At 33.4% G+C, this 142,155-nt stretch overlaps 15 protein-coding genes, 1 long non-coding RNA gene and 1 other non-coding gene across 26 annotated transcripts; 10 read left to right on the top strand and 7 right to left on the bottom strand.

The window, feature by feature from the left end:
• Positions 1–305: 305 nt before the first annotated feature.
• LOC148770015 (protein NETWORKED 4A-like) lies at positions 306–3,234 on the bottom strand. The gene is made up of 3 exons (XM_088819751.1): positions 2,981–3,234; positions 2,258–2,355; positions 306–2,108 (listed from the first exon to the last, which is right to left on the bottom strand). The coding sequence occupies exons 2-3, from the start codon at positions 2,346–2,348 to the stop codon at positions 574–576; spliced, it is 1,626 nt and encodes a 541-aa protein (XP_088675877.1). The 5' UTR covers positions 2,349–2,355; positions 2,981–3,234; the 3' UTR covers positions 306–573.
• Positions 3,235–22,266: 19,032 nt separating this feature from the next.
• On the bottom strand, positions 22,267–22,339 carry TRNAV-UAC (transfer RNA valine (anticodon UAC)). Its single transcript has one exon. It is a non-coding gene; the product is annotated as a tRNA-Val (tRNA).
• Positions 22,340–22,891: 552 nt separating this feature from the next.
• Positions 22,892–26,328, top strand: MES17 (methyl esterase 17). Its single transcript, XM_012984530.2, has 4 exons — positions 22,892–23,376; positions 23,483–23,626; positions 25,285–25,428; positions 25,924–26,328. Exons 1-4 carry the CDS (start codon positions 23,053–23,055, stop codon positions 26,197–26,199), a joined length of 888 nt encoding a protein of 295 aa, XP_012839984.2. The 5' UTR covers positions 22,892–23,052; the 3' UTR covers positions 26,200–26,328.
• A 5,529-nt stretch (positions 26,329–31,857) lies between these two features.
• On the top strand, positions 31,858–35,320 carry LOC105960372 (serine/threonine-protein kinase AtPK2/AtPK19). The gene is made up of 7 exons (XM_012984529.2): positions 31,858–31,974; positions 33,024–33,860; positions 33,973–34,055; positions 34,148–34,268; positions 34,373–34,546; positions 34,642–34,749; positions 34,848–35,320. The coding sequence occupies exons 2-7, from the start codon at positions 33,288–33,290 to the stop codon at positions 35,121–35,123; spliced, it is 1,335 nt and encodes a 444-aa protein (XP_012839983.2). The 5' UTR covers positions 31,858–31,974; positions 33,024–33,287; the 3' UTR covers positions 35,124–35,320.
• Positions 35,321–35,403: 83 nt separating this feature from the next.
• On the bottom strand, positions 35,404–38,692 carry LOC105960371 (putative inactive receptor kinase At5g58300). 3 transcript variants are annotated; one of them, XM_012984528.2, is made up of 3 exons: positions 37,710–38,692; positions 36,290–37,602; positions 35,404–36,161 (listed from the first exon to the last, which is right to left on the bottom strand). In XM_012984528.2, the coding sequence occupies exons 2-3, from the start codon at positions 37,581–37,583 to the stop codon at positions 35,518–35,520; spliced, it is 1,938 nt and encodes a 645-aa protein (XP_012839982.2). In that variant the 5' UTR covers positions 37,584–37,602; positions 37,710–38,692; the 3' UTR covers positions 35,404–35,517. The 3 variants fall into 3 exon arrangements, with proteins under 3 accessions (XP_012839982.2, XP_088675874.1, XP_088675873.1); XM_088819748.1 differs by having other exon boundaries at positions 38,353–38,692; XM_088819747.1 differs by lacking the exon at positions 37,710–38,692 and having other exon boundaries at positions 36,290–37,676.
• Positions 38,693–40,039: 1,347 nt separating this feature from the next.
• On the top strand, positions 40,040–43,058 carry NAP7 (non-intrinsic ABC protein 7). 2 transcript variants are annotated; one of them, XM_088819750.1, is made up of 7 exons: positions 40,077–40,393; positions 40,774–40,824; positions 41,451–41,672; positions 42,004–42,126; positions 42,263–42,439; positions 42,545–42,631; positions 42,712–43,058. In XM_088819750.1, the coding sequence occupies exons 1-6, from the start codon at positions 40,130–40,132 to the stop codon at positions 42,629–42,631; spliced, it is 924 nt and encodes a 307-aa protein (XP_088675876.1). In that variant the 5' UTR covers positions 40,077–40,129; the 3' UTR covers positions 42,712–43,058. The 2 variants fall into 2 exon arrangements, with proteins under 2 accessions (XP_012839981.2, XP_088675876.1); XM_012984527.2 differs by having other exon boundaries at positions 40,040–40,393; positions 42,545–43,058.
• Positions 43,059–45,128: 2,070 nt separating this feature from the next.
• LOC148770013 (uncharacterized) lies at positions 45,129–46,398 on the bottom strand. The gene is made up of 3 exons (XM_088818878.1): positions 46,309–46,398; positions 45,710–46,016; positions 45,129–45,568 (listed from the first exon to the last, which is right to left on the bottom strand). Exons 1-3 carry the CDS (start codon positions 46,396–46,398, stop codon positions 45,129–45,131), a joined length of 837 nt encoding a protein of 278 aa, XP_088675004.1.
• Positions 46,399–51,405: 5,007 nt separating this feature from the next.
• On the top strand, positions 51,406–54,068 carry GLY2 (Metallo-hydrolase/oxidoreductase superfamily protein). The gene is made up of 7 exons (XM_012984525.2): positions 51,406–51,806; positions 51,918–52,040; positions 52,553–52,714; positions 52,850–52,928; positions 53,258–53,371; positions 53,452–53,628; positions 53,774–54,068. The coding sequence occupies exons 1-7, from the start codon at positions 51,760–51,762 to the stop codon at positions 53,846–53,848; spliced, it is 777 nt and encodes a 258-aa protein (XP_012839979.1). The 5' UTR covers positions 51,406–51,759; the 3' UTR covers positions 53,849–54,068.
• Positions 54,069–55,575: 1,507 nt separating this feature from the next.
• On the top strand, positions 55,576–60,108 carry LOC105960366 (uncharacterized). The gene is made up of 8 exons (XM_012984522.2): positions 55,576–56,354; positions 57,625–57,701; positions 57,826–57,994; positions 58,124–58,212; positions 58,311–58,475; positions 58,580–58,657; positions 58,753–58,856; positions 59,785–60,108. Exons 1-8 carry the CDS (start codon positions 55,793–55,795, stop codon positions 59,888–59,890), a joined length of 1,350 nt encoding a protein of 449 aa, XP_012839976.2. The 5' UTR covers positions 55,576–55,792; the 3' UTR covers positions 59,891–60,108.
• Positions 60,109–63,163: 3,055 nt separating this feature from the next.
• On the top strand, positions 63,164–63,733 carry LOC148770012 (uncharacterized). Its single transcript, XM_088818877.1, has one exon. The coding sequence runs from the start codon at positions 63,164–63,166 to the stop codon at positions 63,731–63,733; it is 570 nt and encodes a 189-aa protein (XP_088675003.1).
• Positions 63,734–68,109: 4,376 nt separating this feature from the next.
• Positions 68,110–69,848, top strand: LOC148770011 (uncharacterized). Its single transcript, XR_016031782.1, has 2 exons — positions 68,110–68,762; positions 68,982–69,848. It is a non-coding gene; the product is annotated as an uncharacterized LOC148770011 (long non-coding RNA).
• Positions 69,849–79,992: 10,144 nt separating this feature from the next.
• ATG18D (autophagy 18 D-like protein) lies at positions 79,993–83,378 on the top strand. 4 transcript variants are annotated; one of them, XM_012984523.2, is made up of 6 exons: positions 79,993–80,179; positions 80,350–80,422; positions 80,674–81,434; positions 81,770–82,028; positions 82,772–82,895; positions 83,028–83,378. In XM_012984523.2, exons 3-6 carry the CDS (start codon positions 80,679–80,681, stop codon positions 83,119–83,121), a joined length of 1,233 nt encoding a protein of 410 aa, XP_012839977.1. In that variant the 5' UTR covers positions 79,993–80,179; positions 80,350–80,422; positions 80,674–80,678; the 3' UTR covers positions 83,122–83,378. The 4 variants fall into 4 exon arrangements, 3 of the variants coding, with proteins under 3 accessions (XP_012839977.1, XP_012839978.1, XP_088675875.1); XM_012984524.2 differs by having other exon boundaries at positions 79,996–80,174; XR_016031781.1 differs by lacking the exon at positions 83,028–83,378 and having other exon boundaries at positions 80,016–80,179; positions 81,770–82,558; positions 82,610–82,895.
• Positions 83,379–83,709: 331 nt separating this feature from the next.
• On the bottom strand, positions 83,710–86,129 carry LOC105960365 (GroES-like zinc-binding alcohol dehydrogenase family protein). Its single transcript, XM_012984521.2, has 6 exons — positions 85,692–86,129; positions 85,030–85,138; positions 84,827–84,918; positions 84,427–84,685; positions 84,202–84,345; positions 83,710–83,991 (listed from the first exon to the last, which is right to left on the bottom strand). Exons 1-6 carry the CDS (start codon positions 86,036–86,038, stop codon positions 83,896–83,898), a joined length of 1,047 nt encoding a protein of 348 aa, XP_012839975.2. The 5' UTR covers positions 86,039–86,129; the 3' UTR covers positions 83,710–83,895.
• A 2,168-nt stretch (positions 86,130–88,297) lies between these two features.
• Positions 88,298–94,140, bottom strand: LOC105960364 (cytochrome P450 714A1). The gene is made up of 5 exons (XM_012984520.2): positions 93,625–94,140; positions 90,827–91,053; positions 89,632–89,882; positions 89,153–89,537; positions 88,298–88,942 (listed from the first exon to the last, which is right to left on the bottom strand). Exons 1-5 carry the CDS (start codon positions 93,848–93,850, stop codon positions 88,511–88,513), a joined length of 1,521 nt encoding a protein of 506 aa, XP_012839974.2. The 5' UTR covers positions 93,851–94,140; the 3' UTR covers positions 88,298–88,510.
• A 4,932-nt stretch (positions 94,141–99,072) lies between these two features.
• On the top strand, positions 99,073–103,782 carry LOC105960361 (uncharacterized). Its single transcript, XM_012984516.2, has 8 exons — positions 99,073–99,752; positions 100,485–100,632; positions 100,749–100,899; positions 100,991–101,116; positions 101,218–101,298; positions 101,394–101,586; positions 102,147–102,417; positions 103,167–103,782. The coding sequence occupies exons 1-8, from the start codon at positions 99,555–99,557 to the stop codon at positions 103,430–103,432; spliced, it is 1,434 nt and encodes a 477-aa protein (XP_012839970.1). The 5' UTR covers positions 99,073–99,554; the 3' UTR covers positions 103,433–103,782.
• A 695-nt stretch (positions 103,783–104,477) lies between these two features.
• On the top strand, positions 104,478–106,864 carry TOC34 (translocon at the outer envelope membrane of chloroplasts 34). Of its 4 annotated transcripts, none has more exons than XM_012984519.2 (8): positions 104,478–104,611; positions 104,977–105,082; positions 105,313–105,420; positions 105,556–105,680; positions 105,774–106,038; positions 106,121–106,189; positions 106,285–106,446; positions 106,586–106,864. In XM_012984519.2, exons 2-8 carry the CDS (start codon positions 104,984–104,986, stop codon positions 106,661–106,663), a joined length of 906 nt encoding a protein of 301 aa, XP_012839973.1. In that variant the 5' UTR covers positions 104,478–104,611; positions 104,977–104,983; the 3' UTR covers positions 106,664–106,864. The 4 variants fall into 4 exon arrangements, with proteins under 4 accessions (XP_012839973.1, XP_088675871.1, XP_088675872.1 ...); XM_088819745.1 differs by having other exon boundaries at positions 105,762–106,038; XM_088819746.1 differs by having other exon boundaries at positions 104,565–104,712.
• Positions 106,865–107,587: 723 nt separating this feature from the next.
• LOC105960362 (uncharacterized) lies at positions 107,588–108,653 on the bottom strand. Its single transcript, XM_088818876.1, has one exon. It carries the CDS (start codon positions 108,557–108,559, stop codon positions 107,588–107,590), a length of 972 nt encoding a protein of 323 aa, XP_088675002.1. The 5' UTR covers positions 108,560–108,653.
• Between the last annotated feature and the right edge of the window lie 33,502 nt (positions 108,654–142,155).

Below are 142,155 nucleotides of genomic sequence, written 5' to 3'. Positions count from 1 at the left end.
AATAATCTAACAAAAATCCAATTGTATTATTGGACCATGGGAGGTCTAATAAATAATCCTTGAAAACAGAAAATAGTTCATGATAAAATAATATGTGGGTCAATCCGGAAAATTATTCGGTTTACTAAATATGAAACAAAATCTAATTATTTAATCTATCATGATTAATCAATCTCCTCAACCAAACGGGGTTTTAGTGTTCGGAGATTGGCCGAAATCACCGGCTGTTATTTAGCACCGGGAGAACAACAAAAAGTAAACAACAGATGCAGCAACAAAGTGTGCATTGGAAAATCAGACAAGCATTTTAAGAATATTAAGTATAAAACAAAAGTTCATAGTCCCACAATCATTGTCTGAACATCAATTAACCAAAACAAATCTAAAGTCTAAACATATAATAGCAGCAATTGAGACTCTAATTGCTGCAACCTTGATCAAAACCCTGGATCAAATAAGCATATATAAATAGCACCACTGGAAAAGCAACTGAAAGAAAAAGGTATATCTTAACAAATAATAAACATCAAAGCATATATATGTAGTTATATATATAGAAGAAAAATACCAAATTTAGGACACCACAGCCATGGGCCGTTTGCGCATAACACATTCTTCACGCAGTTCCACATACGCGCTTTTGAAGTGATCGAGCGAAAAACACAGCTGCCTTATAGCTTCCCTTTTTTCCTCGGAAGTATCAGAGATCATTTCTGCCTGCATTTTCACCTCTTTCTCCAACTCACTTATTCTCGACTTTAGTTCATCTCTTAGCTTGTTTAGCACCTTGTTTTCAGAATGTAACTCATTAAGATTGTGCTCTAAACGTTGAATTTCATTATCACGAGCGCTTAGGTCAGCAATGAGTGTCTGTAACTTGGCAATTACTCCATCTTTCTCAGCATTTAGCATGTCGTACTTCAGTTTCACCCCATCAAGATTCTTGTTCAAAGTGTTCACTAGTTCGTTTTTATCGGATACCTCTACTTTGAAACGCTCAATATCATTTTGCCAATTGATATTCATGGCTTCTTGCGTTCTTTCCATCTCGATTTTCCCAGCTTCGAAATTCTTGATCTGATCGGCTAATGATTCGCACTGCATCTGCAGATTTTTGGTTTTCGCCTCGTGGAATTTCAATTGTTCGGACAAGTTAGAGACAGAAGACTCTAGTTGCCATTTCTCCAGAGCAAAATTTCCCGAAGCGTCTTGTAGTTCGGCATTCAGTTTCTTTATATCAAGATCACGATCCGATAATTCTGCTGCGTACTTTTTAACACTCCCCTGCAACTCATGAACTTGCATCTTCTCTGACTCGAGATTGGATTCCAAATCAACTATTTGCCTTTGGAGCATCAGAGATCTTCCATTCTCCTTTTCGAGTTCAAACTCATGCAATTTAACTTGATTCTTTGCAGACAGAAGCTGGGCTTGTAAACTACCCACTTCGACCGCGGCCGCTTCACTATTTCGAAGTTCGCTCCTTAATTGCGATATTTCTTCTTCGGCGATACGAAGCTTCTCGTTCAAAACCTTCAATTCTCTTTCATAGTCAGATACTCGTCTCTGTAGAATCTCACATTCTTCCGCCATTTTTATGTCACGTAAGTTCTCTTGCTCAGTCTCCATATGTATCGCTTCGTGTTTCATCATTTTGCCAGAAGAAAGCGAACTCGACCTCTCTCCACGAGAAGTGTAATAAGATTCCGAATCAGAATCTGACGACAGCGACGAAGATTCCGATCCTGGAGTTGTGTCTGAAATCCCACCACCCGAACTTAGAGATATATCAGAACCAACCACTTCGCCTTCAACTACACCGTGCATCATCAATTTCTTGTCCGGAGTTTGAAAAAGAGGGGCTAATGGAGAGCCAAAACTAGGTTTTTCGTAATTCTTCAATCCGTTTACTGATTTCACATAACCACCGCTCAACTCTCCTGACAACTTTTTGTAGTGGTCAGCCAGCAAATGGTGCCTTTCAGAAATTTCCTTGACACGAGCAATCAACTCGGGCTGCTTCGAATTGTTTTCAGCAACCTTTTCGAATGAAATATGTTCTTCATCTTCAATCAACAGCAGCATTTCATTGACACTCTGATCTAGACCTGCATCAAGAAAACTATTAGTATTCATTCCCCTTCGTCCAATTTAGTGTTATTGCTTTCAACTAATATCTGGTATACATATAATAAAAAAACGGAGAATTAATTTTCTGCAACACATGTGGGAGTTGGGCAAAAGCTTATATGCTTACCCTTGACGTTTTCTGCAACCCATTCGGAATTCTTCAGACAAATTTGACTGTTCCACGATGGTGAATCCACCTTACTCACTTCATTCTCCATTTTAAACCTGTTTAAAAAGATTAAGTGAGAAGAGACCTAAGAAACTTTGCGAGATTAACTAATGCAGCATATGTCAAGCAGTTACAAGAGTTGAATAATCGGTGAATTTATAAGATCCCACAATATTCTTTTAGATCAGGTATCGAACAAAGCGTAAAAAATGTGTTGGAAATTAAATAAATTATACTGACTAGGGACTAACAAATAAGTTCAACAATTCTGCATATGTTCATAGCAGTCTCAATTTTTAGTGAGAGAAAATTCAATCCACCAAAAACAAAAAGCTCCATCTCAGATCAGAAAGAATCTCTCTATACACTTTCTTCCATGTTCGGATTTGTTCGTTTGCTCAATTCTTCAACTAGATCCAGTTACAATAGATTTGAGATACTCAGAATTTTTCAACACTCCAAAAATTGATTTTATTTCATTTACCAATAACCTAATATTGTCACTAAACCCTAATCAATTACATATCTAAAAAAAACAGATGATCAAATGAAAGAGAATATATGATCGGAAAACAGCAGAAACAAATTTAATCACACGCGCGCAGAGACAAATAAACAGCTTCAATTAGATTTATACACAGCAGAAAGCAGAAAGAAAATCGAAAAAAGTTAAGAACTCACCTGGAAATGCAGAGAAGAAACACCGACGCTGAGGCACCAACTGGAAAGGTCAGATTGAAAGGTTAGAGAAGCAGATGAAGAATGAATTCTAGAGAGAGAAAAGAAGAGAGAGAGAGAGAGAGAGAGTATGTGGAATTGTGAATGAATGTTAAAAAGGGGAAAACAAGAGGAAATGGGTGACAAATAACATCAATCCCAATTTTGGGGCCATGTTTCCCGCCTCCCAACGTTCGAATTTTCCCATTTTCCATTTTAAATTTTTATTTTAGAGATAACGTACAAAACACATGTCATATTCTCCTTAATTAATTTTTTTTGGCAACACCTAGATGATTTTACATTATATTTTATTGTACAAAAATTATAAAATAATTAGTAAAGTTTTAGGATATGATGTGAGTTTTTATGGGGTTAATTTGCTTAAAATTTTGAATGATATAGAAATTTTGTGAATAAAGAAAAAATAAAAATAAAAAAGAGAATTTTGGATATTGAAATTTAAAACAAGCATGAAGAGTTATTTAACGATTAGAGTTAGGGGCGGGTTTCGATCTGAATAATTTCAATTTTGGAACAAGCTTGCTATTTGATTTCAATTTCCCGAAATTCTTGAATTTTTTCCAATTTTTTTCTCGAAAATGCTAATTTCGATTTAACCGGTTCGACTTCTACCTACTCTACTTCGTTTAATAGAAAAAATGAAGTACCATAAATGCAACCATTTATGAACCAAATGTAGAGTAAACATGAAATTTACAACTTACAAGTGACAAAATAAAGTGTGGGATGGTTCTTTGGACAAATTAACTAAATATATGACAGCTATTCTAATATGTGAAAGCAGCAAAAAAAAAAAAGGAAAAAAATTACTTTTTTTTTTTTTTATTTTGACAAGAACAAAAAACTTATTAAAATATAGTGATTTCTTTTTGTTTTTTTCTTTTTGGTATATGTTATGAATTATCCATATTATCACAATGTTGATTTGAAATGAGATTATAATAACCCAAAAACTAAAAAACACAAGAAAAAATACAAAAGAAAAATAATTGCCAGCTATTATACAGCAATCATTAGGGGCAGTTTGGGTATATATACAAAAGACCGCTGAATAGCCCGCCACAATTCAAATATGTGTAGATTCCATTGACTATGTGATAAAATATTGTGGCCCTATATCAACAACTTGTTCAAAGTTTTTATTTCATGTAGGGAAACTTTACACTACATGCAGAAAATAATATTATCTTAAATTTCATAACCATATGAGCAAGAAACAAATGAAAACTTATTAGATAACTATGTATTATCATAGGATCCGATTTAATTTGGTTCGACATTCTTGTTTTTAGGAACACATTACTCTGATGAAATTATAATGATAAGAAAATATAATTAAAAGATTGAATAAAATAATTAACTGTGAACTTTAACAATATGAGTAAACCTTAAATCTACTCTCAACCATTGTTTCACTTTCACCCAAAAACCAAAATAGGGAAGCACATATTAAGCACACAACCTTTCAAAAAAAAAAAAAGCGCAGTCTCGGATCTCATAAAAGAAGAATTTGAGGGTTTAGATCAAAATTAGGTCAATTTATGTGTCTTATCCACTTCCGCTATGCATGCCCACTATAAATAAGACTAAAGTCAAATGTAGCCGGTGATAAGGTAACACCAGAGAGTCAAAGTCACCGCGTATACGATGGCATTTGACTTATGGATCATGGTTACCTAGTCTCGTACAGTACAAGGAAGAAGAAGACAGAAAACGCAGCGGACAAGATATGGCTGCAAATGTGAGAGAGAATAGAGAAGGAGGGACTATTTAGGTGAGGAAATAAAATGTTAGGATTAAACTGCTTCGATCCGACATTTAGAATTAGTATTTAATCAAACTTGAGCTCAATGAGTACTGAACTTTTCATGGTAGTGAACAGATTTAAGGAGAATTAGGCATTATGGCCCACACATGTGGGCCGAAACCACAACAAAAAGTTTGAGAAAAAAATTGGTCATGTTTGTTTAATTGTTTTCTTAACTTGATTTAAATTTGTTAGACCGTTTGATTGGCAAGATAAGATTAATCAACATAAAATTAAATAATCTAACGAAACTTAATTATTTTATTGGAGCTCGCGACGTCCAACAAAAAAAAAAACTCACTCGAAGATAAACCACGATAAGGCAAGATAAGCCATGATTATATAATTTTAGCGGGTCGACCGGGCAATTTATAGTTGGGAATATCAAACATCATATTAAGTCCAACTATTTGGTTGATCTTAGCTTATCTTGGCAACCAAACGGAATTAGTGTATTAATTAGTTTGGGTCTATTATAAATAAATTCATCGTGAGAAACTTGTTCATAAATAGATCCAAACAAAAAATTATCTTACTAAAAAATTCAGAAAATGTTCGGAGGTGTGTAAAAATATGATCCAATTTCACAATTTAATTTATCTTGAATTTGATCTCAAATTTCACCAATTATTAAATTGACCCATTACCCAATTTCGACTACAATTTTGCCCATCGCCGTCGTTTACCGCCGGTCTCCGGGGTTGATTTTTTTTTTCTATCTATTTTTTGGCCGTTTAAATTTTAAACAGTAATATTATTGTGGTTGACGCTCATACTAACTATATTACTGTTTAACATAATAATATTGTTATATTATTCTCTTGCACAGTAATATTAACATAACAAAAATCATTATTATTGTATAATAAAATAATATTAATATGTTATTGACCGTTCAACAAATGCAAACATAATAAAAAACCAAAATTTTTAATATTGATGTAGTGTCAACCACAATAATATTACTGTAACGACAGTGATATTACCGTAATCACAGTAATATTATTGTATTTACAATAATATTATTACATTCACCAGTCAACAAATCAAACAAAATAAAAAAAACCAAAAAAAATTGATGTGATTGACAGTAATACTAATTTGTTTAGAATAATTTTACCGTCAATGCCAATAATATTATTACGTTGACTGGTTCGGTCAACAAATCAAAGAAAATAAAATATTCAAAATAATAATAATAATAATAACGTGGTTGACATTAATATTATTGTGCTTACGGTAATTGTATATTCAATGTTGTTAGTTGACCGTACAATTATTGTTAGCAACAGTACAATTATTGTCAATGATAGTACAGTTACGGTCAACGTTCAGCGTCATGCGTAAAAAAAAACGGATAAAAAATTTAAGAAAAAAAAAATTCAATGCCGGAGACTGGGACTGACCGCCGATCAACTTAGAAAATGAGTGGCGGAAAACGCAGACAAAAAAAATCAACACCTGAAACTGACAGGAAAAAAAATAATTAAAAAAATAAATAAATAAATGATTAAAAAATAAAAAAAAATTAAAATTGGATTTTTGTGGTCAAAACTGATGAAATTGATGTTACATTGGGGTTATAATTAGAAATTGAGTTTAAAGGGTTTGGGTAATTTTGTCATATACATTAATTTTGCCTTTATTTATAATACATACTAAAAAATCATTTTTTTAGTTTTTTCGATATTTTTGTTTTTTAACTTTTTTTTTTAATATTTTAATTTTTCAATTTTTTTTTATTTTATACAAATTATTTTTAAAAAAAAATTGAAGATATCATTGTGATAAAGAAATGAAAACTAGAAATACAATTTTGTCATTAACATTTAACGTATCTAATCTAGCACAACAATTTTATTGGACCTCTCAAGGCCTAATTGGTTATCTCTCAATTAGCCATGATAAGCCATCACAAAATTATTAAGCCATGACAAAATTATTTTGGCGGATTGACCCGAAAAATAATAGGGCTAACCAAAAATCAAACTAAAGTTTTCAATTTAGTTAGTCTACCTCAATGTATAACAATTATATAAATAAAATAGAATCTAGATTAATTATGTCAATATTACATTGCATTTGAAATTACATGTATACATATTTAGGCAACACTACTTTATGTTCGACTATCAGATTATGTAATATGACATTACATTAAAAATTACATGCTATCAGATTTATGCAAATCTGCATTATATGTTTGGAATCACTGCAATGAAATTACATTCTATCATCTATATATATGTATACAAGGTTCATAAATTAGAATGACTCAGCAGCCTTTGTATTTTTCCTGCAACAAGTACATTACATTTTTTTCAAGAATATGGCTTCTCAAAATTTGATTTTCTTGGTCACCCTTATGCTTATAGGCACCGGTTAGTCTCTCTCTCTAATAGTTCGGGGGAGGGGCAAATTAGTAAAAAAAAATCCGAGGGGGCTGTTAATTCTATTGTACACATTTCTTTTTATATTCATGTATAAATCAATAGAGATTTGAGAAATGTTAGAGGGGTCGACCCATTCTAACTGTATGCTGGTTCCGCCACTGTATACATAGTTTTTAAATCAAAGCATAACATGGTTATAGAGACTTTACAATTACCCAATGAGGGTGGAATCAATATTTTTGAGCAATATTCCACCGTAAGGGTAGTACTTACTATGAATAAGTGAGGGATTCTTTTGTAATTTAACCATAGTTCAGGGGTTTCCTCATAATTTAGCCTGTTCATTAATTTAATTATATGATCAGGGCAACTAGATAATTTTATATGTATATTTACAATGACTAATGATTTATTTTTATTTTTCCAGTATCGGCGAGTTGGTACACATGCTCGGTCGACGTAGACTGCGACCCGTATCACTCTAAATTGTGCCAACAGGGACATAAAAGTCGAACAGTGTGTGAAGACGGATTTTGTTATTGCGGGCCGATAGAGGACTGTTTAACGGATAAGGACTGTGAACCTATGACGAAATCTCTTTGCGGTGATTATCCTAGTACCGCATTTTGTTATCTGCACATTTGTTTTTGCAAACACCATCCAACTGCTTTCCCGCCGATTAATTAGTTAGCAATGAACAACTGAGGACAACATCGTTAAACTTTGTCTTGAATAATTTTATATATAAGTTGTACTAGTACTCTTGCTGCAACTAATATTGTAGTAATTTGCTTATTTATTTGTTCTAGTCCATCAAGTTTTAATAATAAAAACCAATTTATTATTCCCAATTTTGCAGCTTAATTATAAGTATTAGTAGGGATGGCAAACAAAAACCTGGTCCGTTAGTTACCAATGTGTGTGGCAAAAAACTTAATTTGCTTATTTATTAGTTTCTAATATGTCATTATTTTATTAATTTTAATGTTTTAAAAATACTATTTTCTTTAAATTTTTAATCTTTCACCTATTAATTTTATTCTTTATTCTTCGAATCCGGCAATCGGTCGCCCCTATTCAATCATATGGCCATATCCGGCAATCATTCGACCAATTATAACTAGATCCGGCCACCCTCAACTAACCGTGAAGGTTCGCTCAAATCTGGCCAGAAATAACCAACTTAGAGGGGGTTTGAGCAGTTTTGGCCAAAAATCGGGTTCCTTGATTGACTCGCCGGTTCCCGAGATTTATCCGATCGAACCGAGTTTTGATCTATTGAGACCAGTTTTCAATTTTTCCGGTTTTAGAGGTCAAACCGGACCGCTTCATCACCAAGTCACGGTCAAACTGCGCCGACCAGCCGGTTCGGTCCGGTTCTAACAAATTTGTACGTCAAACCGTGAGCATTTTGATAACGAAGCAAATTTTATCGTAGAGACGAGCAATATAATTATTCGGTCGACTTCAAATTTTTTTCGTAGAATATCCGATTTCGAAATATATCTAGCTCCCACTAACCATTAATATTATTGGAGTGAATAATGTTTTTGGGGTTGGGTACACTTTTGCTTATACGTGCATGAGTGTTCCTTTAGCAGCTTTCATTGGCCCAAAAAAAAAAAAAAAAAAACTTGCTCCCAAGGAATTTGAACCCTTTAAAGTGAAAGAATATACCTTTTTTGTTGTGGCTTAAATCCATCTTCCGCAACTGTAAATAGTTGGCTGCAAACTTTTGAGTTTCTTTCTTGGATCAAATTTTTGTAGCAAACACACACACACACATATATATATATATATATATATGATTATTAGCAAGATCCCCTCATCTAGGAAATGTAGTTAAGCAAAACCCCTCTTTCAAATAATTAGAAAAAATCCCCTTTTTTAGTATTCCACCAAATATTATTTTTATAATTCCAAATCTATCCTTAATTGTCAATATACTATTTTAAAACCCTAATTTATCTTTCCCAAATTCACCATCTCTGCCTTTCACCATCGCCATTGCCTCTCCCCCGCCGTCCACCGCTACAGCCGCCAGACTCTCACCGACCACCACCGTCCCCTCGTCGTTCCACCACTCAACCTCACTTCGCCTTCGCCGCTCAAAACACTATCACAGTCGCCGACACCACCGCCGCGCCTGCACATGACGGCAACAAGTCGTACACGCTCGACATCCCCTCCACCGCCGCCGCCAAGGAGTTCTTCACTAAGAACAGGTAACTCATTAACAAATTTGGATATATGCTCTCCTTTCTCTCTTCCTTACTGTAATTATCGCATTTAAATTTTCAGCCAAGGGGAAAAGAAAACTCCCACCAAGTCCAGCGGTATGGTGACAAGGAGTTTTTTTTTTTTTTGGAATTTTTGTTTATTGACTCCAAGTGTATAAATCAATTATAATGTTTGTATATTTTTTGTTTTTTGTAAAATATAGTTGATTTTGCATTTTTTCGCAATTGTGATTTGTTATGTTTAATGGCAGATTCTTAATCGACTATGCTTCATCGTATTCGATTAATATACCTGATATAGAAAAAAAAATTAAAAAACAAAAAAAAATTAATTTTTTTTTTAAAGATTTTCCTTAATCGACTATGAAGCATAGTCGATTAAGGCTAATCGACTATGCTTCATAGTCATTTAAGGAAACAGATACACAAAAGAAGGGGAAAAAGACGGAAAAAAAAAAAAATCGCTGAGCGCGTGACCCAATTGTGCTGATGTGGCGGGCGGGGGCAAAGCTGGAAAACATAATGGCTCAAAATGGGTGTGGGCTTTTCTCAAATGGAATGAAATATTTTGGACATCTATCCATTAAAAAAAGTAATGCGGAGATTTTCTCAAAGAGCCCCGATATATATATATATATATATATATATATATATATATATATATATATATATATATATATATATATATATATATATATATATATATATATATATATATATATATATATATATATATTCGATCTCTATTTACATATGTAAGATCACGTATACTTATCTATATTAAATTAGATTGAATTAGATCAGATTGAATTACTTCCCCTACTAGTTAACTAATTAGTTAATAGAATATTTGATTCTTTAGATCGTATGTTCATTAAATTTGTTAGATTATGTTATATCGGATTGCTTGTATAGTCTTTTATTTAATAAAATTAAGTTATTGTTTTAAGAATAAAATTTTAATTTTTCGTTTTAGTCATCTCTACAAAATTAATCGTAAGGAGGGCTACTACCAATTTCACGACGTAGTAACACTTAATTTTTTTTTTTTTTTTTTTTTTTTTTTTTTTTGCGGGCTTCAACTTTAGTAGTGAATTTGAATCATGTTTGAAACACGTGAGCATGGATTATCTCCACATTGTGTTTTTAACTTTCTTATTTTTTAAACTAAATTTTAGTTATGGAATAAGTAGTGCTTAGTGGGTTAAGTATAGTGCTTAGTGGGCTAAGTAGTGCTTAAGTGGGTTTAATTGTGAATATTATTCTAACTCCTTAAACTAACCCACTAACCCACTAACCCATGTTCTTGACTGCTCTTGTACTTGGTTTTCTTGCAGATCATGGGCTGAGGAGTGGATGCTTGGAATGCCTATAAATACCGACTTCAATACTCAAGGAAGATTATCGATTCTATGAAATAAAAACCGAGGGCTGAAGAGAATACACGAGTGTTTTAGTTAGGTTTTAGAATCGGTTGTTTGTACTCTTCACGAGTACATTCTTTACGTACTCTTCGTGAGTACATTCTTTACGTACTCCTTATGAGTACATTCTTTACGTACTTCTCATAAGTACATTCTTTGTAGTCTAGATTGTTTAGTATATATGTTTCTAGACTTGGTTGTAAGAATGATCAAGATAGTGATTCATTCATAAGTTCTTTACGTACTCCTCACGAGTACATCTTTGAAATCTAGAATTTTTAATATTTTTCTTTTAGTATCTAGATTTGATTGTAAGAATGATCTTGAAAAAGATTCATTCATAAGGAAGAAGTTTTCGCACCTCTTCTGTTTGTATTCTTGGAATACTGATTTTAATATATTTTTCGTCCTGTAAAGGGCAAGTTCACAAGTCTTTACTTGTGAACATTTTTAATTCTGAGTACTGTTCTTTTATCTTTATATTTCCGCTGCATGTTTGTTCAAGTGTCATAACACTTAAGATAACACCTCTGTATTAAACGAATTCGGGACCATAAATTCTTTCAATTGGCATCAAGAGCCAACACTTGACGTATACTAAGTGTTTGTTCCTATTTTCTTTACAGAAACGAATTCGTGATGGATACTCAGATGACTGCTTCTATGCGACCTCCTGTACTCGACGGCACAAACTACACCTACTGGAAAGTCAAGATGAGGGCGTACATCAAAGCCATTGATGAGAGAGCCTGGAGATCTATTCTCACTGGATGGAAGCCACCAACAATCACAGATGCGGATGGGGATGAGTTTCCAACACCAGAATTACGATGGACTCCAGATGATCTTGCAATGCTAACCAAAATTCAAAGGCGTTAAATGCAATTTTCAATTCAGTAGATTTAACAATGTTTAAATTGATCTCAGTGTGCACTTCTGCGAAGGATGCTTGGGAAGTTCTTCAGCTACATTGTGAGGGATCAGATAGTGTCAGAAGAACCAAGCTCAGATTACTCTCTTCCAAATTTGAGAGACTGAGAATGGAGGAAACTGAAACAATTTCTCAGTACAATGAGAAGTTGATTGATTTGGCTAATGAATTTCAATCCTTAGGTGGTCCTTTGAGCAACGAGACACTAGTGAATAAGGTATTGAGAACTCTTCCAGAAAGGTTCAGCATGACGGTTACTGCTATTGAGGAGGCTAAAGATACATCATCTCTACGGCTGGACGAATTAATTGGAAGTCTCAAGTCCAGAGAGATGAACTTCGAAGATCAAAGAAAGGAGAAAGGAAAGGCTATCTCAAATGCACTCCAGGCAGAATTAGAGAAGGAAGATGTTGCTCCGGAATATGATGATGATGCAGAAGAATGCCTCAACAATGTGGCATTTCAGATTCAGAAATTCAATAGGGCGTACAGACGAAGTGGAATCAAGCCCAGGCAGTTATTTTCAGAAGGGTCTCCACAAAATCGACAAACTCAGCCCCGGAACAGATCTATTCCACAGAGAACATTTCCTCAAACACCTTCTCAAAACAATTTAAAAAATTCTTCTTTTATTCGTTCAAATTCTGAACCACCTAACTTGGATCATATTAAATGCAGGGCCTGTTCAGGATTTGGACATTATGCTAATGAATGTGCAAATACCTTGAGAAGGAGAGGAATGAGTTTGATTTGTGCTGTCAGCGATGAGGAGGAAGAACAACCTGAACAGACGGAGGAACAGCAATCCTCTAAACAAGCTCTTTCTGTCAGATATCTCACTGGAAGTGCCTCTGAAACAGAATCACAAGGAGTTCCTCTGGATGCTGCAACACTTTCTGAAACACTTTCAGTAACTGAAATTTCTGAGTTTAATACTGATCATTATACATGTTTAAACTCTATTTCCTTGAATGCAGCAGAATCCAGTAATGAAGCAGTTAGTGATGAGGAAGAAATGTACAAGAAATTGTTCAGTTACTTGGAGAAGAAGACTCATGCTCTAGATGCAGTCAACAAGGAAAATCCTTCTCTCAAAGAAACAATCACTCATTTGGAGGTTGGTATCACCAAGAAGGATCTTGAACTGGCAAAGGTGAAAGATGAACTCAAAAAAGCGACTCTAGCAATCAAGAGGATGAATACCGACACAACAAAACTCAAAGAGATTGTGTCACTGGAGAAGTACAACAAAAATGAAGGTCTAGGGTTCAAAAACCAAGTGAAGAAACACAAGCCAGTAAAGAAGAAGGAGATTGTCTTTATAAAAGAGAAGGGTTCAAATGGAAAAGAATGCAGAAATTCCACAGTCACCACTTCAGAGTCCAGAATAAGGGGATACATTTGTCATGACTGTTTCTCACCAGGACACACCCGCCCATTTTGTGAGAAACTAAGTAGTGACAAAATGTTGTACAGGATGAGTCACAACACTCCAGGCAACACCTCCAAGAAAAAGGTAGAATTTACCAAAAAGGAGTGTAGAACATGGACTCCCAAAGGTAAACTTATGTGCAAAACAATATACACTTCTTTAAATGCTAACATTTCAGGTTCATGGTACTTTGATAGTGGATGTTCTAGGCACATGACTGGAACAAAAGAATTTCTATCAAACTACCATACACTCAATGGTGGACGTGTAACCTATGGAGGAGGAACTAAAGGCAAAGTGGTTGGATGTGGAACACTCAGTATTGAGGGACTTCCAAAACTTTCAAATGTCTTACATGTTGAAGGATTTGGGTCAAACCTCATCAGTATTAGTCAATTGTGTGATGATGATCTACGTGTTCAATTTGATAAATACTGTTGTTCTATGTTTGATAATCAAAATCATTGTGTACTGACAGGTTCCATATCAATGGATAATTATTATCAAACAGGTGACACCATCTCATGCAAGAGCTCAAGAGTAAGTGAAGTAGAGTTGTGGCACCAGAAACTTGGGCACACAAACTTCAAAAATCTGAAGCTGCTCAACAAGTACAATGCCATAAGAGAAAAATCTGATCTAGAATACATGCATGTGTTTGGATGTGTTTGCTTTGTCCTAAATGATAGAGATCATCTAGCTAAATTTGATTCAAAAAGTGATTTGAGTTTATTTATGGGATACTTTAATAACAGTCATGCTTATAGAGTATATAACTTAAGAACTCGAACCATTATTGAATCTGTAAATGTGGTATTTGATGATTTTGCTGATCTCCGCAGTAAAACAGCTGAAGATGAAGTTGATGACCTGATTGCTGAAGGTGAAACAACCAGAGGAGACACTACTGCCATAGATGCTCCAGATATAAACAGTCCAGTCTCAAGAGAAGAGGGTGTTGAACCAAGTGTTACCACACCTGACTCAGTACATCCTACAGAGAGTACAGAAGCTGAATTGCAGCTAACTCATGATGTCAGCAGAAATGAACCATCAAGTAGAATCCAGAAAAATCACCCATCTACTCAAGTTGTGGGAGATATTTTTGATGGGATAAGAACCAGAAGAAAAGAGAGAGTGAATTACAGAGATATGGTAAGATTTGCAAATTTATCTTCTGAATGTGCACTAACTGGAACCACTTGTTTTGTGTCTTCAGTGGAACCAAGGAATATTGCAGAAGCCTTGAAGGATGAATTTTGGATCAATGCAATGCATGAAGAGCTGAATCAGTTCATCAGGAATGATGTTTGGTACTTAGTTCCCAGACCAAGTCATGTATTTGTGATAGGAACTATGTGGATCTTAAAAAACAAAACTGATGAAAAAGGTACAGTGGTTAGAAATAAGGCTAGGTTAGTAGCACAAGGTTATACCCAAATTGAGGGTATAGACTTTGATGAGACTTTTGCTCCAGTAGCTAGAATTGAATCTATTAGATTACTTCTTGCAATAGTCTGTTTTCTTAAAATCAAACTGTATCAGATGGATATCAAAAGTGCATTTCTGAATGGGGTGCTAAATGAGGAAGCATATGTAGAACAACCCAAGGGTTTTGAAGATTCTGCCAAGCCCAATCATGTTTTCAAACTTAAGAAGGCACTGTATGGTCTTAAACAAGCTCCTAGAGCTTGGTATCAAAGACTCACTGACTTCTTACTTGAAATACAGTTCAACAGAGGGGAGGCAGACATAACTCTATTTATTAAGAGAACAAATAATCATATCATTATTGTTCAGATATATGTTGATGATATTGTTTTTGGCTCTACTTGTGCTAACCTTTTACAGTTTTTTGTAGATTCTATGTCTCACACTTTTGAAATGAGCATGATAGGGGAGTTGAATTACTTCTTAGGACTCCAAATCAAACAGTCAGGTGAAGGAATTTTTGTAAATCAAAAGAAGTATGCTCTCAATCTGGTCAAAAGGTTTGAGTTGGAGTCAGCCAAGCACATGAAAACTCCAATGGGATCAAGTCAAAAGCTGTCCAAGGATGATGTTGCTGAAGATGTTGACAGCACCCTCTACAGAAGCATGATTGGAAGCCTTCTGTATCTAACAGCAAGCAGGCCTGACATTATGTTTAGTGTTTGTGTGTGTGCCAGATATCAAGCTAATCCCAAGGTCACTCATCTTAAAGCTGTGAAGAGGATTATTAGGTATGTTGCAGGTACAGTAGACTTAGGGATTCAGTTTTTCAAAGACACAAATACAAACTTGATAGGCTTTAGTGATTCTGATTGGGCTGGGGATATTAGTGACAGAAAAAGCACCTCAGGTGCATGTTTCTTTCTGGGGAATAATCTAGTTTCTTGGGTTAGTAGAAAGCAAAATTGTGTATCTCTCTCAACAGCTGAATCAGAATATGTAGCTGTTGGAGGATGTTGTGGTCAACTAATTTGGATGAAACAAATGTTGGGAGATTATGGGTTGACCAGTGACACCCTGACCATATATTGTGATAATTCAAGTGCTATTGATATTTCAAAAAATCCTGTTCAACACTCACGAACTAAACACATAGATATTAAACATCATTTTATTCGTGATATAGTTGAGAAAAATATAATGTGCTTAAAGTACATTCCTACAGAAGATCAGCTGGCTGACATCTTTACAAAGGCATTAGATTATGAGAGGTTTTCTAAACTCAGAAAATCTCTCGGGATGTGTACTCAATAAACATGTCCTGAAATATGTTGCAGCATCTCATCAAATATCTTAAGCTGCAACATAATTTACTGAAGCTTAGCTTCTTTAAATAATGACTTCACTGTGATGGATTATTTTCTAAATAAGTAACTGGAAGTCTTTCACCTTGAAACGTGATCATGCTTCATGTAAACATTTAGGGAATAATTACACTCACATAAGTCAAACTCCTCTATTTTGATAGTCATATCTTAGTAACTGAGGAACCTTCAAACTGAACACTTGATCATGTTCCATGTGAATTGTTTGACTTGAAAATAAGAGTTTAAAAAAAAAAAAAAAAAAAAAAGATATATATATATATATATAATAAAATTTATGCCTGTTAGCCAATCTTTTTTCTCACACTATTTAATCATTAATAAATGTGTTTTTTTATTTTTGTGAATATTTCGTGAGTGCTACTGTTATTATTTTTATTACTATTATTTATTATTGAATTATCACTATTTATATGGGTCATGGGGTTCATGGGTTAGTCTTTCATCTTCCACTAAGTCCACTCCTTATTGTGCCATGTGTCCCGTTTTGTTTTAAACTGCCACATAGACCTTTTTATTCTCCTTAATCACACTTTCTCCAAGAAAAACGCACACCACTTCTTCACATTCTCCACTTCAATTTTTTTCAAAAATTAGAGCTTATAAATTTCGTGCTTCTTTTTCGAAAATTCACACTCAAAAATCAAAAGCTCAAGAAGCAATTTTTTATCTACTGTATCATGGCATCTCCTCCTAGAAATCCTCTTCCAGCCGTTGATGATGTGCACAAGGATGCTGCAGCACCTGAACCAGCAGACTATAATCTAGCCATCATCGTTCATCCTGTCAACCTTGAAGCCATGCCGACCAGCTTCATTGGGCCCGGCGACGAGCTGAATCCGATTGACCCAGACGTTTCCCAGATCTGAATGCTACTGGATCACAACGCCGGAGGGGAGGACATTCTCCCAGCAGAGGCGGCAGAGGTGGAAGAAGAAGCGGCAGAGTCGGTCGCACTCCAGTTAGGCCAAACCCACCAAGAGGCCTTCATTTGATTGATGAAGAAACTGATGATGAAGAAGGAGATCCTACTTTTGCAGAACCAAGCCCAATCTCTCTTCTCAAGCTACACTGAGTCATCCTCCAAAGACTCACCTCCACAGCATCAACTCAGGGGGAGACATTTCACTCCAACATGGCAACAACTCCCTCTCAACATCCTGTTTCTGAAGATGTTGTTGCACATGTTCCTGAAAATGTTGCTGCACCTACTGCCTCAGACAATGTTCCTCAGAGTGTTGCTGAGGATGCTGCTTCCTACCACGATGAGGAAATACCTGACTTTTCTGGGATGTCATCTGCAGAGCATGTTGACATTCCCACTGTTAATGCTCAGGACTTTACCACTACTGAAGAAACACCCTCAGCTCCTCATGAAGATCTTCTGGAAATTCTAGCAAAGGCAGCTGTTCAAGTGGATGCACCACCTTCCCAGACTGAAGAAGAAGAGAAAAGTGAAGAAGAAGAAGATGCTGCTCCACCTGTTGCATCACCTGAGCCAGCATGCATACCAGATGAACTTGAAGACTTAGAAGAAGAGGAATCTTCAGAAGAAGAAGAGCTAGACTTGGATGGGAAGGAACTGTCAACTCTTTTTTGAGGTAAAACAATGCTTTCAGTTATATATTTTATTTTGAATCTGATTCAAATTGAGGAAAAGAAAATTTTCAAATGATGAGTTTGATAGGCATAGGATCACTGTTTTTCTTGATCAAAGTTGAGGTTGCCTGTCCTTATGATCTTTCTGTTGTGAAGGAATTTTTATGCCAATTTACAAACTTCTTTTTTAAAGAAAAATTCTCCAAACTTTGAAAAAAGTTTTTGTGTGAAATTCTATTTTTTTTTTCAAAATTATCAACTCTCATTTACAAACTTCTACTGTGATTGATGAGGATAATTATGGTGATTTTACTGAAGTTTGTAAGACTCTTTCTGGCAATCGTTTTAAATTCTTCTCTCATCTACTCCATTCTGCTTTCTCACACTTGGCATGATAATTATTTTTCAAAATTTTCTCAAAGCTCCTCATGTCCAAGATTTCCCTGGAATGGAGATAATTCCCTCTCAACTGAATCAGGTCAAAATAATCTTGGTACTGAAGGTGTTGCTCCTCATGTTGACAACACTCCTGACATCCTTATTTCTGTTTCTCGAGATTTATTTTGTTAAAACAGCTTACTCACTCCCTAGTTCAGATCACCTATCATCAGTGCATGGTGGAAATACTTCAGAGAGATCTTTCTGATCAAAAAGGGGGAGAAAAAGCTAGTCATGAAGATTGAAGCAGGGACTTCTCATCCTTTGGATGCCAGAGGCAGGGAGCAAGGAGTCAATAAAGAGGGAGCAAGGAATGAGGGTGAAGTTCAAGGAGCAGAGGAAAGCAGTGGATCCAGCGCTAATGATGGAGGAGCAGCAGCTGATACTGAGGAGACTTTGGATATTCTACTTTAATTTGTTTTAATGAACAATACATGGTTTTGTTCAGTTTTTATTTTCCCTATGAACTTTTATGTTAATGTTGGTTGTCAAATTCAGGGGGAGTTCAAGCAATGACTCAGGGGGAGTTAAGCTAAAATTTAGTTTTGATCAGAAAGTTAAAAAGGGGGAGTTTGAAACACGTGAGCATGGATTATCTCCACATTGTGTTTTTAACTTTCTTATTTTTTAAACTAAATTTTAGTTATGGAATAAGTAGTGCTTAGTGGGTTAAGTATAGTGCTTAGTGGGCTAAGTAGTGCTTAAGTGGGTTTAATTGTGAATATTATTCTAACTCCTTAAACTAACCCACTAACCCACTAACCCATGTTCTTGAGTGCTCTTGTAGTTGGTTTTCTTGCAGATCATGGGCTGAGGAGTGGATGCTTGGAATGCCTATAAATACCGACTTCAATACTCAAGGAAGATTATCGATTCTATGAAATAAAAACCGAAGGCTGAAGAGAATACACGAGTGTTTTAGTTAGGTTTTAGAATCGGTTGTTTGTACTCTTCACGAGTACATTCTTTACGTACTCTTCGTGAGTACATTCTTTACGTTCTCCTTATGAGTACATTCTTTACGTACTTCTCATAAGTACATTCTTTGTAGTCTAGATTGTTTAGTATATATGTTTCTAGACTTGGTTGTAAGAATGATCAAGATAGTGATTCATTCATAAGTTCTTTACGTACTCCTCACGAGTACATCTTTGAAATCTAGAATTTTTAATATTTTTCTTTTAGTATCTAGATTTGATTGTAAGAATGATCTTGAAAAAGATTCATTCATAAGGAAGAAGTTTTCGCACCTCTTCTGTTTGTATTCTTGGAATACTGATTTTAATATATTTTTCGTCCTGTAAAGGGCAAGTTCACAAGTCTTTACTTGTGAACATTTTTAATTCTGAGTACTGTTCTTTTATCTTTATATTTCCGCTGCATGTTTGTTCAAGTGTCATAACACTTAAGATAACACCTCTGTATTAAACGAATTCGGGACCATAAATTCTTTCAATGTTGAATTCTACCAACCAAATATCTTAAACCCATTTCAAAAGTTATAATTTATATCTAATTTGCGCATAAAATGTATCATTTAATATTAATATATCCAATAATTTGGTGTAAATTTGTAATATTGAAAATGTGTGTGCTAAGAGTGAAATTGCTGAATTTGTTGCATGCTTTTAATAATTGAAGGACGACAACTTTTCCTTTTACAGAAAACAGAAAATTTTAGCCCTAAAAAAAGCAGTGAAAACTGAAAAGAATGAAAGCTCAATTACCGAGGAAATCAATCATTTTGCAGATTCCAAATAATTTAAAAATGAAAATAAAGTATTTTTAAATTTACAAATTTTATAATTGATATTGATAAAATATAAATTGAAATATAATTAATAATATTTTTCCTTCGCGTATGCAGACTTCTTAGGATAATGATATTCGAAATATATATATATATATATATATATATATATATATATATATATATATATATATATATATATATATATATATATATATATATATATATATATATATATATTGTATGTCAATTTCATATGTTTCAGAAAATGAAACACAATTCGAAGAGTCAAAATCAATGAACGGCAAGGAATATTTCTTTCGCATAAAACAAGCATTATGGTTCAAAGAATTTATTATTTTGTTTAACCAAAAAAAGATTATATATTAATTTATAAATGAGATAATTGACTTTGCAGTGAAATATAGAAAGTATTTTGGCAGCGCGGTTGTAATGGAAACAGCTGGATATGGATGGATGGCCAGCTTCTCAGTGAACCAATGGACAATTATCTTTTAAATAATCCCACTAAAATACGTAGTTTTGTCGGCCTGCAGTTTTTGGATTAATCACATTAGACCTCGTTTGCTTAGTGCTGTTAAGTTTTATTAATTAAATAATAGTATTTAATAAGATATTTGGTTGATAAAATTCGTGTTTAGTAAAGTCAGCAGTTAAATGTTATTATTTGGTCAAATTTAGTAGCATTCATCTCCGGTGCAATTAATTTTGTAAGCAAAATCCTATTACTCTCTTTGTTCCACAAATAACTGTCTCTTTTTTAAAATATTTTTGTTACATATTATCTGTCATTTTAGATTTTTAATACTGCATTAAATGTATTTTTTCTGTTTTAACCTCATTAATGAAACTCTATTCATTAATTTTCTCTTATAAATCATTAAATATTGAAGGTTGTTTTAGTAATTTTTATATGTTTTTTTCTAAAATCAAGATATATTTATTGAGTTTCTTAATCTTTGTGAAAAGTGAAAAGTGACAATTATTTAGGAACGGAGGGAGTATTTGGTTAAATTTAGTAGCACTCATCCCCGTGTAATTAATTTTGTAAGGGGTGATTAGAAAAGAAAAGGACAATTTTATCCTTAAAACAATATCTTAATTTTATTAACTAAAAGATTTTTTAGACAATTTACATTAAAAACCAAACTTTAACAAATTTAGTACACAATTTAATCTAACGAATCAAACATCTTACTAACTAAATAATTAGTTAGCCAATGGGATATTAATGAAATCTCACATAATCTAATGTAATCCGATATATGTAAGCAAAGGAGGTCATAAAGTATAAACTAATCATCAAATAAAATTAATTATTATTAATTCCCATTAAAAGAATGTAAATTAATTTATGATTTTTTTTATTTTTTCCTACATCAAATAAAATACATTAAATAGAGTTTATTATTAATTCCCATTAAATAAATATACACACTCGTGTTTTATCTTATGTTATACTCGGTGAAGTTCACACACATACGTGTGTGTGTGTGTATATATATTTTACAAACATCGACATGTATGTGTATGTAACTGTGAGCAAATATACGGTGAGATAATAATCGATGTAATATATTCATGAATTAAAGCATAAATCAAACCCACATTCGATCGTATTAGTGTGTGGATAAATGAAAATGAAATATATGGTAGAAATCTTTGGAAAAAAATATAATTTTCAATTAACTTGATAACGAAATAGCTGACGTGTTTTTTCACTTTTCATTTTTGTAGAATATGTTTTGTGATAAAAGAAATAGAATTTTTAAATTTGTTGATGAGATGTATTTTTATTTTTGCACTTTATAGTTTCGAAAAGATTGAGATATAAAAATTTTAATTTGACATTTGGCACCTTAATGAAGTAGCACTAAAAATATTAACTCACCTTAATTATCTATATATAAAAAAAAAATCATTGATGGTGCACTATGCATGATTTATTGTGTTTCGTGGGTGAAAAATGCTATTATTTTTTTCAAGCGTGAAAAGTACTAAAATGTTAAATTTCAAGGGTGCAAAGTGCAATTAAGCCTAATTTTAGTTTAATTATCAAAGCAATTACGAAACATATTATGGTGGTGTTTGCAAATGATTATTTAAAAGCAAAAGTTAGTGATTGTGATTTAAGTTAGTTTTAAATGCTTATTTCTAAAAGTTGGGGGTGTTTGCAAATATTTCGGAAAATGAACTAAAATTGAAAAAGCAGGGTTAGGAGTGCTTTTAAAAAAAAATAGCTTAAAGCAGATTATTTTAAGAGAAGCAAAAGCAAAAGTTGATTTTGCAAACACCTTATTTATTGGCCGAAAAATAATTTTTCGTAGTGACTATCTGTGGAAAATAAAATGTGAAAAAAAATATCTACTTATTAATGTTGCTGCCCAGGATCGAACTGGAGACCTTTAGTGTGTAAGACTAACGTGATAACCACTACACCACAGCAACTTGAGTGATAAATTGAACTTGAGTTAACAATATAAACTATGACCTATTATTAAATGTACAAAGATTAAGATGAAATAAATTTTGAAACTTATGTTTACTATTTAACTGTTACTTCAAAAAGAAAATTAGGTACGAACTACTAACAACATTCCAATATCGAATTCAAAGAATAACATACTTAAACTTTGAAGCGTCGATAACACGTAAAAAGTGACGTAGCCGTAAAACGCTCGAGGCACTAAATAGAGAATCAAGATCTCGTTGTGGGTATGCTAAGGATTCAAAATTATAAATGACGTCGTCACCGCTAATTACCAATGAACATTATTAAAAAAAAATTGAATATTGAACCAAAGTAAATAGTATTCGAATTGCAAAATCAATTGATTTTAATTTTTGCTTGAGGCCTCCATTAATATTATTATAGTGTATAATTTACAAGATGTCAAAAACGGTATAATCACATATCAGGACTAAATCAACTATAAGGACATCACATCAATACATATAATATATGTATATATATATATGTGTGTATGTGTATATGTCTGTATGTATATATATGTCCCTGTTTGTGTGTGCCTACAAACAGTCGCAAACACACCAAAACAAGTGAAGCTAAAGTTTAAAGGTTGGTGATCATAATAGAGAGAGAGAGAGAGAGAGAGAGAGAGAGAGAGAGAGAGAGAGAGAGAGAGTTAATAAAGCTAATAATGGGAGAGGAGTCAGCAATAACAGGGGTGGAAATGAAAGAGGAGGGCTTGAATAATAATAATGTGAACACAGCAGCACCACCACATCCGCCATCTCCGCCGGCGGCGCCGCCACCGCACTTCGTGCTGATACACGGGATAAGTGGAGGAGCATGGTGCTGGTACAAAATGAGGAGCCTGATGGAGAACAGTGGGTACAAAGTCACATGCCTCGATCTCAAAGGCGCCGGCGTTGACCAAACTGACCCAAACTCCATTCTTTCTTTCCATGATTACAACACCCCTCTTATTCACTTTCTCTCTTCCTTAAATCACGATCACCAGGTATATATATATCTATATATATATATCCATCATAAATTAAACTCTTTTTCTTTTTCTTTTTTTTAAATGATATATATATATATAAATAAAAATATGTATGGGACAGGTGATATTGGTAGGGCATAGTGCAGGAGGGCTAAGTGTAAGTGAAGCTATGAACAAGTTTGGGAAGAAGAAGATTAAGCTTGCTGTTTTTATTGCAGCCACTATGTTGAAATCAGGGTTCATCACTGACCAAGATATCAAACATGTAAGTAATTTCATACTTTCATTTTTCTTTTTTAATTAATTTGTTTTAATTTATTTTTTTGTTAACTCGATCCATCCATACACCATATATGAATACAATGGCATGCAATAAATCGTAATTATTGCGTTTCGATAGGTACTAGATATATAAATGTCACAACTCGCATATGTGCCATGCATTAATCAAATTTTTTGTTTCTTCTTAAATGCTATATTGGTATAGAAGTTCCAAATTAAGTCACTACACATTGATTATAAGATTATTTTTGTACTACTCCATCTTTTTAAGGGTTTTATTGTACATACTAAATCCGGTGAAATATTAAATCGAGCAGTTCAGCATGGTTGATCTACACATAATAATACACACACTCATTTGTATGTGTTCTTAGTCTGTAGTTATATATAATTGTATAGATCTATAGTGCAAAATTACCCTGTGCTTTTCACTAGATGCAGCATCTCATAAACCATATTTAATTGATATTATAATTTTATCAGAATAATGGTTTGTTTTTACAATCTATTTGTGAATTTTGTACTTTGGAATTGTGTTTTCTAACATGTGACACACATACAATACATATACAAGATAGCCATATTAATAATTAATTTAACTATGGCAATTTATAATATATTGTCTCTAAAATGTAATTATTCATGTGATTAGATTAGAGTCGGATCCAACTCGCGGTTAATCATATTGACCAATAATCAAGTCAACGAGTTTTACATAGACCAATAATTCGGTGACAACACAGATATGTACGAGTGCAGAGTGGATAATTATTATATAGATCTATAAGTTAAAACCGCATATTGTATTTCACGAGAGGTATGATGTCATAAGCTCGAAGAAGATAAGGTTGTCCAATAAGAATAAATAATACAAATAGGTATATATTAATTATTCTTGAATTGAGGAAAGAGGGAATTGGAATTATTGTCAAAGTTGGGAAATTGTGGAATCATATTCCACGTCATGGTGACGCAAACAACATTGGATGGTACCCAAGTAATTGATTACAACTGGCATCAATTTCAGGCCCCTCCTTTGTCTATCTCCTTATCTCCCAACCACATCTTTTCATTTTTCAGACAATGCACATGTTGTTTGATTCTTTGTACATCTCAATTGGAATTTTAATTACAAAAATAGCCCTTCTTTTTTTGAGAAATTACATCCATCCATGTAATTTGTGAATTTCTTGCATCCACCTTCATAGTAAAGAGTGTTAATGGAAGAAATTTACATAGTGCAAGGGGTGGATGTAATTATAGCAAAATAAGGGATTTTTTTTTCGAAATTACAAAATAACCGTTCTTTTTGAAAACTCTTCAATTTGTAAATTTCTTACATCCACTCTCATACTAAATGGTGTTAATGGAAGAAATCTACGTGTTGCAAGAGTGGATGTAATTGTAGAAAAATAAGGGGTTTTTTTTTGAAATCACAAAATAACCCTTCTTTTTGAAAAAATACATACACCCCCTGCAATTTGTAATTTCTTACATCTACCCTCATAATGTAAGAAATCTACATATCACAAGGGATTTACGTAATTATAGAAAAAATGAGGGGATTTTCGTAATAGACCTTATCTCAAGAGGGCGGTTGTAATTTACCCTCGTTTTTTTTCTTCGTATATTGTTCAACAGGGTGTGCCAGATTTATCCGAATATGGAGAATTGAATGAGGTGTATGATATTGGGTTCGGATTGGGAGAAGATAATCCTCCAACTTCAATGATGATTAAAAAGGAATTACAACGAAAGATCATTTATCAATTGTCACCTCAAGAGGCAAGTACTCTCTTATTTACCTCTTAAATTAAATTAATTAATATATACAATAATTAATTATTGCATGTTAATACTTAATATAAAGAGGTGATGATGGGTATTCAAACATATTTTTATTATCAATAATCAACCGTCAACCGACCCAAATTATCCTGCATACCAACTATTTATTTTTAAATGATTTATGTACAATTGCTTTTTTTTTTTCCCTTTATTTTCGTGTAGTATTGTTGTAAATGATGCTTTTTTGAAAGAAAAAAATGATTAATATTATTTTATTGTTTTAAGTAAATTAATTGGTCGATAATACTTACAACCAACCCGTAACATCGATACTGATTTGACACATAAAAGTCGATAATAATTTTGTATAAAACCATTATTTTTTTTCTTCTTATCAATCAATGTATAGTTCTATAGCAAGATAATTTACATGTGATGATTTAATATTCGTCGGTAAAAAAAATGACATGTGTAACATTTTAATTCGTCCAGGACTCGACTTTAGCAGCAATGCTGCTAAGGCCGGGCCCGATACAAGCATTAACAACAGCTCAATTTGGAGAGGGCGAAGATGTAGACGACGTGCCAAGAATATACATCAAAACAACGAACGACAACGTTATCAAACCGGATCAACAAGAGGCGATGATCAAGAATTGGCCGCCGTCAGATGTTTATGTTTTGGAAAGCGACCACAGCCCTTTTTTCTCTGCCCCATTTTCCCTGTTTGGTTTGTTAGTGAAGGCTGCAGTTTCTTTTGGATGTTAATTAGATTTAGGAATATATTTTTCGTGTGCTATATAAAATGTTGTATTGTCACATCGAATAAAGTCGAGACGAGCAAGTGGTGGATATTATTGGAAATAAATCAAGATTAACTGCTCGATTAATTAATAATCTTGCTTCCGTAATAATAGTTTTGGTGGGTAAAATTCAAAATCATCCCTGAGGTTTGCACTCAACTTCAAATTCATCCCTGGGGTTCTATGGAACTTCAATTTCATCCTCCAAATCTTTTTAGCCGCCAAATGTGAAGGAAATTTTCAGAAATCCCCAAACTGCCCTTTATCCCTTAAACTAACTATTTGGCTCCATCTTCTCAAAAGAAAAAAAATATTTATTATTTTTCTCTTCAAAGATTATTTATGATTTGAATTTTTTAACATGAACTCTTATTGAAATTAAATATTTTTTTTTTCATTATATAAATTTGATCACTACACTTTATCATTCTACTATTAAAATAAATGGTAAAACAAGGTTTTAACGAGGCCTCTTTCTATTTAAAAAAAAATCTGGTTCATCTTCAAATTATACACATTCAACCAGTTCATCTTACATAGTTCACATAAATTGCATAATCAATAACATAACTAAAGGAGTTTCAATAATCATTTTTTAATATTTATGTTTCATATACTATTTTGATTAGTGTTAATAAATATTTATTATTTATGGTATTTTGTGTGGCAATCTTTAAAAAAGACTGCCCCAAACCCCATAAATATTTAGTTCATCATTTTAAATCTCAGCCCGAAATAAATAATTCATGATTCCGTATTTGGGTGAGTGCATAATATTTTATGTTTGTGTTCACATTTATAAAAACTAAAATTTGCTCCAACTATTTTTTCCAGCAACTAGTTTTTCAAACAATTATATTTTTCCACCAAAGTTCACTATTTGTTGGGGGCAGTCTTGGTATTTCTTGTTTTTCCTTCAAATTTGGTGGTTAAATGAGGGTGCAAAGGATGAAATTGACGCTGAATAGAACCTCAGGGATGAATTTGAAGTTGAGAGCAAACCTCAGGGATGATTTTGAATTTTACCCTAGTTTTGGTTGGTAACAACTTTGAATTTCTTCAGTTTAATTTGTGCTGTGATTGTGTTTAGTTGTTTAAAGTTTTGATTTTTCTTAGTATTCAGAATATTTATGCAGTAGTTATGTGCAGTAACATACAGTATTTATAGTATTATGGAAGAGTTTTGCATGAAATATGTTAATTGGCGGTGATTTGAAAGGTTCCATTGAACGCTTCAATACAGAGCACGTGCGAATGTAGGTCCCCAACAATTAATTTGTTTTTTTTTTCTTTTTATTTTTTTGAATTTGCTTATGTCCGTGAGTGGGAATGTTGTTTCGAGTATATTACTATATGTTACTATACATATATTGGATTGCTAATTGTAGTGGGACTTTTACTGAAATTGGCTTATTTGCAGCGGTAGTCTCATTTGTCAATTTTCTAACTTTCTAAAAAATCGAAACGCTCTCAACTAAAAAAGTCGAAAACTTAGAATGTAAAGATCGTTCGACAAATTCAAAACCAAACACAACATTTTTTTTATGGCCAATCCATATTACTTTTACAAAGAAAAAAAAAAGAAAAAAAAAAGAAAAAAAGAAAAAAAAGCTAGATCGTGCGGTGCAGCACGTAGGGCATGGAAAAAGGGAAAAAAAATTGAAGTTCCCGTCCTTTAGGGGATGGGAGTACGGGTTTTACTTTTTTTTTTTTTTTTTTTTTACTTTATTCCTTTAATATTATTTGGTAGGGTGATGATGGTGATTTTGACAAAAAAATTGACGATGAATATACAAACGAGTACAATAATCCGAATATGTGTTATCGTGTTCATCAAATAATTACAAAATTCGATATTTAAAAAAAAATAGAAAAACTAAAAAAAATAATTAAAACATGAAGTTTTCGTTCTGCAGAACACGGGAACTTGAGAACTTGAATAATCTTCAAGTTCCCGTGTTCTGCAGAACGGGAACTTCATGTTTTTTGAGTCCTCCGTTCTGCAGAGCACGGGAACTTGAAGATTATTTAAGCTCCCGTGTTCTTCAGCACGGGGGATTCATATTTTAATTTTTTTTTTCGAAAATAAAAAATTAAAAAGTTTTTTGAGTTTTCCGTTCCACGGAGCACGAAAACTTGAATTATCCGTTCTACAGAGCACGGATATTGAAAATTTACCGGAATCGATCCTCGTTTGCTACGGATTCAAAGTCGAAAAATTTCCGAAATTCGAATGTCTTGAGAGAGTTTGGGAATAGGAGAGAGAATTTCAAAAAAAAAAATAATGAAAAAGGTTCAGCTGCAAATAAGCCAATTTCAGTAAAAGACCCGCTGCAAATAGCAACACCCATATATATATATAGTAATATATAATAACTTGTAAATACAGTTGCCATGCATGTATTTTTACTTACCTTCTATGTGAATATTTACATCTTTTACCAGTTTTTTTTCTTTTTACTATAATTTAGATTGAAATATTGTTGTAGATGCAAAAGTAAGTGATCATAAAATATAGGCAAAAATGTAGCAATATAGTTTGTGTTCCTAAAGGTTAAAACTATTACAATGTTTTGAAATAGACAAAATAAGTTTGTTCGAAGTACACATATTAGTCCAAAATAAATTTCTTTGTGGCAGCAAATGTAATTTCAGCTTATGGTGCTAGATTGCCTCAACAATTTATCGCCTCATATTTGTGAAAAGAAAGAAACACTAGTATATATAAAAGAAAGAAACACCAGGACAATCTAATTAATTATAATGGCATATTTATAAATCAATATAAAAGAAGAAGAAAAAAAATGTTAGGCCAACCTAAGGAGCCCATGGTCATATTTGTAAATTTTTTGAAATTAATTGTTATTATTTTTCATTTTTTTTTTTTTTACTTTCTTAGCAAATCAAATTTGCAAATTGCCTAGCAAAAGCCTAATCCCCTCGGTTAGTCTTTTTCTCCCGAGTAAATTACAACCACCCCTGAAGTATGGCCAATTTACGAAAAACCGCTATTGTTTCGATAATCTACCCCCTTAACTTCTGACACCCCCACCCTTATGGTATCAAATTCGACATAATCATCTAGATTTCGTGGAATGTGCTCTCGTTTGTACTCGTTTCATGTACAAATACAGTTTATGATGCACCAACAATTTGATATATAAAAGCAAAAAAACACATATTATAATCATCTTACTTCCAAATGCGACGTTCGAATGAGAAACGGGTACAAAAGTGATAATATTTCATATAATAAATATGAGGGGTTTTTTTATAATTTAACCATACATGGAGTTGTTGTAATTCACCCTTTTTTTTCTTTTTTTATATAATTTCTATTTAAATCTCTCTTTTTAACACACACTGATGTATATATATATTTTTTTTATCTATCGAAAAAGTAAAACAAAATCTCTATAGATTACACACACATGACACACCAATTTAGATTTTTTTAGGGGCTCTTAGAGAAATAATACCCCACTACTTCTTTTAACGGGGAGAGACCCAAAATATTTTGTTCTATTTGGGAAAAGTCGACACCTATTTTTAGTTATTATATTTTTCAGTTTTGCCCCCGCCCGCCACATCATCACTGCGTCACGCGCTGGTTATAAGCGATTTTTTTTTCTTCTCTTTTCTGTATCAGTTTTATTAATCGACTATGAAGCATAGTCAATTAAGGAAATTCTTTAATTTTTATTTATTTTTATATTTTTTCTATATCAGGTATATTAATCGATTATGATAAAACATAGTCGATTAAGAATCTGCTACTAAAAATAACAAATCATAACTGCCAAAAAAATGCAAAATGAGCTATAATTTACAAAAAAAAAAGAAAAAAGTGTACAAACATTATAATTGACTTATACAATTGGAATCAATAAACAAAAAATCCAAATTTTTTTTTGGAGTCGATCAACCTTAATCGACTACCAGAGCGTAGTCGATTAGCTTAATCGACTATTGAACATGTACATAGTCGATTAAGATTCCAGTCTGTGAGAATTTCTCTACACGCGCCGTCCTCCGCCCGATCCACCAAAAAACCCTAAATCTGCCTCCCCATCGTCATCACACCGCCGCACCACACTATTCAACCAATCCCTAACAAGAATAAAATAAATCACTCATACAAAAAAACACAAATTAGCATTTCAATGTCCAAAAAAAAAGAAAAAAAAAAAAAGAAAACATGAATGATTCAAAGGTATTTGTCAACCATTGTTGGTCACTCCATAAACAATTTCTGAGCACATGACAAACCAACACTAAAAAAATAATAAAAGTAAAAATACAAAAAAACAAATACCTTCATCAACAATTTCCGTTGATTCTCCTCCTCCGACGAGTGCTTTCTCTTCTTTCTCATCAACAGTATGTTCCTCTTCTTCTTCCTCCACACGCCGATGGGGTGGAGCAGGCCGTTGAGAAAGAAGAGTGCTTCTCCTCCACACGCCGACGACGAGGGCTTCCTCTTCTTTCTTTCTCCATCTTCAGGCGGCGGCGACAACGGCTGGGAGAAGATTGCCGGAGAAAACAGAGAAAAAAAAAAAATAGAAAAAACAGAGAAGAGAGAAAAGCTAAAGCAGAATGAGATATCAAAAATAAGATTATGGTTTTAAAAAAGTATAATAGACAACTTATGGTAGTTTTTGAATTATGAAAGTATCACTTTGGTGAAATATTAGCTAAGGGGGTTTTCTCAAATTATTTTTTAAAGGGGTTATATTTCCTAGATGGGGGTTTTCTCTAATTTTCTCTTTTTTTTTTTTTTTAATTGTTTTAAATTTCACAACTAATTATTTTAATAATATATAATTTTCTTTTCTAATACAATTTAATTATGATATATTTAATTCTTCTTTCTTTCTTTCATATAAAACGTGTATAATTAGTTACATACACAATTGAATATTAGGCATGAAGTTGAAAGGATCCGAAAAATAAGATAGAAGCGTTTTCCATCCTAGTTGAGAAAGGAATTTAGGATTACTCCAAAAAAAAGTCCAAAACACAGCCCATCCATCTCTGACTTCAATATTGGCTGGAAAACATCCCTGTCCAATCACAACACGCCACGTAAACGACCCACTCCCAAACGCAACCAAAAACTTCTCACCCGATTATTATTATTCAGTTATTTCGCATTCTTCTTCGATTTGCTACATAAATATATGGGTAAATTACAATCAACCCCTGAGGTATGATCACTTTACGAAAAAACCCCTATTGTTTGGATAATTACATCTACTCTTCAAAACTATAATTTTTTTCTTACACCTCCACCATTATGGTGTCAAATTCATAATAATCATCTAGATTTTGTGAAATGCGTTCTAGATTATACTTATTTGTGTAAAAATACAGTTTATGATGCATCGCAATCAAACTTAAAAACACATATTATGATCATCTTTCTTCAAAATATGGAGTTCAAATAGGATAAAATGGGTAAAAAAGTGATAATAATCCATATAATCTCGAAAATTTCACTAAATTTGAAACCGCAAGAGTGGACGTGTAAAATAAATTAATGTTGAGGGGTGGTTGTAATTATTCAAACATAAGGGGTTTTTTGTAATTTGACCATACCTCAGGGGTTGATTGTAATTTACCGTAAATAAATATATAAAGTGGCCACCCGTCCTCGTTTTCTCTCACTTTTTCCCCTCGTTTTTTCCAATTAGTTTTTCTCCTCCGCTCCGCCTCTCTGTCATCTCCAATTTTCCTCAAGGTAAAATCTCATTAATTTCACTTAATCCTTGTTTACTAGTTCTTGTTAATCATCATTAATGTATGTTTTGTTTCTCTTTTGCCGATTTTTATGGATATTTTTTTTGGTGTTTCGTATTGCGTTCTTCCGATCTTACTTTGCATCGCTTCGTATATATATTTTTTTGTTGGTGCTGATTGATCTTTGTCCGTTCTAGAATTCTAGGTTTTTTGCTCGTCTGTTTTCTCGATTTGCAGTTTTTTCGGTGGAACGAATTTCTGATTGGATTTGTTTTTAATTTTCCCTGATTTTTATGATTCATGTTTATGGTAGGAATTTCAATGATTTTAACTATTTTCGGATGTGTTTAGTCTAATTGCGGTTTTGTGTGTATAGATTATTTCTCATAATTTGATCCCCAAAAAAAAATCTTTCTTCTTTGGTTTAAGCTAATAGCTTAATAGTAGTCTTTCATGATTTACCTCTCTGCGAATATCGAAATTGCTTATGAATACCTCCGTATTTTACCCAAATATTTTCCATGGGAAGGAAATTTATGGTCGTCTCTCATTGGCGTCTTCATTTTAGTTTTCGTTTTAAATTAGGGGAAGTGTCAAATTTTGCAGTTATAGATTGAAACTATAGCCTGGAGATCCGAATTCAAGTGCCCCCATTAGTTATGATAAAGTGTTATTGTAGTGTAAAGATTTAATCTGGCTATATTAGAAAATCTAATGTATTATATTTTCCGTGATTATTGAACATAATTAAAAAAACAATGTTGTAGATATTAGCATAGTTACTTTATGGATACAAATCTTTAATCTTTTTCTTCATCCGTTAACTTCTTTAATTACTCGTTTACTTGTATGTATTATTTTTTTATAATTTGTGCAAACAACGAAGTATTGCTCACGACTATATGATTTTCTCTAATTCAATCCATGAGTGTCAATTTAATGGTTCCATTATCCACAATTTTTTTTTATGTCCGATTATTTCCTTATTACACAATCTTACTATTCTCAATTTGTGATCATACTTACAATATTTTCGTCACTGTATTGCAGTCAAATTGCCAGATCTTCATGAATTCAAAAAGTGCTGCTGCATCGACCGTTTCCTGTCAAAAAGGAAACAACAACATTGTTTTGATTCTGTGCTGCTTCTTCCCACGATTCCTTGGAAGCCCCGTTTCATTTGTCAACTTCCTTCTGTTCAAGGCTATTGCCAGGTGTCCTTCATCGTCGGTCCTGATTTAGACTCCCAGGGCAAAAAAGTCATTCCGCAATTTGCCGTTTCATTTTTCCGGGGAAAAATAAGAAAACAAAATCATGGTTTCCTCTCAATTTTCTTCGACCAACTTGCTGAAAAAGCCTGTACAAGCCCCTGAAGCCATTCCGTTTGAAATCGTCGACTTGGATTTCGCGGACTTATTCGGCCCTGTGCCAGCTCTCGATTCTGCGGGCCCCACCGATGCGAGTGAATTAGCCTACGACGAGCCAGCTGTCATCCACAGCCGTTCGCATTCCTTTCTTGGTCCCACAACTTGTGTGAACCAGCAACTATCGAAGCTCAGCAAACTCACATTGTTTGAAAGAGAAGACTCGTTGGAGAATCTTTCAGAATATTCGATCGAGAATATCGATTTGGAGGAGAAGGAGGAAGAGGAGGAGAAGCCAGTAGTAGGGCTTGATGACTTTGAATTATTGAAACTTGTGGGGCAAGGGGCCTTTGGGAAAGTGTACCAAGTGAGGAAGATTGGTTCGTCGGAGATTTTTGCTATGAAGGTTATGAGAAAAGATAAGATCGTGGAGAAAAATCATGCGGAGTATATGAAAGCGGAGAGGGATATTTTGACCAGGATTGACCATCCTTACATTGTGCAACTCAGATACTCCTTCCAGGTATATATTCTTAATTTGCACCCTTTTTATTATTTCTCGAGTTTGAAAATATATTTCAATTTTCACTGTCGAAGTTGTAGCTCCTGATTATTTTATTGTTTCCGTGGTGCAGACGAAATATAGATTGTATCTTGTGCTTGATTTTGTTAATGGGGGTCACCTTTTCTTTCAACTCTATCATCAAGGACTGTTCAGGTATTATGAATTTTATAATTATTAAGGATTAAGATTATTTGATGATGAATTATTTATGTATCTTACATGTTGGTTTTTTTATGGTTATCCAGAGAGGATTTGGGGCGGATCTATGCAGCTGAGATTGTTTCTGCTGTATGTCATCTACACGAACATGGAATAATGCATAGGGATCTTAAACCGGAGAATATTCTGCTCGATGCTGAGGGCCATGTACGATTCTTTATTTCTACGGCTTTTTCCACAAATTTCAGCACATTGCTGTTTCAATCTTTACCGTTTTTCAATTGACATCTTGCGTGTATTGATTATTTCAGGCAATGTTAACTGATTTTGGTCTGGCAAAGCAATTTGACGAGGAAACGAGATCCAATTCGATGTGTGGAACATTGGAGTATATGGCACCTGAAATTATTCTCGGAAAAGGTCATAACAAGGCAGCAGACTGGTGGAGCGTGGGGATTCTCTTGTACGAAATGTTGACCGGCAAGGTTAGTTTTTCGGCTGTAAAAATATTAGGAAAGAATTATTTTTGTTCTTACAAAAAAAATAAAATTAACAATAATTCGTGATTGTGCATTTGCAGCCGCCATTTGTTGGTGGGAATCGACACAAAATCCAACAGAAGATACTGAAAGACAAAATGAAGCTGCCGGGATTCTTGTCTAGTGACGCCCATTCTCTAATTAAAGGGGTAATATATTTTATTCCCATTCACCTCTTATTTTTATATGATTTTTATTTTAAATAATGAAATTAAAATGACTGATGAAAATATCTGTACTTGTGCAGCTGCTTCAGAAGGAGGCGAACAGGCGGTTGGGAAGTGAAGAGATAAAAGGGCACAAGTGGTTCAAATCAATCGACTGGAAGAAATTGGAGGCTCGTGAAATTAAGCCGAACTTCCTTCCTCAAGTAGAAGGAAAGCTCTGCATTGCCAACTTTGACGAGCGTTGGACTAAAATGCCCCTGCTGGACTCACCTGCCTCGAGTCCCAAATCTGTCGAAAATCCTTTTAAAGGTTTCAGTTATGTTAAGCCTGCTGCCAGTTTTCTGCATGTCAATTGACCACACCGCTACTGTGTGTCCATTTGTGTGTGATAAATTAGAGATGAGGTGTGTATTTCTTTACGGTAGAACCTCGATAAATTAATAACCTTGCTTAAATAATAATTTCTTCCGGTTGCGATTCGGTGTAAACATACTAAATTATTAGTTCGATAATTTAGTATTTCGCTAAATTAATAGAATTTTGCTCGTCCTGACTTCCGAATGTATTAAATTTATCGAGGTTTAACTGTATTTAGGTATTAGAAACATATAATTATGATGATAATGATATCCCAGGTTCCAAACATGCCTCTTATTAATCTTTAAATTACACTTCTTAAAAAAAACAAATACTGAAATCAAGAATAATACCTATTTATATAGTTTGAATTGAATCAACCAATGAATCAAATCATGGAGTAGGGGCAGTAGAGTCTTTTGACCTGTTATCCTCCGACGAAGTCCTATATTTATCGGCTCGAATATCCTCAATCATCCTCACAACTTCATCCATGCTCGGCCGCGCATCCGCCGCCTTGGCCACGCACGACAGCCCGATCTGCAGCAACTGCACCATCTCCTCTTCGATATTCCGATACTGCATCAACTCCACATCGAATACCTCAGCCGTCCATTCCTCCCGGACGACCGATCTCACCCACCTCGGCAGATCCACCACCACCTCGTCGTACCCCAAATACTGTATCGGAGATTTCCCCGTCAGCATTTCGAGCAGTACGACACCGAAGCTGTACACGTCCGATTTCTGCGTCGCGGAGGCTTTCACTCGCGATTCCGCGATCACTTCCGGCGCTCGGTAGCCGGCGACTCTGTACTTCACGGCCGGCGCTGTGGTGTTCGATAGAGAGTTCAGCCCGAAATCGGAGATGCAAGCGTCGAGGGATTCGTTGAGGAGTATGTTGGATGATTTGATGTTGCCGTGCGTGTGTTTCGCCCCGCCGTCGGAGTGGATGTGCGCGAGCCCACGTGCCGCTCCGAGGGTTATATTCAGCCTCGTCTCCCAATCCAACGCGGTTCTCCCCGTTCCCCTGTTACCTGTTTATTCATCACAAAATCGATTCGGTAAACTGTTGAATGAACATCTCAAAAAAACACACACATCCATGTTGGTGTGTGCGCGCGCATGCAGATGTTACATTTGAACCGAGAAGAAAAAAAAATACCGTGCAAAGCGGAAGACAAGCTGCCAGCTGGCATGTACTCGTAAACCAGAAGCTTTTCGTCCTTGGAGAAATAGTAAGCGAGGAGCGGCACCACATTTGGGTGGCGGCCGATTACGTTTACGACCTCCATTTGCTGCTCGAATTCCTTCTTTCCGGAACCAACTTCCTTCAACCGCTTCACCACAACGGTGGTCGACTCGTCCAAGATGGCCTTGTAAGCCGTACCGTGGGTCCCCTTTCCAAGAACTTCCGCCGAAGCCCTAAGCAAATCCTCTAAATCGAAGCTCAACGAACACCCGTCGAAGAAGGCGAGCTTGTTCTTCTCGGACCCTTGTACTCCGCTTCCGAAATCCGCCGACTTTAAATTCTCGTTTTTTCCGCTATTAGATGCCTTGGCTATGATCAATGTAGTCTTGCCACCACCTTTGTTCTTCTTCTTCTTGATACAGAAGAACAGAATCGCCGAAAATAGAAGAATCGTAAGAGAACCGCCGACAGTAGCTATAGCAACGATCGCTCGTAAACTAAGTTTCCTAGAGTTTGAAGCCTTTATTAGTCCTTGAGAACTGTTTTCGGGTGTAGGCGAAGAAGGAGATAAAGCATAGCAAGACGAAGCCAAAGGTGGACCGCATAAACGAGCGTTTCCTTCGAACGAAGAATCCGGAAACTTCCGGAGGGTGTAAGGAATCGAGCCGTTCAACGAATTATGGCTCAAATTCAATTTTACAAGCCTCGGAAGATCAAGATTCGGTATAGCTCCAGAAAACGAATTGTACTCGAGGTTTAAAACGCTTAGTCTCGTCAAGTTCTCGAGTGCGAACGGAATCTCACCGGTGAAAGAATTGTAGGAAAGATCGATTATGCTTAATCGAGGAGAGAGAGAAGTTAGAGGGAGCTCACCAGAGAAGTTATTGTTTTGAAGGAATAGTGATTGAAGTGACGGAATTTCGAGAATGTCGCGAGGGAAATTTCCGTTGAGATAGTTTGATCGGAGACTGAGGGTTTTGAGAGCGTCCAATTTTCCGATGGTATTGGATGGGATCGGACCGAATAGGCCTATACCGGGGAGATGTATACCGTGGACTCGAGTTTTGTCCTTTGTGCAAGTGATGCCTATCCAAGAATTGCATATTGAGTTGGTTGAATTCCAGTTGAGTTTTCGAGCGTGCGGTACTTTAGCCACAAATTCGAGTAGAGCTTTTGCGTCGGAGTCGAGATCGGAGTTTACGGTGGAAGATATTGTGAGAAGTAGAACGAGACTCGTGACTGCCGCTATTCGAGACTGGAGTTCCATTGTCTTTTTACGGGGAAGCCTGCGAACGAAAAAATGAACAAGAATGTTGTTAGTATTTAGCAAGAAAAAAACTCGAAAAATCATTTATACATCGACATATATACCGTATGCTTCGATAATAATTACCTCGAATTTGCGGTTTTTTAAAGGTAATATAATTGACTTAGTGAGAAAGAAATGAAAATCAAATGAAGCTCAACTTTTGATGATTTTAGTGATTGGAAAGAGATTATTACAGGAAAAACAAGTACAGTTAAGACAGTAGATCACTTGTGAATGAAGAAGTTGTGCAAGAAATTGTTAAAGGTGGAAAGTAATTCAACTATACATACTAAATTAAAAATCTTTAATTAAAAAAAAAAAGTAATAAAATAAAAAAGTAAAAAAAAGTAAAATATTCTTGATTCACTTTTTACATAGTGGAAAAGCAGAGGTCACTTTATTATACTCCAAATCCATGGCTTTTTATATTATATATATCACTAATGTAAACATTTAGAAATCTAATCAAAGGGGAGAGATGATGTTCTTTAATAAAGAATCCAGACCAGAAAGATAAAAAAGAAAAAGAAGAGGGACCTCAAAATAAATAAAGCAAAAAGCAAAAGTTGAACTGCAACTTTGGTATTCTATGCCAGAAAAAAAGGGTGTCCAATCCACGTTCTCAAGCACCAAACACACCTCCATTTTTTTTGGCTTTTCACTGTAAAATCCCAGAAATTAAATTAATTACATCAGAGAAAAAAAAAATTAATAAAAAAATACTCACAAATTAAGAGAGAGAGAAAAACAAGCTGATTTTCTTGAGAGAGAAAAAAATCAAGTCTTTTTTGCTCCTGAAGCTGGTGGTGTACTGCAAGAATCAAGAATGCATGTGTTTTGTAATTTGTACAAGTATATTAGTATATGTATAGAAGAAGAAGAATGGGTGAATATATTTGTAGTAATTGGGATTTAACAAAAAAGAATTTGTGGAAATTTGAAATACAGAGCCCCCCAACGGTAATGCAGCTGTGCTAAATAGGGAGTTTGAAGGACATTAAATTTATTTTATTTATTTATTTTTTGATGATAATTGAGAGTAAATTTCATTAATAATCTGTCTGTCTGCTCTTATTAATCATTTAACGTACAACTTAACGGAATCTGATTTGGATTTTCTTTTTCTTTTTCCTTTTTTTCTTTTTTTTTTTTGGGTCGGGTTTTCCTCTACAAGAAAAGTCGGCAATAACGTTAATAAACGCATTTATATTTCAAGACAAATATTTTGGTTAGGAACATAAAATAATCCACTACATGTAAATGTTTGAATATTTTGATTGTAATAGAAATATTTTAGTTGTATCATTTTATATCATATGCACAGGGTCGGTCCGACATATTTGGGGGCCTGGGTCGAGAATATATTTTGTGCCCTTAATAATATGGAGTCTCGGGCAACGCCTCGACTTTTTTTTTTCCTTTTTTTTTTTTATTTTTATTTTTGATAAAATGATATAGATAAATATTTATTAATTTAAATTTTATTACCAATAAAATATTGGAAATATTAATATATATCTAAATATTTTTTTTATAAAGCAAATGTTAGAAATGTATGAAATAATTTTTGTTTGCATAAAATAAAGATTTTTAAATTGTATATATTTTAAACTAAGCTTTAAAATTTATAAACATAAAATATATTTTTTTTAAACAATAGAAGAATAATTTTATTTTTATACAATAGAAAAATATTTTGTTCACACATAAAAAATTGTTAGTATATATATATATATATATATATATATATATATATATATATATATATATATATATATATATAATAGAAAAAACTAAAAATGGGCCCCTTATAAATCTGGGCCCTGCTCGCCCTACCCCAGAGCCGGCCCTGCATATGCAGTGACATAGTCAGCATATGGAAACAACAATTTTTTTTTATTAACGTCCTTTAGAATTTTTAATGCATTCGACCTTCGTGAACTTAAAATTCTGACTCCACTAGTGATCAGATATGTTGATTCATAGATATTAAAGCAATAAAACTTATAATTTTGAGTCTCTAAATAAGTTGAATTTGACTCGAGATCGATAATATTACCCAACTTTGAGTTTTCAAGAGATACGTGGAGAAAAACAATAACAATTTGTACGGGGCGATAAATTATATGAATGAATTAACACATTATTGTAAAATAAAAGTAATTTTTCAAAATTAATGTCACAAAAAGAATATTTTTTCTATGTTTATTATTGGCATTAAAGGAAAACATTTCTCCAAAAAAAAAAAAATCATAATTGCACTTTAAAACAAACATTAATTTACCCCCTATGTCAAAATAATACTCTTTAATCTAAAATCGTGCTTTTGGAGTCTAATCATTATCAGTGCTCCTTGTTTCTTTCAGAAGCTGCTATAATAGCGACTTTAGTTAAAATTGCAAAAAACTTGAGGGAAGCAGCACAAGAGGGGGGGTCGAGCTGTGTATTCATCTTCTCAATTCAGAAATTGATTCTATTGCACAAGCAGCCAGCTCTCTTCTTCGATGGCTCTCTTTAATCCAACCCTTTCCTTCAACATTTCCAACTCAATTACTCCTCAACGCCGTCGTTTTGTGCTCTCCCCTCGTACCTTTACGCCGAGGGCCACCGTAGCTGCCGATGTCTCATCTTCCTCCACCGCCGCCGCCGCCGCCGATAGAGTCGGACCGCCGAAGCTCCTACTCGAAGTCAAAGACCTAACCGCCATAATTGCCGACTCCAAGCAAACTATTCTGAAAGGCGTTAATCTCACCGTCCGCGAAGGCGAGGTGCGTGCTCAATTTCACAAATAATCACTGCCGTTCTGTTTTTTTTTTTTTTTTTTTTTTTTTTTTGCCCCCAATTGTTTTATCGGGAATGAGTAGTAGTATATAGATGGAATTCATCAGAATTATGTTATGATAGGATAATACAAAATGCCTGCTAATTTGTGTTGTTATTCAATTTCGAGGAAATCAGCTTTAATCGTTCTGTTTATTCAATTGTTAAAGGCGATTTTGTAACTGATGTTCAAGATGCAAGTTTAAAGCATGGGATTGAAAATTAGCGAATAATTGATGTAATTTTTCCTGACAGTTGAATTATTTAAAAAAAAAAAAAGCAGTAGCCCATTGTGTTTGGCTTCTAATGTTATTGTTGTATTTTGAAGGTTCATGCTGTGATGGGGAAGAATGGTTCTGGGAAGAGTACATTTGCTAAGGTCAGTCCTACTTCCTTCGTCGAGTTTTCGTTTTGAATGTATTGATTTTCAGTGGATTTGGTAAATGGAGCTATCCAACTAAATGTAGTCTCCGAGGCAAACTTGAGATCGATTTTTGACTCGTTTGATTATTAAGTTGAACCAAATTGAGCTTTTCAATCCCTGCATATGAGTTCTCGCGTAAGGAATGAAGTTTCAGACCAAAGAACCTTCGGCCAACCAAATCTTGCTTACATAATTTTTGTCATGCTTTTATGTTCATGGTCCATAATGCATGCTCCGTCGTGTTTTTAGAAAACAGTAAATCGATTCACTTAAACTAAAGTATCCGAAGTTACAAGTTGTATCTTGGTTGAACTTGTATGTGATGTTTCAATAGATGTTCGAAATAATTGGTTCAAAGGCGTATAGTTTGCGGGACGGTCACATTCTCACATATATTTTATTCACAAAGGCGTATAATTTGGTTGGTTGTGAGATTGCTTTCTTCAAAGCCATTCTTCTTTTGTTCTTTATTTCTTTAATTTTTAATCATAATATGCGCATAATAATGATTTGGTGAAACTACGAGATTAAGTCAATCATCTTGTTTTAGCCTCTTAATTAAAAATTTATTATTGTCTTAGGTTCTTGTCGGTCATCCAGATTATGAAATTACAGGAGGTAGTGTAACATATAAAGGGCAAGACCTGCTTGAGATGGAACCTGAGGAAAGAGCTATCGCTGGTTTATTTATGAGTTTTCAGTCTCCAGTTGAAATACCTGGTGTTAGCAATATTGACTTCTTGAATATGGCTTATAATGCTCAAAGGAGAAAACTCGGACTGCCCGAGCTGGGGCCAATTGAGGTGCTATTTCTACTTATTTTGTTTATTTTGGAGAATATTGAATAGTTTGGGTGACGGTAAATTGAGAAATTATGTTAAGATCCAGTTTTATAGAAAATGAAATAAGCTGTTTCGGATTTTTTTAACCCAAAAAGAATTTTAATTATATTTTATTTCCGTTTGTAGTAATTAATTTCGCTTTCATAAATTGGATGAATGCATATAATTTTTATTAGACGAGTTCTCCTCGCTCCTCTGCTTTTGGGGAGTAAAATCGTGTTCTGCAAAATTTGAAGTATTCATTAGGGTCATGTTCCTGTTTTAACCTCACAATGAAAATTCATTATTGCAGTTTTATGGTTATGTGGCGCCTAAGCTCGAGATTGTGAATATGAAGATAGATTTTTTGAACAGAAATGTCAATGAAGGATTCAGCGGTGGAGAAAGAAAGCGCAACGAGATTTTACAGCTTGCGGTATATAATCTGGACTTCTTATTTTATGTAGTTTCTTAACACCTCAAAAGTACTGTTTTATATTTATTTTTCGATGGAATTTTGATTTATCTAGTGTTGGCAAAAATATACACTGAAAAGTTTATTCACATGACAGGTTCTTGGTGCAGAAGTGGCCATATTAGATGAGATTGATTCCGGTTTAGATGTAGATGCTCTTCGAGATGTAGCAAAAGCGGTTAACGGACTTTTGACTCCAAAGAATTCAGTTCTGATGATTACCCACTATTTACGCCTTTTGGAATTCATTAAACCGACCTATATCCACATCATGGTAAGAAATTCATATTGCAGTAAAGAAACTTGGGTAATACTACAAAAGTGCTGTTTGAAGATTTAATATTCTGAAAATTGTATATATATCAATTCCTTATTACAGGAGAATGGCAGGATAGTGAAGACTGGAGATATATCCTTGGCTGAAACTCTGGAAAGAGAAGGCTACAAGGCAATTTCCGGCACTTAGGTACGGACAAAAACGCCCGAGTTTTCCTCTTGAATTAGACCTACAAAAATTGTGAACTTGGGAAGTGCTTATTCTCGCAGTACATTGATTTTGCTACGGTCAAAAGTATGCAGTCACTTTACTGGCGCTAGAGGTTGAAATTGAATGTATGCTTCGGAATTACGCGAGAATCTAGTATTGGCAAGAAAATTCCCTAACATTTGTCAATGCTGAGCTATTATAACAAAGGATAGTACAACAATGGTTCTTCCTTTTAGTTAATTATTTTTTGCATATTTACCATACTGGCGAAAATCACGTGTTGGGTTGTATCTTGTTGGGCTAGTAAATATCGTGTGGATTGAATAATGAAATCTTCATTGCTTTGTATTATGTTTCTCTTGCGGAACGATGAACTAAATTATATTTCTATCTTGGTTATTTCTACTATCGTTTTGTGTTATATGCTGATTTATTGGTGTACTTAGGTTCCATTAGGGTAGTACATGGCTAACTGCATCTTCCACCACCACAATCTCCTATACAACACCTGCCCATCACACTTCTCCTTTAGTCACCATTAATGCCGCTGCTTAACCACTCTCGAAACTCACTTCTGTCAATTATTTCTATTTCTCCTGGAAAGCTCGATTTCAGTCTCTATTTTATGGACTCGATCTTCTCGGCTACGTGGATCGTTCCAACCCATGCCCCTAGTCGATTACCTCTGTTAAGGGTGTTTAGACAGTCAACCTGGACAATAGCGTTTGGCGTCGTTGAGGTCAGTTGATACTTCATGCCATCTTCGCCTCCGTCAGTGAGATGGTCATTCCACTTATCACATCTGCCACCACCAGTCAAGAGGCACGGCAACGCTTTCATCATCTCTGCGCTGAGCGCTCAACTTCTCAGATTAATCATATTAAAAGATAAACTGTCATCAGTCACTCGTGGCTCTTCTTCTGTAACGGACTTCTTATCATCTATCAAACAAAACTTAATATCAGTAGCAAAATTTTGCGGCTCGAATAATAATTCTATTTGAATTTCTTCTATGGTTCTTTGTTGTTAAGGGTTTGCATACAGGGACCCCTATGCTCCACGGAAAGAATCGACATGATCTCTACGAGTGGCCAACTTCGGCGGATGCAAACATTTGCCCAACTAAGGCTCCATCTATTGTTGTTGCTTCTCCGACTTCTCCAACAGTTTGGCATGGTTGGCTTGGTCATCCATCCTCTAAAAAAATGTTGTCTGTAGTTAATTCCAGTCTTCTTTCTATTTTCGCACCTATACCTTCGTCTTTTTATTGTGAGTCTTGCCTCCGTAATACGATTCAACCATTGTCGTTTGGTGATTCAACTTTAACCAGCACTAGTCCCATTGATCTAATTTACACTGATGTTTGGAGTCCTTCTCCAATAGCATCAATTGATGATTTTTATTATTATGTCATATTTGTCGATTATTACACTAAATATGTTTGAGGTTCTGCCCTATGCGTCTTAAATCTGATGTCTCGTTTAATTTCTTCAATACAAATTGCTAGTCGGGAAAAAATACTTTCAACAACCAATGACCACTATGTATTCTGATGGAGGTGGTGAATACACAACACTTAAAACTTTTCTATCCAATGAGGGCCCTTTTGCTTTTGATGACAGGATTACACAATCCATTATTGATAAACATAGATTACACTGTTGGGATTAATTAAAAAGCTATCAATATGTCCTTGTGTTTCTTGGATTGGGTCTGTGGATAAGTTTATAGTCCTACAATTTATCATCTTAGGATTCCCACATTAATTTAACTTGCCTACATGTCACCTACTAAATGCAGAGAATGAATTACTTAGATCAAAACATGATATCAGAATAAGTAACCGCGTATAGTATTGTCAAGACGATCATTCAATTATGAAAGTTGAAGATCGATCATTGTATAAAGCACATCAACCTTATAATGATTCAAGTTTGTAATTTGCGTACCTTTTTGCGATACTCTGCCATCTCTCGAGTAAAGTACAAAATCATCACATATTTTGAACACAAAATGATGAAGTTTCTCGCAACAAATCGTCCCACCCACCTTCTCTCAATTCTTGTAGTCGATCTTTAGCAAAAATAACAAGTTTTATAGAATTTGCAAGGTCCTGATCCTTCTTTTGAAGTGCTTGTGACAAATCATTTGTGATCCCTAAGATCGATCTCATTAAGTGCAAGATAAAAGTAAACTCGAAACACACAATATTCCATAAAAACATTGAGACTTGTCCACAATGAGAAACATCATCACTATTATTTTCTAAGTACTCTAGTACACCAACCACCGAAGGAAACAATTTAATCATACTCGTGATTGTGAAATAATACAAATTCCAACGTGTATCTCCCCGCCTTTTTAAAGTGGACTCTTGATTCAAACCTCTGCCACTTACAAAATTATCAAAAGAAACTATTTCCAATAACTTCTCAAATTGTTTCTCCCGAAGCAACTCTTGACGTTTACAAGAACCTCAAATAACGTTAGCCAACAATGCAAGATAACCAAAAAATTCTAAAAGTTGCTTATTTTTCTTAGTAATTTGCACAAGAGCTAACTGAAGCTGATGAGCAAAACAATGAGCATAAAAAGCAAACTTGTTTTCTTTCAATATTAAACTCTTCAAACCATTAAACTCTCCTTGCATATTACTAGCTCCATGATAACTTTGGCCACGCAATCGCAACAAACTTAAGCTAAATATGGTAAGAAGAGACTCAAGAGAAGCTTTCAGACATCGTGAAGTCGTATTTGGAACATGAACAACACCAAGAAAGCGTTCAATAATTTTTCCTTCCTTGTTTACACAACGTAAAACAACCGTTATTTGTTCTTTAATGGAGACATCACGTGCCTCGTCAACTAACAAAGCAAAGAAATCATCTCCAATATCAGAAATAATAGTCTTCGAGACTAAATGAGCAAACAAACTAATGATTTATTTTTGAATTTTCGGTGATGTCATAATACAATTTCCTTTGGAGTTATCGAAAACAAGTTTGTTAATTTCATCATTATCTCCCGCCATAACCTTTATAAGTTTCACAAAGTTACCTTTATTTAGCGAACTCTTTGACTCGTCATGCCCCCGAAATGCAAGTCCTTGCCTTAACAGATATCTAATGGCCTTCATTGTTGTACGCAACTGAATGTAGTAGCCGCGTTTAGATTCCTTAGTTTTGCTCTCAAGATGAACATCTATGTGACCTTTATTATTCATCAAATCTTGACAAGCCATATAGCAATGATGATGAACACTATCATGATTTCCCTCGTGTTTTCTTAAATTTTTCTTCTTGTACCAGTTTCTATAACCTTTACTGACGAATTTACCACCACCACCTTTGACACTTTCTCCAACCTTAAATAAATAGCAACATAAACAATATACCGCGTCTTTACTTTCACTATATTCCAACCAACTACCAAACTCATTGTATCAACCTACAATAAATTTGCGTTGTTGTCCATAGGAAGTAGTTTGAGGAATTTACACAGTCGAGGTTGACAAGGACCTTTTTGTAAATAAACTCTTCGAACAATTTCAAGCTCTTTAGAAGTCTTGGCAAGATCACTAATAGGCAATCTCAATCTCGGGTCAGCTTCAATAGCACTTAATTAATTAACCTCTACTTGCGATTGAATGTGAATACCTTGAGCATGTTCTTCTGGAAAGCTATCATTAATTGGCGTTTCTTCTTGGATTCTAACATTAGTTTGCGTTTCTTCTTGGACGTTATCATTAGTCGGCATTCCAACATTGATATTATCATTTGAAGTAGATGACTCTCCTAGCTGATGACGTTTATTTTTATCACAAATCCATCCATATTCTACAAATAAATGGGAGCGGCTAAAATAAATACCGTTTCTTTCTCACTTCAATACCACCGACATAAAAAAAATAGATAATAAATATGTAATGACATTAATACCCTTAATAAAATCAACACCATCCAAATTTTGTGTGTGGTATTGATTTTCATTAAGAGTAATAATGTCATTACCTATTTATTATCTATTTATTTCTTATTTTTTATGTTGGTGGTATTGAAGTAAGAAAGAAACGGTATTTGTTTTAGCCGCTCCCCAAACAAATAGAATGGACAAGAGTTAAAGGTAAATTCGCACCAATCAATATAAGTCTCATATAACAAAATAAATCAAGAATTTTTAACAGTATCAACTTGTGAATCCCCAAATATTATTAATTGATAATTATTACTCTAACTAACATATAATAAAATACTTGATTTAATTGAATCTAATTAGTCACTTAGAATATGTATTACAACAAAAACAAAATATAATAGGATTTATTAGGGATAACCCCCTTGTTGAGATTTTCTAATGAGGTAGATCCATTTGATTTTTCCCTTTTTGAGATACACCCAATTATGCCAACTTGGCACAATATATTATTTAATTTCCCTATAATAACCCCTATTTTATTTTTGGACGGTTTTTCCTTAACGATTTGATATGGGATTGCTGATATGTTGCCTATAATCACGGATTAAAATTACGTGAGTATATTGGTGGTTTCATCGTTTTCATCATTATCAAATCGTGTACAATCCGGATAGGAAGAATTTTTCACCGGCGTGGTAGTATTTTCGGATCTGAGCGTTTTCATCGTTTTCATCATTACGTGAGTATGAACAGTTTTTGTTCGTTTATTTTTTCGCTGTCATGTGCAAGGGTTGTTGTGTTATGGTGGTTAGCCATTATAAGGTTTGTGTTGATATGTTGATTCAATTGGTATTAAAGTAGATCGTTTTTAAAAAAAAATTACGTCGTGATATATACATCGTTATTATTGACTGATGATGTTTGTCTTGGAGCAGGTATCACGTAGTCGCAAGAGGAGGGTTCACGTATTCTGACCAGAGTTGTTTTATATGAGTATCGTAGTTGGTTTACGCAGTAATCGAAATAAAAATTTGGCGTGGTCGAATTGATGAAATTGAAACTGATTGATAGTTGTTTTGTTTGTTTACAGCAGTCGATTTTAATGTATTATGTAGTACATTGAAATGTATTTGGTAGTCTGTTTAATCAATTATCGTAGTTCGAAGCACATGATGATTTATTATGAACGAATAGGCTTCAACATGTGTTGGTTTTGTTTGTATGTCGAGAATAACGGGTCGCCCCAAGTTCGTAATAATAATGAAGTTGTTGTTTCTGATGATGCTGGAACAGGGGGTGGGGGTGAACTAGTTGGAGCTGTTGATGCCACTGGAAGTGATGCATTGAATAGAGGCGTTGTGCAGTGTCCGACGAAGAAGTCGATTGCATTCCTGATGATAGCGACGATGACATAAACTCAATGAATTCAATTGATTCCGATGGTTGTTATTTTCCAAACCCCCCTAAGATTTGATATGTTTAATTAATGTCGTGTTTACGATGTAATGGCTCGGTAACTTCAGCTAAGTGTTAAACCGTTGTAATATATTAGTATACTATTATGAATACCGTATGATACTACCATTATCTTTTTATTATACTATTATGAGATTATTAATGTACTAGAGTTTTTTAACTCGACATATTGGTTTGATTGTGTTATGATGTGTTTTAAGTATTTTATTGGTTATGTTGGAATTACTTTACGTTGGTTTTGTTCTCAATGTTCTTGTCATTTCAGTGGTATATTGTTTGTAACACAATTTCATACTACTACTATAACCGTAATATACTATCATAGCAGATTAATGTACTATATTGAAATTATTAATATACTATGTGGTTGAAAAATACAGTTGTCTGTTATATGAAATTTTTATGTATACTAATGTAAAATCATAATTGTGATGAGATTATCTCATCGATTGCAGTAATATGCTATTCATCACATGTTTGTTTTTTGGTGTGTCGAAAGTGTTGCATAATACGAAAAATTGATTAAATAGACTGTCAAATACATTTCAATGACAAGAAATTAACATCATCAAATGAACTTAAAAAATGCATAATCCAAAAAATCAATTAACATAGACTACGAAATATATTTCAATGTACTACCGAATACATTAAAATCGACTGCTGTAAACAAACAAAACAACTATTAATCGGGGTCAACTTCATGAACTCGACCACACCAAACATTTATTTCGATTACTGCGTAAACCAACTACGATACTCATATAAAACAACTCTGGTCAGAATACGTGAACCATCCTCTTGCGACTACGTGAATCCTGCTCCAAGACAAACATCATCAGTCAATAACGATGTATATATCACGACGTAAATTTTTTAAAAAACGATCTACATTAATACCAATACAAGATGAGTACCACGTTGCAGTTAAACAAAAAAATTGACATGGGTTACCACTTCTGGCGGATGTCTTGCCCATCGATTGTTGCAAAACCACAGATTTAGGGCTCGATATCTGTAGGCGATTTAGAAAATATCTGCAAATAAACCAAAGTCACAGTCGATTAAGCAAAAACACATTAATATATCGATGGGTGACGGCGTTTCAACAAGCGGCGAAGACATACCAGTGCCAGAGTGGTCGGAGTGCAGAAAGGCGTCGATCCCCCGTATAGCGTGCTCTCTTCCCGGCGTATAATTTTTCTGGTTTTTTGAAATTTTGTAGAATTTGGAAGTGGGTTTAGTGGGGATAGTGTTTTAACGAGAAAATAGGGAGGGGTTTGATATCTTTCAAAAGGTAAAGTAACGGGATTTGTGGAATTTTGATTGAGGATACTGATGGAATTTAGAAAAATATGGGTTTTTATCAAAATGACAAATTTGAGTTTGGATCTAACCCTATTATTTATAAAACTAAGGGGGTTATATCTAATGAACCCAATATAATAAGACAGTAACAGAGAAAGTCACATACATGGCCCACGTTTGTGGCAACCATATATTCAACCATAATAATAATATATTTGTTATGTCTACATGGACTCAAGCAACCAATGAAATGGCTCCTTTGCACGTGATGCAATGGCTTTGCACGTGATTGCATGGATATGCAATGTGTCTTAATTGTAATTTAAATTGCTTATGCCATCTGTAATGCATGATGACTAATGATAGTCCAAAATATCTTATATATAAAAGAAAGAAACGCTAGGGCAACCCTAAGAAACCCTAATGTCATATTTGTAATTTTTTTCAATTTTTATCAAATTTTTATCTCCTTAATATTATTTTAAATATTAGTTTCGAATTTTATCATATTTGTATCCCCTAAATATTATTTTAAATATTATTTTTTATTTTTATCAGATTTTTGTCTCATAAATATTATTTTTTTTTTATCAAAATTTTTTCTCCTAAATATTATTATAAATAATATTTTTTTAATTTTATCAATTTTATATCTCCTAACTATAATTTTAAATATAATTTTCAACTTTTAGCAGATTTTTATCTCCTAAATATTATTTTTGAATTTTATCAAAGTTATATCTCCTAAATAATATTTTTAAATATTTTTTTCGAGTTTATCATGTTTTTATTAGTTTTTTATCTCCTAAATATTAATTTTGTTTTTTTTTATCAGTTTATTGTCTCCTAAACATTATTTTCGATTTTTATCAAATTTTTATCTCCTAAATATTATTTTAAATAATAATTTTGATTTTAATCATATTTTATCTCCTAAATATTATTCTAATTATTATTTTCGTATTTTATCAACTTTTATCTCATTAACATTATTTGAAATATTATTTTCGATTTTTATCCAATTTTTATCTTCTAACTATTATTTTAAATTTTATTTTCGATTTTTATCAGATTTTTATCTCCTAAATATTATTTTTTGATTTTTTTATCAAATTTTTATCTCCTAAATATTATTTTAAATATTATTATCGATTTTCATCAAATTCTCCTAGATATTATTTATAATAATCTGATTTTCGATTTTTACAGAAAAGGGTAAATAAATCTGATTTTCATCCCTAGCGAATTTTGTGACATCGTTTTACATAATGTCTGCAACATTTGAATTTTATTTTTTCCCTACCTAAGGCTTCTTCTTTTGGTAACCCGACTTTAGATTTTGTTTTTTATCTTCTTCATCCTATTGACTGTGTGGCAATTAGTTTACATCTTTTTCCATCATGGCTTATAGGTAATTTCATTTTGTTAAATTATGTGTTTCATTAACTTATACCAAAGTTTTCAAATTTTATGTATAACAATTATTTCATTTTATATGTTATTGGACATGTTATTGAAATGGATGATTTGAGAGAATTAACCAAAAATGGGCGGAGCCACAAGCTATTGGAAGTCGACCTTCAAGACTTATTGTTTGTATGCAATATTTAATTTATTGTTTATATTTATTTTTGTTTCTTAATTTTCCAATTGTTAATTCCAGTGGCAAAACAGCCTGAAAATGAGGCAGTGGAGAAGGGCTTAGTTCCGATGCAAGATGTATAGATGGCCTTTTATGTTGTCGATAGTTTAGTTTTGATTATGTTAACTAAGTTATTAAATCTAATTACTTTTAAGCTCAACATGAAAGACATAGTTGATGATTTTTTTCCTGGTTCAAATTTTCAATCTACTGGTATTAGCTGATTCAATTCATTTGGAAAATTATTCAACAGTAAAGTTATTTCCTTTTTTTTTTTGTGTGTAGTATACTTAATGATGTTCCAGTATGATAGAATTTTGATCATACAATACATCAAACGTTTGTTTATATTCTTACAACATCAAAACAATGCAATTTGTTGTCCCGTGCATCGCACGGGTACAATTACTAGTATGTATAAATAGAAGACATAGTAAATAGAAATAATATATCGTAGCTTTCATCTGCATAATTCTTCTTTTTCTCTGTTACTATTTCTTTTTTATATTTTAACTCTTGAGAATACATATATATAATAACTTCAGTTTGTTTTCTATATTATCTATAAGTTATATTTCACAACAATATTATTATTATTATTAATTATTTTTATTTAACAGTTATTTGATATGGAGCAGCTAAATTTATATTTATATAACACTAAACATACGTGTCCTCTCACGGTGGATATAAATTAGTTCCGCCATCCCATTTCCTCCACCACCGACTGAGCTATCTCTCAGCAGCCACTAATCTCCGGCGAAATATGCAGATCCTCCATATTCCATGTTTGGAAGACAACTACTCCTACTTGTAATCGCACTTCCAAAAATCAATTCCTTCTTTTCCCCAAATTTCATCATCTCATCTCAACAATTAATTAAATTCGAAATATTTTTAATTTAAATCTTCCTTCTGATACAGGATTATCGACGAGGCGACGAAAGAGGCGGCGGTGGTGGACCCAGTCGAGCCTCACAAGATTCTTCGCGTAGCTGAAGAGAACGGCGTTCACCTCAAGCTCGTTCTTACCACCCACCATCACTGGTCATCTTTTTTTTGTTTTTTTTTTTCTTTTTCCCCTTCAATTTCTGCAGTAATTGCTTGTTTCAGCTCATCAATTTGTTCAATACTGTGTTAATTTTTCAATTGCGATTTGTTTCTGTTGTTTTAGCTGGTATTTCTGATAGAATTAGTATCTATTTTTTATGTTTGGAAACGAATTAGTATCTAAATTTGTTCAATACTGTGTTAATTTTTCAATTGTGATTTGTTTCTGCTGTTTTAGCTGGTATTTCTGATAGAATTAGTATCTATTTTTTTTATGTTTGGAAACGAATTAGTATATATTAATTCTGATAGAATTAGTATCTAAATTTGTTCAATACTGTGTTAGTTTTTCAACTGTGATTTGTTTCTGTTGTTTTAGCTGGTAGTTCTGATAGAATTAGTATCTAATTTTTGTTTATGTTTGGAAAACGAATTTCCCCTTTTTTCGAGAAAAATAAAATAAATGATATGGTGCAAAAATGTTGATTTAGATTATTTTTGTATGGTAGGGATCATGCTGGTGGAAATGACAAGATGAAGCAGTTATTGCCCGATATCGAGATTTTCGGTGGTTCGGTTGATAATGTGCAAGGTTGCACTAACAAAGTCGAAAATGGTGATAGGTTTTCGCTCGGGGCTGATATCAGTATATTGTCTCTCCATACACCGTGGTATGTTCTGCGAGATTTTTTATTTTATTTTATTTATACATAATCGATACCAAAAATACATCATTGAGCAATAGTAACTGCATCTCACCATTGTGTTTATTTATTGAGTTGATTTGTTATTTGTTCTGATTTTAGCCACACAAAGGGCCATATAAGCTACTACGTCACTGCCAAAGAAGGAGATGTGCCTGCCGTTTTTACTGGTGACACATTGGTGAGCCGGGATTAGGTTTTTTTTTTTTTTTTTTTTTTTTTTGAGTTTTTTTTTTCTTGATTTGTTTTAATAACTTAGAAATGGAGAAGAATTGAGGGAAAACTTAATATTGAAGTAGTTGTAATGTTATGGCAATAAGATATGTGAATCGCATTCACATATAAACGTGGATCGGTTATATTTACTTGCATAGCGAATTTTAGTAGATCCAAGTTCCCTGATTAAGCTCGATTACAATTTACAAGTCCATCTCTTTGAGTTTCGTAATTGCACAATTTTTCGATTATGATTTCTTCTCGATTTTTTCCGTGTTTTCACGAATCTGCAAGTTTGTTGCTGGCTGTGGGAAGTTTTTCGAAGGCACTGCGGAGCAGATGTATCAATCTTTATGCACTACCCTCGGTTCTTTGCCCAAGCCCACTCAAGTATATTGTGGCCACGAGGTAATTAATATACATACTAACTTTTTGTATTGTGGCTAATGTTTTATTTATTATTTTATTTTGTTTTATTTTGTTTTCAGTATACAGTAAAAAACTTGCAATTTGCTTCGACTGTGGAACCAGAGAATGAGAGAATATCCCAAAAATTATTGTGGGCCCAGCAGAAGAGAAGGACTGGTCTTCCTACAATTCCATCAACTATCGAGGAAGAATTCGAGACTAACCCCTTCATGCGTGTTGATCTAACCGAGGTTCAGGTATTTTATTTAAATTCAAGACATTATTATTTAGGAGATTTTAATCGGGTACATGCTCGAGCGCCACAACGTTTGTATACTAGCGTCTCAGAAATCTTTGCATGTAATTTATTTAACTGGAATTAATTGAATTTTGATTATGCAGGAGAAGGTTGGGTGCAAGTCACCAGTTGAAGCCATGCGTGAAATTCGACTGCGAAAGGATAATTGGAAAGGATGAAATAAGTTTCCACCCTTTTGTGCTATTGCAATCAATCCTATCGTTAAACGTAGGTTCATTTTACTAGTTTGAAAATGCTGTATCGAGCTCCGTATTTCGTGATGTTTCTTGAATTGTTACGGTAACAAATCTTTAAACACTTTTGTCGACATATTTATTACGGTAACAAATGTCTTCACTAAAATAAATGCGAATGTTACTTTTTCATTTTCTTTTTCAATTATTCTCTCTAAAATAATTACACGTAATAGAATAAAAATTTACTTATGTATAGTAATTATTAATTAATATGATTTTTTGACCGAATAGGAGAGAGTTCATATGATATTGATTGCTACTGCAAAATATATTATTTATTTATTTTTTGGAAAAATGAACATAAAACACGAAAAATGTCCCAATTGTGCGAGGTTGCGAGTTCTGGTCATATGACGGAAAAAGTGCTTCTTCCAAGTGTTACATTATTGAAAGTGTCACTTGGTTTATTATTGAAAATGTCAATTTGGATGATTGAAGCATGATATTATTTATTTGTGCGATTGGAAAAAGAGAGATGTCATTTGATATGAGTTCGAATTCGAACACCTTTTAAAATCAAGTTCATCACGCATAATATGTATTATAGTTTACATATCGCATTTGGTTTGCTAGCTATTATTGTACTTTGAGTGGCTGCAAGTTTTCATACCAAATAAAATCAATAATCCTATTATTGTTGGATTTCAAAATACATTTCTTTAAACTCAAATTGAATATAATTGTTCAACACATGATGAATTCACATCATTTTCTAAGCAACAGCTCTACCAAATCCATCTTTAGAAATCTTATCTTATTCCGTGTCAACCAACCATAAAAAAAAGAATATTTTTTTTATGAATTTAGACGGCCTTTGGCTAAATTTATAAATTATTAAAAAGAGTTGCTGAGATGTTTAAGAGCTTATAAGCTTGGGTGTGTTTGCAAATTAACTGAAAAATCTACTAAAATAGAAAAGGCAGTTACATAGGCGCTTTTAAAATTATAGCTAAGCAACTTATTTTAAGAAAAACAAAAAACAAAAGCTTGTTTTGCAAACACCTAAAAACAGATTATAGGCAGAAAAAAACTCATAATCTATTTCTAAAAGCATTTGCAAACACCACCTAGGATCTTTTTTGAAAAGCACTTCTGCCTACTTTTTAATTTAAGAGCTTATAATAAGTAAAAATAGCTTATAAACTTATTATCCAAATAATTTAATAATTAATTATATAAATAAGACGTGATAACTTATCAGCTCTTAAAATAACTTTTCAGACGTAAAAGCTTATCAACGATTTAGAATAAGTTTAATACAAAAGTACTATAAGCGGCATTTAATCACCAAAGTAGAAAAAAACTTAAAAAGAAAGAAAATTACCCCGTATGTTGACTCTCTCTCAGTCTTGTACGCACTGTATACGCTAATTCAAGTAAAATGATAATTAATGATGTAATTAACTAATAATAGCAACAATTAATTAATTGGAAAATGCGTTTTCTTCACGTTCTCTCTCCTCTTTTCCAGTTTACACGCTTTCTTCTAAATTAAACCAAAATCCCCAAATATTTCTTCTTCAACCTGTCTTCATCTCTGCACACTCAGATACTCTCTCTCCTCTTTTCTGGCAGTAATTAATCACTTTCTCTCTCTAGAACTTCTATACATACAAAGTACAAATATACAAATATATATATATATATATATATATATATAATTATATATGTAGACGTTTCTGTACGACTGAATTTATTTCTAGTAAATGATCCCTCATCCGACTTTTCTCCGTTGAACACTTCTCCGCCATTTTTTTTCTTCCTGTAACCGAAAGCCCTAATCTTCAAATACTATCACCATATATTCTTCTTCACCAAGGGTTTCTTCATTTCAGATATTATTTTTTTAATTTTTGTCAAATATTTATGGAGGCATCGAGTTCAGACGCTACAAATATGGAATCGTCCCCACCTTCATCAACAAGCAATGGAGGATCGAGCTCACGAATCCTCCACAACCTCCCTTACATGCGGTTTCTCCAGTCCCCGGTCTCGTCGCTTCTCGAATATTCCGGCATCCTCAGGGTCCGACCCGATTACCCATACTCCGAAACCCGCCCCCTCATACCCGAGAACGTGGCCCCCACTCTTAACTCGCAAAACCCTAGCAATTCGCATTCAATCGACGCTGTTGACGGAGGCGGCAGTGGTAACGGGGAGGTTTCGATTCGGATAATCGGGGAGCGGGAGCAGGATAATAGGATTGGGGATAACGGCGAGAATGATGTTAGTAGGGCGGGATTGGGCGCGGAGGAGGATTCTACGGTGGGCGGTGAAGATGTTAATGGAAGCAGCGACGGCGATAGCAGTAACAGAGAAGGGTCGACTTACCAGAGATATGATATACAGCAGGCGGCGAGGTGGATTGAGCAGATTCTTCCGTTTTCGTTGCTTTTGTTGGTCGTATTTATTCGACAGCACTTGCAAGGTAATATATATATATATATATATATATATATATATATATACATATATGCTTTGGTCCATTATGATTACTGTGAGCATATGCAAATTTATGTGACTGGTGGGATAATTAGCAGATGCTTTGCCATAGTTCTTGTGATTAGCAGTCCATTGTGGTTCCGTCGTTTAGAATTAGGAGTGAATGTTCAGCTTCTATAAGTATTGTCAGTGATACTGTAAGGATATTATGCTGATTGAATATCTTCTTTCGAACAAGATCTTAGAGAAAAAAACATGTTGTTCCTGGAAAGTTTGTTGGCGCTTTCGTGAGCTGATTACTCATTCTCGTAAGTTATTTATAGCGTGTGTGTGATCAGAAGTATGGTACGAGAGAGAGAGAGAGTCTTAAGTGGATTTGTACCCCTTCAATACCAGAGTAGTAAGAGTTAAGTGAGGATAAACTTTCTGACGACCATTCGAAGTTACTAATTTTGGTATCTAAGTTTTGCCGTTTTGGCAATGCCAAGTTATAAGCACTTGTAACTAGTTTGCAAATGCGAACATCGTGAACTTGAATGGCTATTCCGTTGAATTGCAATTTTGTGGAGATGGTAATGGTTCTGCTCTATGGTTATTGCAATGTTAATCTCCATGTCACACGCGCACACACTTGAACAGCCTATTGTCTGAGTCTGTGAGATGCCTTATTTCTGCTCTCTCTTTGGGTTATTCATTTTGCGCGATCACTTCATGGAAAATCACGACAATTGATTGTGTACGACCCTGGAACTTTGAGAAATCAAGTTTGTGCCTGGAGAAACTGATTATAAGCAAGCAAAGGAAAATTAAACTCCTTTAAGAATAAACTCAAAGGGGAAGGTAGCGATGTACGAGGTTATCTAACTTTTTTTCATATACTTATATCAGCTGATTATTGGCACACCCTCGTGAATTTCTGACCCTTTTTCGCTTTTGTTTTTACTTCTGGGTGATGTATGAATGTGACCAATCGAACAAATTTACTATAGCCCTTTGAGATTATGAATCTTTTGTAGTGTTTCCTTTAGTTAACCATGATTGCTTCCACTCAATATAAGTTAATAGTTTCTCGTTTTAGGTAATGAGAAGGCTGCTGCATTTTTTGGTGATAATCTGTTGCCATTTATTATGGATAATGACTGCTTGTATAATACGGAAAAGAATAAAGCAAGAAACTTCTTTGACTTCTCTGTAATTGGATATTTTTGTCATCTTTGAACACAGAGCTCTTGACTTTTGTATGTACTGGTTTTCAGGATTTGTTGTTGCAATTTACATCACTGCCATCCTTTTCAAGTCTAATGACATTCTTCGGAAACAAACATCCTTAAAGGTGTGTGTTTTTTTTTTTTTCTTTTCCTGTTCCATGGGTTAAATATTTTTCTAGCACCATCTTCTTCGCCAAAAAAGACGGTAAAAATAGAAATCCCGAATATATGAACATCGGATTTTTGCAGGGAGAAAGGAAGATATCTGTCCTTATTGGTTATTCGGTTCTGTTCATGTTTCATATCCTTGGCATATATTGGTGGCATAAAAAGAACGCGTTTTTCAATTCACTACTAATGATTCCACCAAATGCGATCCCACCTTTCTGGCATGCCCTGTTCATCATCCTCGTAAACGGTATGCCCTTTTTTGTTTTTAATGATTTATTATTCTTGCTATTCTCTACCATCATCTTATCTTATTTCCTAATCTTTCTGATTTATGTAGAGATATTTCTAAATTTTACGTTATCTTTGTTACTGTCAGATACAATGGTACGTCAGGCATCAATGGTCTTGAAATTGGCTGTGATGATGTATTATAAGAATGGTAGAGGCCATAATTTTCGTAGACAGGTAAAACTTATTTCCAGAGTAGATGATAATAGTAATAAATGTCTGCTTGAATTGCTTAGGAATCTAACGAGTGTAAGAATTTTGGTTGTTCATTTCAGGGGCAAATGTTGACCCTTGTTGAATACACAACCCTGCTATACCGTGCGTTATTACCGACACCTGTATGGTATCGGTTTTTCTTGAACAAAGAATATGGGAGTCTCTTTTCATCACTGACTACAGGCTTGTACTTAACTTTCAAGCTTACGTCAATTGTTGACAAGGTAATTCAAGTCAACAACTTTTACTCTGTCCTATTGTCTGTGTTCTTGAATCTTGAGTGTACCAACTCTGACAAATACTTATTTATACATATATATACATACAGGTTCAATCCTTTGTAGCTTCATTGAGGGCATTATCAAGAAAGGAAATACATTACGGGTCTTATGCAACACCAGAACAGGTGCGATTTTTCCTCGGATTTTAAAGATTTACGTATGTTTTTCTGTACATGTTCGCATTCAAAGATTTTTTTTTTTTCTATTTATTTTAAATTAGGTAAGTGCGGCTGGAGATCTATGTGCTATTTGCCAGGAGAAGATGCACACTCCAATCTTATTACGCTGCAAACATGTTTTCTGTGAAGACTGTGTCTCAGAATGGTTAGTTTCCCTTTCTACTATAATATTGCAGTTACGCATTCGTCGTTACTTTGGTTCTTGTTACTATGCTGTGTTTTTTGTTGGATTCACTACAACTTAGGTGATGTTTGCAAAAGCTTTTGAAAAAGTGATTATGAGCCATTTTGGGCTCATAATAAGTGTTTGCAAACGCAGCTTTTGCTTTTGCTTCTGTTTTTACATACGCTTTTGCAAACACGCCCTTATTCATAGTTGTTTCATTAGCTTCAATTAAAATCACTTCCAGAGACAATTTGTTATCGATCATGCAATGTTGGTCATTCGTTTCCATTTTATTTTATTTTTTGCTTTTAAAAAAAATATATTATTATTATGTTGGTCATTCATTTCTTTTTTTTATTTTTTATTTTTTATTTTTTATTTTTTTATTAAATTAATATTATGTTGGTCTTCCCTTCAAACATCTCAAAATGTAGTATACTTTCTATGTTGGTGATAGACTGACTTGTACGTTTAGGCAAGTGCATCATGCCATTTTAGTGAAGTCAAGTTAATTATAAATTTTGAAACTAGTAATTGCCTGTTTATCTTCATTAACGAAGTAATTCAATAATCAATAATTTCCCGCTACTTACATGAATTCAAGCTTCAAATCGGCTGATCTCAACTCTCTTAAAGAAAAAAACAAAAAAACTAAAGTGTTCGACTGGCTGGCTTAGTTTTCCATTTGCGTGCTATCGTACTCTAGATTAAAGGATAACAAATTATTCTTTCTTTTTGGGTTGAGTCCGTCTTTTATATTTTCAACATTATTTCTGAGTTCATTGTTCGATTACTATGTGATGTATCATATTATTGTTGTAACTTCACCAACCGACGAACTGTTTCAAATATTAAATGATTGATTGTTTTACGGAAAACTGATGAAACTGCAAATTCTTGAATTCAGGTTTGAGAGGGAGAGAACTTGCCCTTTGTGCAGGGCACTTGTTAGAGCTGCTGATCTTCGATCTTACGGTGACGGATCGACCAATCTTCTCTTCCAATTGTTTTAGTCATATTCCCCAAACACAAAAAAACGAAGGGAAAAAAAAACTCGGGTACATAAAAGATAACTGTTGAATTCTTGGGACAATTCTATGTGTATATTTCCCCCCCTTTTTTTCGGTTTCGACATAAGTTTATTTTTTGAAATATGTTTTGTTGTTGTTACCTTTGTAACAGAAGCAAATTGTGTAAGTCAATATATATTATGAAGTAGAGATTACACTGAGTGGTGGATATAGGCCCCCGCAACTCATCCCATGATTCTTCTTCGAATGGTGGTCGCCACCACCACCACGGTGGTGGAGGAGCCACCACTCACCTCACCACCTTCTATTAATATACCATCCATCTTTCGATACGCACATTATCTTGTTTTCTTGTTTTTCATGTGTTATGCGCATGCGAAAATGTGGATTCCAGGCTAAATTTTTTGTAACGAAATTGTAATTAACTTATATATATGAATATATTTTTGAGAAATTAAAAAAAAATCCGAAAATATAAAATCGAATATTTCAGCCCAAAATTGAAATTGACTCGATGAGGTAGTGAATGGGCAACAAAAGAAATAGTGGTGGGAGTGACAAGTCATTGGTACAGGCACTTTTGTATGTATATTGGCAAACATACCAAAGTGGAGAGAACAGTGTTTTTTTTTTCTTTTTTCTTTTTTCTTTTTCTGTAATAAGCAGAGAGGCACACATACCCAAATTCCCTTTGACAAAAATAGTTTCTTGCCAGGTTTTGTCATTGTGTGCATGATTTATGATTCTCTTCTTTCATTGTTTTTTCTTCATACAATTATCATTATATATATATATATATATGGGTAAATTACAAAAACCCCCCTGAGGTATGGTCAAATTACAAAAATCCCCCTCTTGTTTGGATAATTACATCTACCCCCCTCAACTATGATTTTTTTCTTACACCTCCACCCCCATGGTGCCAAATTCAACATAATCATCTAGGTTCCATGAAATGTGCTCTAGTTTGTACTCATTTTGTGTAAAAATACAGTTTCCGATGCACCACAAACTGATATATACAAGTTAAAAATCACATATTCTGATCATCTTGTTTTATAATGTAGAGTTTGAATGAGATAAAACGGGTACAAAAGTGATAATATTCCATATAATCTCGAAGATTCCACTAAATTTGAGGAGTTGAGGGGATGGTTGTAATTATCCAAACAAGATGGGTGTTTTTGTAATTTGACCATACCTTAGGGGGGTGTTTGTAATTTACCCTATATATATATATATATATATATATATATATATATATATATATATATATATATATATATATATATATATATATATATATATATATTGACTACTGTGTGTTTAGTGCGTGTGTTTAAAAGTTTCTTGGGCCCATGAGCTTACCTGTTCATTCTTTGTTTTTGCATCAAAAGATTTATGCTAAATTACGACTCTGAGATATGCTTAAATATATAAAAAAAAAAAAAAACTCTCGTGTTTAGGATAATTACAATTTACAATCATCTCCTCTCCTCAAATATGTATTGTCTTACATGCCCATTATTCGATATTACGCGACCATTATTACGATATCGAATTTACCTACTGGAGGAGGGGTTTTTTTGTAACACAATACACAATTGAGGGATGGTTGTAATTATCCAAATATGAGGGGGTTTTTCGTAATTTAGACTTACCTCTGGGCTGAATGTAACTTGCTCAAAGATTTATAAGTTCATTTGTGTGTGTGTGTGTATATATATATATATAAAAGAATTGTATGTTGATCACTAATTTGATTTTGTGTCACTAAAGGATGGCATGGAGATGTAAGAAAGAAACATGGCTAGTTTGGCTCCACCACATTTTCTTCTTTCATGAAAGTCAATTGTTGGATTTTGAATCAAGATTTGGTGAACCAAAGCCAATTACTTAAATGTCAACATATTAATAACAATATTTATTTTATGTTATACACCATAAATTCCATTAGATTATACTTGTGTTAGTGTGTATGTGAATGTGAATGTGGAAAATTATTAATATTATTTTATCAAGTGTACCATCTACATAATCGAACAAGAAAAACTATGAGGTATAACTGCAAAAAATTATGACATTTGACTGCATTAAAAAGTTGAATATGGAGTTGAAGAAACATTATATATAACTTACATCTTACAACTTTAAAAAATGCTCACTTCTTCATTTTTATTTGATTTTATTTACATGTTTTTTTTATATTATATATATTAATAACTATAATCAAATTTCTAAGTAATCCTACGTATCATTGAAGCTTATTTATATTTTATCTATTTATTTCTATAATATTATAAGCACATTAATAAGACATAAAAAACAAGATAATAATATAAAAAAAATCACACTTGAATTAAATAAAAAATCATTATATAAACGTGCATCATACTTTTAGTGGTAGAGAAATCACTTTGACAAAATAAAATAGATGCCACTAAAGTTGGCACAAATTGTTGAGTGGTCAACACCAAAACACATTATGTCAACTTAAACGTTCATCACACAAGTAGCGGCAAAAATTCAGTTTTTTTTTTAGTTCAATATTTAAAGGTTAGTTTCGTACATTTACCAATTTAGGTATTTATTAACTACAATAGAACATCGATAAATTAAATATCCGATAAATTAATAACCTCGCTTTAATAATAAATTTTTTCGGTCCCGACTCGGGGACAACATGCTAAATTAATAATTCGCTAAATTTATGAGATAATACACATTCGAAAATTTTAAGAAGCCCCATATAATATAATAAATTAATAATGCGTAAAAATAATTCTTAAATTACATGGTACGGTCAGTGGCGTATCCAGTGTGGTCCTAGGGTGTGCAACTGCACACCCTTGATTTTGAAAAAAAAAATGTTCCCTATATATTTATATATTATATAACTGTAAATGTATAATATTTTTATGAGATGTTGTAGTTGAACTGGTAGAATTATCCTCTAATTACAAAGGGGTCCAAAGTTCGAGACCTTGATGAGACCCCTCTATTTTGTTTTTTTTTTATTTCTAATACATATAATATTTCAATTGTTTCTATTTTGTTGTTTTTTTATTTCTAATATTTCAATTGTTTTTTTTTTTATTTCTAATACATATAATATTTCAATTGTTTCTATTTTGTTGTTTTTTTTATTTCTAATATTTCAATTGTTTTAAAAAAATTTGAATATGTGGGTATTTTTGAATATTTCAAAAAATCAAAATATGGGAGAGAAACCGGCTACTACATGGTGAGGAAGGGATGAAGCTTGGAGATATTATTCCATGGTGCCAAGCGTCCTTGGACGAGTTTAGAGATATACAATTCGGTCAGCTTACCATCACAAAGACGATTCACCCAGTCGCATGGACTCCGCCTCCGGCTGGAACACTTAAAATCAATGTGGACGCGGCCTTCCCCGCAAATGCAGATCATTTTAATGTGTCCATGGTGGCTCGAAATGCAGATGGTGGATGCGTGTGGTGGCGTGTCGAGAGAATACTAGGTCGAGTTTCACCAGCGGAAGGGGAAGCTCAAGCAGTGCGGCATGCGATCAATACAGCTCAACGTCTTTACTGGACTGCTATTATTGTCGAGGGAGATTGCCTCCCGGTTTTTGAGGCCCTCAAACGAGGAGATCAGTCTCTCGAACCCTTTGGTGCCATAGTTGAAGACTGTCTTTTTCGGGCTAGGCATTTTAATTCTTGCTCATTTTCCTTTATTAAGAGGCAAGGGAACAATCTTGCTCATAATTTAGCTTCTCTTAATGTCTTGAATGTTTTAGAAGGGAACTCTCTTCCTTCCTCTACTTCTTTGGCCTTGGGTGCCTAATAATATCTTCTTTTCTTTCAAAAAAAAAAAATCAAAATCTCCTAATAAAACATATATTTTGCTATTTGAATCTGTAATTTCTATTTTGTTGTTTTTTTATTTGTAATACATATAATATTTCAATTGTTTTTTTCAATTGCTTTCAATTTTTTTGAATATGTGGGTATTTTTGAATATTTCAAAAAATCAAAATCTCCTAATAAAACATATATTTTGCTATTTGCAACTTTAATTTATTTACCATTCCTTTAATATGTTATATAATCTAAATTATTCCAAAATTCTTAATTTTATATATACATGCATTATTACAATTATTTTCTAAATTTACAACTATGTGGGTTTTTTTTTTTTTTTTTTAAATTCAAAATCTGCTAATGAAATACACATTTTGTCACTTGCAACTTTAGTATGCTTACCACTCCTTAAATATTTTCACCAATTTTATGTTTAAATATTTCCTAAATTAGCCCAAAATTTGTAAAATAATCCCTTAAAATTTGAAAATATTACATATTTTTATTTTTTAATGTGTATAGTATTAAAAAAAATTCGGGGGCGCTGCCCCCGAACCCCCGTAAACTTTTACCTTTTTTACTATATTTAATTTCGAACACCCTTGGCAAAAATCCTGGATTCGCCACTGGGTACGGTACATATTGTATAGATCTATGAAGGCTTAATACAATACAATTTAATTGTCGCTTGTTTTTTGCTGAAGTTCACATTACCATCAATCTCGTCCATCACTTTTCTTAACATGGTTAGAACTATCGGTATAATTTTCTCATAACTCAACATAAAATCGCTCTATACCATTGCTACTTTATGAGCTTGCGTTTGTGAAACCGGTTCTATAGTGCATTGAACTAATGGTACAATGAATAATATACAAGTAAAAAAATTTAAAAAAATGTATTTATTGAAAGTAATAATAAACGTAATTTCACAAATTAATAAGTTATTAATTAATCTTATAAATTAATAATTATTAATTTAATCGATAAGTTAATATTTTGTTAAATTAATGAAATTTTGATTAATTTATAGAGGTTTAACTGTATTAACTGTGATTTTATGTTGACCGTTAGTCCTCAGGGGTAAGTGGAGGTTTTGATAGTAGGAGGATGATAAATGAAATGAAATGCTATTTACGGTTAGAAAATTGCTATTTGCGGTTTATAACAAAATCCCCCAAAACTTTCCAAAAAAATCCAGAAACCCCCAAAACTGTAAAAAGCAAAAAGAAAATTCAAAAATTTGAAATCAAGCTTGAAGAAGGGTTGGGCTTCGATTTTTTGATGTAATTTCGACTCTTTTATGTGTAATATGGATTGGGTAGGTCGATTACGGAACCAATTTCATGTTGAAAAGCCCTACAAATCGATTTGTAGGGCTTTTTTTTCCGCAAAAAAATGCTGGAACGGCCAAGATGGGCGCCCAAGGCGTGTTTTTTGTTATAAACCGCAAATAGCAAGTCCCATGAAATGAAGGATAAATAATAGTACAAGGATGCAAGTGAAAATGAACCCTTAATTTTTCTTTTATTTTCATTAATTTTGATGTTCGCCTTTAAATATGTAACAATAAAAAAGTTATTACCAAGACTGTTTTTATTGGTTCGTAGAATAGTGACTGCACAAACAACTACAGTTTTAGTGGCCCAAAAATATCCAAGTTACGATGAAATGCATAGGAAATGAAAATTCATCTCCTTTTTATTTTTAGTACCGGCTCAAGTTCGACAAGGTATATACTCCCTCCGTCCCAATTTAAATGACGTTTTGGGTTGTTTCACACATATTAAGAAAATCAATAAATGTGTATAGATTATAGTAAAAAATATAGGAAAATACTAATATATCCTTGACATTAATTGTTTTACAACTAGCTAATTAGGAGTGATAAAGGGTAAAATTGAAAATAGTGTAATTAATGATGCATTGAAAATCTAAAATGACAAATAATTTGGGACAAGAAAAACTCTCTAAAAAGACATATAATATGGGACAGAGGGAGTAACATGGAATGCCACAAGCTAAGTTTTATTTCTCAGCACGAGCGATTGTTGGGGAGAAGATTGTTAGTTTGAATTTGATAGCACATATGATGGTGGTCTAGTTACTGCGGGCTACGATCAAATGTCGTTTGAGATTATACCTGAATACACTACAAAATTAAGGTACCATTAATTTATTTTAGGATAGCATGTAGCGTATGTTCTTAAAGAACATAATTGTCTAAAATCGTGTTCGAAAAACCTCAAATCAAACTCAAACCATTAAAGTGAAATATAAAGCTAAACGTCTAAACTTATATATTCACTTCAGTATGTACATACAATATTGGGGTAATTTGCTAAACATCTCCACATCCTAATTAAATCCTTTCAGATTAGGCCAACTGGGTTTATGCAATTTGCTAAAAGTTTTATGTTCTTCAAATTCATCTTCATCTCGTATAATTTAAATGCACTTTGCACATTATGTCCTACCCTTGTGCACTCCGTCAATAATGCTCCACCCCCCTTTCTGCCGATGCCATGGTCAAAGCTCTGCCCCACACACACACACACATACACATAATCCCACACCTACATATACACATACGCAACCACACACATACAATTTTGGTTACATTTTTTCTTCTCCGTTGTAGCCGAATTATCGTGGAAACCAAAAATGGAAAATATGAAAAATTGTTTTGGTAATGGTGATGGTAACATTGGTAGTGATGTAGGCACCAAATATACCAAATATTTAAGTTCTTTTTCTTCAGTTTATTTTAACTAAGTTGTTTGCTTATTTTGTGCAAATTACCAGCGTCGCTGTTAGTTTTTCTAAGCAATTCCATTTGGACAGACTCCAGATCTACTAGCATTAAATCCAGATCGAGAAAGGGCACAATTTTTTTTTGCAAAAAGGCAAAATTACACATGTTCATAAAGTTATAGATAATATTTTAAGGGACTTTCAGCTAATAATCCCTGCAATATCAAATTAGGTATATATTTAACGCAAGGTTGTAAAAAGCGGTAATCGGGTCGGAGGCGGTCAGGCACCGATTCACGATTAATTGGTGTGGCGGTGATAAATCGGAAATAAATCGGGTTTTAAAATTTAATATAATATATTTTTAGATGATATTATTTACAAATACTCAAAACATACATAAAAAATTATTTAAACATAGTTATATCTCCATCATGTATATTCCTAATAACATAATAAAAGTTTATAATAATAGAATCATAATACATAGATATATTTATAAAATATAAATAAATAAACAATTTTTTTGAATTTACATTTATTCTTGAACATTCCTGGCATACATTATTAGTTCTTTAACAATAACAGTTAACATAAACAAAATAAAACATAAACTCATATTTTTCTATTAAAATTCCAACTTTTATTTTGAATTATAAAAAATAAAAAAAATAAAAAACCGATTTTTTGCCGATTTTTGCCACCGAGGTTGACCCGCCTTGAAGGTTTGACCGCCTCGGACCGCCTCAGATCGCCCAAAACCGCCTCACATGCAAAAAAACAATTTTTTCAAACCTTTACACTAAAATCGTAAAGGTTTGGGACCGCCTCCACCTCGGAGACCGATTAATTGGCCGCCTCGGCCGATTTTTAGAACACAGATTTAACGTCATGTTACACACATGAGATTACAAAATGGCCCTCAATTAATTCCAAGAAGTGCTAATGTGCATGTGGGTTATCTTTATGAGATTAAATTTTGAGCGGATCAGCCGATATTTAATATAAATCGGATTTCACTAATTTTTTGACATGTGTCACTCTTAAGTTTTAACTTAATAAATCACGCTAATTATTAGGATTAGAGGAGTTACGGGTTCTTGTGGTTTTTTTTTTTTTTTTTTCTCTTTACCAATTATTAGAATCCTAATTATATTTTTATTTAAACTATCCACGTGTCAATTCTATGTCATCCGATTTTCCTATTAAAATAGACAATCCGGTCTAAATTTGCACCCTATCTTTATACTACACCCGGTGAAGTCTATAATATGTGATTTTTTTTAGTAAATCTACACGTAAAAATATATAAATGTGTCTATTTGTGTGTATATGAACAGTAAAAATCGATAAGATATAATTTATTCAGTGTTGCAGAAATAGACCGTCAATGTGGGAACGTGGCCTCAAGTCCCCATAACAGCATATAAATAAAACCTAATAAAAAGTTAAAAAAATATTATTTTGTGTACTTGAAAAAAACACTAAAATGGTCAAAGATATTAAAACCCCCCACTTTCTTTGCTTAATGTTGTAACCTAATCTTCTGCCACTTTACTGTATATATTGTCTGCTCCCTCTCTCTCTCTCTCTCTCTCTCTCCTCACCCCTTCCTCGGTTTCTCTCTCTAAGTTCAGTGAGTGCGGTCCAGAGAGAGAGATGAAGTTTCACTGTTTTTTTCCAACCTTTTATTTTATTTTCACTGCAGATTCTGTAAACCACCTATCTATGAGCACGAGCGCCTGCCCCTCTATAAATTTTGCACCAAAATTATGCTATACAAAAAAATACACACTCACTCTGTGTGCTTGTGTGTGAGAAAATATATATGTATATATATATGTTGAAGTCGCTTTCGTGTAGCATCATCACTGATTCTCATGACGAAAGTGACCCTTCATATATCTCCAATTGGATTTCAGTTTACATATACATACATACATATATATACATATCTTCAAAGATTTATTAGGGTTTTCTTTCAAGAATTAATAAAGGGTAGCATAATTATGACTTCCTTTTTTTTTTTTTTCTGTTGTGTTCATGATGAGTATTCTGGTTTATTCCATATGGCACTGTAATACACAGTAGATCTTTAATTTATCATTTATTTTATTATTAAACACACACACACACACACACAGTAGATCTTTAATAAAGGATTTTTGTTTTCCGTATTGAGATTGTTCCTTAATTAGGTTAGGGTTTGTGTTAAAATTTTGTTTCTGCGCTGCTAGAGAAGTTACATCTTGAAAAAGGTTAGATTTTTGTTTCTTGGATTTTGCTCTTCATATTATCATTTCTTGTTTTAATTAATTATGTGGAATTTCCCAGAAAAAAATATAAAAAAGGGTTAGCTATTAATCCATGAATAAATTGATTTATTCAGTTCTTTAATTTATGAAAAAATAAAAATTAAAAGGAAATTTAGTAAATCAAATTATGTATGCAAATTAAAAGATGTTTCTCTTTTTCAGGTTTTCACTTTTAATTTGTTCCACTAGAAAAAAGTTATGACATCTACGAGATCTCGATCGAGATATCGTTGTTGTAAGAAAGGTTCTTGATTCGATCGCCGCAAGCTTGGCGTTCGATGTTTATTATTAATAGTTTACGCTTTTTTTGAATGAATTAATTTAAATTAATTCATATGTTGAAATGGGAAAGGGTGTATAAGAGAGCTTCCTTCAGCCCACTCATGGATGAGAGTATTAGTGGCCGAATTAGCTGCCGACTCATTCATTCAAATTACTTGGTAGAAAAATTACGATCAATTGTTTTATGCTACTTCGATTGACTGAATGATGCGGGAGATAATTTCTCGCCCCTCCCCCTCCGTACTTGGACTGAAGGGAGCTCCTTTTTTGCCCTTTTCTTTATTTTAATTAATTATAAATTTCTTAATTAGGATGCCGGACTAATTAATTATTCGTCGTAATTGTTGTTCATCGTCTCTAACATTGGTGGCTAGTGCAGAAATTATATACACTCTGATTTATGAGTCTTGTGCTTTGAAAAACCATGTACCGTTGGTCGATGCGGAGTGGAAGATTATGAGATGCTGAGCTGGCGTAGGGAGCGTGCATTCGAGTCGATTCTATTGTGGTAAATCTGTTTTTGTTTTCGTTAACCTTCGATTCTTGGTCAGATGTTTGCCCTACTTGGTTGTGGTTCATTTTTTGCTAAAAATGGGATGGAGGGATTAATGTTTGTTTAATCCTGTTTAAGGAAATGAAAGTACAATTAGGTTATGATTAATTAGTGTTGAAAACCCTTTTTTCTGCATGCTTTAATTTTGTTTATGGATTTAAAAAAAAACAAAAAAATAAAAGACAGATTCGGTTTGTAGGGTGGTCCATTGTTTCTTCATGTCTGTTAGATTTGAACATCCTAGTATTTCTTTATTGGTTAAATTGTGATTTTAATCTCTTGTATACACTAATAATTAAAATGTTTTGGCTTCGTTCGGTTGTCCAGATAAGATTAGTCAAGAAGAAATTAAATAATTGATTATTTTATGGGACAATGGGACGTTCAACAGAAAAACTTCTATAAGACAACATAAGGCAACAGGTCGACCCGACAAGTTATTGGAATACCAAACATTAAATAAAGTTTGATTGTTTAGTTAAAAACGGCTAATTTCTCCAACCAAACGAGCATTATGTGTGTGTGTGTGTGTGATAATTGGGTTAGACAATTCTTTTATGTGGTCCTAGGCAGTAAAAGCTAAGGTTGGATTGCTTGAGATTTGTCCTGATAAAGCTAATCTTTAAGTTTGGGTCAACTGCCACCAATCCTTTTTTTTTTCTTTCTTTTTTATAATAATAATAATAAATAAAACTATATATGTAAAATTAGAGCCCGGGTTATTTATAGAGATGGTATAGAAATATTTCATATATTTGGAATTCTTAATTTATATACCTTGAGCAAGATCGTTCAAGTATTGCTACTCGGTCCCATGCGCCTCCGCTGAAGTCGCCTTCTTCGGAATCACTATCATTTTACTTCCATCAATTTTAGTATCGTTATGTGACGGTATACATAATCAAGTACAAGATCCAGATAGTCTAACAATCAACTATGTTTTTTTTAGTCGATTTATTGTTTCTGATGTGTAATATACGGTTTAATATTATAGTATTTTGATAGTTGATTAATAAATATAAGTGTAGTAGTATCTACACAATTGATTCCCATCATTCAATTAAATTGATTACCTTTTTAAACATCATCGGGTGTAGTATCTACGCAATTTGAGGGCATTATTTCTTTAAATTGGACAAGATCTAAGATCGTAATTGTTGTGGTCCAGTGTTTATATATCGGTTATTTCTATGTTGCACTCGGTGAAGACTATACTGGGTGAATTCTTACAGTTGATCTACACGCCATTAATGTCGATACTTGTATGTTTATATGTAATATGACTGATTAAAATTTACCCAATGTAGGATAGTATAAAATTCTGTATATCTATATTCTATATTATATTATAGTGAAATGTGTGAAGAAATAGATGTATTATTATTTATTACAGCCGGATTCCTCATAAATGAAACTCAAAGTTTAGAGCTGTAAATGTCGGCTCCACATGCACATGTGCTACTGTTTCACCTAAAATGTTGTCTTCATTCTGATGGCGCCTAATTAATTTTCATTATTACTATTTTCTTAATGTTTTTTTCGAACTGTCATTCTATTTAGGGGTAAATTTCACTTTCCCTTTTACTTTTAGCTGGATATCACTTTACCCTTTGTACTATGAATTACATTGATTTGTCCTCTTGTACTTTGGTTCGATATCATTTTGTCCCCTTCTACTTTCAATTCATCGATTTGCACCCTTGTACTTTGGCTCGATATTACTTTACCACATTCTACTCTCAATTGTATCGATTTGTCCCCTTGTATTTAAAAAATTGTCTCAATGTGGCCATTGCTGTTAGTTTTCAGACATTTGACCTTAACACCGTTTGATTTAAGTTTGAAAATTACAAAACAGCCAGCCCTCCCAGTTTAAATAATTTTAATAAAAAAAAAATTGTGGCTGATGTCGTGGACTATGTTTTCTCGCTATCTTGAATTTTTTATTATTTTATTTTTTATTTTTTTTTATTTTATTTTTATTTTTTTTAAACTGGAGGGGTGACATTTTAGTAATTTTCAGACTTACATCAAACGGTGTTAAAGCCAAATGTCTGAAAACTGACGGCGATGCCACATTGAGACAATTTTTCAAGTACATGGGGCAAATCAATGCAATTGAGAGTAGAAGGGGGTAAAGTGATATCGAGCCAAAGTATAAGGGGTCAAATCAATGAATTGAGAGTAGAAGAGGTAAGGTGATATCGAACCAAATTGCAAGGGGGCAGATCGATGCAATTGAGAGTACAAGGAGGTAGAGTGATATCTAGCCAAAGTACAAGGGGGGAAAGTGGAATTTCTTCTTTTTATATTGTTATTAATTAGGAAAAAAGTTAGTAAAAGTCCAATTATGAAAAATTCCTATTGTTTGGGTGATTACAACAACCTTTCCAACTATGAATCTGCAGTGTCAAATATAGTGAAATCTTCTAGATTATGTGAAAAAAATTCAGTTTGTATCCATTTGAACTCCACATTTTGACAAATATCACATTTAGATGTGTCTATTGGCTTGTAAATATCACAGAGACTATATTTTTGTACAAAACGAGTACAAACTAGAGAATATTCCACATAATAAAAAATTCTGTTAAATTTAACACCATAAGAATCGTCATGTAGGAAAATTCATAGTTGAGAATGTAATTCTAATTGCTCAAGCATGAAGATTTTTTTTCTTCATAATTTTAAATTACTTCGAGTGCCGCAATTTATCCTTTTTATTATTGTTAATATATTAGTTACATTGTGGTGATAAATCATTTCACGGGCAGTTGGGAAAAAAGTAAAGCTCTCACATGAACCCATTAAAGCCCAATTACTCGAACCTGGTCCGGCCCGATTCGACATTGGATCGGTTTCTTTGACCCTCACCCTGAAATAAATACTTGATGCACATTAAATTTTATGTATTGTAATGTTCATGGAATAAAAATAAATATCATTCTCAGCTGTTAAATTACTAAAAATAAAAAAATGAAGTTTTGCTAAAATTAATTTAATAAATTTTAAGAGACGTAGTGTAGAAAAAAAAAATGAAGAGAAATTAATTAGAAACAATGAAAGTATTTGATGGTGTGTCCTGAATTCATTGAGGTGTTATTTATCAAGCACAAAGATGTATTTGAAGTTCATTCAAATATTGGTATCAAATGCACTTAATAATTAATATTATTATTTTTCCAAAAAGAAAAAGAAATCAATATTCTTAATAAATCAGCAAACGAACCATTAGATGTTCAATTATGATCGATTACGCACACGTAAGATTTAAGTATACGTTGTTTCGCGTTTCACCTTATAAAATTAAAATTGATTCTCAACTCAGAATTATAGCATGATTAATTTTATGGATTCTCCATATTTGAATATCAATGAGAAAAATAATGTGACATTTCGTAAGGCGTAAATTCGAATTTTGTTGTTAGCCTTATTTTTTCGTTTATAACAAAAGTCTGAACCCTACTAATTAGGGATGAAAATCATAATGGAATCTCTGAATTCTGTCAATTTTGATCCAAAGTTATTTGAATTGTACTTTTCGATTTCCGAAGTTTCGATATCTGATTTTTATGAATTTATTTGGAACATAATTGGAATTTTATGATCCGATTTTAGTTCCAAATATTTCAATTGTTTTTTGAAATATATAATACAATTTTCTGATATATTTTGTAATTCCATTTGTTAACTTATGTTATATTATATATGGAAAATATAGATATGAAAGGTCAAGTAAATTAAAAGCTCAGAAAATATTATTGGTATAAAAAAACTCTTTATTGTATTTTTCTTTATCAGGAAATCTATGCTTCATTTTGTTGTTCCTATACGTGGTTTTATTTATTGCATTTTATCCCTCTTTTGAAATTACTTGTACTTTCTTGCAAAATTGTAAAAAATATAGAAAATTATGTTGAAATTCGCATTGTATCCGAATTTCGAAACAAGCGATTATAAACTAATGTAATTTTCAAATTTTAAAAAATTCACCGATTCTGAGGCGTTCCTAAATCGGAATGAATTTTTGCGTTCTTATTTTTTGGAACATAAATTGGAAACCCATATTTTACTTCCGAAAAAAAATTAATTTTTTTACGAAACAAAAATCATTTTCGATTCATTTCGTACAAGGGGAAATTTGTTAGACACCCCTCATTTTGGACTTATATAGGTAGAAGTCCTAGTTGCTAGATGGATATAGGCCTAGGTCCTTTCACATAAAAAAATAATATAAATTAAATAATAAAAAAAATATAAAGACATAAGTACCCTTATTGAATAAACATATTTTAGGGGATTCAGTTATTTACGTAAAGTTGAGAAATCAAATCCCACTAATCATGATTGAAGGCAGCGTATCGTGTGAGACGCTTGGAAAACAGATCTTAGTCGATTCAAGTAAAATATGAGATCTTCGTGAAGAGTTCGAGAAACCAATATGAGCGTATTACAATTAAATGCGAGAGTCGGTGTTGATAATTAGTGAATCCTTTTTTGGCCTGTAATCAACATGAAAACGAATTATACGCAGAGGATTGTTAATTGATGTTTGTTGTTTTGAATTTTCGATTTATTAATCGTCGTTGTTACAACTTAATTTTCGTTTAATATTGATTGCAGTTCATCGTTCTCCGCAAAATTGGTGTTCAAGTATGATGTATTGGTATCGGTAAAAAAAAGTGCCGAATGGAACGAGTTATAAGAAATTTGTTGACTTTGTTTGCTCGAAGTGGACTTGTCTATGTCCGGGTAATTTTTCATTGACGCATAATTTGTTAAATCACGGGGAATGCGTCCTGATGGATGACGAAGATGTTGGGGTGATGATGGATTAGTGGATGCTTAATTGGTCGCGCTTGTCGGCCAATGATCCAAATTGATGGAACATTTCTTAAGGGCAAATTCGGCGGTATTCTTCTCAGTGCCGTGTCAAAAGACGCTAAAGATGGTTAGTAATTTAAAATTTTTACATATTTTCTTGGCAGTAACTGTGTGTACTGAATGTGTTAATTTTTTATGTTGAATGTGTTAAATGTGGTATGTTTTACGAGTTCTGAACGTGTTTCAAATGTACATGTAAATTGCATATAATATTTTTGTTTTTTTTTTAATGTAAAACTTCAAATTTCAAATTGCAATCATAAACCAGTATCTGCGAACTGCAAACTTTATTGTTGTGGGTCTCACCATTTTTTACCAACGGAAAATGTTATATATATTGCAAAAGACAAAGATCATTGCTTCCCAGTTAGTGTTCGATGTACAAGCAGTACCATTTTTTATATGCATTTTTTAACAAGTCAAGCAATATCATTTTTAATATATTTTTTTTAATGTATCATCGTATTGTTTGATGGAGGACTTTTCCTTATTGCATTGCTATAGTTCACGAGGAAAACGATGATAATTGGGAATGATTTTTAGCATTGGTAAAACAACAATAAACGACGATCGTGTGTTCACGTTTATTTCCGACAGACAACATGGCATTTTGGTCGAGCTTAAAAAAGTGTTTCCAGACTCTTTTCGCTCCTTCTGCCTCAGACACATGACAGGTAATTTGAAAACAAGTTTGAAGGGGTCCAACTGGTTATAGGGAGGCAATCGTTATATCATGTGCATTTGAATTCTCAAAGACATCGTTTGGCAAGAAGATTGAGAAGCTCAAAGACAGTTGGTCAACCAGAATTGTCAATTTTTTGAATGACTTGCCTTATCACAATTGGGCGAATGCGTATTTATTTCGTACTTGATTGTTTCGTTTATTTTCAATGTAGTATTTTCTTTTTACAAATGGAAACATATAACTGTAAAACGCAAACAACAACTTAATTACATTAGAATATGTAAATGTGGTAAAAGAATGTTGTCAAATGAAGTAGCGAAAACATCAACTTGCAACCATCAAGTATCTATTTGAAATATGTAATTGTCATTGTAAATATATGTTGCAGAATGCAATAGCAATTTTTTTTGTGATTCGTGTGCATGTAGCCAGTGAACTGCAAACTATCATAAAATAGCAAACTGCAAATTGTAAACAATAAACAACACTTTACAGTAAATATAGCCAGAAAATTACAATATGTAGTATAATTACAACAAAAAAATGTTTCGTATTGCCAAACTAACATTGCATAATCTAAAATCGCAGAATCCCTTTTACAAATTCAGAATCCAAATTACTCAAAATAGCGTTTAACGTTATAACAAAATAGAAATGTCAGTAAACGTATATTTCATCTAGTAACAAAGAAATAAGGTGAATACAAAGAAGTACTTCAAGTCACATTAAGCCTTAAGGTAGGCTTGATGTGTGCAAATCAAACATGGTTATGCATCATTCTGCACTAATGGTTGTCATAAGCAATATGGTCGAAACTAGCTGCTACTTAAATAGCCGCCATATCTACTTCGTCATTTGCACGTTCTAAGAAACTTTTCATGTCTCCGCATCAACAAAAATTGGATCTTCATTTTATTTCTACTAGACATGAGCTAGTTGATTTTTTTTCTTCCTTTCTTTGGATGACGTTGAACAATCATTTGATGGCTTGTCCACTTCACTTGATTTGATTGTTGAACACGCGGTAAGAAAAAATTAAGAACCATTGCAAACCGTAAATTACAAACTTCAACAATTTTTAAATAATTGCAAAAATCAATTCAATAGCAAACAAGAGTTGTCTATGCAAATAACAAATAACAACTGCAAATTCAAACAAGAATTTGCAAAATGCATACTGAAATTGGAAACAAGTACTAGTTGCAAACAAGTTAAAAAATGCAAAAAAATAGTTTAAATTCCCACAATATGCATGCTAAAATATGAACTGCTATTGCAAACGACTTAATAAGAACTTCGATTAGTAATTCGGGAACTACGAAATGCAAACTGCAATTACAATGTATACACTGCAAAGCACAATAATTTGCAGAGCAAATTAACATCAACGAGATAATTTAACGTAAGATCAAAATTCAGGCCACAAACACATGAAAAAACCCCCAGAGAATGTCCTATAACATCGATGCTTTAAGAATGAAGAAAAATTGTAACTAAACATCGATGCTTCCAAGTCACCATGCTTTTCCACCGAGACCAAAAAAATCATGAAAATTGGTGAATAATTGTAATCAAAATTTCTAAAAACTTATGGAATAAATACGAGCATGTTACTCACCAAAACCTTCACGCTTTTGTACCATTTTTTCTGGATAATGAGGTTCTCTGATGATGCAATTACGAGGTAATGTATAAATCAAATGGCAAAATGTAGATACAAATCGTTTAATTATTATCGAAATATTCGAAATAAATAGCAAACAACAAAATACAAAATCAAAAAAGGAACAAAATACAAAATTAATAAAAGAAAAAAAGTCAAAATCGAAAACCCAACATGCAAAAAAAACTTACACAAATGATCATTGTTTACCAAGACTTAATCGTGTTTTGGTTCCAAACAGCAAACCCTAAACACCACCCGTCGTTTACGAACAACAAACAATTGGGAAACATCAAACAGAACGGAGGCAATCTGGTTTAGCAAAAGAAACTGCAAACGACCTTGTAAACTGCAAACGCTGAAACAACCTAATCTATGGAAGGCTTCACAATTTGTGGAGAGATTTTGGTATTGAAGAAAGGGGGAAGAAATCGATATCCAGATATTTGCAATTCTAATTTTCGGATTTGCATAAATGGGTGGATTTGTAACTGTTAGGACAAACGATAATGGGAAGAAAAATATGGGATCTAATTTTGAGGATTTATTTTACCATATATTGATAGGGGTACTTTTGACAAATTACAAATAGTAAAATCTGCTGGAAATTAGAATTTATTAGATGGATTTGAACACATATAATCTCTTATAGAAGGACTTATAGCAAATTGCCCCTTCCTACAATTCCTACCCTTACTACTAAATACTAATGAATCAACCTGCACAAATTCAATTTATATCATTTTGCCATTTTCAGTAGGAACGTGCATAATTTATTGATTACAAATAATAGACAGGTACTCAACCGTGGAAAGTGGAAACGGTTTGCCAAATCAAATTATGCCATTTTTTCCACTCTTTGTTTCATTACATTTATTTATTTTATTTGAATCAGTAATCGGTATATAAATGAGTGTTATTGGGAGTAGCAGATCTAGACCCAAAACTAAATTTAATTAATGGACATTTTTACCCTCACAATGGGATTTTTTTTAGTTTGGAAGCGAGCTCCTACTTCTTTCATATTTTGCAGTTACTTCTAAGGGTATTTAATATTTGGGATCTTTCGAGTTTGAACTTTTTTCTTGATTTTTGTTTAAAGTGAAGATTTAAAAAAAAAAAAAAAAAAGTAGTGTGGAATCCACCAGAAATATGAGAAAACTCTCAATTTTATTTAAATAAAAAATAACGTCCTAAAAAATAAATCATGCTTCATCTATTTCTACTACTAAAAGAAACAATTCCTAATTAAACTCAGGAAACAGAAAATTGCCATGCTCCCTTCGTTTCTTTTTAAGTGTCGTTTTTATGCATAAATTTTTTATTTTTCATCTTAAGTGTCACTTTAGAATTTCAAGATACGACAATATTTCTTTTGTTCAATTTTATCCTATAGTTAATGAGAGATTAATGAACTAATAAAGAGGTATTTAAAGCCATAAAAGGGTTTCATAAAAAAAAAACCCGATAAAAGGGTTAATTTTGTCAAATATGAACTATTTTTTCCAAAATTAAGAGTATTTATTAACTTTCTTAATTATGGTGCATTAACCTTAAACGACACTTATTTTGAAACGGGTGGAATAGTAATACTCCAAGATCTACTAGTATTCTAACTACTTAAATCTAAAATTAATTAGACTCTCATAGCCCACAAGGATTCTATCTTTTCCAACTTGGGAATCATTCGTAGGGGTGTGCACGGGTCGGTTTGGTTCAGTTTTTGGCTAAAACCGAACATGAACCGAATATATTGGTTTTTGTAAAATTAAAAACCGTGTATGTCGGTTTTTTATCGGTTCGGTTTCTTTTGGTTTCGGTTCGGTTTCGGTTCGGTTTCGATTATTTTTCGATTCAAGAGTAACTATATATCCAAGTTGTACAAACAAAAGAATAAAACTACAATTACTTTCATAACTTACTAATACAATGAAAATATAAAATATTTAATCCAATAGGACTTAACGTAATTTAGATGATGTATTATGCTTCATTTTTTTTTCCTACTTTCATCTACCTCATCATTAAAACCATGAACTCAAGTAAAATTTTAATTACTAAATAAATAATATACAATGTCCAATTTATGAACAAATGCTTAGAATGAGACAAGTAGTTGAAAGATAGAAAATAAAAACTAGAGTAAAATAATACATATATTATATAAAATGAAATAATTTTATAATTTCGGTTCGGTTCGGTTTTTTCGGTTCGGTTTTTTCGGTTCGGTTATTTACCTTTCCACCGTACCGAACCGAATAATTCGGTATTTCAAAAATAAAAAACCATACATGCGGTTTGCTATTCGGTACGGTTTGAAACGGCTCGGTTTTTCAATTTATTGGTTCGGTTTTTCGGTATTTCGGTTTTTTTGCTCACCCCTAATCATTCGTCCTTTGTCATGAAGTGTTGCTTTAATTGTTATGTAGTTCTATTTTTTCTTAATTAATAGGATAAAACAGTCAATAAAATACGATAAAAGAAATTCGAAAAGTGCAAAATATGGTCATTACCTATTATGTATAAATAGTTGAATTTGGTAGAACTTGAATCCAGGACTAGTGGTAAAAATCAGATATATCGGATCAAATTTTACACTATCGAAAAAGATTTAGAATTTTTCGGTAATATTTCAATATGGTTTGAAAAACATTGAAAAATAAAAAAAATCAGAATAAATAAATAAAATGTTCCCAAATTTTGATTTTACTTTTATTGAAATCAGCAAATTCTTTTTTTTTTTTTTTTTTTTTGAGATGGCTCATGATATAAAATGCACAAAAAAAAAATTATATTGCAAGTATACCTTGAAAGAAAAAAATCAGAATTTTAGTAATATTTTCAACATTAAATTTGAATAAAAAATTAGAATCTAACATGCATTCCAGTTCTGGTCTGATTACTATTGTTTTCTAAATAGGAATTCAAAACGAAAAAAATTGTTCTAAAATCAAACAAATCAAAAGATTTGGACAAAATAGTTCGAGAGGAAGAATCAGGGGTAAAACTGTCATATCATGCAAACTAGAACCGGCCGAAACAAAATACGTTCTGGCATTGGCAATACTGCAAATATACATCACAAATTAAATAATTTAAATAAACCGCTGATTTTGTCTCTCCCAACGTGTCATAGCCTCATACGCTACCGTTTCCCTTCTCTCTCTCTCTCTCTCTCTCTTTCTCTCTCTTCGAACTTTTTCCATCCCCTGATTTTCTCTCACTATTCCTTCAAATTAACTCCTCCTTTTTTCTCTCTCTAGAAATTTTAATTTTCAGCACCTGCAGGTGAGGTGAGCTTTCGTACCCTACGACTACGCATCTATACGAATTATAATCCGTATCTTCATAAGCATAAATACTGATGTTGGGATTTAGGGCTTTTGATTGGGGAATAAATTCGTGATTATTTTTTTTCCGTTTAGCGTAATTAATTCCTTCAATCATTGAATTAATAATGCAGGTCTCATGATTAATTCATTGAAATTATGCTCGACGGCTTCCAATTTCTGGGAGTCCTATAGTCATTGAGCTTCGTGAGTTATTTATTCAATTTTGATTAATTTTGCTGTTAATAAGATTAATCATCGCGAAATCGGAATTTTGTCTTTTGCTGAGATTGCATGTACTGAATCAGCAGTTGTAATCTTTTCCGATTTTTTTTAATGTGCCCCAAGATCCAATTTTTTTTTTCTTTATTGTTTTTTTTATTTTTTTATGAAGTGGTCTTCTAGTTTTGCTGGCAGTTTATAATTAATTGCTTTGTGATGAATGCTATTAAATTTAGGCCTCATGACTTCGGCTGTTTCAACATCTAGAGGGATACTTCCACCTACCGGATTTGGTGTTTACGATTCGATGGGAGGGGTTTCCGCCCCTCTTGTCCAACCAGAACTTGACTGTGGTGAAAACAACGAAACCGAGTTGTACTCCGTGTCGTGGAATCAAGATTATGGCTGTTTCGCGGCTGGTACAAGTCGCGGTTTTCGCATATATAATTGCAACCCCTTTAAGGAAACATTCAGGCGCGACTTGAAGAGTGGGGGTTTCAAGATTGTCGAGATGCTGTTCAGGTGCAATATATTAGGACTTGTTGGTAGTAAATCCAATACCCAATACCCTCCGAATAAAGTTATTATATGGGATGATCATCAGAGCAGGTGCATCGGTGAGTTCTCGTTTAGATCCGAGGTTCGTGCGGTTAAACTGAGAAGGGATCGTGTTGTTGTTGTTCTCGAGCACAAGATATACGTTTATAATTTTATGGACTTGAAGCTTCTTCATCAAATAGAAACGTTGGCTAATCCGAGGGGACTTTGTTGTCTGTCGCACCACCTGAACGCGTCTGTATTGGCCTGTCCAGGTCAACGACGAGGACAGGTTCGCATCGAACATTTTGGACTGAATATGACGAAGTTAATCAACGCTCATGATTCTAAGATCTCTTGTCTGACCTTGACAATGGATGGGCTTCTTCTTGCAACTGCAAGTATGAGAGGCACTCTGATCAGAATTTTCAACACGATGGATGGCACTCGGTTACAGGAGGTAGTTATGCTTGCTATCACTCTTGTGTCTTTCATGATGGTGAATCTATTGTATAAAAGATATCGAAAAATAAGTAATGAATGGGTACCCTTGATTTTTATTCCTTTACAGTTGCATTATATTCCATTCTGAAAAAGAAAAAAACCTACCATTTTTGTGTATAAAGAATCCATTTTGAGCTTTGCAAAAATATGCTGCACTTGATTATATCTTTTTACACAGACAAAAAGATCCACAAATTCGATGCTGAATACTGATCTGTTACATAGTTAGCGGGTTTGTTTTCTGTTTTGTTTCCTCATTTTATTCTTATAAATCGTCATTGCTTGCTATAGGTACGCAGAGGGGTGGACAAAGCAGATATACGCAGTATTGCTCTATCACCAAATGTTCAATGGTTGGCTGTGTCGAGTGACAAAGGTACCATCCACATATTTAGTCTTAGAGTGCGGGTGGGTGGTCAGGATCCGTCAACTGATCCAACTGTTCCTAAAAGACCAGCTTTATTTACTCAGAACTCTTCGAACTCACTTGATCCTCTAATTTCGACAAGCACCAGTGCTAATCCTGGCTCGTCATTCTCTTTCATGAAAGGTAAAACCATCCTTTATATGAAACTCATTCTGTTGATAAATAAGTTCTTGAATACTGTGGCTTCAACACTTGGTTGAGGTGCCTGAATTGATATTTTGTGGCTTCATTTGAAATGAGATTCTACAAATCAAGTATACTGATAATCCAGTGATAGTGCTCACTCTGCTGTTTAAACCATGGAAACAGTGAAATCGAGCTTGTAGCATTTACATATTTCTGCTAAATGATATTGAGTAATGTGGTGTGAACTCTCGATTAGATTTTATTTCTATTTGCTGACAATATAGTAACTTATCTAAGAAAATTGGGATCACAACCCTGATTAATGGATAGTGTATTTGTTTTAGTAAGAATTGGACGGGGTGAACAGGGTAAATTTATGAACTAGATTTCAGGTGGTCATTATTACTTCATCCTTCATCCAAAAGGAAATCAATATTAGTCGATTTCTTGTTATTCTTGCTGAATGCGAGCAGCCACATTTTTGTATGAGAACGTAAAGTCTAAAAAAGAAAAGTCCCATAAACCTAGTATATTTCGTCCATTCCTTATCGTCAGCTATCTATCCATACCTCCCGAAGTAAGTATTAATCATGGGCCTATATGTTATTCTCATAGTATGTCTGATTCAATGTCAAACGTTTACTATCTTAATGCTAACGTTGATTTGATATCGTGATTCCATTCCGTATTTCGAAACTGGAATTGTTTGTTAAAATCTCTCGTCTTTTGCAATTCTCCAGGGGTTTTACCTAAATATTTCAGCTCAGAATGGTCATTTGCCCAGTTTCACTTACCAGAGTGTACCCAGTTTATCGCGTCGTTTGATTCTCAGAATTCTGTAATCATTGCAGGCATGGATGGGAGGTAAATATATTTAAATTCTTGATTTACTTATAATTTTACATCAGTCAGTTGTGTTTGTACTTTGTAGCATCAGAAAAATCTCGAGATTCGGCTAATCTTTTGGTTTGTGTTGATGATTGGGCCCACGATCAGTTTCTACAGGTGCAGCTTTGATCCGATGAATGGAGGGAAGATGGTGCAGCAGGAATATATCCGTTTTCTAAAAACCGAAACAAAACTTCAATAGGGGCTCTATGACTTATCCATGGTGGTGGTATTCCATGAACTACTAAGCAATTTCATTTATTTCTACGATTGATACGATTGACCCTTAAAATGTATATATATCATGTATCTATTCGTTGCATAATATTTCTCCGCCTGTAAATAATAAATGATTTATTTGCCATAACCCCACATATGATAGTTTCAGTTGACTGTGTTTATAAGAACATCATCCATTAATTGGTTTTATGTTGAAGCTGTTTTAAGTATTGTCATTAATTTTATTTTTATTTTTATTTTTATTTTATACCACCGAAGCTTTAGCTCGGTAGTGTTGTGTCTCTTCATGTGGGGTAAATCCCTTCGGTGCATTCGACATCAAAGAGACGAATGCAGATCATAGGTTATTTTGAACATTGAAAATCAATAATGACAAATTCATCAAGTTTGTTTGTTTGAATCTAATTTGTAATAGATTTCAAATTCTCATGTCTTGTTTTTTCAGACAAATCGATATCATTTGAAATCTCTTCCCCAAGACGAATTATATCAGCAGGTAAAGAAAATAGCCTAATGAATCAAATATCAGAAAAGAAAACAACAAATCAGATAATTCAAATTTCTCCTCGATTCCTTTTTTTATTGAATATATGTTATTTTTCACGAACCCGATTCCGAAAAATAGAAATGCACCCAGCCTCATTAGTCAATTGCTATCATCATACAAAAGATGCTAATGGTACAAACTTTATTGGCCAGTATCTGTATACTCCATGCATGCATGCACAACGCCCAATTAAAGCCTTGGTCTTACAACTTTCGGGTGGTCGAAGGCTATCACAACCTTTCCAATTGCTTTTCTATCCTTTAGCGCACCAAAAGCAAGATTTGCCTGCCAAAATACCCAAAATTGATTGCACAACTATATGTCAGTCCATGCATTTATTTATTTATTTATTTATTTTATATTCGAAGAGGTAAGATAGATCTTTTAAACGCCCTGAGGTGAGCCTTGAAAGTCTTTCCGTAACATTCTTTCGATTTCGACAAAGATACTGTTTCCATTGTATATTAAAAAAAAAATAGTTAAATTGTTTCTCACCTCGGAAAGGGTAAAGGTATGGGAAATGTTGATGGTAATTAAGCCCTTAGCCAACCACGACAGCAGTTCCAATAATGAATCTTCTAGAACGTGTGGTCGATGTATAGCATGACTTCCCCAGTATAATCCATGAACTGTCCAGTTCTGCAAAACAACAAATACTCTACCAATATCAAAACATAACAGATGCCATCTAGAAACATCCGGAAGTCACTACTCTAATACCTTAACGAGAGCAATGTTTGCCGGGATTACGGGTACTTCACCGCTCGCAAAACCTATAACTAAAATTTGGGCTCCCCAGTTCAACAATTTCAAAGATTCTTTAGTAAGTTTGCCTCCAACTGGATCGTACAAAACATCGACTCCTTTAAGCTTTCTTGCCTTGAGAAACCCCTTCACGCTTTCAATGACGTTCTCTTTGCTCAAGTCAACAACATGGTCCACCCCCATCAACTTCAGAAACCGCACCTTCTCCTCTCCCCTGCCACATGGCAACAAAAACACAAGACCACCACACGATTTTTCATACGTAAAAACCATTAAAAAAAAAAACCTTCGTCATGCACAAGTAATGCTATTATGTTACTTGCAAAGTGTAATGTAAACGAGTCTTATGGTTCACCTTGCAACAGCTATAACAGTGGCACCACAGACTTTGCCTATTTGAACAGCAGAAACTCCTACACCTCCAGCTGCACCAAGAACCAATAATACCTACATATATTTTTTTTTCAATTACAAACACAGAATTGTTTAAAGAACGAAATCACGAATATGGAGTATTAAACTCTTTAAGGGCAAGAAATGCAGGATCAGCAATCTAACCTGACCAGCGTGGAGTTGCGCTCTATGAACAAGTGCGACGTGTGATGTACCGTATGCAACTGGAAGTGCACCAGCAGCAACCAAGTCACATCCTTCAGGCACCAGAAATCTACGGTAGATTTCCGACATAAGTTTAATAATCAAATAACTAACACAAATAATGAAGAGGGACCCGAAAATAATCTCCGAGTATACTTGTATTTTATAATTTAAAAAAAAAAAAAAAAAAAAAAAAAAAAAACTAGCCAGCATCAAAATGTAGACACTGTTCAAGTATGATGGATTATCCACTATGTAGACATTGTTTGTTCTGTAAGAGTTTTATTAACTATATTTCTTGCAACATATTTCATGATTCAGACCTCCAAATGCATAAGAATTTAGTTGGAACAAATTAACAATTCTCTTGAAAAATTCAGTTTCCTAAAGCAAAAAACATTTACCAACAATAAATTATTTATTTCTCTATAGAATTTCATTTGCCCAAGAAATTTTAATTTAAAACCCAGAAATTGTGCTTTCAAAACCCTAAATCTTATCATCGCAAATCAATGTATGATGACGCAACACACGAACACAATAGAAAAAAGTTTAGAATAATTAGAACTCAGTGCGAATCGAATCATACATCTCGAATAAAAGTGGTTAAAAAGCTAGCTTACAACTCAGCTTGATCGGCGACGATGAATTGGGCGAATGATCCGAGTGCGGCGAAGGAGCAAACGGGATCCCCAATTTTGAACTTGGTGACACTGGGTCCCACAGAATCGACGGTGCCGGAGTAATCGGAGCCGGGTATAAAGGGAAGTGGAGGCTTCTCTTGGTACTTGCCTTGGACCTGCAGATAATTAGCGAAGTTCAAGCTTGTTGCTTTCACTCGGACTCGAACCGCCGTCGGCGACTTCAGTTGGGGAATCGGATAATCCGTTGCGACGGTGAGTGCCGAGTTTTCACCTCCGTCCGGCGGGGCGGTTGGGTCGCCGAGATTTTTGCAGAGCAAAGCTTCCATTGTCGACCTCTCTCTCTCTCTCTCTCTCTCTCTCTCTTCTCTCTCTCGATACACACAAATTAGCTACGCAATAAAATAAACCGAGTTTTTTTTTATATAAACTAAAATAAGTTAGTTTAATAAATGTACTTTGGAGAATTACTATGACTAGACATTCATACCCTTGTTGTTTTTATCCAACTTCTTTTTAAATGGATATTTTAGACATTTCATCATAAAAAACTAAAAATTAAATTTGATTTTCAAACACCTATAACTTATTGTAAATTGACAGCTTAAAGTTATTTTTTTTTAAGAATTTGCGAAACATACCTCAATTTTTGGAAATAAGTAATTATTTTCAATTTAACTCACGATCATCCACTCGTATTTATACAAAAGTCTTTGCAAACCTATAAATGGTGTTTGCTAAAGCTTTTGAAAAGTGATTATGATTTCTTATAGCTCATGCTCATTTCAGTTTTAAGTGTTTGTAGAAACAACATTTATTTTTGCTTCGCTTAAAAGTTTTTTTAAGCTCTCATTTCCAAAAGCATGAGGTAACTTTTTTTGTTTTGGTTTAAAGTTGATCTTTTAAAGATTTTGCAAAAAAAAAACCGACTTTTGAAAATAAACTCAACTTTACACACATGCATCAACTTCTATTTATTCAAAAAAATATTTGTAAATACCCCTTTAATATTTGCAACATTATAGTTTTTTCTTCCATTTTTTAACAATAAGCAACTTTAAGTCATAATCTGTAGAGCATCATTGGAACTGCTTCTTCGATTTAAAAACATTTATGTAACTATCTATGCATTTTATTTTTGATATTTTCACTCACATTTATGTAAACACATCAACTTCAAAATTAGGTGCTTAAATTTGATTTTTCATGTTATTTTCGGACACCTCCAACTTTTAAAAATGAGTAATTTAAGCTTAATTAATAATCATCAACTTTTACTTTTACAATAACTTTTGCAAACATTACATAAAAGTCCTTAAATCGAATTTACTTCAAAATCAAAGCAAGAAAATATTTGATTCTGATAAAAATCAATCCTTCCCTTATTAAAAAAAAAAAGAAATTATCTCCATTATTTATAATTGTTATTAACTGATTATGAGTTTTTGTTCTCTTTTTTTTGGCTCATGATCTATTTTCAAGTTTTTGCACATACAATATGATCTGGACTAATTTGCACTGGGCCCAGGCCCAAATTATATAGGAACCAAAGCCCATCAATCAGTCCGTATTCTCTCTCTCACGCCCGTCAATCCACCGGCTCATTAACTTCCTGGCCCATCTCTCTTCTTATCTCCATGGCACGCACTTCAAGACAGAGAAAGGAGGATAAGAGGAAAGAAGTAGCTATAAGAGAAGGAGGTCAAGTCAGAGAAGAGAGGGTGGTGAAAAACACCCACACCTCCTACACACAAGCATAGATATACATACAAATATACATACAAATATACACAAATATACAAAAGTACTTGAGGGGTCCAAATGGGCCTCATCACAATATTTTCTTCTATTTCTCTGAAAATAAGTTTTGCTTGAAGTTATAATTTCAAAAGCATATATGCATCAGTTTGTCTGGTTTATAAGCACTTCTATAACTAACTTATAGTTGCATAAGATATTTGCGAACGTATTACTTTTATCTAATTCAGTTTAGTTCGACATTTAATGTCTTTTACAAGAGTAAACTGAAAAATAAAGTTTATTTTCAAACACATCAACTTCTAAATTAGATATATTTGAAATAGATTAAATATTAAATTAGTTGAATTAAAAAATACCAACGCAAATAACAAATATTTTGAACTTAATTAAATTAAAAAGTTAATTTAGTATATTCTAGATTAAGAATAACATTTAATAAAAATGAATTTCTATTTTCAAGTTAATAAATTAGTCTAGTTAAAAATAAAATATACCTTAACTCGATTTCTATCCTCAAATCAACTCTAATCCTACTAGCCTCCAAAAAGCATTTTCCGGTACTCATCAACGGTCAACTAATGGAGTAGACCAAAAGTGTTATAAGTCTCTAAATGGAAGGTGAAATTTGTTCACGTACAAACATGGGGACGAAAAATAGAATTGTTCTAAAGTTGAGGGACTAAAAATGTAACTCTCCCACAATTTAAGAGTTAAAAGTAAGAAACTTTCAAAATTCCAACAGAAGTTTCCCCAATGTTTCTTGCATAATCTTGATCAAAATACTTAACACAATTCACATAATAAATTAAAGATTGTGCCCTTATAGGTTTTAGAAAGAATTTTGAGTTTTAAATGAATAAATAATTAATTAGCCTTACATGCATAAATCTCCCTTGTTTTGATGAAAAATCTATCACTAAATACTCAATACTTCAAACAAAATGCTGAAGCTGGACATACATATTATACCATATATTACACAAATTGAATTAAAACTAGTAGCCAAAAGTTATAGATATATAGTAAGCCCACACGAGGAGCTATTCGCGACATCGTCGAACAAGTAAACGAACGCCTTGTCCCGGCTCCACAATCATTCTATACGCAGGTGAATGTACGTATTTCGGAGACAGGGTGAATGTGAACTTGGACACTATAAGGGCCACGACAATTTTGAGCTGAACGAGGGCAAAATTGCGGCCCAAGCAAAGCCTCGGGCCTAATCCAAAAGGGATATAGACCTGCGGCATCTTGCAAGCTTTAGAGACCCCATTTGCAAAACGTTCCGGATTGAACTCGTTCACATCCGGACCCCACACATCGGGATCCCTGTGCAGTGTAGGGATAAGAGTCCACAGGCAAACGCCTTGCGGGACGACAATGTGGCCGATTTTGGTTTCTTGAAGCGCCTCTCTCGACACGAACGCTGCCGGCGGGTACAATCTCAACACTTCTTGAATCACCATTGTCACCTACGTAGATTCAAAACCACTTTTCATAAAATATATGCTATTTTTTTCGTTAGTGATTTTTTTCTTTTCGAGTAGTGTAGTATTTGGGTAGAACTCATCTTCAAAAGCTAGTTCAAGGAGAGAGGGTATCCGTTCCATATATAAACAGTGCAACATGTTATGCTCTGTAACATGCAAGTTTGTTGGAAGAAAAATAAATAAGCTACATACCGTTTTCAACTTGTGGATAGAATCGGAGTCCATGCGGCCGTTGGGCCCGCATATAATTTGAGCCACCTCATCGCGTATGCGTTCCTGCCATTGCGGGTGGAGTGCTAGTAGAATGAGGCACCAAGACGCGGCAACTGCGGTGGACTCGTGGCCGGCAAAGTAAATGTTCTTGCAGTTATCAACTATGAAACTCTTGGACGACGAATCATCATTGCCCACATCATCATTATTGTTGACCGCACCTTCCAATATCAGCTGCAGCAGATCCTTACTTTCCACGTCATCGTGGGGCCCGCGCTCCCGCTCCTTCACCGCCTCCCATATAAGCGTTTCTATCTCCATCTCCAGATGCTCAATTTTTCTACGTTGTCCGGTCGACTGCAACCTAAACGACAATCAATATTTTCTATCATGTCGCGAACTTTTTTTTTTTTTGTCAGCTTATTGAATTAGTGAGACGACCCAAAAAAAAAAAATACCCGAATGCATGGGAACCGAAGAGGAAGCTTTGGGTGGTGATGGCCTTTTGGAGGGTTCGAAGTTTGGAGAAAATTTGTTTGCCTTTCAAATAAGAGCTACCAAAGCAAGCTTTCGAGATGACATCTGCGGAAACACTTCTCAAATCCTCTTCTGCTTTGATCTCTGTCGTTTGACCGTATTCGTCTCCGATAAGACTCTCCCATTTGCTGGTCAACGACTCGGCCGATTCCACCATCAATCCCACCATTCCCTGTCATTTAATTTACACATACAAATTACGATCGATCAATTATCGTCCCTTCTCTTTTCTTACGTATATAACTAATTCGATGAAACTCGGACTGCTTTTGTGTGCTTCTAAAGAGTGGTAGTGTATATATAGCTCGATATTGAAGTTGATTGCATTTAATTTCATATTTGCATTCGCTACCCTTGTGTTATTTTAAATTGTTCAAAACAATCATCAGATATTAGTATTAGCATAAACAACTATGTGATCAAAAATCAAAGGAAATGGCATATATACATGACCCTTTGATAACCATTTTGATTGAATTGCAAAAATGCCCCTGTATTTGTTCCTAATTGCCAAAAAATTCTATCATTTCTATAAATATTTTATATAAAAATAAAAAATGAAAGTATATTTGAATATTGGATTATAAAAGGCACAATAATGATATAAAAAATCTTGAAAATTTAATACAGATATAAAAAATCAAAAGAATTCTACATAAGTACTATATGTAATTCCAAAAATATCTATGGTTATAAAATCTAACAAATAAAGGGATTTTTTTTTAAATTAAAAGAAATTTGAAAAGAAAAATAAAAGAATGTTAATATTTTGAAAAAGATATAATTAACGTACACATGGATAACGAATGCAGTTAACTCTTTATACTATGCTACACCAAGTGAAATACATCGGGTAGATCATCTTTACATAAGCACACAAACACACACGTACACACCCAACACACATTGGTGTGCGTAGATCGAAGTCAAAAATCCATCCGGTGTAACATTCACCTAGTGTAGCATAGAAATAACCCGACAAAATTTGCTTATCAATAATCTGTTTAATTGATAGTTAATTTGGTTACAATGTTTGATCAAATTAAAATTATTATTTTTATATAAAAAATGTATTGTATAGAATGTTTAAATTTGATGAAGAATGAAGTTTATTACCTTGACCTTGTCCATGAAAAACTCAGGTGCAACAATTTTTCTCTGTTGTGCCCAAACGTGGCCGTTGGATCTCAAAATACCATTCCCAAGCATCGGTGCGAGTCTTTTTGTGATGTAAGAAGGCTTCCCCAACTCCGACGATATACAGTGGTTCATTTCCTTCACTAGCTCCGGATGGTTCACGTACATATGTTGCTTATTTCCCGTTGAGTACGTGTAAACCGGACCTGCAATATTTGCTTCAAACTTAGTTAGATCTTCTCGAATTAACAAAATGTACATTGCCTCTTTAAAAAAGTAAAATAAAAATGTTTACATTCTGGTCTGTACTATTAGGCTACGTGCTCGTTTGATTATTGTTATAAGGTTCTACTGATTGAATAATATGAGCTAGTAGTGATTGATGCGTTTCGGGTGACAAGATTCACAATTTTTTTTCAAAACCGTTACTAATTAAATTAGAATCTCCTGAGATTAATTTAATAGAGGATAATTAAACAAGTAAAAGATTATTTTATCATTCAAACTACATGTTAATTTTATTAAATAAAATATTTTATAGACAAATCATATATAATACAAGAATTTAACTGATTTAAATACAATTTCAAATTCAATGAACCGAACGTCATCTTACTAACTGAATAATTAATTAGTTTGTAGATGATTAAACAAATCCGAGATTTAGGTAATCGAACAAGCTCTACTAGATCATAATATTCAATTTTGAAACCCTTAAATCAATTTCTAGATTCATCACTGGTCGCATGCTCTGGTCTATCCATTTGTTCTAAGAGGACTACCATAACTTAAGTGACTCAACATTACATTTCAATTCTAATTAATATATGATAATTTGAACATGAATTCAAATCATCATTTGTAGTCTAGTAGATTCTAGTGGGACCACACAATTCGGATGTACATCGGGTCGGGTTATTCAGATATGGGTCGGGTACTGAAAATGTCGGCTACATATTTGTTCCTTTTTTTTCGAAATATATTATAAGTAGTCGGTAACATATTTGAATACTAAACATATTCGTGCCCACTTGGTTGGACATGTCTAGGGCAAACCCGTAAGAAGAACTTTACAAAAGGACCCGAATGAGACCCCACCCGACCCGACCCGACCCGACCCGGAACGCCCATTCCAAAAAAAATTAGGACCAAATGCAGTGAACTGGACAGCGTGGAAAAATCAACGTAGTTAGGTCAAAGGTGGTCCAGATTGTGTTGGTTAATATGCACACTTATCCATGTGAGAGCAAACAACCACAGGGAATTTCAATACTACAATAAATACAATATTAATATATAATATAATATTTTATGTATTATATAATATATATATATATACACACACACAGACACACACATCAGTGTGTGAATGCACATGCACTAGTCCCATAACATGTTCCCTGTATTCCCAACTTTTCGGCACCTTTTTCGGGCATCTCTAAAATATCTACTCCCTCATTATTTCATCAACACTAATAGATAGATAACACTAGTTTATGAGAAAATTATGGTAATGTGTAATTTAAAGATAATCCTTTTATAACAATTTATTTCTATTTTAGAACCACATAGACATTATAAGTTTCACTTATTTTAGCAGTTTTTAATTAATAATTCTAAAAAAATAGGGGCAGTTGCCCCCGAATCCCAGATTTTTTTAAACTTAGTTGTGACTAAATCCGCCAACGTGGACTGGATAAGATGTACGCACTTCAACATAAATGTAGTTGTTTTTATGTGTGTGAAGGATAAGGATGTACTTTTTTTTTTCAAGAAAGTTAAAATAATAGTAATAATTAACTTTAGAATATATGTATCTATTACAAGCCTAAGTTCACTTACTTTCCTTAATGGGAAGTGATGTATTATCAATTATTAAAATTAAAATTAAAAAAAAAAAAAGTGAAGTAATATGAATAGTATTATTCTAGTTTGAAGTGGATGAAATAATAAAATCCACTAAAAATGTGGCTTATTGGAAGGAAAAGTACCTATTATAGCAACCACACATAGATTGTGGTATAGATACATTCTAGTACAACTGAAGCTTTGGGTGCCGTCACCTTCATGGGACCCTTGTCTGAGCATGCATCTACTCATACCTAATTATTTTCATTTTTTTTTTATATATGTATATATAAAATATAATTAATAAATTAATAAATAGATTTTCATTTTTTTTTTATTTTTTTACTTTAATTTAATGTGTCATCCCATATTTTATATAGAAAACTTATTGCATGTATGTATATACTTTTTTTAATCTAAATATACTAATGATGCAAATTATAAATACCAATTGCTCATTTATGAAATGGTGTATGGGATGAACACGTTTTTTTATTTGCTACATCTGGTTATTTACATCAATTGATTTTTAATCATTAGTGATAATCATCCACTAAGTACTAAACTGGTATACAACCTGAAATATGTTGTTTACTCGTCAGAAATTTATAGTAGAATTCCAATTATTCAATCTTTGAGTAAAATTTTATATACTCACGTGTGGCAGCTAATTAAACGAGGTAAGACTAAATAATCTAATAAAAACCCTTTTTTTCTAATCAAAATCTCGGACGTCGAACAAAAGGTTTCCTAAAAGAGAAGATAAGCTATGATAATTACATAATATTTACGAATAACCCGCGAGGTATTGAGAACACCAAACATCAGGCAAGCAAAGTGCAATTTTTTTAGTTAATCATGACTAGTCTTCATTACCAAACGAGGCTTAAGAATACAAACGAGAGTTAAGTGAATAAGGCGCGGCGTACCGTATTGTTTTCTCCATTGTTCAAAGTAGGGGAATAGAGATGAAGTGTAATCATGGGCAACAAATTCATCGGTACGGTATTCGTCGTCGTCTTCTTCATCTTCTTCGTCTCCTCCATATTGGCCGCAGAAGCTTGGATTTTCTGCATCTCCCAAACATTTCCGTACAAAAAAGAAGGCTTCGGCCCTTTGATGCCTTGTTGTTGAAGCTTCCTTCGGATCCGCCATTGATTTAGCCACGTGTTTTTCAAGAAACACCACAAAACCAGAGGACACACGAAAACAAGAATCGTCGTCACAAGTTTCTTCTTGCTACTTTTGACAACAATAGAAAGAACAAAAGTTGTTGTAAGAAGAAGAAGAAGAAGATGAAACCCCTTCATTTTTTGGGCTTTTCTTTTTAACCTTTAATTAATTAATTAATTTGCTCTTTCTTATTTTTGGTATGGAGTGTTGAGCTGATTTTATATAAGCCGCACCATGATTCCTTGTACTTGCTAGCTCCATTAATTAATTATATATATAATATAATATGAATTGAATATATATACATTTTAATGTGGAAAATATTACAGTTGACTGGTGTAAAAGTAATGTAAATGTATAGGTTTGACTTCATATATTGTTTAAATAATGATATATATGTTTAATAATTAATAGCATATATTAGGAGTTAAGATTATTTATTATTTTTCAAATTTATACATGGTGATGGATATTAATGATAACAAATTGAGGGTTATATTTGTCATTTCCGGTTAGGTTCAATTTTTTTATTACGTGGGTCAACAATAAATCATGGGCTTTTTGTAGTTTCTTGACTTCTTCTTATAATTAATAGCTGTTTGACTAAGTTTATTTTAAAATATTTTATAATCTTGTATATGGAGCTTATAAGTTACTTGAGTGTAATTATTTATGTTGGATGTTTTAGTAGATTAACAAGTAAGATTAAAAAAAAAATGGTTTGTAGGTATTAAAAAAAACAAAAATAAAACTACTATCTTTCTTAAAAATAACAAAATATCTTTTAATAACTTATAAGCTCTTAAATATTTTATAAGATATTTAAAGAGCTTATGAATTTAGCCAAACATGCTCTTAGTACTCATCGTAATGGATGTAGCTAAGAGATAAAAATAGGTTTGATGTTATAAATGAACGAAAACAAAGTTATGACCATAATGCCCTTATTCGTAATTTGGGCTGCTTTCGAGTGGAAAAACGAGTGCAAAATGCAATACTAATCCTTTCGTGGGGTGTAATCTGCCAAAAAGCAATAGTTTTAGGGTGCATTGTGCCAATTGAGTATAATTCCAGGGTGTAATTTGCCATTTACCCAATTTTGAGCTTTCCAACGGGGTACCAGCTGCTAGTACTAGGCAACAAAAAATAATTTAATTGTTGGAGACACTGAATTATTGTACATGACCCGATATAAATAAATATTTTCATTATTATTTATGATCATTTTTGAATTTTTTTTTAGTTCAATTATTATCAGGTTACAGGTTGAAGAAGTATGTAATTTTTAACAAAACGGAGGTTTAATGAATAATTTAATAAGATTTGAAGGTGAGAGATTAAGACATGTTTGGCTGTTTTGCCCTTAATACAAAATACAGAACATAATTAATAACTTAATAAAAATCCCTATTAGTCGAGTATTATCAGTCAACCGATTTTTTAAGATTTTAGCAACTACCAATAGATCCAAATACACATGGGTCGGTTGAAATTATCGTTATAATTTTAATGGGTCGTCGATTGATGGTTAGTTATTGGCCAAAATTCGATTGAAAATTATTTGGTTTGATGGGTTTTAGTAAAACTGGAAAATTCCTAATACTATGATTGAGAATATGTTTTATCTAGTTATTAAAAAAAATAGAAAATAAAAAATAATCAGGCAACCTGCAGAACATATTTGTTCTTGAATAATATAAAAGGAAGTATTGATATGGGCAGTGTTCATATTCATCAAAGCAAACCAAAAATCTATTATAATAATAATTAAAAAAAAAAAATCTATTAATTAATTAGCAAAACATTTCAAAAATTGGGCACGTGACTTGCTGGGTACGTAGTTGACAGTTGAAAATCAAGAATCATTATTGTGGAATAGGTGGAAAGTAGAAAGTTGTCTAAAAATTTAAATATGTCTAAAGAAGAAAATAAAAACATGTTTGTCACTGCAGACACCATTATCTGATTGCTGCCATTAAATTTTCCCATGTGACTTGCCCCGTGACCAACGAAATGGGTATTATACACATTATTATTAATGATAAATAAATAAATAAAAATATATACAAAATTGAAGCAAAATCACAAAATTAAATAATTAACCTTTTGTTAGAATTAATTCGTATAAACTAATAAATCAAAGACCATATCAACATGAATTATATATGAAACCGCTTTCGTTGAATTTTCGGGGACAATCGGAGGTGGTCTCCCAAAGGTTACACTGTTTCTTGATTTTCCCTTCCACACCCACAGGAGGCATCGACTAGTTATGTTCTCCACCGCGGATGACGGTTCCCTGGAGGTTCGAACTCGTCTTGCGAAATTTCGGCGATGCGATCGGGATGTGGTGTGGTGGAGTAATGGAAGGGTGATGTGAATTCGTGTTCATATTTGATTTTTACAATTACAAGGTAAGTGCTTTTTTTTTTTTTTTTTTTGCATCGACTAATTAGTGATGCGATAGGTTGATTTATGTAAGTGAAGAGTATTTCTATAATAAAATATAGTATTACCGTATTAGTAATATCCTATTAATTAGGACCATAGTGGCAATATTTTGTGCAAAATCTATCATTTGCCGACATTTTGGACAATACTTGATTATTGTGAATTAATAATAGCATGACCATCGCACGTGAAGATATTGAGCCTTGCCCATATTTTTATTTTCAGTTTCCACAGAGTTCGGACAAAATTAAATATCAAAATCATGGGACCTATTGCAATATGGGCTTAATTAATTAATTGCATACGTGTCGCCTATTAGACATTTTTATGAGTTTCCCCCCCACCCATTCGTTTTGATTTTTGTCTATTTATCATTCTCATTCTACAAAATAATTAAGTTCAAATTATTTGAAAGTCATTTCAAATAATTTGAAAACGTATATGTTGCATTGAATATATTTAGATTTAATTTGAAACTTTAATCTATATAGATTGGTATACCACTATAAAAAAAGTATACAGATAGCAATACCATAATTTTGACACTATTAAAACTTGTCATTAAATACATATCTTAAGCGACGACGTTTTTATGTTGTCACTAATAACTCGTTCTGGTATCACTTAATCTATTTTTATATTTACTAATAGAAGTGACAAATGAGAATCCATTTTTATTGTCACTATACAGTATTAGTTACAATCACACTGATAGCATTTTATGTCTATTCATGTAAAAATTAGTGTTTGTCGCTCAATATTTTTGTCTTGTAGTGTATTACATAAGAAGAGTGTGAAGTCTAACTATCTGAATCTAATTGTGATTGCCAATATATTTTTTAAGATCGAGTTCGTCGCAGAATAAAATTCACACCCGCCGCGGGTGAGGTTTACTCTAATTTGTTAACAAAAGTAAATAAATAAACATTGCAATCACATTTATTTGTTGCCTAATTACTTTTGACTTTGTTGTATAAATATGTGCAATAATTATCCAAGTGGAGCATGCAAGAATTTTTTTGTTAACATGTATGATGTATGTATGTTAGCTATTGTATGTCCTTTTCCATCCAAAGGTTTTTATGACCAATAATTTTCATGACAACTGACTGTTTAATAGAATGATGCTAACGTCATAATAAATATTTAATAATGAATTATGGGGTGAATATATTATGATTAATTGATTATCAACGAGAAAAAATTAAAAAAGAAATACTAAATTCAAAGGACTTATATTTTGGATCACAATTTGTCTTTCATAAATTAGAGTTAACGTGGCCCAGAAGTTATGTACGTTTTCATAATTGAGGTATTTATTAGAGTTTGGCCCAATCATGCTTGTAACATTCCATTAGTCCAACTCGTCAACCGAACCCTAATAAGATTACTAAAAAAAAAATAAAAAAATAATAATAATAGTAATAATAATAATAATAATAATAATAATAATAATAATAATAATAATAATAATAATAATAATAAAAATAAAAATAAATAAATAAAACTATGTTTAGGTTAGATGATTGTGATTTTTGACGACTAAGTTGTTAAATCTTGAATTAAATCACAAATTATTTTTCCAAAAACAGAAATCATAAATTGTAAGATTTTGTAAGAAAAAAATTTGAGGGGTGAGTTATATATATTCGGAAGAATTTTTTTTGAAAAGTCAACGCCGTAATCCGGCGGGAAAAAATAAATTTGAAATTTGTTTTTTTTTTTTTTAAAATTTGGGTCAAAATTGAATAATTTGTGAAATTTGGGGTGAAATTGAGGTCAAATAAAGTTAATGATGAAATTGGAGCATATTAAAGTATGAGGGATTATTTTAGTCATTTACAAAAATGTGGACCATGTATGGATTTATTGGTAAATGAGTTTGTCCGGATCTCTTTGTGAATAAGTACCCATTGATGGGCTTATTTATAATGATCCCTTGATTATAAACCAAATCCACACATTATTGAAGTTTTTATAGACAAATTAAAAAAGAAAATGTCATCATGTCATTGTTAACCACAAATTTTCGAGTCCGCGAAATAAGAAAAAAAATAAATTTAATGAATATATTAATTATCAAAAGAAAATAGATTACAATCTCCAGATAATCTTCCACAATTCTTCTCTCCTAAGTCGATTCAATGGCTTAGCGGCATGTTTTTTAATTGAATAAATAAAACACATCAAAATTCAAATATGTTATGAATAATATATGTCTATGTGAGTCTAGTTTTTATATATGACAAGAACATCTTTTATAGGCACGAGCTAGGATTTTCGTCTTGCACCATGAGCTTTCCAGGTTTCTCGGTTCTTACGGTCGAACCCGAATTTTGGTAGTTGACTCGGGTTTTCGGCGATTTGGATTTTCATTGCTAACCAGACATGACATGGCAGTGGTCCGCGGTTAAACCGATCAGCCTGACCCATTCGATTTTCAGTTTCCAAAACATTGAATTTACTAGTTATTTAATTACCCTTTAAGATTCATGCTTGTTTATTTAAACTATATTCGTTTCAAATAAATTCAGAAAACTTCCAACAAAATATAAATGACATTTTATTCGCGAAAATTTCAGAAATTTAAATTTTTTTCAAAACTTTTCAAATTGAAAGAGATTATATATTTCCAAAATTTTCAAAAATTAGAATTTAAACTAAGTTTGACTGATATTAGAGACTTCCAAAATATTAAATTCTGATTCGATCTATTTGATTTATTTCAATTTTACAAGGAAAAAGAGTTAAAAGGAGAAGGACATCAAATTAATTAAAAAAAGATCCTAGGGACAAAAAAGGAAAAGAAATAAAAAACGAGATAGATAAAGAAAGAAGGAAAACGAGAGAATTATCGCACCGTCAAAAAAATGCTGTCAATCTGGATTTTAAACTCCAGTGGACGGCGAACTCCTCCTCTATAATCCGACACGCTCCCATGCTTCTCTCTCTCTCTTCAATTTTCTCTCTCTAGCTTAAATCTTTTGCCTTTGTTCAAACACAACACACCGATAATAATTTTTTTTTTCTTTGTTTTGTGTATGAACGAACAGTGAAGAATTTCTTGAGAAACCCAATTGTTTGAAGTGGGTTTTCTGTATTGCTTCTTGTTTGAAGAAGCCCCTGAAATTCTATTTCTGGGTCTGGAGATTTAGGGTTTTATTTTTTCTCACCAAAAGTGAATGCAAAACTGAGAGGAGGGTGTGTGAAAGCTAGCGTTCGGAAATAGTCGGCGATGGATGGGAGGAGAATAACGGCGAGTCCGCGGCCGTGCACTGGGCGGCGGGTGGTGGCGAAGAAGCGGCGCCGCGGTGGAATAGATGGGTTTGTTAACAGCGTGAAGAAACTGCAGAGGAGGGAGATATCTACGAAACGGGACCGAGCTTTCAGCATGTGTGATGCTCAAGAGCGGTTTCGGAATATTCGCCTGCAGGTTCAATTCGATTAATTTATTGTTTTCATTTTTCTCTTGTGCCTATGAAAATGTTTGAATTTTCTAGGGTTTGTTGTTGAATTGCAAAATTAGGGCTTTTGGGGCTTCAATTAAGTCTGCCCTAGATTTCCCTGAGCGAACCCCCTTTCGAATTTTCTAGGGTTAGGCTTATTAATTGAAGGGTGTATATGTTTATATTGATTAGTATAGATCTATGTGTATCAGAAATGGGTGGATAGTTGCTGATCAGACAACACAAAGTCGAAACGGAAATTGTTCAAGAAATATTTAAAACAGCAAGAATGCATTTTCTAGGAAAATGGGTTTACATATATCATATGGGTCAATGTGTCCACAAATTTCGAAAGGAAGCCGAGAAATCTGGTCAATTTCTTTTGGGTTTGGCTACACCTTTTTAAACTGGCATGGGGTGCACTTGGTTTAAAGAGTTATTAGGTCTTTTGAATATATTTGAATTAATCGAATTTATAGTTAGCAAAATAACAGTCTGGTTTTGCACACGTCGGAAGTAAAGCATGAAACGAAAAGGGTTTAGTTACATTGCAATATTATGTTTAATTTCTTTTAAAGTTTCGATTTTTCTCCACTCGTCTATTTTCAGAGAAGAAAAATTAGCTGATTTTTTTTTAATAATCGGAAGTCCTTTTTTTTTTTTTTTTTTTTTTTTTTTAATCTAATTAATGGTTAACTGGGTATTTTTCTTTTGTCCAGGAAGAATATGATACCCATGATCCAAAGGGGTATTCTCCCTCGTCGTTGCCATTCTTAAAGAAAAGGTCGAAAATTATCGAGATAGTTGCTGCCCGTGATATTGTATTTGCTCTTGCGCAATCTGGTGTTTGTGCAGCATTTAGCCGAGGTATTGTGATCTAAATGAAAACTTATTTACTTCAATGCAAATTCCTTTTTTCCGTTTCAATTCTTCGCATAAAAAAGGAGGGGGGCTTATGGATGTTTTGTTTCTGTCTCGTGCAGAGACGAACCAGAGGATATGCTTTCTAAATGTCAGTCACGATGAAGTCATACGGAGCTTATTTTACAACAAAAATAACGATTCGCTTATCACCGTTTCGGTTTACGCTTCGGACAATTTTAGTTCCTTAAAATGCAGAACCACAAGGATAGAGTACGATATTCCATCTACCGTTTACTAATATTTTCCCACTCACTCGTGTTCTTTTTTTGTTCTTATACGTGACCATTTTAAATTATTTCAGATACATACGACGGGGTAAGCCCGATGCTGGTTTTGCACTCTTTGAATCGGAGTCGTTAAAGTGGCCTGGTTTTGTGGAATTTGACGATGTAAACGGGAAGGTTCTTACCTATTCCGCACAAGATAGGTCAGTACTTAATAAATAAGCTGTATTGCTAACGGACTTGCTGCAGTTTCCCGATTTAAAAAATAAATTTATTTTTGCTGTTTTTTCTGTTTCGTTTTCAGCATCTACAAGGTGTTTGACTTGAAAAATTATACGATGCTGTACTGCATTTCGGATAAAAATGTTCAAGAGATTAAGATCAGGTAACTCTTGGAAATTTTTGTTTGTAATTTTGATTTTGGATTTGTCGGATTGTCGTAAACGTGTGTTCCGTTTTTTTTTTTGGTTTGGTAAACAGTCCAGGAATCATGCTATTGATATTGACAAAAACTCATAGCGGTGTTCCGTTGAAGATTCTCTCGATCGAGGATGGTTCCGTTCTTAAATCTTTCAGCCACCTCCTCCATAAAACCAAGAAGGTCGATTTCATCGAACAATTCAACGAAAAGCTTCTCGTCAAGCAAGAGAACGAGAACCTTCAGATTCTTGATGTAAGTTCGCTATCTTCACACTGTATTTTATTTGTTGTAAATTACAACCACCCCGGAGGTATGGTCATATTACGAAAAAAACCCTCTTGTTTGGATAATTACGTCTACCCCCCTCAACTATGAATCTTCTTACACCTCCGCCCTTATGGTGTCAAATTCAACATAATCATCTAGATTCCGTGGAATGTGCTCTAGTTTGTACTCATTTGTGTGAAAATACAGTTTCTGTTGCACTACAATCCGATATATACAAACCAAAATACACATCTTACGATCATCTTGCTTCAAAATGTGGAGCTTGTGATAAAACGGGTACAAAAGTGATAATATTCCATATAATCTAGAAGATTCCACTAAATTTGAAACTGCAAGTGTGAACGTGTAAGAAGATTTATAGTTGAGGGGGGTGGTTGTAATTACCCAAACAAGAGGGTTTCTTTTGTAATTTGACTATACCTCAGGGGGTGGTTGTAATTTACCCTTTTATTTGATTTGATTTTTCACAGTAAATTCGTATTTACATATGAAATCTGATAATTCTTGTCTATTATTATTATTAGGTCCGCAATTCGGAGTTGACCGAAGTCAGCAGCACGGAGTTCATGACCCCATCTGCGTTTATATTTCTATACGAGAACCAGTTATTCTTGACATTCAGAAACGGGACAGTTGCTGTTTGGAACTTCAGAGGGGAGCGTGTTACCTCGTTCGATGATCATCTTTTATGGCACCCCGATTGCAATACGAACAATATCTACATTACCAGCGATCAGGATCTCATTATTTCGTATTGCAAATCCGACACCGATGAGTCGCTGTCTGATGGAAATGGTACGTTTTCTTGTGGATTTATTATTTTTTGGGAAAATGATTTCAAATGACTCGTATACAGTGGATTTCGAATTATCATAATAACTCAAAAATCAGTTCAAATTGAGAGCTGTGGATTTGAATTCTGTTGTTAAATGGATTTGATCCAAATGAGACCTAACAGTTAGGGGTGGGAATTGGGATGGGAATTGGAATTGGGATTCGAGAATTTACGATTTTGGAACAATTTTTGTCATTCCAAATTCCGATTTACAGTTTTTTTTATTTTTTTGGAACGTAATTGGAAATTGGAATACATATTAGATTCCGTTCCCCGATCCGATTTTAATTTCTGAAAATATTTCCTAAATTTCCAATTTTTACCCCTGAAAAATTACACTTGTAATATCAATATTATAATGTGTTTTGTATTATAGGTGATCTAAAAATTGGGATTTCTGAATTCCACTTACTCCGATCCGAAAATTTCCGATTTTGGAACAAGTCTTTCCTTTCCAATTTCCAAAATTTTTGAATTTTCGTTTTTTGCAATTAGTTTTTCACTTACGACATTTTTCGGAATTTTTTCCGAAATGGTGAATTCCGATTCGATCTGTTTGATTTCCACTCCTACTAACAGTTCATATGATGCGTGCTTGAATATGTACTAATGCAATTTGAATTGCGGAGTTAAATATTTTTGATATAGCTAAATATTCTAACCAATCATTAATTCTTGATTTTGTTTTATAACGCTATCGATGCAACAGCTGGCTCGATCAATATAAGCAATATCTTGACCGGAAAATGCCTAGCGAAAATCAAGGCGAGCAACAGCCTTCAAGCGGACGAGTGCTGGTGCAGCGCAAATTGTGGTGGTAGAAACTGCAACTCTCGGAAGCGTGTAGAAGCTTCTAGAATCAAGAGCACCGTCGCGGAAGCTTTGGAAGATATCACGGCTCTCTTCTACGATGAAGACCGGAACGAGATCTACACCGGCAATAGGCTCGGCCTCATCCATGTCTGGTCTAACTAAAAGACGAGAGTGCATGTATAAAGTTAGGTGGGCGCCGCTCTGAATCATGGGTAAACCCTACTAGTTTACACCATGGTTTGTAACTGTGGTGTTTGTAATTTCTTCTAGAAGTTTCTGCTGTTTGATTTGATGAGTTGGGGGTTTCGACCCCCCTTTATTCGGATTTATTGGATCGGTTTTTTTTTTAGTTGTGTTGTAACTTTGGGGGTAGTTGTTTAAGAGAGCAGCCTGTTCAAGTTGTGGCATTTGCATTTGGGTTTGGTTTAATGTTTGTTGTAATAGATGATGATGATGATTTGTAAATTTGCTGACGTGTGCTGAATTCTAGGCTTCCATTGATCTGCATTTAATGCTGTTTTTCGATTTAGCCCTTTTTCGGTTACTTACATCGGATTAATTTGGATTATATACGATTATGTGTTGTTTATAAAAAAACTTAAGATATGGTCCAGAAGGATGACATCGTCTTTGACTTTTTACTCATCCCTACGAACTTTAAACACGAGTGCTACTAATTTAACAAAATAGAAAGCTTCTAGTTCGTAGTTCGTTAGAATATTTTTTTAAGCTGGATAATGATATTTAGGACTTGGGAGGTGACTGCAATTAAAGTTTTACAAAATGAGATATATGTATATATTTTAATTTAATTTATAAGGATAGTTTTGAAATACAGCACATAAAATTTCTAATCTACGAATTGAAATTAAATTTTTGAGGATATTTGTAAGTATGCGTAGTTATAGAAATAAGGGCAAAGTACGGCGGCACCCCTGAAGTAAGGCATAAATTACGAAAAAAATATATTTCTTGTTAGATAATTACAACTATGTATTTTTTATAAAAAATCCCTCATTTAGTAGGTAAATTTAACAATATAATTGAGGAATTGTTAGACAATATATAATTGATGGGTAGTTGTAGTTACCCAAATAAAGAAGGTATTTTCGTAATTTAACCTTATCTTAGAAGGTTAGCCGTAATTTGCTATAGAAATAATAATAAACAATTAAAAACTTTGGTATATGGCTTAACAGTTGACACAAAAACTATGATTAAAGATGGGCCGACCCGGGTCCGTATCACGAGTCAGTGCTCACATGATTAGGTGAGGTGAGACTCTAACCAAATCAAATCAACACAGAAAGAGAGAGCTGTTACGGCGAACACAAAGATAAGGTTTTTTTTTTCTTTTCAAAAAATCAAATTTCTTATTTCTCTAAAACCCTTGCCTTTCTTCGTCAATTTCACTTGTAATTAGTTGAACTGAAAGCGACTTTGTAAGAATTCTCCTTTTTCTTTTTTGTTGCGGTTTTTTGATTCCCTCAATTGTAGCTCGTTGCGTTCAATTTGTTGTTTCTATTTTTTCTCTCCTTTTGTTTTAATTTTGTTTTGAATTCACCTGCGTAATTGATTCCAGTTCATGTGTTTTTTTTCAATTGCGAGTTCGAATTCAGTATTTACAAGTGAAGTTTCAGCCTTTATTTGGGGATTGCTTTGTCCTAGGGTTAATTGTGATTTGGGGATTTTGTTTCGGTATGCAGGAAATAAATGGCTGGTCAGCTTATCAAAGAATGGTCAGCTATTCAGCAGTTTCCTTCAGCTACTCAGGAGAAGCTCGTTGACTTGTTGGGAAAATTAAAGAACCAGGTTTGATTTTTTTTTTTTTTTTATTTGTATTTTATAAGCTTCTACTCATATTGCATTCAACCCTCTGTTACTAAAAAAGAATAAAAAATACCGTAAAATTACAAACATAAACCTCGTATTTCGAAAAAGAAGTTAAAAGAAAAACTAGAACTAGAAGCTGGATAACTAGTTGTAATAACATTCGTTAATTTTTGGTTTGGTTTTAAAAAAAAATCTGTAATCTTTTGTAGAATGTCAACACATTGACGATTCTCGTAATGGGGAAAGGTGGCGTTGGGAAATCATCCACTGTTAATTCCGTTATAGGAGAACGAGTCGTCACTGTCAGTGCTTTCCAGGTACGGTTCTTTAGCCATCTCTTTAAGATACTAAAAAAGAAAAAGAAAAAGAAAAACCCGTTTTTGTTTTACCTTTACATTATTACATATGTCGATGAAGTGATTTTCAATTTATAACGTAAAATGTTGTTTCAGTCCGAAACCCCAAGGCCCGTGATGGTTTCGAGATCGAGATCAGGTTTTACGCTGAACATAATCGACACCCCGGGTCTTGTCGAAGGAGGATACGTCAGTGACCAGGTCTTGGACACAATTAAAAGGTTTGAGTTCGTAATTTTCTCGATCCGTTTTTTTACTTTTTTAATTTCTGTTTTTGTATGTTTTGGTAAAATTGTTTGTAGCTCTTTGGGCAGGTTCCTTCTAAACAAGACCGTAGACGTTTTGCTCTACGTCGACCGTTTGGATGCGTACAGAGTGGATAACATGGACAAACAGATTGTGAAAGCGATTTCCGATAGTTTTGGCAAAGAGATATGGCATAAAGCAGTCGTTGTACTTACGCATGCTCAGCTTTCACCCCCCGATGCATTGACTTACGAAGAGTTCTTTTCTAAAAGATGGGAATCTCTTTTGAAATGCATCCGTCAAGGTGCTCGGATAAACAAAAACGAAGCTCAGGTAACGGTCCATACTATATTCTTTAAATTGTTTTTTTCGATTGGTCCAACTCTAAACTTATTGTGCTAATTTCTGTTTTTAGCAATTTGCTATTCCCGTTGCTTTGGTTGAGAACAGCGGGAGGTGTAACAAGAACGAACATGATGAAAAGGTCGGTATCGTTTATTTTATTTATTCATTTATTAAAAAAAAAAGGGTTTTTCATACTTATATTGACCTTTCCGAAACGATTTCTCCGGATTCTAGATCCTTCCAATGGGTACTCCTTGGATTCCGAATTTGATCCATACAATCACCGATGTCACCTTAAACGGCAAAAGGGGCATTCTCGTCGACCAAAAGTTGATCGAAGGGCCAAATGCAAACGACAGGGGAAAAATTTACATCCCTCTCATCTTAGCGTTCCAGGTAAAGTTTCAATTTTTTTTTCCTTTTCTTTTTTTGTTTCCCATACTGCCCTTTTGTTCCATGTCCGATTAATACAACACAGCATTATCTGATGATACTTTTTCTGTCTTTTTTTTTTTTTTTTGTGGTTCGGTGACAGTTCTTGTTCATTATTAAACCGATACAGAAGATGATCAAGGCTGACGTTGAAAGAGAAAACAAGCCTTCATGGGCGTGAATATAAACCACCGATCATGTCATAACGTCTTTTTCCCCTGTCTTGTTTATCATTCTTTGTGCCTTATTTACCCTTTCGCCCGTTTTGCATCAATTTGTGGTGCATCTGGTTTTCTCTTCTCTCTTATATACATTAGCAGCATTTGGGAATGCTCGGCTGTAGAATTTAATTCGATTTTATTACCAGAGCTCTGTTTTTTCATTGCTGTGCATGTTCATGTTTGCTTTCTCGTTTTAAAAATAAATAATTAAATTATTAAATTCAAATCATGTAACGAATAGAGAAGCATGGGGATTGGGGAATAGCAGCATTCGAATCTTTGATACCAACTCTCGTAATGAGAGTTGGTTGATCTTGTTCCGTTGAATCCTTAAAACACTCGGATGCACCATAACATATAGTATTCTAGTGATTATCCGTACTGTTCATTCGGTAAAATTGTATCGAGATTTTGGTAAATTGAATTTTTTCTTGAATCAATCAGGTGATCATCGAATACACACACACACAAAAAAAAAAAAAAAAGTGATTGTAAAATATAATTGTAATCATGTATAATTAATCTATTAAATGTATATTGGAAACAAAAAATCTGAATACCTAATTGAATTTGTTATTCACCAGACAAAATTTTCGATTCGTTGTAGTTTTGTGGATGATTCAAGAATACATATCAATGTAAACTACATCGGAATATTTGTAAACGCAAGAGACGACGAATTAGTAGTTCCGGAATATATTTCGATTAAGCAGAAATAGATCATCAAAATATATAATTACTCATCCAACAACGAATTTAAAATTAAACTCATGTTATATGGTTTAAAAATATAATAATACAATTAAATTTCGTAAATTACATCAGATGAGCCCTAGCTAGAGATGGGAACTTGTAAAAACCAATGGTGGAATCTTGATTTAGTATCAAACCATGATCATGACACCTGTTTTTATATTGATTCTAATTCTCAGACTCTTCTTCGTCGTCGTCGTGATTACTTCTTGTTCTCGATGATCATCCTCTGCAATCTTGGCGATCTTGGTACAAGTAGTCTCCGTCTTCGCCTCCTCTTTCTTCGTCGTAATTACTTCTTGTTGTCGATTATCCTCTGCAATCTTGGCGATCTTGGCGCTCCGTGTTTCTTCCTTTTCAATATCAGCAAAGTTCGTAGCCTCTGTCTTCACCTCCTCTTTCTCGTTGGAAAATTTGGTCGGAACCCTAATAACGGGTTCTCTCTTGTCGGAAAATACGGTGCTAATCTCTTCGTCTTCTTCTTCATGCACCACTAGCTTTCGTTTCCTAGATTCCTGATATAGCAATGGATTCTTCTTCTTCTTTGCCGGTAGTATAATTTCCTCCTTTGGAATTAGGGTTTCTTTCTTTGAATCATTCTTGGAAGCTAATAATGGCTTCTTCGAAACGGGGGCCTTCTCCTTCACGATCGATTTCTTGACGGGCCGTCGGAGAATATTGTTTCTTGGTTTAGTAATAACTGATGAAACAACAGGACGGCGGCGAACTTGAGGAATAATAATATTCTCACAGGAGGTGGTGGTGATGTCTGAATCTGAGGATAAAAAAGAATAATCACGTGCTTCTTTGAGCCACTCCGCTTTTTCCCTTCCTTCGATCGTATCCAATAACATCATCATTCTTGACTTCTTCTTCGATCTTCTCTTGTTCGTCAGTTCCGATTTTGGAATCTTTAACCATGATTTGATAGTTTCTTTGTTCGTAACAACTCTGTCGTCGCGATCTTCATCGGCAAAGACACAAGGCCGCGGCGCTGCCTTTCCTTTGACGGCGGTGCCGTTTTCTTTGCTCAGTCGTCCGCCGTTGGCCCGAGATTCGTCTTCCAGGTGTGGCCTCGTAGAATAACAACGATTCATCTTCATCTTCTCAAGAAAACAACAACGACACAAGGAAAAAAATAATATTGGCAGAGATTATATGAAATAAGGATGGAAGTTTGAGAGAAAATCTGAAAGTATTTAGGTTTAATTATGGCATTAATTAAACATGGGTGCATATATATATAAGGTGAAGTATTTATGGAAGATACTAGATTTATAAGGTATTACTTATGGAAGGAAAAAGGAGTTCTAACTCTCTTACAATTGGATTCAAATTTTATTATTGTTTATTTTCTCAAGTCAAATAATAAAACGAAATCCAATGAAAATAATAGTTTCTCTCGGTCCGACTCAATGAAAATATATTAAATTATTAATTCGATAATTTAATAATTCGCTAAATTAATAAAATTATCCTAGTCTCGATTATATTAATTTATAGAAGTTCAACTGTATAAGATTCTAAGAATATATAATGTTCATTATATATACTAATAATTTATTATTTTATACATATAGTATTTCACCCGTGTATTAATGCAGTGGACAATTTAAAAAATGAAAATACGTTTTAGATAAAATAATCAAACAAAAACTTAGAATAGTTAACATATAATACGATATAACCAGTATACTTAAAAAATATATATATAAATTAAAATACCCCTAGCTTATATTAGTATTCAAATACCCCCCATTTAGCTACTGCATCAGTAATTATGCGAACTATATTTAGTAAGTTTGGACTGCATTTTATTATTTACGGACTGCATTTTTCTATTTACGGAGTGCATTTAGCATTTTTTATTATTATTTTTTAATATTTTGTTAATATTTTTTTCTTAATTTTTTTAAACAAAAAAAATAATTTTCCCCCGATAAGTTTACTACACCGAATATGACTATAGTTGAATATGAGTATAGTCTAATATGACTATATCAACTATAGTCATATTCTTTCTTTATATTGCCGTTTTTTATATTTTCAACATAAATTTTTTGATTATATAGTGTAGTACAGTAATGTTTACCAAATTATACAAAAAAAAATGGAGATTGCCTATTGATATGCCTAATTGGGCCAGCCCAACAAACTTACAACCTCTCTATCTATTGGGCCACGAGCCCGATTTAGAAGAACATATTACGAAACTCCAATCACATTCAAATAAAGTTTGGGGCGAATAAATTAAACTCAGCCCCAATCGACAATGTATAAATAACGATTTAATAAATTTATTAAAGGTACACCCTATTATCTGATTAAGACTACGAGTCATATTCTCTCAACTATTTCTATAATCCGCACGTCTAACTTGAGCGTCGGAGGGGTTTCCGCCGGATCAACCCCGGCCTAGTTCACGTGTTCTTTGTTCACAGGTATCTCAGCGCCATCTAGCACGTGAGCAGTGATCCAATTTGCTCTCCCAACTCCCTCTACCTCAACTACTTAATGGGATCTATTTCTAGCATCATCAGTTTGTATATATTCTCATGTCAAATAACAAAACTAAATCCACCGTATATCAACTTCATCAAGCTATCTATTTATTGAAATTAATATCTTTTTTTTACACTAAAAAAATACAATATATAAGATTCTAAAAATATATAATTTTCATTATACATTAATAATTTAATATTTTATACATAAAACTAGTATTTACCCGTGTAATGCTGGTGGACGATTTTAAACGGGGCTCTTTGAGGAAACACCTCATTACTTTTTCTAATGGAGAGAGGTCCAAAATATTTATCTCCATTTGAGAAAAGCTCACACCCATTTTGAGCTATTATGTTCTCCAGCTTTGCCCCCGCCCGCCACATCATCACTAGGTCACGCGCTCGGCAATTTTTTTTTTCGCTTTTCCGTTTTTTTCTTTCTTTTGTGTATCAGTTTTCTTAATCGACTACGGAGCATAGTCGATTAGCCTTAATCGACTATGCTTCATAGTCAATTAAGGAAATTCTTTTATTTTTATTTATTTTTTGGTTTTTTAATTTTTTTTTCTATATCGATCAGTATATTAATCAACTATGATGAAGCATAGTCGATCAAAAGTCTGCTACTAAAAATGACAAATCAAAACTGCAAAAAAATGCAAAATCAACTATATTTTACAAAAAAAACAAAAAATATAAGAACATTATAATTGATTTATATAATTGGAATCAATAGAAAAAAAAAAACAAAAAAAAAAGATATTGTAAAATATAATTGTAATCAAGTATAAATTAGTCTATTAAATATATTTTGGAAACAAAAATTCTGTAAGACCTAATTGAACAACCAATTTGTTATTCACTAGACAAAATTTTGGATTCATTGTAGTATGGTCGATGATTCAAGAATAGATATTAATTACTCATCATATATATACCCAACAAATTAAAGAATTTAAAAACTCATGTTATATGGTTTAAGAATATAATAATACAATTAAGTTTCGTAAATTAAATCAGATGAGCCCTAGCTAGAGATGGAAGTTCTAAAAACCATTGCTGGAATCTTGATCGAGTATCAAACCATGATCATGACACCTGTTTTTAAATTGATTCTAATTCTCAGACTCTTCTTCGTCGTCGTAATTACTTCTTGTTCTCGATGATCATCCTCTGCAATCTTGGCGATCTTGGCGCTCCGTGTTTCTTCCTTTTCAATATCACCAAAGTTAGTAGCCTTTGTCTTTGCCTCCTCTTTCTCGTCGGAAAATTTGTTCGGAACCCTAATAGTGGGTTCTTTCTCGTCGTAAAATTTGGTCGGAACCCTAATAATTTCGAATTATTCATCATGTTATCAATTAATCAGGTCATATACTATGTTTTCTATTTTTTTTCCGTTGTGGGTTTCAGCAAACACCAATTCTGCATCATTCTCTCCTTCTTGAAAAGAACTCGTCCTCGAGTTCGAACCAAAACATCGACTGTCTGTTTTTTTTTTCCTTTTTCGTTTGAAATTTTTGTAGGACTGTAAGTTCACTGGATGTTTGAGATAATTGCGACTTGGTGTACCTTTTAAAGGAAGCAAAACATACCGAGTCACCTTCTTGAACCACGAAAAAATGTACGACTTCGGATATTTCTTGCAGTTAAATTTAAACATGTCAATCATAGATTGAGGCACCATATCCACACAACTCCATGAATCAGTCATCAAAATACACTCTTTGCGTTCGGAGAGACAAGGTGTCTGAAATGTATTGTTGCGAAACCATACGGCATCTTGTTGGACCGACATCTCCCCTTGAATAACAAAACTTTTCGTCTCCCAATTTTCATGAGGATTCTCTGCTTCAGCCTCGTGCGCAAATTCTTCATCATAACGAGGGGGTTTGTCTTCTTCTTCATATTGATCTTCCTCGACAAGGCTAATTTCATCAAGATTTTTCCACTCAAAGAAAATCTCCGATGAAGCTTTCCAATCATAGTATTCATCCCCATTTACTGTTGTATCATTTTGATCCGCGAATAGATTTTCAAAAATAGTGGTTAAACTTGAGGAATTGTCATATGAATATAGTTAATCTCTTAGGTAGCCATTATTGAGATTTGTGCTTAATGCCGTGTTCTAGAATTAATTGCATAAGAATAGTAATTAAATCTAGAGTATTAGAATCGTAATACGCGCGGAAGCGGGTTATGATTATTTTAGCATCTCAGGTTAATAATCCGGGTTAATTACTTGCATACTTGAAGGAATTGGGGGAATAATAATCACATAGGGGGGGAATAAAATCCTAGGCTTGTTTACTCTGATTAAACCTTCGTTTTTAATTGCTTTCCTTCTATTGTCTTTTTAATTTGCTTTTTAATTTATTTTAATTTAGTTAATTCTCTCTAAAGTCGACTGTGTAGGGTGGACTTGATAATAATTGGTAGAATTTAGCGTCTAGGTTTATATAATTAAATATTCCCTGTGGGTTCGATATCCGGACTTTTAGTCCACTATATTACTTGTACGATACGTGCACTTGCGTGTATGTATTATAACCAATAAGTTTTTGATAACTCACTTTGATACTTTCAGGTGGAATTGTTGTAACACTAATACTAATTCTAGGGGTCATTAGCAATACACCCCTCCTATAGATAAAAAATAGTGATATGTCCATAACATAATTCTTCATTTGTGAAAACCCCCTAGAATATTTATTTCCAATCTTATCCTTATACTACTACACATCACGTTTTTTTTTAAATAATTATCTAGTATTAACAAAATTCCTATTAATAAGCCAACTAAATCCCACGTTTTTTTAATAATTATCTACTATTTAAATCCCACGTTTTTTAATAAAATTCCTATTAATAAGGCAACAAAATTCCTATTAATGAGGACCTAAATCCCGTTAATTAGGATTAATTAGTATAATTTATCTCAATTATTCATTTTTTCTCTCTTTCCGTAATAACAATTTAATTCCTAAAAATTTGCTTCTAAATTCCTAAAAAAATGCTACCAAATAAAAAAAAAAAAGTATTTTCGGACTTTATTTTTTTATTTTTTATTTTTATATTATTTTCGGACTTTATTTAGCCATTATTTATTTATTTTTATTTTAATATTTTTTAATAAAAATAATTTTTTATTTTTTTTAAACAAAAATTGAAAATTTTCTCTCCACAGGTTTGCAACGACGAATATGACTATAGTTGAATATGACTATATGTGACTATATTAACTATAGTCATATTTTTTCTTTATATTGTTGTTTTTTATATTTTGAACTTAAAAAATCCGATTATATGGCATAGTCATGTTTATCAAATCATATAAAACAACGAAGATTCCCTATTGTTTATGGAAACAATCCAATCAATATCCACACAAAAAATCAATTTGAATCTACTTACTAGAAGTCAACTTGAAAACGAGAAGATAGATTATATTCAACAATAGTCATATTCGAACATGACTACAGTCATATTCGAAAAATACATACATATGACTATAGTCATATTCGAATATGACTATAGTCATGTTACTGCTCTTGTTCATATCTGAAAAAAAAATGGAAAAGTACATAAATAAAGATAGAAAAATAACGAGAGAGAGGGATGGGAGTCGACGACAACGGCGGGGACGGTGGTGAAGGAAAGAGAGTGAAAGAGGCGGCGACGGTGGTGGTGGTGGCATCTGGAAAAAAAACTGAGAAAACGAGAAAGATAATAACGAAAAAGAGAGAAAGAGCCTTACGTGGAAACGAAGGAGGAGGCGGCGGCAACGAGCGGCGACGGTGGTGGTGGTATACAAATCTATGTGAAGACGATGGTGGTGTAAAGAGAGAGAAATAGATAGAGACAACGAACACGAGAAATTAATAAATCACTAATTGAGTGAATCAGCAATAGTCATATTCGAACCAGACTATAGTCACGTTAATGCTTCTGTTCCAGATCTGGAGAAAAAAAAAATCGAAAATAACGAAAGAGAATGAGGGGAATGCGACGACAACGACGGTGAATGAAAGAGAGAGTGGGGAACAAACAAGAAATTCATAAATCACTAATCGAGTGAATCAACAATAGTCATAATTATTAACAGAACAGTGAGAATATGACTATTATGTGACTACTCTGTAAATCGAGATAAAATGGAATCATATACAACTCGGACGACACAAACCCCATACATTTTGCTCAGAACAAAACAAACGCTCGTAAATTGCGAACCAAACATAATAATCCATAAACTAAATTTACAAAATAAAAAACAAAAAAAAAAAAAAAACAGTTCCAAACAATTTCTGATATTTTCCACGCAACTTTTCTTCAACACCAAGCACAGAGCGTTACACAAACGATGACTAGCTGCGTATATACAGATCTCGCCCAAAAATAGTTGCGTATATACAGATCTACCAAAAGACGAAAAAGAAAAAAAAGGGGGGAAAAAAAAGAAGAGATGAGAAGAGATTGAGAACGTGAGGGAGAGAAAGAGGGGGGAGTGAAAGAATGAAATAAATTATATCACGTTAAAAACCTAATCACATAAGGGCACTTTAGTCTTACCATGTCTGGTTAGGGGGGTCTTACTAATTAAGAATGAAACTTGGGTGTAGGCAAAAGTCTTTAATAGTCAATTGGGTTTAGTTCAAAATATTTTCTATTTGAAGGGGGTATTGCATATTTCCCTCTAATTCTAATACTCATACTAAGATACTGTAATATTAATATACTAATATTAACACTGATATTAGTACCAATACTCATATGAATATTAATACGAATACACATAATAATACTAATACCAATAATAATACCACAATATCAATACTAATATTAATACTAATTATAGCATTTTCAACTTAAAGTAGAGACGTCTTAATGTTAGTAGCAACATTAATTCAGACTAACCTATCTTAGTCATCACAAAACACATTATCAAGCGACTGTATTACATCATTAATTAATTTTTGTTTACGAGAGAACAAATTCACTTTACACAAATTAAGTAATCTCAAAAGTGAAAACCAATCTTTTTAGATGTGATTCAAGAATACAGTATGTATTTATTAACGCAAGAGACGAATTAGTACAAACTATTAAGCAGAAATATATCCCAACTTGTGGTTTAGAAATATAATAATACAATTAATGTTGTAAATTACATCAGATGAACCCTAGAGATGGAACTTGTAAAAACCAATGGTGGAATCTTGATCTATTATCAAACCATGATCATGACACCTGTTTTTAAATTGATTCTAATTCTCAGACTCTTCTTCGTCGTCGTAATTACTTCTTCTTTTCGATCATCCTCTGCAATCTTGGCGATCTTGGCACAAGTAGTCTCCATCTTCGCCTCCTCTTTCTTCGTCGTAATTACTTGTTGTTCTAGATCATTGTCTGTAATCTTGGCGATCTTGGCGCTCCGTGTTTCTTCCTTTTCAATTGCAGCAAAGTTAGTCTCCGTCTTCACCTCCTCTTTCTCGTCGTAAAATTTGGTCGGAACCCTAGTAACAGGTTCTTTCACGTCGGAAAATTTGGTCGGAACCCTAATAGTGGGTTCTTTCTTGTCGGAAAATACGGTGCTAATCTCTTCGTCTTCTTCTTCGTGCACCACTAGCTTTCGTTTCCTAGATTCCTGGCATAGTAATGGATTCTTCTTCTTCTTTGCGGGTAGTGTAATTATTTCCTCCTTTGAAATTAGGGTTTCTTTCTTTGAATCATTCTTGGAAGATAATAATGGCTTCTTCGAAACGGGGGCCTTCTCCTTCACGATCGATTTCTTGATGGGCTGTCGGAGAATATTGTTTCTTGGTTTATTAATAACAGATGAGACAACTGGACGGCAGCGAACTTGAGGAATAATAATATTCTCACACGAGGTGGTGGTCATGTCTGAATTATCTGACGATAAAAAAGAATAATCACGCGCTTCTTTGAGCCACTCCGCTTTTTCCCTTCCTTCGATCGTATCCAATTGCATCATCGTTCTCCACTTCTTCTTCGATCTTCTCTTGTTCATCAGTTCCGATTTTGGAATCTTTAACCATGATTTGATAGTTTCTTTCTTCGTAACAACTATGTTGTCGCGATCTTCATCGGCAAAGACACAAGGCTGCGGCGCTGCCTTTCCTTTGACGGTGGTCCGGAATTCGTCTTTCTGGTGTGGCCTCGCAGAATAACAGCGATTCATCTTCTTCTTCTTCTTCTTAAGGAAACTAAGGATGGAAGTTTGAAAGAAAATCTGAAAGTAATTAGGTTTTATTATGGCATGTATTAAACATGGGTGTATGTATATATAGATAAGGTGAAGTATATATGGAAGATACTAGATTTATAAGCTATTACTTATGGAAGGAAAAGGAGTTCTAACCCTCTTACAATTGGAATCAATTTTTCTTATGTCAAATAACAAAACGAAATCTACCGTATATCAACTTCATTAAACTATCTATTTATTTGGTTTTTTCACCTGTAAAATCGAAAATATATTTTCTTATTTTAAAAACGTAAAATAAATATTTTAAGTATATTAATTCTTGAATTTGATATTCAAATTTCAATAATCGGCCATAAAAATAAAAAGTGATTATCAAATAGAGGTTAGGGATAAACTGCATAATAGAACATTGTTTTTCTCATTTGGATTTCCAAAATTTGATTCCATTTCTTTTAAAAAAACAATTGCATCAAAATTGAAACTAAATAAAAAAAAAATTGGAAATTCAGATTTTGAATAAAAAAAAGTATTTTATCTATGTATTTTATTTTTATTTTTTTAGCCAAGAAAAGATTTTATTATTTCATTATTTGAACAAATGGGGCCTCGTTAAAACCTTGTGGGCCTACACAAAAAAAAAAAATACCCCTACAATGGCAATAGAAAATCGGAAAGAACCATTTGATGGTTTACGGCAACATTTACGAAAATTGCGATAACCTAATCTATCCATTAAATATGAACCGCTTAATTGAAGAAGGGAGTTCACTAAGATATCTATATCTGATTTTCAAGTTATTTGACATGAGAATACAAAAAAAAATCAAAATTATATACTTACAATATGAATGTTGTTATATATTGGTATAATTTATCTTGGATGTATTATATGTCAAATAATATAAATAATATGAAAATTTGAATTTAGTTTTGATACAATTAATTATATTAATAATTTTGAAAATTCAACTTTCAAAGATTGAATAAATGTGAAACACGTTGATTTTCATGTGTTTTAACTCTCTTATTTTTCAAACTAAATTTTAGTTATGGTTAAGTGCTTAGTGGACTAAGTAGTGCTTAGTGGGCTAAGTATAATACTTAGTGGGTTAAGTAGTGCTTAGTGGATTAAATTGTGGATTTTATCTTAACTACTAAACTAACCCACTAACCCTAACCCATGTTCTTGAGTGCTCTTATAGTTGGTTTTCTTGCAGATCATGGGCTGAGGAGTGGAAGCTTGAAATGTCTATAAATACCAACTTCAAGACTCAAGGAAATTAATCGATTCTATGTAATAAAAACCGAGAGCTGAAAAGAATACATTAGTGTTTTAGTGTGGTTTTAGAATCGGTTGTTTGTACTTTTTATGAGTGCAATCTTTACGTACTTCTCATGAGTACATTCTTTACGTACTTCTCATAAGTACATTCTTTGTAGTCTAGATTGTTTAGTATACGTGTTTCTAGACTTGTTTGTAAGAATGATCAAGATAGTGATTCATTCATAAGAAAGTTCTTTACGTACTCCTCACGAGTACATTCTTTGAAATCTAGAATTTTTAATATTTCTCTTTTTGTTTCTAGATTTGAATGTAAGAATGATCATGAGAATGATTCATTCATAAGGAAGAAGTTTTCGTACATCTTCTATTTTGTATTCTTGTAATACTGTTTTAATATAATTTTTCGGTCCTGTAAAGGGCAAGTTCACAAGTTTTTACTTGTAAACATTTTTAGATCTGAGTATTGTCTTTTGTTCTTTATATTTCCGCTGCATGTTTTCTCAAGTGTCATAACATTTAAGATAACATCTCTGTATTAAACGAATTCGGGACCATAAATTCTTTCAATTGGCATCAAGAGCCAACACTTGACGTATACTAAGTGTTTGTTCCTATTTCTTTTACAGAAACGAATTCGTGATGGATACTCAGATGACTGCTTCTATGCGACCTCCTGTACTTGATGGCACAAACTACACCTACTGGAAAGTCAAGATGAGGGCATACATCAAAGCCATTGATGAGAGAGCCTGGAGATCTATCCTTACTGGATGGAAGCCACCAACTATAACAGATGCGGATGGGGATGTGTTTCCAACACCAGAATTACGGTGGACACCAGACGATCCATCAAACGCTAACCAAAACTCAAAGGAGTTAAATGCAAGTTTTAATTCAGTAGATTTAACAATGTTTAAATTGATCTCAGTGTGCACTTCTGCGAAGGATGCTTGGGAAGTTCTTCAGCTACATTGTGAAGGATCAGACAGTGTCAGAAGAACTAAGCTCAGATTACTCTCTTCCAAATTTGAGAGACTGAGAATGGAAGAAACTGAAACAATTTCTCAGTACAATGAGAAATTGATTGATTTAGCTAATGAATTTCAATCCTTAGGTGGTCCTTTGAGCAACGAGACACTGGTGAATAAGGTATTGAGAACTCTTCCAGAAAGATTCAACATGACGGTTACTGCTATTGAGGAGGCCAAAGACACATCATCTCTACGGCTGGACGACTTAATTGGTAGTCTAAAGTCTAGAGAGATGAACTTTGAAGATCAAAGAAAGGAGAAAGGAAAGGCTATCTCAAATGCACTCCAGGCAGAATTAGAGAAGGAAGATGTTGCTCCGGAATATGATGATGATGCAGAGGAATGTCTCAACAACGTGGCATTTCAGATTCAGAAATTCAATAGGGCATACAGACGAAGTGGAATCAAGCCCAGACAGTTATTTCCAGATGGCTCTCCACAAAATCGACAAACTCAGCCCCGGAACAGATCTAATCCACAGAGAACATTCTCTCAAACATCTTCTCAAAACACTTTAAAGAATTCTTCATTTATTCGTTCAAATTCTGAACCACCTAACTTGGATCATATTAAATGCAGGGCCTGTTCAGGATTTGGACATTATGCTAATGAATGTGCCAATACCTTGAGAAGAAGAGGAATGAGTCTGATTTGTGCTGTCAGTGATGAGGAGGAAGAGCAACCTGAACTGACAGAGGAGCAGCAATCCACTAAACAGGCTCTTTCTGTCAGATATATCACTGAAAATTCTTATGAAACCGAATCACAAGGAGTTTCTCTAGATGTTGCAACACTTTCTGAAACACCTTCAGTAACTGAAATTTCTGAATTAGATGATAATCAGTATACATGTTTGAACTCTATTTCTTTGAATGCAGCAGAATCCAGTAAAAATGAGGAAGAAATGTGTAAGAAGTTGTTCAGCGACTTGGAGAAGAAGACTCAAGCTCTAGATGCAGCCAACAAGGAAAATTATTCCCTTAAAGAAACAATCACACATTTGGAGGTTGGTATCACCAAGAGGGATCTTGAACTGGCAAATGTGAAAGATGAACTCAAAGAAGCAACTCTAGCAATCAAGAGGATGAATACCGGCACAACTAAACTCGAAGAGATTGTGTCACTGGAAAAGTACAACAAAAAGGAAGGTCTAGGGTTCAAGAAACAAGTGAAGAAACACAAGCCAGTAAAGAAAGAGAAGGGTTCAAATGGAAAGGAATCCAGGAATTTCACAGTCACCACTTCAGAGTCCAGAATAAGGGGATACATTTGTCATTACTGTTTCTCACCAGGACATATTCGTCCATTTTGTGAAAAACTCAGTAGTGACAAAATATTGTACAGAATGAGTCACAACACTCCAGGGAACACCTCAAAGAAAAATGTAGAATTTACCAAAAAGAAGTGTAGAATATGGACTCCCAAAGGTAAACTTTTGTGCAAAGCAGTATACACTTCTTTAAATGCTAACATTTCAGGTTCATGGTACTTTGATAGTGGATGCTCTAGGCACATGACTGGAACAAAAGAATTTCTATCAAACTACCATACACTCAATGGAGGACGTGCAACCTATCGAGGAGGAGCTAAAGGCAAAGTGGTTGGACGTGGAACACTCAGTATTGAGGGACTTCCAAAACTTTCAAATGTCTTACATGTTGAAGGATTGGGGTCAAATCTCATCAGTATTAGTCAATTGTGTGATGAAGATCTACGTGTTCAATTTGATAAATACTGTTGCTCTGTGTTTGATAATCAAAATCATTGTGTACTGACAGGTTCCAGGTCAATGGATAATTGTTATCAAACATGTGACACCATCTCATGCAAGAGCTTAAGAGTAAGTGAAGTAGAGTTGTGGCACCAGAAACTAGGGCACACAAACTTCAAAAATCTGAAGCTGCTCAACAAGTACAATGCCATAAGAGGAATTCCAGATCTCAAGATCAAGGACATTCCTATATGCGGAATATGCCAGAAGGGAAAGCAAACCAGAGTACCACACACAGTGTTACAACACGTTGGTACCACCATTTGTTTTAAACTTGTACATATGGACCTTATGGGTCCTATAGAGGTAGAAAGCCTAGGTGGTAAAATATATGTATTTGTATGTGTTGATGATTTTTCGAGATATACTTTGGTGTATTTTGTAAGAGAAAAATCTGACCTAGAATACATGCATGTGTTTGGATGTGTTTGCTATGTCCTAAATGATAGAGATCATCTAGCTAAATTTGATTCAAAAAGTGATTTGAGTTTATTTGTGGGATACTCTAACAACAGTCATGCGTATAGAGTATATAACTTACGAACTCGAACCATTATTGAATCTGTAAATGTGGTATTTGATGATTTTGCTGATCTCCGCAGTAAAACAGCTGAAGATGAAGTTGATGACCTGATTGCTGAAGGAGAAACAACCGGAGGAGACACTACTGTCACAGATGCTCCAGATATAAACAGTCCAGTTTCAAGAGAAGAAGGTGTTGAGCCAAGTGTTACCACATCTGACTCAATACATCCTACAGAGAACACAGAAGCTGAATTGCAGCCAACCGATGATGTCTGCAGAAAGGAACCATCAAGTAGACACCAAAAAAATCACCCATCTACTCAAGTTGTGGGAGATATCTTTGATGGGATAAGAACCAGAAGAAAAGATAGAGTGAATTACAGAGATATGGTAAGATTTGCAAATTTATCTTCTGAATGTGCACTAACTGGAACTAGGGATGGCAGCGGAGCGGGTACCCTCGAAAAAGTGCAATACCAGAACCATTACCATTTAATATAGCTCAAACCATGACCATACCAAACCCTTTTAAAAAGTTAATGAAAATACCATAACCATTACCACGAATATCCGGGTACCCACGGGTACCCATTTACCATTTAAATTATGGTAATAAAAAAAATTTTAGATACAATAACGTTTAAATAACTCTCAGAAAAGAAAAAGAAAAAAAGAAAAGACAAAAACAGTAAATTATACAAATATATCCTCCATAAATTATTTAATATTTTATTTAAAATTTTTGCCAAATTATTTTTTTATTCATATTGTTGAATGAATATATATATATATATATATATATATATATATATATATATATATATATATATATATATATATATATATATATATATATATTAAATGGTCGGGTACCCATGACCATATAGGTAAAACCAGAACCATACCAAAACCATGACGGTTTTCTTTTCTTTTACCAAAACCATTACCAAACCCTAATGGTTTCGGTAACGGATTCTAAACGGAGCGGATACCCACGGATAGCTAGCGGTTCGGGTTTTTTTGCCATCCCTAACTGGAACTACTTGTTTTGTGTCTTCAGTTGAACCAAGGAATATTGCAGAAGCTCTGAAGGATGAATTCTTGATCAATGCAATGCATGAAGAACTGAATCAGTTCATCAGAAATGATGTGTGATACTTAGTTCCCAGACCAAGTCACGTAAATGTGATAGGAACTAAGTGGATCTTCAAAAACAAAACTGATGAAAAAGGTACAATGATCAGAAACAAGGCTAGGTTAGTAGCACAAGGTTATACTCAGATTGAGGGTATATACTCGATCTTCTCTTGTACGTCAGTTCTTATTTCGGAATCTTTAACCATGATTTGATAGTTTCTTTCTTCGTAACAACTCTGTCGTCGCGATCTTCATCGGCAAAGACACAAGGCGGCGGCGCTGCCTTTCCTTTGACGGCGGTGCCGTTTTCTTTGCTCAGTCGTCCGCCGTTGGCCCGGGATTCGTCTTTCAGGTGTGGCCTCGCAGAATAACAACGAGTCATCTTCTTCTTCTTAAGGAAATAACAACGACACAAGGAAAAAATAATATTGGCAGAGATTATATGAAATAAGGATGGAAGTTTGAGAGAAAATCTGAAAGTAATTAGGTTTAATTATGGTATTAATTAAACATGGGTGTATGTATATATAGATAAGGTGAAGTATATAAGGAAGATACTAGATATATAAGCTATTACTTATAGAAGGAAAAATGAGTTCTAACTCTCTTACAAATGGATTCAAATTTTATTATTGTTTATTTTCTCAAGTCAAATAATAAAACGAAATCCACCGTATATCAACCTCATTAAACTATCTATTTATTGAAATTAACATCCTTTTACACTTAAAAAAAAATACAATATACATTAGAGTATCGATAAATTAATACTCACTTGAATAATAATTTCTCTCGGTCCGACTCGATGAAAATATATTAAATTATTAATTCTATAATTTAATAATTCGCTAAATTAATAAAATTTTCCTAGTTTCGATTATATTAATTTATAGAGGTTCAACTGTATAAGATTCTAAGAATATATAATGTTCATTATATATACTAATAATTTATTATTTTATACATAAAACTAGTATTTCACCCGTGTCTTAATGCTGGTGGACAATTTTGAAAATGAAAATACATTTTAGATAAAATAATCAAACGGAAACTTAGAATAGTTAACATATAATACGATATAACCAATATACTTAAAAAATATATATATAAATTAAAATACGAAATTAAGTACCCAATCAGTTGTCATTCTAATTGACTTAAGTACCCACTTAAACAAAATAAATGTAAAAAATAAATAAAAAAAATTGTGATATAGAAAATGGGGCATTTAGCAATAAGTCCCTCAAAATGCTGAGAAATAGAGATAAACCGAACCTTAAATTCATCATTTGCAATACCCATAGCTTTTATTAGTATTCAAAACCCCTCATTCACCTACGCATGTCGAAGAACCTTCATCCCAAAAGTCGTATCAACTCAAAGAAGAACATGTTGAAGAAGAATAAGAAGATCATGAGGATGGGGGCAAGTCTTTTGAAGAAGCAACACGCTATGCAATATGACAAGTCAAATCAAATGAAGCACTCCTTGACACGAGTTTAAAAGGTCTACATGTCCGAATCAAATAAAATACTCATTGACACGAGTTTAAAAGGTCTACAAGTCCAAATTCCAGTTCAAATCAGCACTCCTTGACACGAGTTTAAAAGGTCTATATGTCCAAATCAACTGAAGCACTCCTTGACACGAGTTTAAAAGGTCTACATGTCCAAATCAAGTGAAACACTCCTTGACACGAGTTTAAAAGGTCTCATGTCCAAATCAAATAAAATACTCCTTGACACGAGTTTAAAAGGTCTACAAGTCCAAATTCAAGTTCAAATCAGCACTCCTTGACACGAGTTTAAAAGGTCTACATGTCCAAATCAAGTGAAGCACTCCTTGACACGAGTTTAAAAGGTCTACATGTCCAAATCAAGTGAAACACTCCTTGACAGGGGCGGAACTAGGATGAAAATGTTGGGGGGGGGGGGGGGGGGGGGGGGGTAGCTAAAATTTCGGGATTCAGGGCAGCGGCCCGAAATTTTTTTTATATAATAATTTTTATCGTATTTTAAGCATGACAAAAAAATTTAAATTAATTCAAATTATTTTAATAATGTAGCGTACGTAATATTTTGGGGATTCATGGCATCGTCTCATATTAACTTTTAGAGTTATTGAAAAAAAAATTCAAAAATATGTAAATATTCACAAATTTTATTTCAAATTATACAAGTTTTCACCATTTTATTTTATATCTTTATATAAAATATGATCTATATTATATATATATATATATATATATATATATATATATATATATATATATATATATATATATATATATATATATATATATATATATATAGGGAGAAGAAAAAAAAATTAAGGATTAAGATACATATTTGCAAAAACTTTAGGAGGGTTAAATGTAATATTCAAAAAATACAGTACCAGAATACCTAAAACAAATTTTTTTTTTTTATTCTTGGGGGGTCAACAGCCCCCCTAGCCCCATCTATGTTCCGCCAATGCTCCTTGACACGAGTTTAAAAGGTTTACATGTCCAAATCAAATAAAACACTCCTTGAGTTAAAAGGTCTACAAGTCCAAATCAAGTAAAACACTACTTGTTACGAGTTTAAAAGGTCTACATGTCCAAATCAAATGAAGCACTCCTTGACACGAGTTTAAAAGGTCTACAAGTCCAAATCACGTGAAACACTCCTTGACACGAGTTTAAAAGGTCTACATGTCCAAATCAAATGAAGCACTCCCTGACACGAGTTTAAAAAGTCTACAAGTTCAAATCAAGTGAAACACTCCTTGACACGAGTTTAAAAGGTGTACATGTACAAATGAAGTACTCCTTGACACGAGTTTAAATGGTCTACATGTCCGAATCAAATGAAATACTCCTTGACACGAGTTTAAAATGTCTACATGTCCAAATCAAATGAAGTACTACTCCTTGACACGAGTTTAAAATGTCCACAAGTTCAAATCAAATCAAAGCTCCTTGATACGAGAATAGACTATCCAAATCAAATCAAGTCTCCTCTACGAGCATAGACTATCTATATATGCAAATCAAGTCAAGGCTCCTTGATACGAACATAAACTATCTATATATCTAAATCAAGTCAAGGCTCCTCGATACGAGCATAAACTATCTATATATCGAAATCAAGTCAAAGCTCCTTGATACGAGCATAAACTATCTACAAATTCAAGTCAAATGCTCCTTCAGCACGAGCTTAAACTACAAATGTTTCTCCTTGTCCACATGAGTATAAACTGTGCACGACATCCCTCAAAAGGGTATATTTTGAACTACGTTATGACTTGGTCCCTTTATAGGGTACATAGGCAACTTAGAATCTCTCTAAGTTCAGTGATGATTTCAAAAGATATATGTGCTTTGCTAGATCGAGCAGCAATTGAAGTTGGGCAATTATCGAGACTCGTTCACTCCAAGATGCATTGTCAGTGAACAAGTCTCGAGGGGCATTTGTAGACGCATAAAATTAATTAATTGGTTAATTAAATTAGCCAATTAAATTGTGTCTAAATTAAATTATAATTTATCTTGCAAAATAAGTTATGGAGAAAATTATCAATTAGTTATTGGCCAATAGGATTATTTCTTCTTTTCCAAGTTATAAGAGATATATATTAATTTAAAGAGAGCCAATCAAATCGCGCCACGTCATCAAGAAGACTTTATGTAGGACTCTTATTCTACCACTATAAATAGGGACCCTCTCTACACAATTCAAAACACAACTCAAGAAGAAGAAAACCCGTAGGAGAAAATTCTTTCTACAATATTCAAGTCGTTCTTCATCAAATTCAAGGCGTTCTTCATCAAATCGAGGGCGTTCTTCAACAAATCAAGATCGAATGAAGATTGAAGGGCCATATCCATCAAGAATCCAATATCTTCAAGTCAAAACCCGTCAAAGTTTTGCGTTCGATCCGAGATTCAAGTCGCAAGACCCTCAGAAGACGTTATTCGAATCCAAATCAAATCCAGAGAAGATCAAGTCAACGACCCGACTCCGAAATTTAATGTCAAATGCATATTGTTTTTTAGAGAAGAATCAGAGGATTAAATTAGAGTTTGTAACCCGCAATCTTTTATTTTAATTCAATAAAAATATCTTTGTGCAAGTTTATCTTGTTTGTTTAAATCGCAGATAATAATTTGTTGCTACAGGGGCTCTTTTAGGAAACCCCTCATTACTTTTTCTAATGGAGAGAGGTCCAAAATATTTCTCTCCATTATTTGAGAAAAACCCACACCCATTTTGAGCTATTATGTTTTCCAGCTTTGCCCCCGCCCATCACATCATCACTAGGTCCGCTCAACAATTTTTTTTTTCGTTTTTCAGTTTTTCTTCCTTCTTTTCTGTATCAGTTTTCTTAATCGACTACGGAGCATAGTCAATTAGCCTTAATCGACTATGCTTCATAGTCAATTAAGGAAATTCTTTTATTTTTATTTATTTTTTGGTTTTTTAATTTTTTTTTCTATATCAGTATATTAATCAACTATGATGAAGCATAGTCGATCAAAAGTCTGCTACTAAAAATGACAAATCAAAACTGCAAAAAAATGCAAAATCAACTATATTTTACAAAAAAAACAAAAAATATAAGAACATTATAATTGATTTATATAATTGGAATCAATAGAAAAAAAAAAAAAAAAAGATATTGTAAAATATAATTGTAATCAAGTATAAATTAGTCTATTAAATATATTTTGGAAACAAAAATTCTGTAAGACCTAATTGAACAACCAATTTGTTATTCACTAGACAAAATTTTGGATTCATTGTAGTATGGTCGATGATTCAAGAATAGATATTAATTACTCATCATATATATACCCAACAAATTAAAGAATTTAAAAACTCATGTTATATGGTTTAAGAATATAATAATACAATTAAGTTTCGTAAATTAAATCAGATGAGCCCTAGCTAGAGATGGAAGTTCTAAAAACCATTGCTGGAATCTTGATCGAGTATCAAACCATGATCATGACACCTGTTTTTATATTGATTCTAATTCTCAGACTCTTCTTCGTCGTCGTAATTACTTCTTCTTTTCGATCATCCTCTGCAATCTTGGCGATCTTGGCACAAGTAGTCTCCATCTTCGCCTCCTCTTTCTTCGTCGTAATTACTTCTTGTTGTCGATCATCGTCTGTAATCTTGGCGATCTTGGCGCTCCGTGTTTCTTCCTTTTCAATATCAGCAAAGTTAGTAGCCTCTGTCTTTGCCTCCTCTTTCTCGTCGGAAAATTTATTCGGAACCCTAATAGTGGGTTCTTTCTCGTCGGACAATTTGGTCGGAATCCTAATAACGGGTTCTTTCTCATCAGAAAATTTGGTCGGAACCCTAATAACGGGTTCTTTCTTGTTGGAAAATACGGTGCTAATCTCTTCGTCTTCTTCTTCATGCACCACTAGCTTTCGTTTCCTAGATTCCTGATATAGCAATGGATTCTTCTTCTTCTTTGCCGGTAGTATAATTTCCTCCTTTGGAATTAGGGTTTCTTTCTTTGAATCATTCTTGGAAGATAATAATGGCTTCTTCGAAACGGGGGCCTTCTCCTTCACGATCGATTTCTTGATGGGCTGTCGGAGAATATTGTTTCTTGGTTTATTAATAACAGATGAGACAACTGGACGGCAGCGAACTTGAGGAATAATAATATTCTCACACGAGGTGGTGGTCATGTCTGAATTATCTGACGATAAAAAAGAATAATCACGCGCTTCTTTGAGCCACTCCGCTTTTTCCCTTCCTTCGATCGTATCCAATTGCATCATCGTTCTCCACTTCTTCTTCGATCTTCTCTTGTTCATCAGTTCCGATTTTGGAATCTTTAACCATGATTTGATAGTTTCTTTCTTCGTAACAACTATGTTGTCGCGATCTTCATCGGCAAAGACACAAGGCTGCGGCGCTGCCTTTCCTTTGACGGTGGTCCGGAATTCGTCTTTCTGGTGTGGCCTCGCAGAATAACAGCGATTCATCTTCTTCTTCTTCTTCTTAAGGAAACTAAGGATGGAAGTTTGAAAGAAAATCTGAAAGTAATTAGGTTTTATTATGGCATGTATTAAACATGGGTGTATGTATATATAGATAAGGTGAAGTATATATGGAAGATACTAGATTTATAAGCTATTACTTATGGAAGGAAAAGGAGTTCTAACCCTCTTACAATTGGAATCAATTTTTTCTTATGTCAAATAACAAAACGAAATCTACCGTATATCAACTTCATTAAACTATCTATTTATTTGGTTTTTTCACCTGTAAAATCGAAAATATATTTTCTTATTTTAAAAAAACGTAAAAAAAAATATTTAAACATATTAATTCTTGAATTTGACACTCAAATTTCAATAATCGGCCATAAAAATAATAAGTGATTATCAAATAGAGGTTAGGGATAAACTGCATAATAGAACATTGTTTTTCTCATTTGGATTTCCAAAATTTGATTCCATTTCTTTTAAAAAAACAATTGCATCAAAATTGAAACTAAATAAAAAAAAAATTGGAAATTCAGATTTTGAATAAAAAAAAGTATTTTATCTATGTATTTTATTTTTATTTTTTTAGCCAAGAAAAGATTTTATTATTTCATTATTTGAACAAATGGGGCCTCGTTAAAACCTTGTGGGCCTACACAAAAAAAAAAAATACCCCTACAATGGCAATAGAAAATCGGAAAGAACCATTTGATGGTTTACGGCAACATTTACGAAAATTGCGATAACCTAATCTATCCATTAAATATGAACCGCTTAATTGAAGAAGGGAGTTCACTAAGATATCTATATCTGATTTTCAAGTTATTTGACATGAGAATACAAAAAAAAATCAAAATTATATACTTACAATATGAATGTTGTTATATATTGGTATAATTTATCTTGGATGTATTATATGTCAAATAATATAAATAATATGAAAATTTGAATTTAGTTTTGATACAATTAATTATATTAATAATTTTGAAAATTCAACTTTCAAAGATTGAATAAATGTGAAACACGTTGATTTTCATGTGTTTTAACTCTCTTATTTTTCAAACTAAATTTTAGTTATGGTTAAGTGCTTAGTGGACTAAGTAGTGCTTAGTGGGCTAAGTATAATACTTAGTGGGTTAAGTAGTGCTTAGTGGATTAAATTGTGGATTTTATCTTAACTACTAAACTAACCCACTAACCCTAACCCATGTTCTTGAGTGCTCTTATAGTTGGTTTTCTTGCAGATCATGGGCTGAGGAGTGGAAGCTTGAAATGTCTATAAATACCAACTTCAAGACTCAAGGAAATTAATCGATTCTATGTAATAAAAACCGAGAGCTGAAAAGAATACATTAGTGTTTTAGTGTGGTTTTAGAATCGGTTGTTTGTACTTTTTATGAGTGCAATCTTTACGTACTTCTCATGAGTACATTCTTTACGTACTTCTCATAAGTACATTCTTTGTAGTCTAGATTGTTTAGTATACGTGTTTCTAGACTTGTTTGTAAGAATGATCAAGATAGTGATTCATTCATAAGAAAGTTCTTTACGTACTCCTCACGAGTACATTCTTTGAAATCTAGAATTTTTAATATTTCTCTTTTTGTTTCTAGATTTGAATGTAAGAATGATCATGAGAATGATTCATTCATAAGGAAGAAGTTTTCGTACATCTTCTATTTTGTATTCTTGTAATACTGTTTTAATATAATTTTTCGGTCCTGTAAAGGGCAAGTTCACAAGTTTTTACTTGTAAACATTTTTAGATCTGAGTATTGTCTTTTGTTCTTTATATTTCCGCTGCATGTTTTCTCAAGTGTCATAACATTTAAGATAACATCTCTGTATTAAACGAATTCGGGACCATAAATTCTTTCAATTGGCATCAAGAGCCAACACTTGACGTATACTAAGTGTTTGTTCCTATTTCTTTTACAGAAACGAATTCGTGATGGATACTCAGATGACTGCTTCTATGCGACCTCCTGTACTTGATGGCACAAACTACACCTACTGGAAAGTCAAGATGAGGGCATACATCAAAGCCATTGATGAGAGAGCCTGGAGATCTATCCTTACTGGATGGAAGCCACCAACTATAACAGATGCGGATGGGGATGTGTTTCCAACACCAGAATTACGGTGGACACCAGACGATCCATCAAACGCTAACCAAAACTCAAAGGAGTTAAATGCAAGTTTTAATTCAGTAGATTTAACAATGTTTAAATTGATCTCAGTGTGCACTTCTGCGAAGGATGCTTGGGAAGTTCTTCAGCTACATTGTGAAGGATCAGACAGTGTCAGAAGAACTAAGCTCAGATTACTCTCTTCCAAATTTGAGAGACTGAGAATGGAAGAAACTGAAACAATTTCTCAGTACAATGAGAAATTGATTGATTTAGCTAATGAATTTCAATCCTTAGGTGGTCCTTTGAGCAACGAGACACTGGTGAATAAGGTATTGAGAACTCTTCCAGAAAGATTCAACATGACGGTTACTGCTATTGAGGAGGCCAAAGACACATCATCTCTACGGCTGGACGACTTAATTGGTAGTCTAAAGTCTAGAGAGATGAACTTTGAAGATCAAAGAAAGGAGAAAGGAAAGGCTATCTCAAATGCACTCCAGGCAGAATTAGAGAAGGAAGATGTTGCTCCGGAATATGATGATGATGCAGAGGAATGTCTCAACAACGTGGCATTTCAGATTCAGAAATTCAATAGGGCATACAGACGAAGTGGAATCAAGCCCAGACAGTTATTTCCAGATGGCTCTCCACAAAATCGACAAACTCAGCCCCGGAACAGATCTAATCCACAGAGAACATTCTCTCAAACATCTTCTCAAAACACTTTAAAGAATTCTTCATTTATTCGTTCAAATTCTGAACCACCTAACTTGGATCATATTAAATGCAGGGCCTGTTCAGGATTTGGACATTATGCTAATGAATGTGCCAATACCTTGAGAAGAAGAGGAATGAGTCTGATTTGTGCTGTCAGTGATGAGGAGGAAGAGCAACCTGAACTGACAGAGGAGCAGCAATCCACTAAACAGGCTCTTTCTGTCAGATATATCACTGAAAATTCTTATGAAACCGAATCACAAGGAGTTTCTCTAGATGTTGCAACACTTTCTGAAACACCTTCAGTAACTGAAATTTCTGAATTAGATGATAATCAGTATACATGTTTGAACTCTATTTCTTTGAATGCAGCAGAATCCAGTAAAAATGAGGAAGAAATGTGTAAGAAGTTGTTCAGCGACTTGGAGAAGAAGACTCAAGCTCTAGATGCAGCCAACAAGGAAAATTATTCCCTTAAAGAAACAATCACACATTTGGAGGTTGGTATCACCAAGAGGGATCTTGAACTGGCAAATGTGAAAGATGAACTCAAAGAAGCAACTCTAGCAATCAAGAGGATGAATACCGGCACAACTAAACTCGAAGAGATTGTGTCACTGGAAAAGTACAACAAAAAGGAAGGTCTAGGGTTCAAGAAACAAGTGAAGAAACACAAGCCAGTAAAGAAAGAGAAGGGTTCAAATGGAAAGGAATCCAGGAATTTCACAGTCACCACTTCAGAGTCCAGAATAAGGGGATACATTTGTCATTACTGTTTCTCACCAGGACATATTCGTCCATTTTGTGAAAAACTCAGTAGTGACAAAATATTGTACAGAATGAGTCACAACACTCCAGGGAACACCTCAAAGAAAAATGTAGAATTTACCAAAAAGAAGTGTAGAATATGGACTCCCAAAGGTAAACTTTTGTGCAAAGCAGTATACACTTCTTTAAATGCTAACATTTCAGGTTCATGGTACTTTGATAGTGGATGCTCTAGGCACATGACTGGAACAAAAGAATTTCTATCAAACTACCATACACTCAATGGAGGACGTGCAACCTATCGAGGAGGAGCTAAAGGCAAAGTGGTTGGACGTGGAACACTCAGTATTGAGGGACTTCCAAAACTTTCAAATGTCTTACATGTTGAAGGATTGGGGTCAAATCTCATCAGTATTAGTCAATTGTGTGATGAAGATCTACGTGTTCAATTTGATAAATACTGTTGCTCTGTGTTTGATAATCAAAATCATTGTGTACTGACAGGTTCCAGGTCAATGGATAATTGTTATCAAACATGTGACACCATCTCATGCAAGAGCTTAAGAGTAAGTGAAGTAGAGTTGTGGCACCAGAAACTAGGGCACACAAACTTCAAAAATCTGAAGCTGCTCAACAAGTACAATGCCATAAGAGGAATTCCAGATCTCAAGATCAAGGACATTCCTATATGCGGAATATGCCAGAAGGGAAAGCAAACCAGAGTACCACACACAGTGTTACAACACGTTGGTACCACCATTTGTTTTAAACTTGTACATATGGACCTTATGGGTCCTATAGAGGTAGAAAGCCTAGGTGGTAAAATATATGTATTTGTATGTGTTGATGATTTTTCGAGATATACTTTGGTGTATTTTGTAAGAGAAAAATCTGACCTAGAATACATGCATGTGTTTGGATGTGTTTGCTATGTCCTAAATGATAGAGATCATCTAGCTAAATTTGATTCAAAAAGTGATTTGAGTTTATTTGTGGGATACTCTAACAACAGTCATGCGTATAGAGTATATAACTTACGAACTCGAACCATTATTGAATCTGTAAATGTGGTATTTGATGATTTTGCTGATCTCCGCAGTAAAACAGCTGAAGATGAAGTTGATGACCTGATTGCTGAAGGAGAAACAACCGGAGGAGACACTACTGTCACAGATGCTCCAGATATAAACAGTCCAGTTTCAAGAGAAGAAGGTGTTGAGCCAAGTGTTACCACATCTGACTCAATACATCCTACAGAGAACACAGAAGCTGAATTGCAGCCAACCGATGATGTCTGCAGAAAGGAACCATCAAGTAGACACCAAAAAAATCACCCATCTACTCAAGTTGTGGGAGATATCTTTGATGGGATAAGAACCAGAAGAAAAGATAGAGTGAATTACAGAGATATGGTAAGATTTGCAAATTTATCTTCTGAATGTGCACTAACTGGAACTAGGGATGGCAGCGGAGCGGGTACCCTCGAAAAAGTGCAATACCAGAACCATTACCATTTAATATAGCTCAAACCATGACCATACCAAACCCTTTTAAAAAGTTAATGAAAATACCATAACCATTACCACGAATATCCGGGTACCCACGGGTACCCATTTACCATTTAAATTATGGTAATAAAAAAAATTTTAGATACAATAACGTTTAAATAACTCTCAGAAAAGAAAAAGAAAAAAAGAAAAGACAAAAACAGTAAATTATACAAATATATCCTCCATAAATTATTTAATATTTTATTTAAAATTTTTGCCAAATTATTTTTTTATTCATATTGTTGAATGAATATATATATATATATATATATATATATATATATATATATATATATATATATATATATATATATATATATATATATATATATATATATATATATATTAAATGGTCGGGTACCCATGACCATATAGGTAAAACCAGAACCATACCAAAACCATGACGGTTTTCTTTTCTTTTACCAAAACCATTACCAAACCCTAATGGTTTCGGTAACGGATTCTAAACGGAGCGGATACCCACGGATAGCTAGCGGTTCGGGTTTTTTTGCCATCCCTAACTGGAACTACTTGTTTTGTGTCTTCAGTTGAACCAAGGAATATTGCAGAAGCTCTGAAGGATGAATTCTTGATCAATGCAATGCATGAAGAACTGAATCAGTTCATCAGAAATGATGTGTGATACTTAGTTCCCAGACCAAGTCACGTAAATGTGATAGGAACTAAGTGGATCTTCAAAAACAAAACTGATGAAAAAGGTACAATGATCAGAAACAAGGCTAGGTTAGTAGCACAAGGTTATACTCAGATTGAGGGTATATACTCGATCTTCTCTTGTACGTCAGTTCTTATTTCGGAATCTTTAACCATGATTTGATAGTTTCTTTCTTCGTAACAACTCTGTCGTCGCGATCTTCATCGGCAAAGACACAAGGCGGCGGCGCTGCCTTTCCTTTGACGGCGGTGCCGTTTTCTTTGCTCAGTCGTCCGCCGTTGGCCCGGGATTCGTCTTTCAGGTGTGGCCTCGCAGAATAACAACGAGTCATCTTCTTCTTCTTAAGGAAATAACAACGACACAAGGAAAAAATAATATTGGCAGAGATTATATGAAATAAGGATGGAAGTTTGAGAGAAAATCTGAAAGTAATTAGGTTTAATTATGGTATTAATTAAACATGGGTGTATGTATATATAGATAAGGTGAAGTATATAAGGAAGATACTAGATATATAAGCTATTACTTATAGAAGGAAAAATGAGTTCTAACTCTCTTACAAATGGATTCAAATTTTATTATTGTTTATTTTCTCAAGTCAAATAATAAAACGAAATCCACCGTATATCAACCTCATTAAACTATCTATTTATTGAAATTAACATCCTTTTACACTTAAAAAAAAATACAATATACATTAGAGTATCGATAAATTAATACTCACTTGAATAATAATTTCTCTCGGTCCGACTCGATGAAAATATATTAAATTATTAATTCTATAATTTAATAATTCGCTAAATTAATAAAATTTTCCTAGTTTCGATTATATTAATTTATAGAGGTTCAACTGTATAAGATTCTAAGAATATATAATGTTCATTATATATACTAATAATTTATTATTTTATACATAAAACTAGTATTTCACCCGTGTCTTAATGCTGGTGGACAATTTTGAAAATGAAAATACATTTTAGATAAAATAATCAAACGGAAACTTAGAATAGTTAACATATAATACGATATAACCAATATACTTAAAAAATATATATATAAATTAAAATACGAAATTAAGTACCCAATCAGTTGTCATTCTAATTGACTTAAGTACCCACTTAAACAAAATAAATGTAAAAAATAAATAAAAAAAATTGTGATATAGAAAATGGGGCATTTAGCAATAAGTCCCTCAAAATGCTGAGAAATAGAGACAAACCGAACCTTAAATTCATCATTTGCAATACCCATAGCTTTTATTAGTATTCAAAACCCCTCATTCACCTACGCATGTCGAAGAACCTTCATCCCAAAAGTCGTATCAACTCAAAGAAGAACATGTTGAAGAAGAATAAGAAGATCATGAGGATGGGGGCAAGTCTTTTGAAGAAGCAACACGCTATGCAATATGACAAGTCAAATCAAATGAAGCACTCCTTGACACGAGTTTAAAAGGTCTACATGTCCGAATCAAATAAAATACTCATTGACACGAGTTTAAAAGGTCTACAAGTCCAAATTCCAGTTCAAATCAGCACTCCTTGACACGAGTTTAAAAGGTCTATATGTCCAAATCAACTGAAGCACTCCTTGACACGAGTTTAAAAGGTCTACATGTCCAAATCAAGTGAAACACTCCTTGACACGAGTTTAAAAGGTCTCATGTCCAAATCAAATAAAATACTCCTTGACACGAGTTTAAAAGGTCTACAAGTCCAAATTCAAGTTCAAATCAGCACTCCTTGACACGAGTTTAAAAGGTCTACATGTCCAAATCAAGTGAAGCACTCCTTGACACGAGTTTAAAAGGTCTACATGTCCAAATCAAGTGAAACACTCCTTGACAGGGGCGGAACTAGGATGAAAATGTTGGGGGGGGGGGGGGGGGGGGGTAGCTAAAATTTCGGGATTCAGGGCAGCGGCCCGAAATTTTTTTTATATAATAATTTTTATCGTATTTTAAGCATGACAAAAAAATTTAAATTAATTCAAATTATTTTAATAATGTAGCGTACGTAATATTTTGGGGATTCATGGCATCGTCTCATATTAACTTTTAGAGTTATTGAAAAAAAAATTCAAAAATATGTAAATATTCACAAATTTTATTTCAAATTATACAAGTTTTCACCATTTTATTTTATATCTTTATATAAAATATGATCTATATTATATATATATATATATATATATATATATATATATATATATATATATATATATAGGGAGAAGAAAAAAAAATTAAGGATTAAGATACATATTTGCAAAAACTTTAGGAGGGTTAAATGTAATATTCAAAAAATACAGTACCAGAATACCTAAAACAAATTTTTTTTTTTTATTCTTGGGGGGTCAACAGCCCCCCTAGCCCCATCTATGTTCCGCCAATGCTCCTTGACACGAGTTTAAAAGGTTTACATGTCCAAATCAAATAAAACACTCCTTGAGTTAAAAGGTCTACAAGTCCAAATCAAGTAAAACACTACTTGTTACGAGTTTAAAAGGTCTACATGTCCAAATCAAATGAAGCACTCCTTGACACGAGTTTAAAAGGTCTACAAGTCCAAATCACGTGAAACACTCCTTGACACGAGTTTAAAAGGTCTACATGTCCAAATCAAATGAAGCACTCCCTGACACGAGTTTAAAAAGTCTACAAGTTCAAATCAAGTGAAACACTCCTTGACACGAGTTTAAAAGGTGTACATGTACAAATGAAGTACTCCTTGACACGAGTTTAAATGGTCTACATGTCCGAATCAAATGAAATACTCCTTGACACGAGTTTAAAATGTCTACATGTCCAAATCAAATGAAGTACTACTCCTTGACACGAGTTTAAAATGTCCACAAGTTCAAATCAAATCAAAGCTCCTTGATACGAGAATAGACTATCCAAATCAAATCAAGTCTCCTCTACGAGCATAGACTATCTATATATGCAAATCAAGTCAAGGCTCCTTGATACGAACATAAACTATCTATATATCTAAATCAAGTCAAGGCTCCTCGATACGAGCATAAACTATCTATATATCGAAATCAAGTCAAAGCTCCTTGATACGAGCATAAACTATCTACAAATTCAAGTCAAATGCTCCTTCAGCACGAGCTTAAACTACAAATGTTTCTCCTTGTCCACATGAGTATAAACTGTGCACGACATCCCTCAAAAGGGTATATTTTGAACTACGTTATGACTTGGTCCCTTTATAGGGTACATAGGCAACTTAGAATCTCTCTAAGTTCAGTGATGATTTCAAAAGATATATGTGCTTTGCTAGATCGAGCAGCAATTGAAGTTGGGCAATTATCGAGACTCGTTCACTCCAAGATGCATTGTCAGTGAACAAGTCTCGAGGGGCATTTGTAGACGCATAAAATTAATTAATTGGTTAATTAAATTAGCCAATTAAATTGTGTCTAAATTAAATTATAATTTATCTTGCAAAATAAGTTATGGAGAAAATTATCAATTAGTTATTGGCCAATAGGATTATTTCTTCTTTTCCAAGTTATAAGAGATATATATTAATTTAAAGAGAGCCAATCAAATCGCGCCACGTCATCAAGAAGACTTTATGTAGGACTCTTATTCTACCACTATAAATAGGGACCCTCTCTACACAATTCAAAACACAACTCAAGAAGAAGAAAACCCGTAGGAGAAAATTCTTTCTACAATATTCAAGTCGTTCTTCATCAAATTCAAGGCGTTCTTCATCAAATCGAGGGCGTTCTTCAACAAATCAAGATCGAATGAAGATTGAAGGGCCATATCCATCAAGAATCCAATATCTTCAAGTCAAAACCCGTCAAAGTTTTGCGTTCGATCCGAGATTCAAGTCGCAAGACCCTCAGAAGACGTTATTCGAATCCAAATCAAATCCAGAGAAGATCAAGTCAACGACCCGACTCCGAAATTTAATGTCAAATGCATATTGTTTTTTAGAGAAGAATCAGAGGATTAAATTAGAGTTTGTAACCCGCAATCTTTTATTTTAATTCAATAAAAATATCTTTGTGCAAGTTTATCTTGTTTGTTTAAATCGCAGATAATAATTTGTTGCTACAGGGGCTCTTTTAGGAAACCCCTCATTACTTTTTCTAATGGAGAGAGGTCCAAAATATTTCTCTCCATTATTTGAGAAAAACCCACACCCATTTTGAGCTATTATGTTTTCCAGCTTTGCCCCCGCCCATCACATCATCACTAGGTCCGCTCAACAATTTTTTTTTTCGTTTTTCAGTTTTTCTTCCTTCTTTTCTGTATCAGTTTTCTTAATCGACTACGGAGCATAGTCAATTAGCCTTAATCGACTATGCTTCATAGTCAATTAAGGAAATTCTTTTATTTTTATTTATTTTTTGGTTTTTTAATTTTTTTTTCTATATCAGTATATTAATCAACTATGATGAAGCATAGTCGATCAAAAGTCTGCTACTAAAAATGACAAATCAAAACTGCAAAAAAATGCAAAATCAACTATATTTTACAAAAAAAACAAAAAATATAAGAACATTATAATTGATTTATATAATTGGAATCAATAGAAAAAAAAAAAAAAAAAGATATTGTAAAATATAATTGTAATCAAGTATAAATTAGTCTATTAAATATATTTTGGAAACAAAAATTCTGTAAGACCTAATTGAACAACCAATTTGTTATTCACTAGACAAAATTTTGGATTCATTGTAGTATGGTCGATGATTCAAGAATAGATATTAATTACTCATCATATATATACCCAACAAATTAAAGAATTTAAAAACTCATGTTATATGGTTTAAGAATATAATAATACAATTAAGTTTCGTAAATTAAATCAGATGAGCCCTAGCTAGAGATGGAAGTTCTAAAAACCATTGCTGGAATCTTGATCGAGTATCAAACCATGATCATGACACCTGTTTTTATATTGATTCTAATTCTCAGACTCTTCTTCGTCGTCGTAATTACTTCTTCTTTTCGATCATCCTCTGCAATCTTGGCGATCTTGGCACAAGTAGTCTCCATCTTCGCCTCCTCTTTCTTCGTCGTAATTACTTCTTGTTGTCGATCATCGTCTGTAATCTTGGCGATCTTGGCGCTCCGTGTTTCTTCCTTTTCAATATCAGCAAAGTTAGTAGCCTCTGTCTTTGCCTCCTCTTTCTCGTCGGAAAATTTATTCGGAACCCTAATAGTGGGTTCTTTCTCGTCGGACAATTTGGTCGGAATCCTAATAACGGGTTCTTTCTCATCAGAAAATTTGGTCGGAACCCTAATAACGGGTTCTTTCTTGTTGGAAAATACGGTGCTAATCTCTTCGTCTTCTTCTTCATGCACCACTAGCTTTCGTTTCCTAGATTCCTGATATAGCAATGGATTCTTCTTCTTCTTTGCCGGTAGTATAATTTCCTCCTTTGGAATTAGGGTTTCTTTCTTTGAATCATTCTTGGAAGATAATAATGGCTTCTTCGAAACGGGGGCCTTCTCCTTCACGATCGATTTCTTGATGGGCTGTCGGAGAATATTGTTTCTTGGTTTATTAATAACAGATGAGACAACTGGACGGCAGCGAACTTGAGGAATAATAATATTCTCACACGAGGTGGTGGTCATGTCTGAATTATCTGACGATAAAAAAGAATAATCACGCGCTTCTTTGAGCCACTCCGCTTTTTCCCTTCCTTCGATCGTATCCAATTGCATCATCGTTCTCCACTTCTTCTTCGATCTTCTCTTGTTCATCAGTTCCGATTTTGGAATCTTTAACCATGATTTGATAGTTTCTTTCTTCGTAACAACTATGTTGTCGCGATCTTCATCGGCAAAGACACAAGGCTGCGGCGCTGCCTTTCCTTTGACGGTGGTCCGGAATTCGTCTTTCTGGTGTGGCCTCGCAGAATAACAGCGATTCATCTTCTTCTTCTTCTTCTTAAGGAAACTAAGGATGGAAGTTTGAAAGAAAATCTGAAAGTAATTAGGTTTTATTATGGCATGTATTAAACATGGGTGTATGTATATATAGATAAGGTGAAGTATATATGGAAGATACTAGATTTATAAGCTATTACTTATGGAAGGAAAAGGAGTTCTAACCCTCTTACAATTGGAATCAATTTTTCTTATGTCAAATAACAAAACGAAATCTACCGTATATCAACTTCATTAAACTATCTATTTATTTGGTTTTTTCACCTGTAAAATCGAAAATATATTTTCTTATTTTAAAAACGTAAAATAAATATTTTAAGTATATTAATTCTTGAATTTGATATTCAAATTTCAATAATCGGCCATAAAAATAAAAAGTGATTATCAAATAGAGGTTAGGGATAAACTGCATAATAGAACATTGTTTTTCTCATTTGGATTTCCAAAATTTGATTCCATTTCTTTTAAAAAAACAATTGCATCAAAATTGAAACTAAATAAAAAAAAAATTGGAAATTCAGATTTTGAATAAAAAAAAGTATTTTATCTATGTATTTTATTTTTATTTTTTTAGCCAAGAAAAGATTTTATTATTTCATTATTTGAACAAATGGGGCCTCGTTAAAACCTTGTGGGCCTACACAAAAAAAAAAAATACCCCTACAATGGCAATAGAAAATCGGAAAGAACCATTTGATGGTTTACGGCAACATTTACGAAAATTGCGATAACCTAATCTATCCATTAAATATGAACCGCTTAATTGAAGAAGGGAGTTCACTAAGATATCTATATCTGATTTTCAAGTTATTTGACATGAGAATACAAAAAAAAATCAAAATTATATACTTACAATATGAATGTTGTTATATATTGGTATAATTTATCTTGGATGTATTATATGTCAAATAATATAAATAATATGAAAATTTGAATTTAGTTTTGATACAATTAATTATATTAATAATTTTGAAAATTCAACTTTCAAAGATTGAATAAATGTGAAACACGTTGATTTTCATGTGTTTTAACTCTCTTATTTTTCAAACTAAATTTTAGTTATGGTTAAGTGCTTAGTGGACTAAGTAGTGCTTAGTGGGCTAAGTATAATACTTAGTGGGTTAAGTAGTGCTTAGTGGATTAAATTGTGGATTTTATCTTAACTACTAAACTAACCCACTAACCCTAACCCATGTTCTTGAGTGCTCTTATAGTTGGTTTTCTTGCAGATCATGGGCTGAGGAGTGGAAGCTTGAAATGTCTATAAATACCAACTTCAAGACTCAAGGAAATTAATCGATTCTATGTAATAAAAACCGAGAGCTGAAAAGAATACATTAGTGTTTTAGTGTGGTTTTAGAATCGGTTGTTTGTACTTTTTATGAGTGCAATCTTTACGTACTTCTCATGAGTACATTCTTTACGTACTTCTCATAAGTACATTCTTTGTAGTCTAGATTGTTTAGTATACGTGTTTCTAGACTTGTTTGTAAGAATGATCAAGATAGTGATTCATTCATAAGAAAGTTCTTTACGTACTCCTCACGAGTACATTCTTTGAAATCTAGAATTTTTAATATTTCTCTTTTTGTTTCTAGATTTGAATGTAAGAATGATCATGAGAATGATTCATTCATAAGGAAGAAGTTTTCGTACATCTTCTATTTTGTATTCTTGTAATACTGTTTTAATATAATTTTTCGGTCCTGTAAAGGGCAAGTTCACAAGTTTTTACTTGTAAACATTTTTAGATCTGAGTATTGTCTTTTGTTCTTTATATTTCCGCTGCATGTTTTCTCAAGTGTCATAACATTTAAGATAACATCTCTGTATTAAACGAATTCGGGACCATAAATTCTTTCAATTGGCATCAAGAGCCAACACTTGACGTATACTAAGTGTTTGTTCCTATTTCTTTTACAGAAACGAATTCGTGATGGATACTCAGATGACTGCTTCTATGCGACCTCCTGTACTTGATGGCACAAACTACACCTACTGGAAAGTCAAGATGAGGGCATACATCAAAGCCATTGATGAGAGAGCCTGGAGATCTATCCTTACTGGATGGAAGCCACCAACTATAACAGATGCGGATGGGGATGTGTTTCCAACACCAGAATTACGGTGGACACCAGACGATCCATCAAACGCTAACCAAAACTCAAAGGAGTTAAATGCAAGTTTTAATTCAGTAGATTTAACAATGTTTAAATTGATCTCAGTGTGCACTTCTGCGAAGGATGCTTGGGAAGTTCTTCAGCTACATTGTGAAGGATCAGACAGTGTCAGAAGAACTAAGCTCAGATTACTCTCTTCCAAATTTGAGAGACTGAGAATGGAAGAAACTGAAACAATTTCTCAGTACAATGAGAAATTGATTGATTTAGCTAATGAATTTCAATCCTTAGGTGGTCCTTTGAGCAACGAGACACTGGTGAATAAGGTATTGAGAACTCTTC

Source organism: Erythranthe guttata, chromosome 6 (genome assembly GCF_056151865.1).
Source record: "Erythranthe guttata isolate IM_541 chromosome 6, IM_541, whole genome shotgun sequence".
NCBI lineage: Eukaryota > Viridiplantae > Streptophyta > Magnoliopsida > Lamiales > Phrymaceae > Erythranthe > Erythranthe guttata.
This window is presented reverse-complemented; position numbering and strand designations above follow the sequence as displayed.

Excerpts from the sequence above, each read along its gene's own strand:
- ATG18D (XM_088819749.1), top strand. The coding sequence starts at position 80,658 with ATGCTATTAAATTTAGGCCTCATGACTTCGGCTGTTTCAACATCTAGA. Across the intron at positions 81,435-81,769 it reads ATGGCACTCGGTTACAGGAG|GTACGCAGAGGGGTGGACAA; the intron begins GTAGTTATGCTT and ends TGCTTGCTATAG. Across the intron at positions 82,029-82,771 it reads GTCATTCTCTTTCATGAAAG|GGGTTTTACCTAAATATTTC; the intron begins GTAAAACCATCC and ends GCAATTCTCCAG.
- LOC105960364 (XM_012984520.2), bottom strand. The coding sequence starts at position 93,850 with ATGGCGGATCCGAAGGAAGCTTCAACAACAAGGCATCAAAGGGCCGAA. Across the intron at positions 91,054-93,624 it reads ACAATGGAGAAAACAATACG|GTCCGGTTTACACGTACTCA; the intron begins GTACGCCGCGCC and ends CAAATATTGCAG. Across the intron at positions 89,883-90,826 it reads TTTTCATGGACAAGGTCAAG|GGAATGGTGGGATTGATGGT; the intron begins GTAATAAACTTC and ends ATTAAATGACAG.
- LOC105960362 (XM_088818876.1), bottom strand. The coding sequence starts at position 108,559 with ATGAAGATGAATCGTTGTTATTCTACGAGGCCACACCTGGAAGACGAA.
- LOC148770015 (XM_088819751.1), bottom strand. The coding sequence starts at position 2,348 with ATGGAGAATGAAGTGAGTAAGGTGGATTCACCATCGTGGAACAGTCAA. Across the intron at positions 2,109-2,257 it reads GGTTGCAGAAAACGTCAAGG|GTCTAGATCAGAGTGTCAAT; the intron begins GTAAGCATATAA and ends TTCTTGATGCAG.
- LOC105960361 (XM_012984516.2), top strand. The coding sequence starts at position 99,555 with ATGGATGGGAGGAGAATAACGGCGAGTCCGCGGCCGTGCACTGGGCGG. Across the intron at positions 99,753-100,484 it reads TTCGGAATATTCGCCTGCAG|GAAGAATATGATACCCATGA; the intron begins GTTCAATTCGAT and ends TCTTTTGTCCAG. Across the intron at positions 101,299-101,393 it reads GTTCAAGAGATTAAGATCAG|TCCAGGAATCATGCTATTGA; the intron begins GTAACTCTTGGA and ends TTTGGTAAACAG.
- LOC105960371 (XM_088819747.1), bottom strand. The coding sequence starts at position 37,667 with ATGATTTTTCGAGTTTTTTTCTTGCTAAATACTAACAACATTCTTGTT. Across the intron at positions 36,162-36,289 it reads CTTGTCTTCCGCTTTGCACG|GTAACAGGGGAACGGGGAGA; the intron begins GTATTTTTTTTT and ends ATGAATAAACAG.
- TOC34 (XM_088819745.1), top strand. The coding sequence starts at position 104,984 with ATGGCTGGTCAGCTTATCAAAGAATGGTCAGCTATTCAGCAGTTTCCT. Across the intron at positions 106,039-106,120 it reads TAAACAAAAACGAAGCTCAG|CAATTTGCTATTCCCGTTGC; the intron begins GTAACGGTCCAT and ends TTCTGTTTTTAG. Across the intron at positions 106,190-106,284 it reads AGAACGAACATGATGAAAAG|ATCCTTCCAATGGGTACTCC; the intron begins GTCGGTATCGTT and ends TCCGGATTCTAG.
- LOC105960372 (XM_012984529.2), top strand. The coding sequence starts at position 33,288 with ATGGTTTCCTCTCAATTTTCTTCGACCAACTTGCTGAAAAAGCCTGTA. Across the intron at positions 34,269-34,372 it reads TGCTCGATGCTGAGGGCCAT|GCAATGTTAACTGATTTTGG; the intron begins GTACGATTCTTT and ends TGATTATTTCAG. Across the intron at positions 34,750-34,847 it reads CCCATTCTCTAATTAAAGGG|CTGCTTCAGAAGGAGGCGAA; the intron begins GTAATATATTTT and ends GTACTTGTGCAG.
- LOC148770013 (XM_088818878.1), bottom strand. The coding sequence starts at position 46,398 with ATGATAACGTCCAAGAAGAAACGCAAACTAATGTTAGAATCCAAGAAG. Across the intron at positions 46,017-46,308 it reads TCCAGAAGAACATGCTCAAG|GTTGGAGAAAGTGTCAAAGG; the intron begins GTATTCACATTC and ends TATTTATTTAAG. Across the intron at positions 45,569-45,709 it reads AAAGAGTTCGCTAAATAAAG|TCTCGAAGACTATTATTTCT; the intron begins GTAACTTTGTGA and ends TTGCTCATTTAG.
- LOC148770012 (XM_088818877.1), top strand. The coding sequence starts at position 63,164 with ATGAAGCTTGGAGATATTATTCCATGGTGCCAAGCGTCCTTGGACGAG.
- NAP7 (XM_012984527.2), top strand. The coding sequence starts at position 40,130 with ATGGCTCTCTTTAATCCAACCCTTTCCTTCAACATTTCCAACTCAATT. Across the intron at positions 42,127-42,262 it reads ACGAGATTTTACAGCTTGCG|GTTCTTGGTGCAGAAGTGGC; the intron begins GTATATAATCTG and ends TTCACATGACAG. Across the intron at positions 42,440-42,544 it reads CGACCTATATCCACATCATG|GAGAATGGCAGGATAGTGAA; the intron begins GTAAGAAATTCA and ends TCCTTATTACAG.
- LOC105960365 (XM_012984521.2), bottom strand. The coding sequence starts at position 86,038 with ATGGAAGCTTTGCTCTGCAAAAATCTCGGCGACCCAACCGCCCCGCCG. Across the intron at positions 84,686-84,826 it reads ACTGTTATAGCTGTTGCAAG|GGGAGAGGAGAAGGTGCGGT; the intron begins GTGAACCATAAG and ends GCCATGTGGCAG. Across the intron at positions 83,992-84,201 it reads ATACCTTTACCCTTTCCGAG|GCAAATCTTGCTTTTGGTGC; the intron begins GTGAGAAACAAT and ends GTATTTTGGCAG.
- GLY2 (XM_012984525.2), top strand. The coding sequence starts at position 51,760 with ATGCAGATCCTCCATATTCCATGTTTGGAAGACAACTACTCCTACTT. Across the intron at positions 52,041-52,552 it reads CTTACCACCCACCATCACTG|GGATCATGCTGGTGGAAATG; the intron begins GTCATCTTTTTT and ends TTTGTATGGTAG. Across the intron at positions 52,929-53,257 it reads TTTTTACTGGTGACACATTG|TTTGTTGCTGGCTGTGGGAA; the intron begins GTGAGCCGGGAT and ends CGAATCTGCAAG.
- LOC105960366 (XM_012984522.2), top strand. The coding sequence starts at position 55,793 with ATGGAGGCATCGAGTTCAGACGCTACAAATATGGAATCGTCCCCACCT. Across the intron at positions 57,995-58,123 it reads GTTCATCATCCTCGTAAACG|ATACAATGGTACGTCAGGCA; the intron begins GTATGCCCTTTT and ends TGTTACTGTCAG. Across the intron at positions 58,213-58,310 it reads GCCATAATTTTCGTAGACAG|GGGCAAATGTTGACCCTTGT; the intron begins GTAAAACTTATT and ends TGTTCATTTCAG.
- MES17 (XM_012984530.2), top strand. The coding sequence starts at position 23,053 with ATGGGAGAGGAGTCAGCAATAACAGGGGTGGAAATGAAAGAGGAGGGC. Across the intron at positions 23,377-23,482 it reads CCTTAAATCACGATCACCAG|GTGATATTGGTAGGGCATAG; the intron begins GTATATATATAT and ends TGTATGGGACAG. Across the intron at positions 23,627-25,284 it reads CTGACCAAGATATCAAACAT|GGTGTGCCAGATTTATCCGA; the intron begins GTAAGTAATTTC and ends ATTGTTCAACAG.